The sequence below is a fragment of the Amphiprion ocellaris genome, chromosome 11, assembly GCF_022539595.1.
Source record: "Amphiprion ocellaris isolate individual 3 ecotype Okinawa chromosome 11, ASM2253959v1, whole genome shotgun sequence".
Lineage (NCBI taxonomy): Eukaryota > Metazoa > Chordata > Actinopteri > Pomacentridae > Amphiprion > Amphiprion ocellaris.
The window spans coordinates 28,557,496-28,701,674 of record NC_072776.1 but is presented as its reverse complement, the minus strand read 5'-3'; the positions used below and the strand labels follow the sequence as shown (position 1 = coordinate 28,701,674).

General features: G+C 38.1%; 3 protein-coding genes across 5 annotated transcripts in view; 2 read left to right on the top strand and 1 right to left on the bottom strand.

The window, feature by feature from the left end:
- il1rl1 (interleukin 1 receptor-like 1) overlaps positions 1–16,547 on the top strand; it is a 22,720-nt gene extending 6,173 nt beyond the window's left edge. For both annotated transcript variants that reach the window (XM_023274971.3, XM_055014941.1), the window contains exons 5-12: positions 751–901; positions 3,321–3,386; positions 4,099–4,231; positions 5,247–5,395; positions 9,269–9,406; positions 10,977–11,141; positions 11,367–11,512; positions 15,169–16,547. In XM_023274971.3, coding sequence (XP_023130739.2) covers positions 751–901; positions 3,321–3,386; positions 4,099–4,231; positions 5,247–5,395; positions 9,269–9,406; positions 10,977–11,141; positions 11,367–11,512; positions 15,169–15,417 — 1,197 coding nt within the window. In that variant the 3' untranslated portion in view covers positions 15,418–16,547. The remainder of the gene's footprint in view (positions 1–750; positions 902–3,320; positions 3,387–4,098; positions 4,232–5,246; positions 5,396–9,268; positions 9,407–10,976; positions 11,142–11,366; positions 11,513–15,168) is intronic.
- A 14,689-nt stretch (positions 16,548–31,236) lies between these two features.
- On the top strand, positions 31,237–57,040 carry LOC111571688 (probable ribonuclease ZC3H12C). Its single transcript, XM_023274972.3, has 6 exons — positions 31,237–31,774; positions 46,176–47,024; positions 48,740–48,879; positions 49,045–49,279; positions 49,895–50,001; positions 50,470–57,040. The coding sequence occupies exons 2-6, from the start codon at positions 46,288–46,290 to the stop codon at positions 51,981–51,983; spliced, it is 2,733 nt and encodes a 910-aa protein (XP_023130740.2). The 5' UTR covers positions 31,237–31,774; positions 46,176–46,287; the 3' UTR covers positions 51,984–57,040.
- Positions 57,041–58,060: 1,020 nt separating this feature from the next.
- LOC111571685 (radixin-like) lies at positions 58,061–122,494 on the bottom strand. 2 transcript variants are annotated; one of them, XM_055015086.1, is made up of 15 exons: positions 122,310–122,494; positions 108,001–108,099; positions 86,905–86,988; positions 78,440–78,535; positions 77,933–78,055; positions 75,500–75,651; positions 73,783–73,866; positions 73,241–73,387; positions 72,186–72,282; positions 71,938–72,101; positions 67,565–67,695; positions 65,097–65,257; positions 64,225–64,317; positions 63,012–63,221; positions 58,061–58,938 (listed from the first exon to the last, which is right to left on the bottom strand). In XM_055015086.1, the coding sequence occupies exons 2-15, from the start codon at positions 108,010–108,012 to the stop codon at positions 58,774–58,776; spliced, it is 1,719 nt and encodes a 572-aa protein (XP_054871061.1). In that variant the 5' UTR covers positions 108,013–108,099; positions 122,310–122,494; the 3' UTR covers positions 58,061–58,773. The 2 variants fall into 2 exon arrangements, with proteins under 2 accessions (XP_054871061.1, XP_054871062.1); XM_055015087.1 differs by lacking the exon at positions 122,310–122,494 and adding an exon at positions 122,040–122,227.
- Positions 122,495–144,179: the final 21,685 nt, after the last annotated feature.

Here is a 144,179-nt window from a genome sequence, read left to right as displayed (position 1 = left end):
TCATTCACGGTTGTAAATCTCAGGTAAACATACCATCCTACTGATGGGGACTTTGCCTACTGTAGATATTTGTCAGGTTTCCAGTTCAACAGAATTGTGCGGCTATTTGCAGGAACACATTTTGTTGAGTCATAGTTGCTCAACTTCAGCCTTCAACAGCACCACTTCCTTGTTCCATCTGACAAACTCACATAAAGTTGCAGGTCACTTCCCAAATACAAAGTTATATCTATGTTCCGTGTTAATGCTATCACTAACTTAAGTTGTGCTTTGTTAGAACTTCTGAGGAAAACACATCAGATTATCTGGTTGTTTCTTAGCAACTGTGATGAACATAAAACCAAGATAAATGTGGTCCTGCCCACGTTTATCTTCTCTGGAAATTTCTTCTCCACCTGATAAGCTGTATTTTGCTGGAAGATGTGCAGATGTTCCTGTCTCTGCTTAGATTTTTCAGTCAAATTTGTCATAATCAGTAAGATATAAAGTTTTATCATTTCATCCATGTTGGGTTTTTACATTAGATGTAAATTTTGCTAACATACATTTAAGTATATACAGCTGCAGCATGTTTTGATTCATTTTATGCTAATGCTAACTGACATGAAAGTCATGAAATTTGTTCTTGTCAAGGCCTCAAAATGATTTTACCTTCACTTTTTGCAGTTTTTCTTGTGTAATTAGATGGTTACAGTATACAAATGTCAAAATAGCTTAATCCTTTGTTATTTTTTTCCCTTCTTACTGCAGGACTTCATTCTTCTACCAGGTGAGCATGAAGCTATCATGTGGGTGGAGAATGCCGCCAAACATGACGAGGGCATCTACACCTGCATCTGCACCTGGAGACACAATCACAAGGTGTACAACTCATCAGGCTCCCGGAGGTTAATATTTCAGGGTGAGAGAGCATGTTTAGCCTTTAATTTGGGGGAATCAAAAAAATACAGGAAATCAGCAAGTTTCATGGTAGATTTTTCAACATTTTGCTACAATACAGTAGAGCAGGGGTGGGCAATTCATTTTCATATGGGGCCACATGAGATGGACCAATACAGCTACAGCTCTGCTCAATATATATCTCAATAAAAACATTAAATGAAACAATACAATGATACAATGAAAATGTGAAACATAGAACACAACTATTTAATGAAAGATTTTGTTTTTTCATTCAAACTATGATTGCTGCCTATTGAGTTGTAGATATTTACTATCATAAAGACATACTTAAAATGTGAAACTGATTTTCCAAGTGCTTTAATTACTTTTCAGCAGTCGAAGTTTTTACAAGCAAGTAAGACTTCACTCAGAATTTATTTCACAACAATATGACCGTCAGCTGGCAGAGATTTGAAACTTGCCTTATCATGTCAGTTTTCGTTCATCATGAACGCTAGGAGGTAACTGCTACAACTTATCTGGACTAACAGCTGCTGGATGTACAATAACATTGCAAACATATTGTAACATTATAGTGTTGTTATTTTTTTCTGACTTTACATTAAGATCACTGTGGCATAGTGAAGCATAAGAAAGACTACCCACTACACTTACAGCAATGTTCAATATATCTCAATAAAAACAGCAAATTTCACAATACAATGCTGTACAATAATGTACAACAATTGGTGTCATAATGTCGATTCAGATTATAATCCTTGAGCACCGCGATCTGTTCGCCACAAACTGGACACACAGCTTTACCTCTGACTTCAGTGAAGAAATACTTGGAAGTCCATGCCTTGTTAAAAACTCTGCATTCGGAATCAGTCTTTCTTTTTTTGCCGTTAGCTGACATCTTCCCGGGCTGAAGGTGACCAACAAACCAATCAGCACATAAACCTTATGCTAAGTATGGAAAGCACGTGCGAAAAAACGGTAACTTAGCAGATATTTCACAATAAAAGCAGTTCAGGCACATTGCTTGCGTGTATTGTGATGATATATATTTGTATTGACTTTTAATATTTTTCCAATGACCTCATACGGGTGAGTGAGGGTCAACCTGCAGGTATGCACTGGTCTGCAGTAGAGGTTTTCAGAGGTGGGTCATGAATAGAAATGAAAATAAATCATAGTTTTAGCAATCACAAAGACATAGAAAAGCCAAAATATATTATTTGTTTACAAGCGTAGTTCAGAGAAACACTAGTTGTGGTAATAAACCGTAAATGCTTTCAGATAGACTTTTGCAGTACATTTTGTGCACTCTGGGGTCATGTCAAACAGCAATAATAAGCTTTCTTGGCTCCAACATTAAGCGTTTATGGGATCAGTTGTCATAACTGACTCCCATAGTCAGCTAGGAATTGACCACATTTGTTAACTAAATGCAGATAGAGGGGCATTTCTTCTAAGCTTTTTCTGAAAGGAAGCCCACAGTCTCAAACCCTGGTAAAACAGCAATGTGAATGTGTTTATACATTCAGCTATATGCTATATTGTAATGGTCTGTAGGTTAAATACAACTTTCATAAAATAAAAGACGGACCAAATGTGCAGTTTACATACGTAGCACTAACTTGTTAATTTACAGCTGTATACATTCCCCTTATGCTTATTTTTCATACTATTTATATGTGTATGTGTCCAAATGTGTGCCTGCAGCTGATTGAAATTTGACTGTACTGTTACCTAGAAACCAGTTAATTGTTTAGAGGTGAATTTGTATGTGATAGTCAGCTTTACTTTTACAAAACGTTATTTTTTTAAACGGCAAGCCACCTATGTGCAGTGACTTGTTTTCTTAAAGATGACAATGTGAAATTTGAAAATATTCCAAATTTAAAAACAAATAAAAATAATGTATACAAACTGAAACCACTGTTGCAAATGTACTGTTACAGTGCAAGCATTTCGGGCTGGCTTTAGTTTTTATTTCATGTCATTTACATGGAGATATATAGCATATATATATATATACCTACCGACCGACCGACCGACCAACCAACCAACAAACCAACCAACCAACCAACAAACCAACCAACCAACCAACAAACCAACCAACCAACCAACAAACCAACCACCCACACACCAACCAACTGACCAACCAACCAACCCACCCACCCACGAACCAAAGTTCGATTCATATGTAGTTTAAATGGCTGTTTATAAGGCTACTACGTCAGCAGACACAGTTATTAAATTGTTCCTGTTTTTTTCAGTGTCTTTTAACTAAGTTGTTAAATATGTCCTTGTGCATCAGTTACAATTATCTGGTAATATAAGGTTTCTAACAGTGGTAATGTAGCTGCTGCCAGAAAGAAGAACATGGAAAAACAAACACTAAGCTGAGTTTTACTTTTGCTTTCTTACAGAAACAGCTTTCTTCAGTGATGCAAATATCCTCTCTCCAACCAACAAAGTGCAGTTTGCTGATGAAGGTAGAAAAAGTTCACCTGTTAACACCACAAACTGTCATTGCACTGCAAATACTATTCCTGCATTAACCACCTCTACCTGTTTGTAATTGATTATTTACTGTCACTGACAAGATTCGTTGTAGAAAATTTTCAGTATGGATCCACTGAGAATTAGGACACTCAGTCTTTTGAAAATCAGCTGGACTTTTTGGAATGACATCCCCACTGAAGCCTAAACAAACAGAGTTAACCGAAATGACAGTTCAGGAGATGTTATAATCCATCCTCTGGGGAACCTGCATGTCTGGACCATGTTTCATGGCAATTTATCAAGAAATTGTTAAGACATTGCCTCTGGAATCTCCTGGATTCATCATCTTGGAACCATGAATGTCTGTGTTAGCTGACAATCCTTCAGAGTAGTAAGAGTGATTATTTATGTAGGAATCCAATCATGACATCTAACTTGTATATACAAAAGTACACATTTTTGAAGAGTTCTGATTTAATATCATTTGTTTTAAAACCACAAAATGAACTTTCAAGGCATATGTGTTGTAAAAGACCGAGACTAAAAACATTCATACATCTCATCAATTAGCTTTAAAGTTGTTTATCTTCTCTATAGCGTGACACTGTAAAATAAATGAGAAATCAATGTAATGTGTAGGAACTATTCAGCCATTGTAGGTTAAATGCTTCTTACATAGTATGTCCTCTTCTTTCATTACAGGCAGTGAACTCAAGTTAAATTGCTCAGTTTACTGTGGAAAAAACGCAACACGTAAGTGTGATGCAAGCTGGAATATTAATGGAATCCCTGTCATCAACATTGACTCCAATAGATACAATCAAGCCACCAACTTGTAAGTCTGAACACAAGCAGACGTAATAAAGAAAATGCAAGTGTCCTCATTTGTTTAGTGTTTTTATACATTAGTAACATACTGTAAACTCAAGCACATATACGACAGAAGTGAGTACACCCTCTGCAATGTCCACTAAATGTCAGATAATTCAAAATTTTATCACCTCTCAATAATTGCATTACTAAGGTCAAATATTAGCTCTTATGTGACATTAAGAACCATCAGTTTAGATTTACTCTGGATGCTGGAATATTCCTCTTCTGTTAGGCTCCTGGATACTGGGAGTCATCTTGTTAACTATTACACTGTCTGAGCTGCTACACAAACTGTGATATCCAAAAATAACCCCTGTATTAAATCTAAAGCATCTTTCTATGTAGGCAGATTATACTTGTAATGTACTGTCCATGTGTCATTTTTAGAAGTTTACCACTGCAGCTCTGATTAGTGGTACTATGACTTATTCTATACTTTCTAATTACTGCTGCAACTGCGCTTTACAGATTTTTAATTGGTCACTGCTCATCCTGCTTCCTTTCACATCTTTGTCGGGTCTCACAATCAGACTTTTGATGTAGATATGCATATAAGCTGAGCCCATAGGTTAAAAAACGAGAAGGTTCTGGTGTTCTCAGCTCATTTTATACTTATGTTTATCTAATTAAGATGATTGAAAATCACGAGTGCATTGAATTTTGCTTCAGTGATCACTTCTGTTTTATATTGTGTATGTACACACTAATGCATAACACTGATAAAACACACATACATACATACTTTTATTTGGTTGTCGTCTGACAGCACATTTCACATGCAATTATCAGAAAAATTGAGTGAAAAATTTTCCAGCCTCTTTGACTTGTTTGGGTCATTTAGACTCACAATCAACAAACTATGAAAGTCTGTTGAAAGAATTTGCTTTGCTAATGTGAAGTGAACCCCTTGATTCTCTGTATTCAGCAATAACTTTTGCGTCCTTTTCTTTAATGAACCAAACTGTGTCCTCTGTTAGAGTCATTGAGAACCCTTCAAAGAATACCATCGCCACTTCGATCCTGACGATTAAAAAAGTATCTGCCAAAGATTTCGAGGACAAGTTTGAGTGCTCCGTCACTAACTTTTACCGAGGAAACAGAGCAACTTTAACCCTCCAGCGGAGAGGTCAGTGACATTATGATCACTTGTTGTCCATGTATACCATTATAATACCATTATAATAGTATTACTGTTAGCTAAAGTAGTTAATTGTTGCGTTTAGTCATTTTCAGTTGTGGATTAGAACAATTTATTCAAATACTGCAATACAGGTACTTTACTGAATTATTTCAATTTTATGCAATTTTGCAGTTCTACTCCACAATACTGCAGAGGAAAATGTTGTACTTTTGACTCCACCGCGTTTGTCTGACAATTTATTCACCAGCTACTTTTCTGATGACAGTTCTTCATACCCTGCTTGTCCAGTGAAACCACATACCTCCAGATGAAGCAATTTTTAAAGTTTTAGAAACTACTACTTTTTAAGATTAATAAAAATATTAAATTACCCTTTTTAATTATCTGTAAAATGCTTGATGACAAAGCTGAAAACAGGGCTGCTTGCTGATTTTTTGGAGATATTTGGAGATGTGTGGTTTTCACAACACAGTGACACGACTGACATATGATAAACGTATACAGTGCCTTGAAAAGTTTTTAAACCCCCATGGAAGTTTTCCCTTTTGTTGCTTTTCAACATTGAATTGTGGTCAATTTAAATTGGCTTTTGGGACAAGAATCTACAAAAAAAGAAAGCTGCAATTACAGCATCTACAGCTTTGCTTTGCACACCTGCACACTGCAATTTTACAACAATCTTCTGTGTAAAACTGTCAAGCTATGCAAAAATTGTGAGTGAGCAGCCCTTTTGTTTAAGTCCAGCCACAAATTCTCAGTTTGATTGAGGTCTGGGCTGTGATTTGGCTCTTCTGGAACATTCATCTTGATGTGTTTAAACTATTGCTATGTAGCGCAGGTTGTATGTTTTGGTTTGTCTTGCTGGAAAAAAGATCTTCTCCCAAATTGCAGTTCTCTAGCAGACTGCATCAGGTTGTCCTCTGGGATTTCTCTATATGTTGCTGCATTAATTTTTCCTTCTACTTTTAAAAGTCTTCTATGATGCTGCCACCACCACACTTCACAGTATGGATGGTGTGTTTGTGATGATGCGCAGTGTTTGGTGTCCGCTAAACATAGCGTCTAGTCTGATGGCTCAATTTAGGTCTCAACTAGGGTTGCCACCTTTCAGAAATGAAAATAAAGGACGCCCCCCACGGCTCCTCGGGGCCACAGTTCAGTAAAATTGGAAAGATAGTCACAGATTCAGACTTCCAGCATCAATAACTCATTAGATATATGTTGTGAAAACATAAACGATGCCTGTTTTCCATCATTATAAGGTAGACAATGTGCTCCAAGCCCAGTTTGATCAACAGTAGCTGTCTTTCAAGCTGCAGAAATAACATTGGTGTCAACAGGAGCCAGTTGAAGGCTGCAGTGATTTTAGTGACACTACAGTGTATAAGAGTGAAGTTATTGAATATTTGTGTCTCTCTTTGCTGTTGCAGCAGTTTTGCAGACAGTTCCTGTGCATTCATCACACAGCCGGCTGCACATAGACATCAATGTTATTTGTGCAGCTTGAAGGACAGCTACTATTGATAAAACTGGGCTTGTCACACATTGTCTACCTTACAACGATGGGAAAGAGGCATCCTTTATGTTTTGACAACCTATATCTAATGAGTTATTGATGCTGGAAGTCTGAATCTGTGAATATCTTTCCAACTTTACTGAACTTGGGGCCACTACCACCTAAGGAGTGATATATTTAATTTTGAAAAAAGCATTTAGCCATACTTAAAGCTTTAAGTTCTTTATTAACATGAAACTAAGAGTTTTGCATTGTTTTATGATCACAGTTTCTGCCTGAACAGAAGTGGCATCATTTTAAACAGTGAAACCAAACTAATGAAATAAAATGTAATGAGCAACCAGTGTGCAATACTGTATTCTGTAAAAACATAAACAACTGAATGCAGAATACTGGACAAAGAAATTCTACAGACATTTTTTTCATCTAAATGTAAATCTTATCTTAACACAATAAATGTATTAACATATTTATGTGTGTATGCATGTATTTATTGATTTATTTAGTACTGTTAACATATCAGAATTCTGAGTGAGTTTTTCTATAGATAGGCAAAGGCCATTTATTGATTATATAGAGGCTATTAAATAAATGTTTATAAAAACTATAAAAGCATTAAAAAATAATAAACAACTTAGGCATTTATTGAGTCACTAAAATACTGTAGAGTCTATGGCCACATCAGCATGATTATAAGCATCTTCCACCAGATACTGATGTCTCTCACCATATAGACTTCAGGAGATGATTAGATGATAAACTGTGACCTGCTGGTTGGGTTCTCTCTATTCCCATGTTTCTTACATGTTGGTCTCCTGATGCTGCCTTACTTCAGTCAGTCCATTAGCACCAGAAAACACAGTTTGCCTTGTACCCATTGCCAGGGGTTCCACTCTTCCCACTCACGTCTGTACATTTGCAGATGTTTTTGCTTGTGTGGACGTGGTGGAGTTTCGGGTGTAAACATTTTTAAACAGGCGGGTGCAGCGTGATCTGCTGGACCTGGCATCGGGTCCTCGCTACATAGGTCCTACGGAGTTTAAATTGGCTGCCCTTAGTATTTCCTGTGTTTTATTTTGTTCTTTATGCAGTTTTGATGAGTGTGTGACAGACGTGTACGGGGCGTTTATGAAAATATGGAACAATTTGCGTCCCGTATTGATTCAATACGGGACACAACAATTAATTGTCAAATAAAGGACGTTTCCTTATTTTAAGGGACGGGTGGCAACCCTAGTCTCAACAGATCAAAGAACCTTCTTCCAGCTGACTTCAGAGTCTCCCACATGCCTTCTGCTTAACTCTAGTTGAGATTTAATATGGACTTTTTTTTTTTAAAGAGTGGCTTTCTCTTTGCCAATGTTGTGTCTGGCATTAACAGGACTGTTTTAATCTAAAATTTAACTTTGTTTTAGAGTTAGACTTTAATTCTAAGAAACTGAAGTAGGCATGAAGAAATCAGCAGGTTCAGTCGCTGGAGACAAGCAGAGTCAGTTGCAAAAGAGTTTGTTGGACTCTACTGAGACAGAAACACAAGCAAACTTCAGCTGATTCTAGGAATGAACTGAACTGAACCTCCAGCTCATCTGTTTGTAAAGAGGAGAGACTACAGGGGAATCTTCTCTTTCCTTTCTCCCCTTCGGAAAACAACAAGCTTTGTCCTTCCAGAGCCCCAACTTTAGCAGAAAGGCCGGGAGATATCTAGACATATATTGAGACTACATCCTGTTATTAACTGTAAACAGGTGTTATCAGGGGAAATAATCCTATACATGTAATCTAACAATCTGTCCAGTTCCGTGGCTATGGTGCTCTTATTAAGTATATACCTCTTACATACGACCATGGAGCCTCCAAAGCCCCCCTCCAATGCTTCCTTTTAGTTATGTCTACATTCCAGTGTTTATTTACTCTACACATTCCAGTGCTGCTTTTCTACTGCATATGCTCTCACTCCACAGTACATTTGAAGTTTCCTAACTCTACACCACCCTCCTAAAGAGTCTGGACTGGTGTAGGACAGCCAACAGTTGTTTTATGTACAGTCTCTTCCATCTCAGCTGCTGGAAGTTACAATTCCATCATAGGAGTCATAGGTGTCTTGGTGGCCTCATTGACTTGTTTCTCATCACAAAAAGCCACAATTAATTGACCATGATTTAATGTTGAAAGGCAATGAAAGGAGAAAACACCCAATTTAGGTGAATACTTTTTAAAGGTCATGTAGGATGCATTGATGTAGAGGTAATATGATAGATAAAATGAAATATGTAGAACATCTTGTGTTGTAATGCATACACCCATATTCCCTTTCAAACTTCAATTTTTTGTTTCACTTTCAGCATCTATAATTCCACTGGTCATTGGAGGAGTGTGTGTGTTGTTCTTCTGTGTCTTTGCCGCCATGCTGGTCAAGTTCTTTGCCATTGATCTGGCTCTCTTCTTCAGACCTTACCTCCCACTGAGCAAACACAATGAAGGTAAAGAAGGAAGGATGTTTCTGTCAAAGGTTGAGCCAAATAACAAACATAATTAATGTCTTATTTTTATTTTGGAGCTAGACAGAGCCAGGCTAGCTGTCACCACCTGCTTCTGGGTTTTCATGCTAAGCTAAGCTAATTACCTCGAGGCTCCAAGAGCACACTTAAAAAGCGTTAATTGTGCTAATTTCACAAAACGGCTAACAAGTCTTTTGAAGGCTACTTTTTTTTTCATAGTTTTTGACAAAGCATTTAATATTAAATAGTATTATACATGTTTTATTTTGTATTATTGTGGCATGTAACTACAGATGGTTCACAAAATATCACTAGCTGATTTCAGCATCATATTTTTTGGGAATTGTGACTCTTGGAGATTGAGTATCAGTTGAACGATGGGAAACAACAGTGACTATTTCAGTTTTTTATCTTTATTAGTTCCTGAGATATTGTCATTCTAACAGCGTCAAGTTTCAAATTGCGAAAAACTTTGCAGAAAGTGGGTCAATGTCAATTTTCAAAAAACATTTGAGGAAATACTTGATCTAAAATGCCATAAGTACCATTCTAAATATCCATAGCTTATGATAAAAACAAGTTTCATTTACATGCATGCATTTACATGAATGAAACTATGTTGTTTATTTCAAGCTGATTTTACATTTTAATTGACAAAATCTGTTGAAAAATCAAATGAAGTAGTGAAACAACACAACAACTGCGTTGCAGCAAACTTAGTGCCTGGAAAAAGCTCCTCTCTATGTGTTTAAATATGCAAAAACATAATTCCAGCTACACTGACAAAATATTTGAGAATGATTCTCACAGAGTAACTGAACATACTCTCTTCCTCAGAGGTCATTTAGTTTATTAACTCCCCATCCATAGATTGCATTGATTTAGTCTGTTCCCACTCTGGTAGTTTCAATTTACATGTTCTAGTCTTTCAAACAACTTGGCAGTCATCACTTTTGAGGGATATCCGAAGCAAACTGTGCACTTATGTAACATGGGGGACAGTGAGTCAGAAAGATTTTGTAAGCTGGAAGGAATTTTCCTGCACGCAATTTCCTAGGCATAATTTTCATCTTGCATGTGTTACTAACCCTTGTTGTGGGATTCCCTCACCTCATGGTGAGGTTATAAGAAGTTTATTTGTTATATGTTTTCAAATGTGACACTTTCATATTAGTTTCAAGTACTTTCTGAGCAGGTATGGTGGATTCTTCTTTGTATAAAGGAAATATTTCTCTATAGATATAAAATATGAGACATTTGCAGTTCAGTAAAAGTTCAGTTTCATAGTTCAGGTCTCAGAAAGAACTTCCGCCGCACAAGCCGGAATTCTTTGCACTAATTTGATTTGCAGTAACTATACATATGTTTGACACTTTCAGCTTCAGTCTCATAATTCACAGTCATTCACAATCATTGCAGATGACTGGGTGTGGCCACAGGGTGGCTTACATCATGATGATCTCAGGAAACAGAACAAAAAACCCCAAAACAGAGTGAAATCAGGACAATCTCAAAACAGAAAGTTCAACATGCATGACTTTGTGTTTCCCAGATAAGAGGATCTACGACGCCTATGTGGTCTATCAGATGCAGAAAAAGGACAAGGCCACAGAGGAAACACTGTCTCGGTTCATCACAAAGATTTTGCCGACCGTCCTCGAGAATAAGTGTGGATATCGACTCTTCATCCATGGGAGAGATGATATACCAGGGGAAGGTCGGCATTTTATGTTTGTTTTTGTGATTCTGGACATGTAGGATTGTCACAGTTTATTTCTCAATTTTATCGTCTCCAAGTTGTTTTCTAGATGAATTTACGACATAAAATTAGATTCGTCTTCTATTAATTTTGCTTTCCTTTTATGATACTCCAACAGTCATCAGATAGCTTCAAATAAAGAAATAAAGAGCCAACATGAATGTAGTTTTTCTGACCCGACAGATCGCCTGGAGCTGGTGGAGGACTGCATGAAGCAGAGCAGGAGGCTGATGGTCATCCTCACCCCTGGTTCAGAATCAGGGCCTGAAATCACAGACCAATGTCCAGCCTCACCCCAAACCGCAATATTAGGAGGGTTCGACTGGCAGGTAACTACAGACGCCACAACTATAATGATGGAAATGTACAGGGATGGATGCTTTTTCTGAAAAGAAACCATCCTCAAGGGTTAAGCAGATGGTTCAGGTCACGGGGCGGCCCACACCTGTAGTGACGCCTGCCCCATCTCAATTAAGCGCCTTAATTGTGGGAGGATGGGACCCTGGGTTAGAGACTGCACTGCACCTAGGTGCCATGCTCGCTATAGGCAGCGGCGGCCACAGCAGGCCTCACAACAGGGTGGACCTTGGGCCGCTCTCCCAGCTCCTGCACCTCCCCCAGCGCATTTACAGCGCTAGGGAGGCCACAGAAAGGCAGAAACTATTTCAGAACCTGCACTACAAGCTGTAAACATTAGACTTTCTCATTCTCCTTTTGAAAATCCTATAATGCCAGTTGAAGCTGATGGCACTAAAATTGATATATTGGTCGACAGCGGAGCTACATTATCTGCTGTGTGCTCTAGAGACAATGTTTGCATTTCTACAACTCATACAGCCATCACTGTAGGGGTTTCAGGCACACCCCTAACAGAACCATTTTCTGAACAAATCTCAATTTCAATAGCAGGATCAGATGTGCAGCATTCATTTCTGATTTCTGCAGCAACACCTTTGAGTCTGATGGGGAGAGACCTTCTTTGTAAATTAAAAGCTACTATTCATTGCACTCCAGATGGATTGTTTTTGACTATTCCTGATGACAAAGCCTTTCAGGCAGTTCAGTGTTTGCAGTCAGCTAATGGTATTCAGTATCGTTGGACATTGCCTAATTTCAACATGAAAGACATTGTCACTGTCAGTAATATTCAGAAAATTGCTAGATCTTCTCCTAGCTGTGCTTCATTGGTGTCTGCCATGAGACCTGTCTTGCAGTGTTGTTGCTGTTAATCCACCTGATGAATAGCAAACGACTGTAGTAGGTTACCTACAACAGACTGATCGATTAATCTCCGAAGATTTTCTAGTTATTGGTCCTGAAGGGTGCATATTGCCACTGAAACTAACAGACGCACAGAAAATCCTGTACAAAGGTGAAGACGCTCTTCCCCACATCAAGGTCGCTGTGTCGACAGGGGCAGAAGACAAACAATTGAATTCTTTGATAAGAAGGTACAGCACACAACAACAGACCGTCTCCAGTCGTCTCAGTGCTGATTTCAAAACCTTGGGAGATGATTTGTTTTTGTTCAAGCTTCCTCAGCCTGTCATTCTCCCTGAAAGCACGTTTGTTTTACAGAAAGCACCCTTTCCTATTACATATGGTCCCTCCTCGGAATTGTCTGAGGTGCCTAATGATCTATGGGCTGAACATAAGATGGGATGTGTGACAACTGCTCCACCTCATGTTGTTCAGCTAAAAGCTAATGCTGTGCTTCCTGCAATCAGGCAGTACAATCTACCACAAAGGGCAATTGCAGGCATAGAGGGTGTAATTCAGTCCCTCTTGGATCAAGGGGTGTTAGTGGAAACGAACAGCCCATGTAACACACCAATTTTGCCAATTTCTAAACCTAATTGTCCGGATGAGTGAAGATTTGTTCAAGATTTGCAAGCAATTAATAGCATTGTTGTACCTACAGCTCAAATAGTACCACACCCACATCTGTGTCTTTGATTATGAGTAGATTTTGTGTTTGTATACGGAATATTGCTTGTGTTCAGGCATTTGTTGCACAAGAAAACTATAATCTGCCATTTGTTGTCTGCAGAGAGCCTGGTATCATGAAACACAGTGCACAACACCTCCCCTCATGGCCTGAACCCATTTTGCATGTCATATAGAGTTGCAGAAGACAGAAATCTGGAGAAGCAGTTATTCAATCTCTCATCTGTTCAAAACCTGTTCAACCACAGTTGCACGCACTTAAAATCTTTCAAAAGCCTTTAAACAGAGCCAGGAGGAGCTATCAAAGTCTAATTTCCTGGAGAATACTTTAATTGGAAAATCCTGAAAGGTTTGTGTGGAATTTTTGCCCTAAGATGCCAAAAAACCCCACCTGCTTCTGCTTTAAAGCCTTAAAAATTACAAATAAAAACCTTAAAAGTGTCAGCAGCAGGCTAGCGGACCTCAGTGCGACACAAAATGCAGTTTAAGAGACACTGTGTTGATTGTAGATTATGATTTTCACAGTTTGCTGAAATATAGTGAGGTAAGTCTTTCCTTTTACTTATAAGTTGATTATTTAAAGCTTTATTGTAAATTATTGTCAAGTCCACCTCTCTTTCCCTCCAAAGGACGTGAGGACAGCTCAATTTAAATTTCCAACTCAAAACTTTATTTTCCTTCTAGTTGGTTGGTCAGAGTATTTCAATAGGTTCTAAACCTTTAAAGACAGAGAAACACTGTTCATACCATCAAACACAGAACCAAAAATTTGACATATTAGTCACTTAACCATTTAAATCAACCAATCATACAGTGCAGTTAACATACACTTGGCCATATAAAGAAACATTTCAAATCACCAAAAAAAGCAAATAAACATTTCACCAACCATTGGCGTCTTTGGACTGAATCCATGAGTGGACTTGGATCTTCTTTGTTCTTTCCTCGTGTCTCTCTTCTGAAGATTGTTTGCCAGACTGGCTGAGCTTCCCCCAGTCCTTCCCAGGTGCTCTAAATCAGTGCTCACTGATCAGGTGTCAAGCACCAGGTGTCAGGTCCCTCCTTGCTGCTACCAGTGCATTATGGGAAGTGTAGTTTTTTAGGTCCCATGTCTTGAGATTCAGCTCAACAATTATTACATGATGAACAGATGTGAGCAGTAAAAGGGTTGTGACTGAGCTTGTTCAGACATGAAGGAAAATGTGTAGATGTGGGGTACATACAGTCTTTGGCATTGCATTAGAGCCCTAAATGTGTTGTTACTCAGTTTTAAGTGAGGAAAGAGCAACAGAATTATTATTTTCTGGCTTTTTTTGACAGGTTAAGCTGAGAGGCAGGCAGGAAAGTTGGGGGAAGACCTGCAGCAAAGGGCTGTGAGCTGGAATAATAAATTCTCCCACGACTCTCTGCGCCACCTTTACTACTCAGATCCTGCCTGTCTTTTGCTGTGTAGCCATTGAACCAACCTGTGCACCTCTGGAAGAGGATGCTCTTGATGGTGCTTCTGTAGAAATTTCTGAGCAGCTGTGCAGCCAAACCAGCCTACTTCAGCTTCCTCATCATCTGCTGGGCTTTTTTCACCAGTTTGGAGGCGTTTAGTGTCTATGTCAGATCCTTGGTAATGTGCATGCCACGGAATCTGACTGAGTCCACCCTCTCTACCTCTTCTCCACTGATATGAAGTGGGGACTGTATGACTCTCCTGAAGTCTGTGATGACTTCCTTTGTTTTGATGGTGCTGAGGACCAGGTCATTGTCTGCACCAGATGTTGGACCCCCTGCCTGTACCAGGTCTCGTTGTTGTCCCTGATAACAATGAATGATGATATGAATCGCATACTATAACAAAATAGTAGAAAACATATTAACGGTCAGGTCTATTATGTGCTCTCATTAACAGTTACGCCCAGACTTGTTTGTGATCGTCATATTACAAATACAACTCATCCAAGTGCAAATGAAATTTTGCTACAACACAACTATAAATAATGTGTTTGGTAAAGGAGTGAACGAATTGCTGCTCCTCGTGTTTTTTCAGGTTGGGCTCCATCACGCGCTGATTCAGAGGGAGATGAGTGTGATTCTGATCCAGCTGGGGAACACCGGCCCACAAGGATACACTAACTTCCCCCCTGGCCTGCAGCACCTGATCCTTAAGAGCGCCCCCTTGAGGTGGCCGGAGAGTTCGCGGGGCGCTGCAGCCTGGAACTCCCGCTTCTGGAAGAGGGTTCGATACCTGATGCCTGTCACGCCGGCCACAAAACGTACACAGCCTGCTATTGTCTGAAACTGTGTTAATTCTTAGAATAAATGAGTAGGAAAGGACAAAACTGAGAAAATGAGGTTTATTTGTACACTACCAGTCAAAAGTCTGGACACACTTTCTCATTCAATGCTTTTTATTTAATTATTTTGTACATTGTAGAATAATACTGAAGACAATGACACTATATAAGAATACAGAATGGAAATTATGTTGTAAACAAAAATGTTTTAATCTTCAGTATTAATCTATAATGTAGAAAATAATGCATTTTTCTTTTTTTAAAAGCATTGAATGAGAAGGTGTGTCCAAATTTTTGGCTGGTAGTGTATGTGTATAGAATGATACAGAGACAGAGAAACAGTGTTTACTGGAGTTTACTGTGATTTTTTTTCTTATGTTGCTTTTCAAAAAAAGACAACATATAAATTTAAATACAACGTGTATAAATATGTACAGGATAAGAATGTGTTCAGCAGAAATTACTGTAATGTTAAAAAGAGACAAAAGAAGGTTTGTCTACATGTAAAAAATGTAAAGCATCTGTGACACGATCCACAGCATTAAAAACTGCTTCCAGATATTTATGCTGCTACCTGAGCAGCCTCAGGAATATCTCCGAAGAAATATATGTCAAGCAAATAGAAAATGTGTTTGCCTGCTCAGTTGGCTGTATTTGCAATTGTAAAAGACATTTTTTTGAGTCTTTACTTTGTTTTCCAGATGTTGTTTTGATATTTATAGATTTAAAAGATTTTCTTAGTGTTTAATTTTATATCACTTAATCACTGTTTGTATAAATGCTACAAAGTAAGTGTAAATACTACAAAAGCTGGTCATTCCTCTCTTTATTGTTCGTTTATTGACATTATTAAATAAGTAAAAGTTTTCTCTACAGTGTTTACAGTGTTCCCTCCAGTAGAGGGAGACAAAGGTCCTTTAGAGAGATGGTTTCACTTGAGCAGCGTTACTGTTCTGACAGCTTTTCAGTGGTGGAACAAGTATTGAGATCCTTAATTTAAGTAAAAACAGCAGTACTACACTGTAAAAATACTGCACTACAAGTAAAAGTCCTGGTTTTACACCTTAGGTAAGTAAAATTATGCAAGTATGATCAGAAAACTATTAAAAAATGGAAGTATTTTAAGCAAAAATGTTCCCTGTCAGTGTTTTTTCTATTACAAATGATCTTTTTGGAGTAATATTACTGCTTTATTAATGTTGCATTTTACTGCTCTAAAGAATAGTGTTTGGGCTCCATAGGAAATATTAACAGACAGTTTGCATCTGTCTTTCTGAGTTATGTCCAATGAAATTATATTTAAATTACAAACAATATTAAATTAGGTGGAAAAGGTTTTCCTTCCTAATCAAAGGTATTCTTAGTTGCCAGTTATTTAATGATTTGCAGCATAAACACAAGTTTTTAAGCAGGTTACTCATAAAAATGAAATTTTAACTGGTATTTTCATGTTATTTTGAAAGTACTTTTTAAGTGTTGTGTAATTCATTATCATAAATATGGATACAAATGTGAAATTATAAAAAAAGACAAACTGAAGACTCTCTAAGTCGGACTTTTAATTGATTTAAATTATTTTATTTATTTATTACTCTTCTTAAAACACATTTATTGATTGAGTTCTCTATTTATTCACTTATTTACATATTTAAGTCTGTTTAATGTACTTAATTTTAATAGTTTCCTTTTGTTTTTTGTTTTTAAAATAATTTTTGACTTCTATGTCTCTGTATATCTCTATTTTAATTACAGATATTTACTTTATTTTAGTTTATGTTATTTATTTATCTGATTCTATTTCATTTTTCCTCATCAGGTGCTTCCTTATTGCATGTGTTATATAGGATAATGTTTCCTCACTTCTTCGCTTCTTGTGTTTGCGCTGTTTTGTTGGATTTTGTTTCCGTTTTCTGTAAATCACTCTGTGTTGCATTTTATTTGTATGAGAAGTGCTACATAAATAATGTCTGATTGACAGATTGAATGATAAGTAGGTGAAGATAAATTAAGTTTTCAAGCCAGTTTCACTAAGTTACCTGAACTTAAATTTGCAGTTGTCAGTTTCCTGCAGCACGTGTAAAAAAACAAAACAAAAATTGAACAAATAAAAACCCAGATGCATGCATAAAGTGACAAACTGTGGCCTCTGGGTGGAGACAGTCAGGCATCTGTAGGTAAATCTCTCTACTCTGCTGTGCTTTCCGTCTTTCACACATAGTCTTGCAGAAAGCAACTAATTAGTGAAGCAGCAGCAGCGGATTTTTGTCATGTAACGTCATGGATCCCATTTAAAAGTAAGTGGTGACCTGTCTTTGCTGTTTTATTTATTCAGATACATGACCATAATAGATACTTTAAAAGTGTAATACTGAAATAAATGTGGTTAAACTATTCATTACAGACGATTTATATAGAAACTATTATCTGACATATTGAATTCTTAGATGAATATCAGTGCAACATTCGATTCAACTCCATACAAAACCTTTGCTAAGCGCTGTAGACAGTTTCAATTTATAGAAGCCATAAAGATATTGAAAACAGGAAATTCATTATAGACATACTTCTTTTGTCTCATTAGTTGTAGCCAGAAGTTAATAAATATGTTAATTTCAGTAAAGTCAATGTAATATTGTGATGTACGGCAAGCTGTAAAAATGTCTTTTAAAAACACAAGAAAGTGTTGAATTAATCAGAGTTATTGTGTGTGCAGCAAAGATCTATCTTGAACCTTTTAATGCCTTCCTGTCTTTCTACATATATAACTTTTTCAGCTTCTGATGAAACAATCCCTCCCAGTCCAGTTTGCCTTTATCCTCTTGAATCCTCACATACCGTTCCTCCTCTAAGCTCCCTGTGCTTATATGCAAAGTGGATGTCTTGACTGCTGAACAAGGTATTTAGTTTCTGACAGCTAGTCTTATCTTTGCTGAAAGGTTCAGTCACTCACTTAACCTTGAAACACAACACTTCAAGCTGACAGCTCGATGCTGAGAAGCAGAAAGAATGTTTGAAGATAAACTTGCTTTCAGATTCCACTTTTTTTTTCTATTTTTCTCCTCCTTTTAAACTAAATATTGTTTGTATTTTTTGCCATGTTAGACTGTAACCACATGCTGTTTGGTATGATTCTTGTAGCTGTGCTCTTGTGGTTGTTGGTGATTTCTGATAACTCTTACAAATCTGAGAGGAAGCGGTGAAATGCGAGTTCAGTCTGTGATGTGCATTTGCATCCATGCATGCTCTGCATATGTCCCCATGTGCCCTTTTACCTCCTTTTGGCCTGCTGCAGCTCCAGACGTGACCGTGCACCGCCAGTGTGTGTGTGTGTGTGTGTGTGTGTGTGTGTGTAAGCGTGCATGTGTCAGCAGAAGCGGCACACTCCCATTAAAAGGGAATGGTGGTGGGAGGCGAAGGGTTTCGGTGGATGACGTTTGGCCCAGCAGCTGGGAGCTGCTCCCAGCTTTTGTTCCTGCTTGACCTCTGCTGACCCGGCACTCGCCCTGATGTCACACACACACACTTTCACACACCTGCACATAGTGAGTCACATGGCACGCACACACACACGCACACACAAGTTTGCACAAACATATATGCAAATGTGGATATTTGCTGAAAACACACCACAGGCGCACGCATGCACACACACACACACACACACACATGCACACACACACACACATGCACATGCACACAAACCGTGTTGAAAAGGCCAGGCCCTGTGGGGACGATCTATCATGACTTAATCAGAGGGCTGAGTGTGTGTGTGTGTGTGTGTGTGTGTGTGTGTGTGTGTGTGTGTGTGTGTGTGTGTGTGTGTGTGTGTGTGTGTGTGTGTGTGGAACTCACTGTTTGTAAAATAAAGAGACAGTAGAGCTGTGAAGGCAAAATTCCATGATCACGTTTCCAATCCAGGACTAAACAATTAGATCGTCATTTCCTGAAAAAATTCCCAGATTCTTTTTCTTCCTAAAATCCCCTTGTGCACCAGTAATAATAAAGTGTTATAGCTTTCACCCAATGTTCAAAGAATGTCTCAAAATATTTCCAAAATGTTCCTGTAAAGTTAATAGTAAATTAAGGCATAATTTTTTAATAGTCATTCATGTTTGGAGGATGCTGTCCGGTTATATTGCATGGAAACAGAGAAAAAACATTCTCAAGACAGCATTAAAGAAATGTTTTCCAGATGTTATTAAGGCCTGAGATTTTTTATTTATTTTTTTTAAAGAAAACTGTCCTGTAATGTGACATTTTCCTTGCAACTCTTCTATAAAAACTTCTGCTGTCTTTTTAAAAAAGACCATTATGGGAACTAAAAACACTGAAAATGTGACTAGAACTTTCTGCACAACTTTCTCAGAACGTTTTTAAAACACAAACAAATCTTGGAAATTGGAGTCAGACAGGAGAATGTAAAGGGTAGCAGCACATGTCCGTGCTTTGGCATTAACTAGACAATGTGCTGTGTATCATTGTGTCAAATATGTGGCAATTTAATATTTGATGTGTTGATTTTCCAGCACAGTTCAATCAAACTGAATCTTTAGAAATATTTAGTGGATTTAGTGTTTGTCAGTTATCAATCAAAACCCCCGCATTTTGTAGGTTCCAGAAACTAAAATGTGAGGATTTGCAGCTTTTCTTAGCTTTATCTGATTCTAAACTAAACATCTTTGGGTTTTGGAGAGTTAGTTGGTAAAAACAGCAGCAATCTGTAGACGTTATGTGCACTAGTGATCAGCATGTTTCACCATTTTCTGTCAAATCGGACAGTTGTAGCGCAATTGTCTTCATTGAAAACTACAATTCCATAGATTTCTCCCCAGTTGCCGTGGAGGTTTTATTGCTCCGAGTTATGCGGTAAATCCCAGCGATGTGTGCTGCTTTTTGTGGTTGCTGAATCACTCCATCTCCATTACACCAAACACAAGCCTACAGGAAACAGCAGGTGGTGTGTGCATGTTAGCGTGCGCGCGCTAACATGTTTTCATGCTGCCTCCTTAAGTGACCCTGAGGCCACCGGCCCTAAGGCCAACCTTTTGTGCCGGCAGCATCCTCGGTGACCTCGTCCCATCCCCCTCCACACATCACACGGCCTGCTCTGGTCTGTTTGGCTTCTCTCTGTAGGTAGCAGCATGTGTCGGGGCTGTTAGTATAGTATTATGCCTGTAAAGTGTGTGTGTGTGTGTGTGTGTGTGTGTGTGTGTGTGTGTGTGGTTGAATCCAGCTGGACGAGCTCTTCCTCTGCCTGTATCCACCCCTCAGGCCTTGTTAAGGGGCTGGAGTAATCCTTTTCTCGCCTGGATCAGTGTTTATCCAGACTGAAGATGTGCTGCAGCCTCTGCTCCGGCTGTTTCGTTACCGACACACATCTATTAATCCGTCCTTCTGCCTGGATTAGCTCCAAACCCACTCATTCCCCCTTGTCTTTCTCAGTCGATACATTTTAGACACTGTAAAAAAAAAAAAAAAAAAAAAGTGGCGGTGGTGGTGGTGGGGGCTTCACTGGATTCATGCATGTTGAAATGCTTTTCTAGACAGGATTGCTGTGAAACGTTTGTTTTGGGAAGGACAGTTAATATCAGTGGTGCTAGTTGATCTCAGTGACAACAGATTAAACAGACACACAAACATGCAGATATTGAAAGAGCTGTAATTATCAAATAAATATGGGATCATGAGTTTGACCAAATTTAACTTTGGATTGCTGGGTTCTCTGCTTAAAATTCACCTTGCTATGCTAAATGCTACAAGATGACATATGTTGTGAATTGGCACCATTTAAATGCGACTGAACTGAATTAAAGTAAAGCATCAGGTCTGGTAATACATCGTATACAGATAAAGCGTCAATTTAAATCTATGATATTCAATATTTGTGCATTAAGATATTTAAAAACGATTAGACCAGGTATTAAATAGGTTCTTGATTTGTGAGCGCTCATTGTCCCAAATGTTTCCAAGAAAATCTGGAACTTTCTAGTTGCCTGTCGATGGTGCCATATGCCATTTGCATTTACAGGTACTTCACATTTGAACAAAATTACACTACCTACTGTAACTGGAAAAACAGTAAAAGCTGGATGACATGTTTTGTTTTCTCATTTTATTGTTTGTACGGCTTGTGATGAATGTCAAATATTTTAGTGCAACCCTTTCGACCTTGGATAACAGTGCAGCTCCACCCAATGATGTTGCTTGTATGGGCAGTAGAATGTGAAATGATTAGTTAACAATTTACATGACACAGGATATTTCTTTAGAATACAAGGCCATAACGGGAGCATATGTGACTGAATGTAAAATACCTCATTTTGTGGGCTTTCAGGAAGACTACGGATGTGTGTGAGGATACCAGATCTGTTGCTACGAGCCATCCGAGCTTTGTACAACCAAAATTTGTAATCTTGAGACAATGTCAGACTTGTTTCTGGTGCATATTGGACTCCTCCAAGATTGCCTCTTGTGTCCGATCCTCTTTATTAAAGCCACTGACAGCATCTGCAGGATGTCCGGTTTATAAACCTCAATGTTGTGTCTCTGTTTTTTACAAATTAGGTGGTTCAGGTGGCTTCATCAGACCTTCAGTAGGCATCTAATGCAACAGTTATCTACCAGAAACTGGTGGTTTTCTGCCTCTGGGTTGAGTTGCAGCCCAAAGCAAAGGTTTTCAAGTATCTCAGGATCTTGAAAAATGGAGATTCAGTATTAATTTGGGCCTTATGAATGTCCCTGGTGAGGGATAAGTAAAGTTTACTGCACATCCCAACCCTCACCTGTGGTAATTACTGGTTAGTACCTGATAGACTGAGGATTCAAGTGGCCGAAACGCTGTATGGTGGCTGGGCTTAACTTTAGAGATATGGTGAGGATGTATCTAGGGACATCTAGAGGAAGATTGGAGGAAAATTTCTGCTCCTGAACATCGAAAGCATCCAGCTGAAGGTGTTCGGGCATCTGAGTAGCATTCCTAAAAGGCGCCTTTCGTTGGAGGTTTTCCAGAACGGGTGGGATGAGACATCTCATCTGGCCTATGAACACCTCGAGATCCCCAAGAAGAAACTGGAAAAGTTTGCTAGGGAGAGTGATGTCTGGAATTCCCTGCTTAGCCAGTTAACATCCAGATAAGAGGAAGAACCCTGACGGATGGCTGCACAATACTTCGTTTGTGAACCTGATTTCTGCCTGAGTCACATCAAATAGATGTTACTCAGCAACACCCACGAGTCATTGCTATTTCACAACCTCAGCAACTATGCCTATTGTTTTTGTTTTTGATTGAGGGACCCTTCACTGAAGGGAACTGCAAACTCTGGATTTAAATCATTGAGATTAAAACTTCTTTTGCAGGAAAGGCAAGAATTAGAAAAGACGCAACACACACAAAGATATTCAGTATGAAAAACATCACTAAAAGTAAACAACTGAAAGTTTATATTGAGTTTTAACGTATTTTTAAATTCATTATATGCTGCAGTATTTTAAAAAAGGCAGCTTTCTCAAGTTAAAGGAGTATTATTAGCCAGTCCAAACATCCTGTCTTATCAAAAGCAGTTCCAGGTTTGTTAGAGTACATGATATACTGAGACAGTGACATTCAAAAAACAAAATAATAAGGTGCTTTTCTGTTGTACGCAGTAAAGAACACTAATAAATGATGGATGTAGTGAAAAATAGAGCACAAGGAGTTCTGTATTTTGACATTCGTTCAATCTTTTATTGGTATGGATGCAAATTTAGGTTTCAACATGCCCTATTTTACTGCTTATATGTGGTCGTGTTAATTCAGGCTGGAAATCATGTTGTGAGGACTGTTTTCCTTGTGATTCCTGATGATGTTAACTGAATTTCAGACTCAACATTTGGTCATCAGCTAGTTGCTGCATGAAAGATATCTATTTTCACCAAAAGCCTGATAAACTTGCCATGTATGTCCTTTTTCTGTCCAATAAAAATGGGCTGGGCTGAAGAAATTCATGTACACGCTACAGTGAGATAATGTTGGTTTATCTCAGTTGCAGAATCAATTCAAGAAGAGCCAATTAAAACACACATATCCATTTTTTAAACAGTTATAGGAACAGCTGTAAGAGACGAACACAAAGACTTAAACTGACTCAGATGTGCAATTAGTGGCTCCGCATTCCCTGCAATGATCGCTCTGTCAGATTAGGTGGTGCTTCCATATGCTTCCTCCTTTGTTTGATGCGGGAATGCAGCTCAGGTCAAACAAAACTCCTCAGATTTATCTTGTGTAAACAGCAGCAGCTACACTGAGCAGCGCTGCGTCGTACAGGCCTGGTAAGGTGCAGGAAGGCAGGCGGCCGGCCGGCCGGCAGCAGGACACCTGTTCATCCTGCGACTAGAAGCAGATGGTCCACATGGCGGCTGCTCCCCAGGGGGAAAACCTGTCAGCTGAGCCCCAATTAAGGAGTCACTGCGAGTCAGGGAGGAGCTGGGGGTGGGGCTGGATGACGACGGAGGCTCCAGAGGGAAGTCTAACGCTAATAAAATAACTGTAATATGATAAATGGACAAAATGGACTTTGGCAGTGTTGCACATCAACTGTGTTTTTTTTAGTTAGTATCTCTTTTTTTAATGACTTAAGTGCTTCCCCGGCTCCACAGATAGTAAATCCAAACTATATAAACAGATTTACAGCAAGATTTGCACATACTTGTGTTTTACTGTCACCCAAAGCTAAAGCAGTTTATGTTTCCAAGTAATGAAAGGGACAACTTATTTCTGACAGTGTTCATAATTTATGGCATAAATTCTTGTACAGCACTCACATATGCCCAAGATGAGTAATAATTAATTTGGCAGTGGAGTATTTCAACCTGTTATTTGTCTGTCAAAATTTTCTGAACTCTGACAGCTTACAAATGTAAAACCTGATTATACATTAGCTTGCAGTTGCTGGAAAGGGTATATTCATGGTACTTAGTAAATCTAAAATGCAAGAAAATTTTCACAAATATATAATAAAACATAATGTCAGGTGTAGTATGTGAGTTAGAGGTGTTTGTTTTGGTACCTTTGCTAAATGTTGCATGTTATTATGTCGGTGAAACAGTGTACGCTTCACAATGCAAGACAAATTACAGACAAATCCGAAAGTAAAATGAAATCAAATGAGAGAAAACACACCATTGCACAGTGTAAAATAGAAAAAAAAGAGAGGATAAAACGGTAATATTCCAACAGCTGCGGTGCTAAAGGCAATCTGTAAAATAACAGACAAAAAACATCCAACCATAAAAATGCAGTAATGTTGCACAATAGTACACTTTGTAACCTTAGTTTTACATTAAATTGTGATTTTTGGCTTTATCATGTTTAAAAAAGGTTATTTACTTGTGTAAAAACAATGCAATTATTTTTGAAATATAATAATATTAATATATTCAAAATACTAAATAGTTATATATCTCTCATTTAACAAACAAATACCAATACTTGATTTTGTTAATTGACTTTAATTTTCTAGTTTTAGACATATAGTTAAAATGCTAAACTTTGACAAAATAAAACAAAACAAAAATGTATTGTTTATGAATTCATACATTTTTAGGATAGTATTTTTAGTTGTTTTTTTCACGTTATTTTACATTCTATATCTAAATTCAGTTTTTTAAAATTCTTGTAATTTCAAAGACACTTTCAGGAATTTCGAAAATACACAAAAACAAATTATGTAAAATAAAAACGTTCTATAAGATTACAGATTTTTGATTCTGAAAAATAAAATAAAAATGATTTATAAAAACCTATAATTCAGAACAAAAGTTCCCATCTGGTGTGAATAAATTTCCTCTCTGCGTGTTGCAACAAATTTGAATTGATTCTCATTGCATGTGTTAAAAACTTCATGTGTGCTGCGTGGTTTTGTGTGTATTTCAGTCATTTTTAGCCTCATGAACTCATTATGCAGAAAAACGTTTTACACTTTTGTTTAAGCAACCAGCACAAAAAACACTCATCATTTGAGAGCCTTCAGTGCTGTTTGCATTTCACAAGCTCTGAAGCATTTGCATGAAGTTTATTCTCTGTAGCGTCCCTGTTGTTATTGAACAGACCACAATAGCAGTAGTAAATCTGTTCCAAACATGCTGCCACCTAATGTGTTTGGAAAAGTAAACACTTTGCTCTGGAGAAGTTAAATTTGCATATTAATACGGATGACATTTACGGTAAACACTTCAAGTGATGCCCATCCCCGAGAGCTAAACGCTGAAATGGGAACTACGCATGGCCAGCAGATTTGCATGGCCTGGGCTTTCCAGCTGGGATAGGCTTGGTTGCTTTTTCAAATCGTAAACTGAGACATTTGTATATTTTGGTGGATTACTTCATGATTCTGTTTTTTTTAGTGAGCATTTACTGAGTGTGCAAACGTCTGCATCCTGTGTGCTTTTGGAGAAAGAAAACAACGGAACATTAATGGGAGGAAACACAACGACAATAACAGTTTGGGTAAAGAATGAAGTTATACACTATATTGCCAAAAGTATTCGCTCACCTGCCTTGACTCGCATATGAACCTAAGTGACATCCCATTCCTAATCCATAGGGGTCAATATGACGTCGGTCCACCCTTTGCAGCTATAACAGCTTCAACTCTTCAGGGAAGACTGTCCACAAGGTTTAGGAGTGTGTTTATGGGAATTTTTGACCATTCTTCCAGAAGTGCATTTGTGAGGTCACACACTGATGTTGGACAAGAAGGCCTGGCTCTCAGTCTCTGCTCTAATTCATCCCAAAGGTGTTCTATGGGGTTGAGGTCAGGACTCTGTGCAGGCCAGTCAAGTTCATCCACACCAGACTCTGTCATCCATGTCTTTATGGACCTTGCTTTGTGCACTGGTGCACAGTCATGTTGGAAGAGGAAGGGGCCAGCTCCAAACTGTTCCCACAAAGTTGGGAGCATGGAATTGTCCAAAATGTCTTGGTATGCTGAAGCATTCAGAGTTCCTTTCACTGGAACTAAGGGGCCAAGTCCAGCTCCTGAAAAACAAGCCCACACCATAATCCCCCCTCCACCAAACTTTACACTTGGCACAATGCAGTCCCACAAGTATGGTTCCCCTGGCAACCGCCAAACCCAGACTGGTCCATCAGATTGCCAGATGGAGAAGAATGATTGGTCACTCCAGAGAAGGTATCTCCACTGCTCCAGAGTCCAGTGGTGGCTGCTTTACACCACTGCATCCCACGCTTTGCATTGCACTTGGTGATGTATGGCTTGGATGCAGCTGCTCGGCCATGGAAACCCATTCCATGAAGCTCTCTGCTGAAGCACTGTTCTGGAGCTAATCTGAAGGCCACATGAAGTTTGAAGGTCTGTAGTGATTGACTCTGCAGAAAGTTGGCGACCTCTTGGCACTATGCGCCTCAGCATCCGCTGATCCCACTCCGTCAGTTTACGTGTTCTACCACTTGGTGGCTGAGTTGCTGTCGTTCCCACACACTTCCACTTTCTTATAATACAGCTGACAGTTGACTGTGGAATATTTAGGAGCGAGGAAATGTCATGACTGGATTTGTTGCACAGGTGGCATCCTATCACAGTTCCACGCTGGAATTCACTGAGCTCCTGAGAGCGACTCATTCTTTCACAAATGTTTGTAAAAGCAGTCTGCATGCCTAGGTGCTGGATTTTATACACCTGTGGCCATGGAAGTGATTGGAACATCTGATTCTGATTATTTGGATGGATGAGCAAATACTTTTGGCAATATAGTGTATGTTGTGCATGTTGTTGGTATTAAATGCTATCAGACTGAGAAGCGAGTGAAGGGAAAAAGCCAATGGGGAGAAAAAACACTGAATAAACATCCAATAATGCTAATATTACCTTTGCCACTGTATGTAATAATAACAATAATTTTAATGATATTTAATAATAGTAAAAATAATAGTAATATAGATCTGAGTGAGTGCTGACAGCAGATCTGCTCCAGGGTACTAGCAGTAAAATAGGATCTCAAGATGGAGCCAAGAAGTTCAGGCCTGCAGCATAAAAACTGCTGTTCTTGTTTCCTTCATGTAGTTATTAGCGTTCATGTCACATCTGCACCTTTACTGTCATGTTTGTATGTTCTATGGCTTGCATCAGTATTGATACTAACACTGAAACACAACAGAGACTCAGGGAAAATGACCAAAAATAGATTCAGTAATGACAGAGGTACTTCTTATGTGCAATAGCGGTATTTGCATGTGTATTTGTACATGGATGTAGTTAATATTACTACGTTTTTGTGAATGCAGCCTGAAAACAACAGGGGAAGTTAGCTTGGTTTGTCTTAACAAGACGCGATCTCTCAAAACAAGACCGGTGGCATTTCTAAATCTACTATTTTTTGCCATGCATTTCTATTTTTCTGTATCTTCACCTTCACAAATCAGGTGTAAAAAGAGTCCGCATGCACACTGTTCTTGCCATCTGCATCGAACCACGTCACCAAAATATCATAAACTAAACATTCACTATCTTAAGAACATAAAAAAATGATAAATAAAAGGTAAAGCAAGTGATTTACTGTAATAAAACTGTAATAGAGTAATATTCAATCTAAAAATGACACAAAGTATCTCATAAAACTGCAGTAATGGTGCATAACTAATACACTTTCAAGGACAAATTTTACATGAAATTCTATGATTTTTTGGGCTTTTTAATGTTTAACGAAGGATATTTACTTGTGTAACAACAATGAAACTGCCTGTAAAGCATAGTAAGAATATATTACTAGTGATAAATAGTTAATTATCTGTCATGTAACTAATTTCTGTAAAAAAAAAAAAAATAAATAAAATTCACAACCAGTAATTATTTTGGTTGATTAACTTTATTTAATTTTCTAATTAATAAAATTTAACACCTTCATTTATTCATCTATTTGTCATTTCTGCCCTATAAAAAATTAACAATGAGCGCCTCTTAAAGCCGCTGTGGCTTGCAAACTGTAGGAATGTCTAATGATAATAAAGTGTTTGTAAAGTAAAATCTGATTTTCTGAGTGTGTTTGGTGTAATTTGTGCAAATGCAGCAGATTGAGTACTTTTTGCCAAACTTAGAATCAGTGAAATTATTACGGTATTTCAACTGATGGTGGTTTTTCCAAATATTAGGATGGAAACTGAAGAAAGTGGCACATATGGGAAGAATCATGCATCAAAGTTCAAGATTGAAGGACAAAAACAGTGTTCCTCAGTCAGATGAAACCAAATTAAACAAATGTGAAGGCTGCTGAAAGGAGGTTTCTATCTACCAGGTGGGATGACTAACAGGAAGCAGGTGTGTAGAAAGGCAGGTGCAGGTGGTCGGCAACAAATAAACTCCTCGCAGGTTGTATTATTCTCCCCAACATGGCTTTTCAGGCCTCCAAAGTTGGTTTTAAAAAGTCCAATCCAAAGACTAGAGCTGCTCTGGGCTCAGTTATAGCATCTTCTGGTCTACATTGTTGGCTTGCGAATATGTACTTCAAGCTGGAAACACAACTAGCTTCACTTTCCAGTAATGTGGAAGACGTTCGCAAGGAGCCAGTGAAGGTCAAAGGTCAAACTGTAAAACATGAGATTGAGTTAGGACTCGAATTTTACTGTTTAAATCCAAACTGTACTTGTCTAAAACCTTACATTCAAGAGTATAAAACCAATTCGGACGAAAGAAATCAAGGTCAGCAAATGTTAAACACCTTCCCAAGTAGGACAGAAGTCAAAGCGAAGGCATTTGGACGAGCGTTTTTCAAAAATCTTCCACTCTGTGTCGCTCACATTCCAAACTCTGGGAAGCAACCAAGAGAATCTGCCAAGTTGGTGCAGCAAGTGATCTGTGTGGAGTCGTGCATTGAGTTGAGCGATATTGAGCTGCCAGCGCGAGATGAGTGGACGCAAACAAGTCCGAAAGCGAGAAGCACAAATTTTCATCATTCACACAAGCAGCTACATGAACGGCAAGATCAGTTTCACCACTTTCATCCAGAATCAATTCTTGACAGCTATCAGATGGATTCCAATGGAATTTTGTACTCGATTTCTTCCTTTTCTGTGGAATTAATCTGACTGACTTTGGTGATTTTCCAGTTTTATCTCCAGCAGCAGCATGATGTTGACAGAGTTCAGCATTCCTGGCACATGAAACTAAAGCATCATGTACCAGTGATTAACACTTTATCAGTAGCACTAAGAGGAAAATTGCTAAATTGAATGTTTGATGCAAACTGCCATTTAAACACATAATGTAAAGGGCCAGTTGCATGAACAGACCCCAAGCATGTACAGTACTGTTCTCATTTAACATTTTGTACATTTTATTTGTTAAGTTCAGTAGTTTCTTTTCATTTTTTTTCTATTTGTTGCGTCATTTTCATGTGCTTATTGAGAATCATAAAGCTTAAAATTGATTTTACTTTATTTCTTTTTAAAATCTTTTACTGTATCCTCATTTATTTTACATTATTTGTGTACATTTATTTGTGTGTGTTTTCCATTGGATTACCTGTGCACCTTGATAAATAAAGTAACTGAATTGAAATTAAGATGGTTAAATTCTAAATCAAATTTTTCTTTGCTGGACAATAATTCTTTATATTGAATTTATTGCTTATGATTTCCCATACTTTTATTTATTTCTTTGACTTACAACCGGGAATAAGCGCTCATTTTGTGCCACCTCATGTGAATACATGTGCTGGCATGACAATAAAGAACCTTGAATCCTTGACTGTGGTATGCTTTTCAGCTATATCATCTAGTCCTAGATTTAACTGATCTCATGAATTTTTTATATTACCATCATTTACAATTTTACTTGCTTAATTATCTTAATCTTAGGTTATGGCCTGATACTTGTGAATCTTACAGTATCCTCATCAGCCTCAGCTGTGCTTTGTGTTTTGCTCTAATTAGCCCGTTAGCATGTTGACAGGCCAAACTAAAAGCAATTAGCTCAAAGAAATGTTGTCCTCTGAACTAGCAGATCACAATCTCCCCTTCAGTAAAGCAGAGCTCCGTTCACTTAATTTTGTCCTATTTCTGTGCCTAGTTTGACAAGGATTCAATTCCTTGACAGCTTCTTTTGGAATGTATTCACACTTGTTCCTTTCTTTACTGAAGGGAAAATCACATTTTGTTGCAGCATTGGGTAAAAATAATAAACCGCCCTCTTTCTGAAGGTGAAATGATGGTCTAACTGGAACTGTTTAAGTTCGTCCTGACAGGCGGCCATTCTTCCAGCCTTAAAGTAATACCCCTTTGAAAAGGCGCTACACAATAAAGCCCCACTCTTGCTTTTTTCCGCCTTCTCTCTCTAGTTTTCCTCTTTTTTTTTGCCTCGTTAGTATGAATTCTTTCTTCCCCACCTGCTAACTTTCCATTGGACACATATACGCACAAACACACACACGCATGCACGCATGCACACACACACACACACACACACACACACACACACACACACTCCTGACACCCATTTTCAGGACTACTTTTAACATAATTTGTCTCATTGTCTGAGTCAAGCCATTCCCCCCACCCCGAGAAACAAAGCGGCAGCCGTCTCCAGTGGGCCAGGTGTTCCACAGAGCTCAATTCTGGGTCCTGTGTTTTTTTTTTCACTTGCTCTTTCTCTTCATGTATCTGTATTTGTGTGTGTGTTAGTGTGTAATGGCCCTAAGCATTGGTGTGTCTGTGTGCAGCTGCCTGCCGAGGACCCTCCTTTGTGTTCCCCCTCCCCACTATTGTCGACTCACGCCTTCTCGTCCATTCAGGGTCGAGCGGGCGGATGGGCTGGTGTTGTGTGTGTGTTTGTGTAGTTGTGTGTGTCTGTGGGGTGGAGTTATCCTGCAATGTCTTAGTGGTTAGGTGGGTGATTGGTGTACAGAACAAGCTGTGGTGAGGACAGGAAAAGTGTGTGTTTGTGGTCAGATTCCTGCGTATGATTGGCTGCTGAGGAAGGGGATGGTAGATGCTTCACACTCCATCTGTTGTCAGTCTCACTCTTCTGAACCAGGACACTGCACTCCAACCAAAAAGGACGATTTGAAGGGTTGATCTGCTGCTTAACTCACCCAGGAAACTCATTTTGCTCAGCACCACTCGGATTGACAGCTGTACTTTCTCCATCTCTCGAGTGGATACTGAGATTTTACTTTTTATTCCTTTAAAAGAGGACTTTTAACACACTTCTGGGTTTACTTCACCAGCACCATAATTGGGAAATTCCCCTTTTTAGTTTCTTTGAGCTTTGTGGCTGAAATGACCAAAGGTAGCATTTCAGGAGAGAAATTGTAGGAGGTGTTGCCTTTTCTCTGTTTTTGCTGCCTTCCTGTTTCTCTTGGAACTGTGTGGTAAGTGTTTTCTTTTGATTGTGTTCGCATAAAGTTAGCATGCTAAAGAAAACTTAAAACAAGGTAATCTTATGAGACCAGTGTGCATATGTGGTGTGATTCTGCAGTTTTAAATTCTTTTACATGCTGGAAGTTACAAATTCTTCATCAAATCAACACTGAAACAGGTGAATTTCTAGAAAAGTGTGAGTTTTAAGGGTGTGATGCTCACGTTGGAAGGCCTCAGTGTAGGTATACGACACAGAAGGTGTTTACAAGTGAAATTAAGATGAAGTGAAATGATTTGTGTGTGTTTTTTTTTTTTTAACAACAAACTCTTGGGGAATTCCTCGGGATTCCCTCCCAACATGCTGAATGGTTTCATTTCACTCCGGGTCAATTCATCCAAACAACCATTAGAATATTGTAAGTAATGAATGATGATTAGTGAACCCAGTTTTACCACTAAATCTTCACATGATGGCCTGTGACTGTGGGTTTAATTACACTGTAAAAAATACAACCCCCCCCCACACACAAAAACGCCCAAAACAAAACAAACTAAATTGTAAAAAAAAAAAAAAAATTACTAAAAAAAATCTAAAAAAGTAAATCTGTAAAATAACATAAAATAATCACCACATATAAATACAATGATTTCCCCAGAAATTAAAATATATTTTCTAGACTTGAAATCATGTGTATTTTTTGATTTTTTTAATGAATAATTAAAGATTTTTGAATGTGTGAAAAAAATGAATTTGCTTCTTTTTTAACCTCAAACAATTTTGTTCAATGTGTTTTTATTGAAGATTCAGTATGACAGAAAAATAGTACAATACAATTCCGTTTTTTTTTTTTTTTTTTTTTTTCTTTTAACATAACCCCAAATCCCTCCCCCCCCACACTGTTGCACCAGTCAAAAAATAAAATACATATATATATATATTATAAAATACAAATAATAATAATAATAATAAAAAAAAAAAAAAAAAAAAAAAAAAAAAAAATAAAAAAATAAAAAAAATAAAAAAAAATAATAATAATAATACAATGTCTCTTATCTCTCTGCTGTTGATTAACGTGTGAAAGTAAATAGTTTATTATTTACTCTTCTGTAATGAGTGACGGATCCACTTCTTGGATCTGGTCCAAAATAGGACGCCAGATTTTGAAGAATTTTTCAGTGTTCCCTCTGACGGAATTTCTTATTTTTTCCAAGGCTAGATGGTGTAGGAAATCGGTGAGCCACATTCTAAAAGATGGTGGATGTTTTTCTTTCCAATTAAGGAGAATGAGCCTGCGGGCAATTAGCGTAGTAAAGGCTATTACTTCCTTTTGTTTTTTATTTGAGTTGGTAGATTCAGGCATAATGCCGAATATTACAATTTTGGCCTCTGGTTCAATATTGATCTTTAATGCGCTAGAGAGGAATTTGAAAATTGATTGCCAGAGGGGTGCCAATTTTGAGCAAAACCAGAACATGTGTGATAATGATGCTTGCTCAATTTCACAGCGGTCACAATTTAGGTCTATATCCGGTTTGAATTTTGCTAGTTTAACTTTTGACCAATGCAATCTATGAACAATTTTAAGTTGAATTACCTTGTGTCTTAGGCAAATTGAAGATGAGTATATATTATTCACTGCAGATTGCCACTCATCCTCAGATATTACAATTTCAAGCTCTTCTTCCCATTTTCTTCTGGTATGTGCAAGTGGCTGTACATTGTAAGAAATGATAGAAGTATATATTTTCCCAATGACACCCTTAGAAAGCGGGTTTATATTTAACATTGTTTCAAGAAGAGAGTCGGGGGGCCGTGATGGGAAGTGATTGAGCGTGGTTGACATATAGCTGCGTAATTGAAGATACCTGAAGAATTGAGAGTTAGGGATTTCAAATTTTGTTTTTAGTTGTTGAAACGAGGCATACTGTCCATCAATAAACAAGTCTTTCAGTGTCCTTGGGCCACGCGTAGCCCAGGTTGAGAAGCAATCGTCTATCATGGAAGGAGCAAACATATGGTTATGTGCAATAGGACCATTGATTGACATATCATTTAAAGCAAAACGCCTTCTGAATTGACACCATATCTTGAATGAGTGTTTGACAATTGGGTTTGCAGAGAATTTGCACATCGGTTGAGACAGAGGTAGTTCTGAAGTCATCAAGGAGTGAAGGGAGGTAAGACTGCACGACATATTTTCCAGTTTTAACCATTCAGGGCTGCAACAGGGGGAGCACCAAAATAGCATTGCTCGGATGTTGGATGCCCAATAATAGAATTGGAAATTTGGGAGTGAAAAACCCCCTTGCTCTCTATGCCTCTGTAACACACTTTTAGAGATGCGTGCAGTTTTCCCATTCCATATGAATGAAGATATAGATTTGTCAATAAGGGAGAAAAAGGCATTTGTTAAAAATATAGGTACGCATTGAAAAATGTACAAAAATTTAGGTAAGATATTCATTTTAACAATATTTATTCTACCTCCCAATGATAATGGGAGTGTGTTCCATCGTTCGAGGTCCTGTTTCATGGAGTCTAATAATGGGATAAAGTTTGTTTTGTACATGTGCTTGTAGTTTTTTGTTATCCATACACCTAAGTATTTAAATTTATCTTGACTTATTTTGAATGGGAATTGGCTCGGCATGATTTGTTTAGCCACAGAGTTTATAGGCATTAGCTCACTCTTTTGCATGTTTACCTTATAGCCTGATATCCTTCCGAAGCTCTCAAGAACATCGGATAGTTTAGGAAGGCTCCGGAGTGGGTCCGATATATACAGGAGGGTGTCGTCAGCATACAGCGAGGTTTTGTGCTCTGAGTCCCCCCTTTGGATGCCTTTAATGGAAGGTTCGTTACGTATTGCAGTTGCTAGGGGCTCCATTACCAATGAAAATAATAGAGGGGATAATGGGCACCCTTGCCGTGTGCCCCGTTCTAGTTTGAAAAAATTTGACCGATTATGGTTTGTACGGACTGCAGCTAGAGGGGCGGAGTATATCATACGGATCCAAGATATAAACTTTACACCAAAACCGAACCTTCTAAGAGTATAGAAAAGGTAGTCCCACTCCACACGATCGAACGCTTTCTCAGCATCAAGTGACAAGACCACTTCTGCTGTATCTGGTGGAGTGGGACTATGCAGGATATCCAAAAGCCTGCGGATGTTATAAAATGAATATCGGTTTTTGATAAATCCTGTTTGGTCATTGGATACTATTGAAGGGACAATTAGCTCTAAGCGGGTTGCTAAAATTTTGGCAAATATTTTATTGTCTACATTTAACAATGAAATTGGTCGATATGAGCTACATTTCAATTTACTTTTGCCCTTTTTATGAATTAAAGATATGACCGCCTGCCTCATTGTTTCTGGAAAGACACCAGATCGAGATGATTCATCATAAACAGAAAGTAAAATAGGGGACAGCTCTTTAGAAAATGTTTTAAAAAATTCGGTTGGGAAGCCGTCAGGCCCGGGAGCCTTTCCACTCTGCATGGAGGCAATAGCTTTCATAATTTCTTGTTCAGACAGTGGTCTTTCTACATCTACTGCCGATTGCTCACTAATAGTTGGAAGGGTAAATTTTGTGAAAAAGGTCTCAAATTGTTTTTCATTACCACACGATTCAGAGGTATATAGTTCCGAGTAATATTTACTGAACTCGTTATTTATGTCTATAGGATCTGTTAGTTTCTCACCTTGTTCATTATTAATTTCAAGAATTGACTGATCAGCCTGTTGTTGTCGTAGTTGATGGGCCAGGATTTTCCCAATTTTCTCCCCATGTTCATATACTTTATGTTTGGATTTATTTAAGAGGTTTTCTGCATGTTTTGTGGTTATTAAGTTAAATTCAGTTTGAAGAGCCAGGCGTTCTTTAAATATTTCAGATGAAAAAGAGCAAGCCAAGGCATTGTCCAGTCTTAAAATATCACTTTCAATCTTTCTGAGGCGTTCATGTTGAGCTTTTTTTATTCTGACATTATAAGCTATGATTTGGCCTCTAAGATATGCCTTTAGTGATTCCCAGATTAATCCAGACGATATGTCTGGAGTTCTATTTCGCACCAAATACTCATCTATTTCCTTTGATATAAATTTGACAAATTCTGCATCAGAAAGCAGAAGAGTGTTAAATCTCCACGGTCGGTATTTGATGTTTGAGGGCATGTTCAGGATCATCGATAGTGGTGCATGGTCTGATATTACTATTGCGTGATATTCACATTTATTTACAAGTGGAAGCAAAGTATTATCTATAAAAAAATAGTCTATTCGGGAGAAAGTCTTATGTACTGGCGAGTAGAAAGAGTAGCATCTTCGGCCTGGGTTTTTAGATCTCCAAACATCGTTCATCCCATAGGTTTTTAGAAGCTTATTAACTGTTTGCTCTGTTCGATTTGGTTGTACTGTTTTAGATGAGCTGCGGTCTTGTGATGGTGATAAGACACAGTTGATATCGCCTCCCAGGATGAGGTGATGTGAATCAATATTTGGTATTTGAGAAAATAGTCTCGTAAAAAAAGCACTATCATCCCAGTTAGGGGCATAAATGTTTGCCAAGACAACAGGGGTGTTATTTAGCCTGCCCACCACAATTATGTACCGACCGTTAGAGTCAGCTTCAACATTACCAAGGGTGAAAGAGATGTTCTTTTTAATGAGTATAGCTGTTCCCCTAGATTTGGAGTGAAAGTTCGAATGAAAAAATTGTCCTACCCAATTGCATCGAAGCTTTGAGTGGTCATGTGTAGTTAGGTGAGTTTCTTGGAGAAAGACAATGTCAGCGTTCATCCTCTCCAGGTGGGAAAACACCCTCCTACGTTTTGCCGGCTTGTTAAGAGATTTAACATTCCAGCAAACAAAGTTTACCTGGCAGAGGCCGGACTGAGTATTCAACGGTGATCTAGCCATGTGGACTGGGACACATAGTGACAAGAGTAATATTTGGTTGGGTTAAAAAACACAGAGAGGTCAATAATAATCAGCTTAGAAAGTACAAACAATGATCTTAAAACAAATTTTGGTGCAACAGGCGCTAAACCCCCAAAATCACCAGCAAGAACATGGTGATAGAACAACCCTTGAAAGAAAAATCCACACATTAGCATAGCCTATGTGTTTGTTTAGAGTTCTAGCTTTACAGGTGGCTCCATGTGCATTTAGAATTAAGATAAGTCTTTTAGAATGTACAGTAATAAAGAAAAAAAAAAAAATATATATATATATATTTTGGCGGCCTAGTCCATTAGTCTTTTTATGATTGACTACTGTAACACATCCTATAAAAATATGTAATTACCTGAATTTACTCAGGGATATAGGAAAACCCTGCTTCAGCACTTATTAACTTAACAACACAATTAACTTTCCAATATACAACATTGTGCTTAGCAGTTCAAGATTATCGTTTGAAAAAGATAGTGTTATTTGCGTAGTGCGAGGCTTTACCGTTTGTTGTAGTAAGCCTAGTCACTCCTTACATTTTTTCACGTACATACGCTTGGGCTTTAGCTGGGTCGTTGAAGATCATATCCTTGCCGTCATGGGAGATGCGCAGCCGGGCTGGGTAAAGGAGCCCATAGCGCACTCCCTCTCGACCTCGCAGCGACTTTTTCACGTCGTTAAAGGCCATCCTTGCGCGGGCGACACTTGGTGGATAGTCAGGGAAGATGAGGATGGTCGAGCCGTTGCGCTGCAGTGGGTCTGATTCTCGTGCACGGCGGAGGATGTCGACGCAGTCTTGAGGGTAGTGCAGTTTGGCTATGATCGGTCTGGGTTTGCCATCAGCTCTCTTCCCCTGTAAGGAGCGGTGTGATCTGTCCACCAGTACATCCCTGTCCAGCTTTAGCACGTCACGGATTAGCTTGGATACAGCAACAGGCGTACACGGGGAGCTCTCAGCCACATTCAGTATTCGGATGTTTGATCTCCGACTGCGCCCTTCCAAGTCCACATGTTTCTCACGCAGAGACTCCACGATTTTCTCCAGCGTTTGGACTTTGGTTTGCAGTGTTGTTATGTCATCTGAGTGTACAGAAAGCGCCCCCTCCATCTCTACAACCGTAGTTTTGACTGTCTCCATGTCGATGCGAAGGGCTACTGTGCTGTTAGCTATCTCGGTTTTCACTGACTGTAGCTCCGCTTTAATGCCCTCGATTTCGTGCGTAATCACCTTTGTCACCTCTCTTTGAAAAAGTTCAGTCATTTCGATCTTCATGAATGACAGCAACTCAGTTTTTAGATCTTGAAGTTCACCTTTTCCTGACATTTTGCTGGTTGAGTCGCCTACAGGATGTGTAGGCCCGGGTGCTTTGTTAGCTTTCTCGGGGCTCGTCTCCTCTGTAGTTTTGTTGCCCGGTGTAAATTTGTATTTTCGCAAGTTATTTGCCATTTTCAAAGAAATCACCCGTTTCCTCGGATGTCACAGATGGTACGTAAGGCTTCAGTTTTTCTCACGACGCCAAATAAAAAGACTTATATGTGTTTCTGTGCGGAGCCAACTGGGCACACGTCTACTCCATTGCCTGCTCGCCGGAACTCTCAACCTCAAACAATTTTAATTTTCTTTTTTAAAAAAATGGCTATGGCTATTCCATAGTGTTAGTGTTTAATTTCTGTAGTTTTAGTGCTATTTGATATTGGTACAGAATATATCTCCCAAAAATTACAGAGGCATTACTTCTTCTGTTATTGTCACTAATTGTATTTAATTTTTGAAATACATTAAGTCTTCTAAAGCTGAATCTAACAATTTCATCTACTAAAAGGATATCAATTATAAAAATCCAAAATATTTGTGAACATATAATACATTTGCAAATCTACTTAAACAGTCTTTTTACATTCAAAATATTTCACTTTCATTTTTTCAATCCAATTTTTATGGCAAGTTTTTAGCATTGTTTTACATCAAGCATGTAAATCTCCAATTTAGTTTTGTAGTTTTCTTGCTATTTGATATTGGTGCAAGATAGCTCTCTTTTAGTAAACAAATCTTTGTAAAATTACAGATACAATACAATGCTTCTTCTGTTGTTACTAATTTTAGAAATATATTTACAGCACTAAAGTTAAATTTAACAGTTTCATCTATTAAAGTATAAATTATAGAAAATCTTGTGAACATTTAACACATTTGCAAATGACAAACTCACTCTTCATGTCATTTATCAGCATAAACAAAATGATCTGAGGTCTGACTATTGATGATCCAAATGATTCAGGAGTTTGTTTAAACATCTCAGAAACTCTGGAGCTTATGTTTCCTTGAACCACCAGACTCCCAGAACCGGCTGGTTGGTGTCAAATGCATAATAACCAAAAAAAAAAAAAAAAAAAAAAATCCCATATGGAGATAAACTTACTGCACTTTAAGTACATTTACAAATGTACGTGCATCAAAAAGTTGCAGTTTTCTTTTAGGAAAAATCTAAATTTTAAGGCTATTTGAAATTGCAGGTTTTTAGTTTTGTTTTACATCGGGCATGTAAATTTGTAATTTAGTTTTGTAGTTTTATTGATATTGGTATTTTGAAAAAATATTAAAAATATCAGTAAAATACTAACTTTGATTTTTTTTACAGTGTAAATTAAGATAAACCTTTATAAATCCCATAGGAAATTCCTGTTTTTGCAACCTGGAGGCAGAACCAGATATAACCTTCAGAGGTGAAAAGAGTTCCAGATAAATCCCCAACAGACAAACAGACAGTGCTGATATGTGTCGCTGAGGGTGAATCTGGGCACCACCAGTTGCAGCAGAGAGGATATCTATCTATCTATCTATCTATCTATCTATCTATCTATCTATCTATCTATCTATCTATCTATCTATCTATCTATCTATCTATCTATCTATCTATCTATCTATCTATATATATATATATATATATATATATATATATATATACATATACATATACATATACATATACATATATATATATATATATATTTTTTTTTTTTGCCCCCACCCCCCAGCTCCCTGCTCGCTCTTTGTCCCCCCCACTCCCCTCCAGCCGGTCGCTGGTGTGGCAGACCGGATCACTGCCGGCTTCTTCAGCCAGCAAATGGCAGCCGTGACGCAGTCCTAAGGGACTGGTCAGGGTCTGACCTCAGGGGAGCTCATCCCTCCATACACCCCCAGGGGGACTCACCCTGGATCATCAGACACCCGGTGCAGAGGCAGTGCTGGCCGGAGGGTCACCGAGGTGGAGGCAGCAGCATCTGCTCACTGTGGACGGACTGACAACCACCAAACACATATGTGCTGGATGAAACCCGGATTCAGAAACTACTAGAGATCTTTTGTTTATTTAAAAGAAAAAAAAATCTGAGTTTGTTGTCCCTGCAGAGAAAAGTAAAGGAATTTCTTTATAATACTGGCAAAGTCTCATTTCCCCCTCAGGCTCTTTCTGTTTATTAGAATCTTACAGAATTTAGTTGGTAGACACTTTTCTTTACATTAAAAGACTTTTTAAAAATCCTTCTACATTATTAAAGTCCAAAAATCTTTATATATTATCAAAAATGTGATTCAACCTACAAATCTGAATTAATTTCAAATGAACAGATTCCAAACCAAAGAGTTGCTCACTGCACATCACTTAGTCTGAAAACACACCTTGAACTCCTGCACTATACTTAATTAAAAATCACTGACAGGAAAGGTTAGTTGAGACACTCAACCCACGTTATAATTTCATTCTGCTGCAGCTGATTTTGCAGTCTAGATGCACAGAAAACAGCATAAACCACACACATCTGGAAGCCTTTCCGGGGCATTTTATATCAGAATGTGAAACCTAAAGTCTGTCTAGTCATTCTGATAATCAGTCATGGCAGAATTTTAGCAAACTCATGTTCCAAAAATACCTAAAAGCCTGTAAACTCCTCGTGTGCAGCTGTAGATTAATGCAAATGCAAAAAAAGTGAATGGTTCATGCAGTACAATTTATTTTGCAGGTCTAAATGGGACAGATTTTTCTGACTTCTATAGAGTCTTTTTGGTCGGTTTTATAGAACATTATCTCAACATCAGTGTCTGCCGTGTACATTACACTGACAGCAATCTTTAATTTTTCACAAAACCTTTTTTGATCTTATAGATAGATAGATAGATAGATAGATAGATAGATAGATAGATAGATAGATAGATAGATAGATAGATAGATAGATAGATAGATAGATAGATAGATAGATAGATAGATAGATAGATAGATAGATAGATAGATAGATAATTGTACTTCTACATCCTCTGAGGTTCTATGTTCAGTGAAAATTGTGTGATATTCTGCAACTCCAACATCAATAATAACTATATAATTTGGTATTATTTGCTGCCAAAAATACTCAAAAACGGCTTTATTTCACTATTGTTAAGGTCTTTTGTAGTTCTGACAGTTCAGCATTAAAGAACAATTAAAATATGTTAGAGAATGTTTAACTTTTCAACAGTTTATGAAGCTTGTGTTTCTTCAAAATGAGATTTCTCGTCATTTATTAGAGTTCTTTAAAGACTGAGTTGATTCACCCAAAAAAAATTATATATTTTTTGGCCATGCATCTATTTTTCTAAAACCAAGAGTCAAAGTGAAAGTCGAACAGCCAGGTCAAACAGCAGAGATCAGAGTGTGAGTGGGTTCACCTCCACTTGCTGTGTCACCGTCATATTTCTGCTGAGTCTCAAAGCTTCCGTCTGGCAGCCCGAACCCGCTGCATTACCAGGCATGTTTATGTGCATGTGTGGGGGTGAGCCGGTTTAAAAAGCCCCCAGCCTCCGTCTGTGCACGCTGCTCAGGCCCTGAGAACAATGCCTCCGTCACAGGAGGACAGATTGGGTGGCAGCTGCATTGTTGAAGGACGGCAAGCCAGACACACTTCTTCCCCCACAAGCCCCCGATTCACACAAACTCACTCTCGCTCCTTCCCTTTGTGCCCCCTTTTGTTGCCGGCGGACTAAATTATTCCAGCTCTCTTGTGGCATTCAGGATGACAAACAGTGGCGCGGCAGCTTAGACGTCGGGGGTCGGGACATCAGGAGGCCCCCGCTTTCCGGTGCTTTACCCTGCGATCCCAGAGATTCCTCATTAGAGCAAAAATATAACCACACTTATGCATGTAGGCCTAAACAGCATCCAGAATTAACTATTTTGAACCAGTTTGCAGTGACAGGTGGATTAAAAATAAATCTATTTTGGAGCTTTCAAATGTGTTTGACGCTATTTTATGCTCACAAACTATGCTAATCTTAATTTAAAGTGAGGCTAAGTTACAAAATTTAAAGTGAAAGTGAGTTTTGTTTTTTCTGAGGCTTTGCTGCAGTTGCTTAAAAGCACTTTTGTTTGACTGAAGCCTTTTTAGAAGCAAAAGTTAAAGAAAGTGCACCAGTTATTTAAATAACTGACACATTCAGATGTCTTTCTCACAGGCCTTGGAACAGTTTGATGCTCTGGAAGTACCCTGCGTGGGTATTTCCACAGATAAACAAACACTCTGACACTGATATTTGTTTGTGGTGGGCGTCACAATCAACCATAGCAGCTCCTCTGTCCGCATCATACCAGTCATCACCGGTGCTGCGTTTCTACCGGTTATCATATGACTGATCTGTAACTGTCAGTTCCTTTGTGTAAATCCCTCTCTGAAGGTGATGCTTTCCTGTTCACCAAAAGCACGAGCTGAGAAAGACCTGCACATTGTCTTTGTTTTTGATAATCTGGTCTGATGTTGCATTGAGGGGGAAATTTATGCATCAAGCTAACAGGATCCAAGAAGAAGAATCTTAGAAGTAATCTAAACTTTGATTATTTCAGTGTGTGTGTTTTATGCACGTGTGTCCTTTATACGCAGGCGAAACGGGAGCAAAAGAACACGTGTTTTTTTCTAAGGGGGTCACTAAGCAGTTTACCATCACAACAGATCACTCTTTGTTTCAACCACTCCGTGGACACCCGCAGAGCCAGCCGGCTGCATTTAGAGGAGAAACTGAGCCTTTAAAGACCATCGGTGGGGGTGGGGGGTTCCTTCATTTGCTCCCAAAGTGGGAACCAAGAATCCTTCATGAAGGCCTCATAAAACCTTACGCTGATGACAGTGTTGTATTGCCTCATCTGACAGAATTTTTTTTTTTTTTTTTTAAATAATAAATTGTATTGACCTTTAAAAGGAGTGTATGAGTGGTTTTACCATGTTAGAACTGACTGTTGATCATATACTCTCTATATTATTGTGGAAAATCTGACTTTGCCCTGATGGATGCATTTTTACGTGGTTGTAATAATCACTAGCAGTAAGCTGCTGTAGACTAGGCATGCTGGCTGATTAACTCTACATATAGTACAATACCATGACGCTAGAGTCTCACTATTGGATGCTTTTGTAAATGTCTGATCTTCAAGTACATTATGGCTTATTTTACTTGTATTTTCCAGGGGGGAAAAAAACATCTAAATTCAGTTGAATTGAACATTTTCTTGCCTGTATAGAACACATTCATGTGTGTTTATTTACAGGTCAGAATTCCCTCAGTTGTTGCTTGTTACTTTCACTGTAGGTGGTACAGGTGCTGAGTCTTTGTGAATGCATAATAGCATCAGTGTTAATAATGTTAATAATGTTTAGCATCAGTGACACGATTTGTTCTTGTGTTTTCGTTAAAGTTATACGTGAAAAGTCAAAGGAAGTGATTTCTGCAGAAAGACGACCAGTTTAATCTTTAAAATGGTCAATTTAAAATCTGAAATATCGACAATTCATCTTCAAAGATGGTTGATAGCTTCCCTTTCAGCACATTTAAAACTAACACTGCCCAGAAATCTGTTTTTATACCATAAACTGTGTGTAAAAAAAATGAACGTAGGGCTTGAAAAGTGACCTGCAGGAGTGAAAGCGAGTTGAAACCTACATTTTTCTAGTGGCCAGCAGGGGGCGACTCCAAAAAGAAGCCAGATTGTATAGATGTCTAGGAGAAAATAAAGCTGCTTTTCTCTTGATTTGCTACCTCAGTAAATTTTTTTCCAATGAGTTTATGCTCTCAAACACAACTCTTTGAATCCAGGACACTCTTCAATTTGTAAATGATGCTCCCATTTTGAGGAAAACAGACAATAGAGCAGAGTATGTTTAAGGGTGATTGACAGGCCACTTCTATATCACAGTGCGTCTTCGTCCTTGAGTTTTCAGTCAGATCCACTCTTCATATGTTTTAGCAAGTTTCAAAGGAGCAAGATGGAGAAAACTCAAGGTTTCATGTGGTATCTCTGACTCACCTGATGTAAATTACAGGTATAAGCTTGCAACTGGGATCATATTTCATGTGGCTTTCACCTCCCGTTCTGCTATCTATGTGCTATTGTTCTCAAAATCCCCTTTACTGACGTCTACATTACAAGAACAACGTCATGGCTGCCAATCTACCACACAATTGTTGTTTTACAGAGGATTTTTGGTCATGCCGTAAGGAGGCCGTACTAGTTTTTTTTTTAGTTGAACAGCTATTTTAATGACGGTTCTCAACTCACTGCATGCAAATGTTCTACCAAAACAATTTTCTCTCTTGTTATTTTGACAGGGGCACCGTTCACTTGGCTTCACCAAATACAGTTGCGATTGGTTTAAAAAATACAAACAGGCTAGAGTGTATTTTTCCTTATGTAGAATAATAATGAGGTGCAACGAGACAGTTCTATTTTGATATGGTCATCCTTGCACATTTGTATATCTCCAAATTACTTTGATCTGTTTGTTTTATTTGCAGTAAGTTAGATTTTGATGAGGAGGCACAGTCTGTGGAACTATTGATTAGATTTATGTGTGACAAGTTACAAATAACTTTCTTTGGAGGTTATTGTTCTGCTAAAGATAAGCTAAGCTAAGCCTTTATTAATCCCAGTCAGAAAATTTGCCGTGTTGCAGCAGAAAACATCTTCAAAATGTAGTATAAAAATAAAAAAAAAAAAACAAAATAAAATAGGATATACGCAAATGCTTATTATAGAAAATAAAATTATTGCACAGGCCAATGATATTTTACAGATTCTTTCATGAATGGAAATCGTATTTATATTGCATTATCTATGTTGCACAGATTTTATGTAAGTAGAGAAATACCCATGAAAGATGACATAAGAGCTGCTCCATCCTTTAGTTTAAGAATCAGAGGGCCCAAGGCTATACCTCCAGTCAAACAACTTTTATTTTTAGTTATGTAAAACCCTCCTCTATGAATCAATAACACAGGTTTTGCATTTATGCTACAGCTAACAATATGTAGAGAGATTGTATTATCATACAATATGTAGGCAATCAATGCTTCATCAGGCTTTGTAGGTCCTTGTAACTTACTCATGGATCTTTGCCAATGTAAGGAGAATGTGACCTGGTTTGTGTTTTAGCTTGGAGGCAGGGTATCATAACATGCGCAACAAGCGATATCAGATCCATCTATGCATGTACTGAGAAGTCAGTACATGCAAAATAGTCAAAGAATCAGTCCGTTGACCTTAAATCAGTCAAACAAGCCATCAATGATTAATTTCATGGGCTTAAAGCATGTGAATAATAAGACATTTGCATGCAGTGATGTTTTGTTTTGTCCGCATGTCATTATTATTAGTTGTAGGCCTTTTCATAAAATACAAAGCAATATATTTTGATTGTACATGCCAGAATTCTGCCAAGTTCATTTGCAGCGTAATAGCTTTTGGCAGGACTAGCTCACGTTTATTTTTTTCCTTTGTCTAATTGATGGTTATTTGACAGCAGCGCCCATCACGGCTAAAATGCAAATCAGTGCAGATAGATGAGTAGGTAAAGGAGGCTGCAGCTTTCAACTTGCTTAGTTCCCTCTTAAAAGCTTTAATGGGTTCCTCATGAAACATGTACCGTCACGAAATTTTATATTTGAGACGGGATACTAGGAAGATTTCTTTGTGTCTGAGTTCTGCAGTGAAATCTCAATAGGCTGTCGAGGTGGAGCAGAAAGACTTTGTCATGAAACCTTCCAGGTAAAGGAAAGTAAAGATGCTACTTATTTGCTTTGCTGAAGAGGAGGTCGTCTGTAAAGTTTTCATGAGGTGCTTTATTATGGCAGGAAGAAGGAGTAAAAGATGATTTTTCATGTCGGTTGAGCAGATTTTTTCAGCTTAAACTGAATACTTTTGGACATAGCTGAGCTCCGATGACAGCATGAGGCAGACCAGCTTCAGATAGCATTCATAAATGTATAACTAGCATGTTTATATCACCTTTCAATAATATGTGTAACTGATTAAGTCTCTCAGGTTGTGGAATCTGTCTGTGCCCAACCCTTTCCTGCATATTTACAGTTCAGATAAATCTGTCAATTTCCACAGAGTCCTCAGGAATATAACCAGTCGCTTCTTGTGTTTCCTTCAAGCTTCACTCCCAGGACCAGTTGGGGAGCAGTTACTCATCGGCAGTAACGGTGGGGTCGGTCCGGTGCCAGGGAGGTGACGGAGGGGGCGGAGCTGGATGTATGAGACGGCTTCATGGGCCTGAAGGACCATCTGGAGGATGGGACAGGCCGCATCCTCAGTCTGGGGCTGGATCTGGACTACCTCCATGTGGAAGGTGCTGAGCGGCAGGCCGACCCGAACTTTGCGACGGCTGCTGGGAATATAGGAGTCCTCCAGGCCACAGCTGATGCCCCGAGCAGCAGCAGCAACAGTATTGGCAGCACCAGCACTAGTTTTAGCACTCATTCAAGCTACAGCAGCAGCAGCAGCAGTTGCAGCAACCTTTCTGAGGAGAGTGCCATCTCTGACAGTGAAGATGAACGGCTCCAGTCTGAATCTAAAAACCTCCACCACAGGGAGTCCTCCAGGCTGGACCTGGCACCAAACCAGTCCTCTGGAGACCCTCCACAGCCAGAACCATTAGCTCCCACTGACCCCGTCACTGACTGCCGCACCAAAGTAGAGTTTGCTCTCAAGCTCGGCTACTCTGAGGACCTGGTGCTGCTGGTTCTTAGGAAACTGGGCCCTGACGCACTCATCAATGATGTACTGGGAGAGCTAGTCAAACTGGGAACCAAGACAGAGATGGAGCAGCCAGGAGGTCTGATTGTCTCCCAGTCTCCCTCCCCATCTTTGTCATCCTCTCTGGCCTGCTCTTCCTCCTCCGACTCCCCTCTAGACTCCTGCCGGCTACTGTGTCCGTCCAAGCTGCTGGAAGACAAAGAAAACCTTCGTCCTGTTGTTGTGGATGGAAGCAACGTAGCCATGAGGTGAGGAACAGAAGCCAGAAACTTATGTAGCTACATTTTACATGATTCAATTCATTATTATTTATATAGCAGCAGTTCACAACATACATCATCTCATAGCACTTTATATAGCCAGGTGAAGACACATGAATTTTACACTGAGAACCCAACAATCCAGAGTTGTCTCACTTTGAGCAAGATCCAGTAGAACAAGTGCAGAAACTAGTCCACTGTCTGAGGCTTTAAAATCACTGGAGACTTTCCCCAGGGCTGTTTCTGTACAATGTTTCTAAATCCTGACTGAAACACTTCAGACAAACCATTTATGTGCAGATGGTCACATAACTGGCTTATTAGCTTGCAACCTTTCAGGAATTTTAGAAATAAAAGGGAGGTTGAATATGGGTCTATAACTGGCTAGAACACCTGGACCCAGAGGAGGCTTTTTGAATAATGGTTTTATTCCAACAACCTTAAAAGCCTGTGGTTAATAAATAAAATCCATTGTTGTAGAGAAAAGAAAATAGTAATTATCCATTTGCATGACTGACGTGACAATATCGTCTTCCAGCTAAACTAAAGAGGTTAGCAAACATATGTTTATATGACATTATACAGAATTACAGGCTGTGTGCTGGAAACATTCAATGTTTCCAGCAGAATCACACTATTTATACAGAAAGATTTGAAAGGTTAAAAGTAAAACTGTTTTTTTGCGATGTAGTTTAACCACATGTGTTTTTAGGAACCCAGTTTTTCTCCAAAAACATTTGTGTTGAATAAATTTAGCTCATTTTGACAGATATGGTGGTGTAAAAAAAAGGGCAAATGACACAAATAGCCTTACAAATATAAGAAATGGAAAACAAAAAAAACTGAGCGAAGAATGAATCCAGTTTGATGTTTAGTGTTTTGTGCAGATGTCCAAAAATTTTCTTCAAAGTTAAATAGATTGTACCATGTGGAGCTTACTGAGACTGTCTTTGGGTTAGAATAGAATTCTAAATATTTTATTGATCACCAAGGGGAATACTGTTGTCACAGAAGAAAGTGAAAAGAGTAAAATGCCCACTTCCACAAAATCAGATAAATAAGCAGAAATATCTACTATGGTAAGGTAAAAAATAAGCAAAATATTCTAAAATACACGCCCACAAAATGCACAATAAAAAAAAAAGTGCAATAATAGTGATCCTAAATTATTTCTCCTATTTGCTGGTTGGCTATGAGCATAATGATGATAAAAATGCAAAGTTTATCATTTTAAGCCACTCACACGTGGGAAAAAAGTCCACAACAGTCAAAAACATATATTCAGCCGGCTAAAAGGTTCAAATATTTAAAATATATTTATTCAACTTTGTGTGAACTGCTACAGAGGATCTTTAAGTATAGATTTTGCAGGCCTGTTGAGTTATTTGTCGCTTTATTATCATTTCGTCATCGCACATCTGTCAGTTTCAGCTACAGTTACACTTATTAATAGAACATGTCTTTTGAGGAATTGGCAGAATATGGTAAAAAGATGCATTTTATATGTAGAAAATAGTTACTAAAATCTAATAGACACCTTTATTGGAAATATAAAGTGGAAATATATTCACATGGAACAACTTTACTCCTAGATAATAAGCGTTCCTATGTTTGTCAGCTGGTCATGATTCAAAATACATGCACAGTATTACTAATTATTGCATCACTGATCATGCCCTCTGCGTTTCCTTCTGCTCATGCAGTCATGGAAACAAAGAAGTGTTCTCCTGCCAAGGCATCCAGCTGGCAGTTGATTGGTTCTTGGAGCGAGGTCACCAGGACATCACAGTTTTTGTTCCGGCCTGGAGGAAGGAGCAGTCGCGACCCGATGCTCTTATCACAGGTAACAGCTAAAGCAGCTTTAACTGCTGAAGACACAGTGAAGAGACATTGTAAACAACCAGAAGGATGCACTTAAATCCCCTGGTTTGGGAGGGATTTTTTTTTCTTCTTCAATAATGATTTCATGATTTCTAAACTTTTAACTGTATCCCCTCTCCTCGTTCAGACCAAGAGATCCTCCGGCGACTGGAGAAAGAGAAGATCCTGGTTTTCACTCCATCTCGTCGCGTTCAGGGACGTCGTGTGGTTTGTTACGATGACAGATTCATTGTCAAACTGGCCTACGAGTCGGATGGCATAATCGTGTCCAATGACAACTACCGGGATCTGGCCAATGAAAAGCCAGAGTGGAAGAAGTTCATTGACGAACGCCTGCTGATGTACTCATTTGTGAATGACAAGTAAGAAGCTCATTCCAAACAAAAAGTAAAGGAAGAAAACTCATTTTTGCTGTCATGTTTTACAAAATCAATGTATGCACAGAAAAATATGATGTGCATTAGCTATTAAAATAAAACATTTGTGTCCAAGAAAAAAAAAATGTCTGCAACATCGACTGTGTGCCACAAATACTAAAGAGCTTTTGTAAAAGATTGTAAAACCAATCCTACGTGCCTTTAAAGTTTGCACAATGTCATTTTGCAGGGGAATATTTTGAGGTTTCTCTTCACTTTTGCACCACTGATCAAATCACCTCTGAAAACATCAAAATAGATACTATTTTATCAAGTATATGAGCTGCATCTAGTATTGCTCAACTGATCTGGTGGCACAGGATTGTTCTTGGATGAAATATATGCATCAAGCATTAATTTTCCTCTAAAAAGATCAGCTTGTTATATGCAATACTGCTATTGTCCCTGCAAAATATGGAAAATACAAAGTCGCTTCAGACCATACTTAATGCAGTCTCTGTTGGAGTTGTCAGAGTTGTTGAGTCCTCAACAAAGCAGGACAAAACAAAGACAAACAATGACAGTTTGGATCAAATTTTCATCTTGAAACTGTGTATTTAGATTCATGCCACCGGATGACCCACTGGGACGCCACGGACCGAGTCTGGAGAACTTTCTGAGGAAGAGGCCTGTTGTTCCTGAACACCGGAAGCAACCATGTCCTTATGGTTAGTAGACACTTTTGGGTCTTCCCAGTGTGGCACAAGAACTGTAATAGATTAAAAAAAAACATCCATCTAGTTTAATAAGAAATAGCTACTGCAAGTGTTTGTGCCACAAATTTAGTTTTACTATGGAGATTTTTACCAGCTTTTTTGGTCCTTTTCAAAAAAAGAGAGAAAAAAAGGCCTGATAAAAGGTTGATGTCTCTGACATTTTAGTACCTTATGCACCAGTATGCATACTTTTATTAGAGAGCCTTTCTTGATTTTGCTTCAGGTTTTGATACCTCTGAGCTGTGTTTTATTCCTTTAATGTCTTCAATGTACTGTTTTTTTGTCTATCCTTTAAATTCTAAACATTTTCTGACTTGTCTGTCCCCTTTCGCTGTTGTGTGAAGCACTTTGTAACCTGGGTGTTTTAAAAATCCTATATTTAATTAGAAATGTTTTGTTTTGTTTTTTATGACCCATTAGGGAAAAAGTGCACATATGGCCACAAGTGTAAGTTCTACCACCCTGAAAGAGGCAGCAAACCCCAGCGATCTGTGGCCGATGAACTCCGTGCCAGTGTCAGAATTTCATCAGTCGCTTCCAGAGGCTTGTTGGAAAACGCCCTGACGATAAAGAGCCAAAGTGGTAAATCAGAAGAAATGGTTGAGGCCGAGCCAAGTCGGAGCGTCGGAAACAAACAGCTGAATCAGAGCCCTCGGAGAGCCTTCGCTGATCTTATGGAGGACAGACTTCGGGTCCATTCCAAAGCTGAAGGCCGGAGGGGAAGCAGCGGCAGCAGCAGCTGTAGCAGCAGCATTGTGGGTCATCCTGCTCCAGGTGGACCCCCATCATCATCTGGACGTCGGGACTGCTGTGAGCTTCCTGGGGGAGGCAGTGGAAGCAGCTTAAGGGCTGCTGGAGGTTCTGGGCTGATCCAGGCTGAGTCCCACCACAGATGTGAGTCTCCAGAGGTGGGCTACCGGTCTCTGGTGAAGACCTATTCAAGCCTTAGTCTCCTGGTTCCTCAGAATCCTGAATGCTTTTTCCCGGCTGATCTGCGAGCAGGCTCGCTGCTTTCAGACTGCAGCAGTGAGGGAAGTGTCAGCTCCGACTCTTTCTCCCCAGACCCCATGCTGGACGACAGCCCCAAGTGCCACCACCATCCTCACCACAATCACCACTACTCTGGACAGTACGCTCAGCTTCCAAGCCTCGTTTACCATGGATTAACCCAGCACTCTACATGTGGTTACTCCGTTCCTCCAGGACTGCGTAGACACCATGGCTTTGGCATGGAGGACCCTCCATCATCTGTTCCTTCTCATGCATCTCCACGTCCCTTCAAGACCACTTCTTCCTACATCCCACCCCAGTGTCAGCGCCCGTTGCTGAGCAGTTTTGTTGGGGATTTACCACTTCGTCCACCACACCCGCCCCTACCTTCCACCACTCACTCCCAGCCTCAGAGCTCCCCCTTCAGTCGCAATCTGATGGGCTCCCTTTGGCAGGAAGGTGGGCTTCAGGACTCCAGAGTGTATGAGGGGTCACCACTTCAGTCTAGAAGAAGCTACTCTGGACTAAACCAAAAACCGCAACATCAGATAAACTGGGACACCAACTGTCAGGCAACCCCAAATCCTTGCTATGATCCGTTTTCCTACAAGAGTCTCCCACAAGTTCACGGAAAGTCTTGGTGTTCTCCTTGGAGCCAGCAAGCGCTTTCCTCACCTCATAGCCTTTCAGCAGCAAGTCTTCCACCACAGCAGCCTCTTCCATCCATCGCTACCCACAAGACTCACCTGCCTCCAGCTCCTCAGCACCAGGAGCCACCAGCCTTGGGTCGATACCAAGACCTGAGGGAGAGAGTGTTTGCTAACTTGTGCGGCATCTTCCCTCCGGATTTGGTGAGGATGGTGATGACCAGGAACCCTCACATGATGGATGCTCAGGAGCTTGCAGCTGCAATTTTGATGGAGAAATCGCAGCACGGTTCTTGAATACAGACAAAAAAGTGAAGTTAAATCTTCACTTTACTCACTTTTGCAGAAAAAGTTAGGTTGGACATACACAAAACCAAAAGCACAGCATTCAAGACTGCTTATTGCCATTGCAGGGAAGTCATCTTGTTAATAATAATAATGGTAATTTTTGTAAAGGGAAATACCAAAATTGCCATATTTTTCTCTAAATATGCCTGCAAGTTCAGCACTTAAGAGAAGGAAAGGTTTGGGGGTTTACTTTGCATGTTTTCTCTATTTTTGAGTCGAGATGCTGCTGTACTTTGGGAGGCTTTTAATGTGTTTCAAGGGTGACAGTGTTATTCATTTGAAATTAATTTATTTGTTACATTTTAAGTTATTTGCATAGTTTTATTCAGTTTTTGGCACTTTTTGTTATTGTTGCATTGGGTTTTTTTGGGCAATCATATCAGGGTATAGTTTAAATTTGTGGAGTGAAGTATCAGTTTTTCAGTCACAGAGATGACAACATGGGGGATATAAAAGGAGACAATGAATCCTAAAATTTTTCCACCACTCTGGTAATACATTCCTACTGTATTTATTATTCAAACAGATCAATGGTTCCTTTCTGAGCTGACAGGTGGTAGATCGGTTGTTGTGAGTTTTTGTGGATTTCCCCCCATAAGGAAGTGAAACTCGAATGGCACCCACAAAGGACGATAGCAAAAACTCCACTTGAAAACCCCAAGCTGTTGTTCACTTTTGAATTAGAGCTATTTCCTCTGCTAGGATCGCCCTGTCAGCTGACTGCATCAGCTTTCAGTACAGATTTTTTTTATTGTTTTTTTTTTTTTTTTAAACAAACACTCTATTCTTATCCATCTTTAAACCGTATCAATGAAATCATATCAAGGTGGTGGCTGAGAGCACAGTCACTCGAAATGTTTAGGTGGAGCAAAAGATTGTCGGTATTATTTTAATTTAAAATATGTTAATTTATTACCTTTATTGTGTGTGAATGAGACACAGGGTCTCCTTTGTTGGTGGTGTCACCACTAGAGAGGGTTTCTGTTCCTCAGAGAGGGTGTTGTACCTGTAGACATCCTCAACTTTGCAGTAAAAGTTGTCAAACAGACTGGCAAGAGTTCGGAAAACACCTTCTTGAATTAAAACTTAAGTGTGTTTCTGGACATTTGATAGCACAAAAACAGAAGAAGAACCTATATATTTTTAAGGGCACTGATAATCTCACTGGTTAAATTAAAACACAGTGGATTGGTAAGGGAAAAAAGTCAGAAAAAGTTCAAAAATACATGTAATAATAATTTTTGTGAATTAATTTCTGACCGTCACGTTTGAAATAATTACAACAAAAAATGCATTTCATGATATTGCAGAACTCAATTTGACCCTCCAACTAGCAAGAATTACTCAAAAAAGCAACTTATTGTCCTTTGAAAGTATTTTTAAGCTGTTTTTTCCTAATTTAACTCACTTTGAACTGCCTTGGTTGAAATTTTAAATGTTATTTTCAAATTTTTTTCCACCAGTGGGGTTGTTTTAATGCCTGAGGAACTCTTTGTAAAGCTAAAGCTCTTGCTTCATTAGCATGATTTCCAGTGATGACACCTCTCTTTGTTGATACAAATTGTATCATATAAACCTTTAAACAAGATCATTGTTTTACATGAAAAAACATATTTAAACAAAAAATATTTTGAGTTGAATATTTTAGCGTATTGTGTGGCAAACGTTTGCCAGCGTTGGTGCTTAGGCTTTTATATGAGGGGGATTTTTATTCCCTTTTTCTTTTCCAAGTGCAGGAAACAGAACGTCGAAAATGCACATTTTGGATACGGTTATTGTTTATATTGTCAGTGAACTGAAAGCGTGGTACTGTGTAGCTTGAAACCATGTGACAGTAAGAATGATCAGGGTTAAAGGTGTTGCATGTGAAGCTGTGGGTAAAGTTGAATTCTTCTCACTTCTCAGGACACACGTTAAAGCTTGCTGCCATTACGTTTCACTTCACAGGGGCCACAATTTACCGAAAGTGCCAGAAGAGCAGACTTATTTTAATGAGCTTGGCCTCCACATTTGTCCCAGGCTCAGTCTGTCAGTTGATTTATTTTTCCTTGAAACTTTCACAGCCCTGCGCTGTGTTACGATGCCAGCAGCTGAGTAAATCTGCCATAATTGAGGCGTTCTCATCCTGCTGGTCTGGCACTGTGTGCTGGTGTTTGCCACAGGGTTCAGGCACTGGGCATTTTCCTGTGAACATTGAAAAACTATTTTTCTATTACCATGAACTTGTTAAAAAGCTATTTTGTAATTGTATGTGATTTTTTTTATCCACAAGAGGAGATTGTAGTCAGGGCTGAATATTGGAGGTGAACTTATCGCTAATGTCGTCCTGTGTATAGATGTCTCCACAATGGTGAGTTCAGACTGAATATGAAACAAATTTCTCATTGGGTAGAAACTCTGACTTCCAAACTTCCACAAGTACAAGCTCTTTCTGTTGTTTTCTAACAGTTTCTTGCTTTCTTTGTCTTCTTCATACGCCAAGTTAGTGGAGTTATTTACCTGCAGAAAATCAACATTTCCAACCATGATGCAACAGTTTTAAACTTGTGCTAACATAAGTAAGTCTTTACTGTTGAATAAAAAGGTGTGTAGTTGAAAAAAAAGTCAATTTTTTTTGTAAAACTAGCATGAAAGCAAATGCATAGAACAGATTTGATATCATGCTCAAACCACAATCTGGCAGTTTACATACCATCCCCAACCTGTTTTGAATCAAAGTTCAGTCATTAGATTGTTATTATTTCATTTTGAAGCCAGTATTTATGGTTTCCAGTTTACATACAAGTCCCAAGATTACACACGCTGTGAATATTATAAATGAGTGCTTGTGTGATTTATCTTTGATTGCAAGGCAAACAAGCATGGCTGCATTACCTACAGACATAACCAAAAAAAAAAATACAAAAATAATTTTGTCCTCTCCCTTACAATCCTCAGTCTCTAACTGATAGGGACTGATAGAACAACGTAAGCAGCTTGTGTGAGCACAATGTGATATCAACTTTTAAAATTCATTCCCCTCTGTCACATGCTGGAATTAATTACAACAATAGCGACAGGTTGGTGTCGCTGTTTTTCAGTATTTTCTCAGGTATTTTCATGATCAGTGAATATACATATTTATGATACTGCTTTTTTTTAAATGTAAAAAAAATCTATTTGGCTTCCTTAAATTCCTTGATTGTTTTCAATGGAGCCAAGTTGCCTTTACTTTGCATCCTGGTGAAAGATTCATTCAAAGCATTAAAAAAATGTCTCTTTCACAGCACGGCCTCAAGCCTGGACCTTGACAATACCAGCCTTTCAGGTGTTTGCATGTACCTGTGCTGTTCCTCCTCAGACATGTTCCTCGGTTCCCCCATTTCAACAGTTCACTAAAACTACAAAACTGGTTTTCTCCTCAACAGTCTAAGACTTTTTTTTTGCCTTCAGCATGTTTTCTTCTTTGTTCATTTATCCTTTTTTGGTGAACAATTACAGAGCTTTTGGTTCGCCAACTTTTACAGTAATGTCAGTACCACTGAAAGACGCATCAAGTTTAGTCAGATGCTGTCTGCTAAATGGGATTTTCCATCTGTTCACATCCACCCGCAATCAGTCATGTAAAAGCTCAATGCAAAATTTGCTTCCATTTCAGTCTGAACACACCTTTAAGAGTTTCTTTGGGTTTTATCTGCACTGGTGATATGCTTATTTGACTACTGTGGCCTCAAATCCTGCTCCATGTACAGCGTCTTCATTTTATCATGCATTTTATCCGACAGGAATCGTAAAAACACCAAGTCCCTGTTTTTCGTTCACACCTTTATTTCTAATGTGCTTTAATACAGTGTCATTTCTGCTGCAGAAATAAGTTTGTGTCGCCTCTTCAGGGACCAAAGCCGAGTAAAACGGCTGTTTATTGCTTTCCAGTGTTTCCCTTTTGCTCAGGCCTAGGCTGGTTATATGGAACCAAAATAAAAAAGGAGATTAAAGTGTTCACCCGCTGCTGATTCACTGTGTGTCCTGCTGGCAAATGAACAGTTTCATTCCAAAAGATGCTCCCGTGCTGGGTGCTAAAACCCCAAAGCTGCCAGGTACAACTGCGCTGGTTAAGCCCAGTCAAATTCTGTTCCAGAAATACCCATTTTACTCTTTAGTATCGTCTGCATTGCTAACAAAACGTATTGCTGTATATAGTATGTACCCAGTCCAAATACGGTGGTGCTTTAAAGTTTGTGAAGCCTGTTTCTTCTACATTTCTGCATAAAGATGACCTAAAACATGATTAGAATTTCACAGAATTCCTAACAGTGGATGCAGATAACGCAGTTAAACACAAGACACAAGTGAGCCTTTGCTTTCAGGATCTAGTGTGATCTTGTGCAGCAACTAAACATTACTGGTAACTTTGGATGAGTCCTGCACATCAGCTTTTATTTTATTCTTCCTTCAAGATTTTGGTGTTTACCCACATCAGCTGCTTGCCTAAGCTCCTTCTAGGACATTTTTTAGGAGATTCTTGCTGCATCACCTACTGCCCCTTGAGATTCAGGTTATAGACAGATAAAATGTCCTTTTTCCTTTAGACTTTGCTGCTATAATTCACCAAGAATGGCAACAACTAGCCTAGAAAACAGGCCCAAATCAACATACTGCTAGATTCATTAAGCAAAAAGTTCTATTTTTGTTGTCATTGACCGTTTTCCAGCAGCAGTCTGGCTTCTGCACATTATCTTTAGCAAACTGCAGATTAGCAGCAATGGTCTCTTTGGAGATCTTTCTCCGTGCAGCCTGTCCATGCACACCATTGCTGTTCAGTGTTCTTCTAATGACTATGGAAGGGATCTTAAGTTGCTTAGAAATCACCCCCTCACCCTCACAGACGATGGCCTTCACCTTGGTGTGATTTTTATTGCTCAGTCACTCCACTTGCACACAGTCTGTCTGACCATGGATTGGTAGAATTCTAATTCTTTTTTTTAAACAATCGTTTCCAGCCTGATCAGCATCAACAACACAGAAATCTGCTCTGTCCGTACTACAACATACTTCCCTACACATGTGAACATCAGGTTCTGTTAGATCCCTCCTTTAAATAAAACCAGCTGCCTACTCACACCTGACTGTCATCCCATTGATTAGAAACTCCTGATTCTAATTACACCTTCAAATGAACTGCTAATCCTTCAGATTCACATACTTTTCCCACTAACAGATATATAATATTAAATCATTTTCCTCAATGTTTTGTCTCATTACTCCAATTCTTCATCTACTTTTATGACTTGTGTGAAAATCTGGTGTTGCTTTAGGTCACATTTATGCCAAAATATGGAAAATTATAAATGGTTCACAAACTTTCAAGCACCACTGTGTAAATTCACTTAAATAAAACTGAAGAAACAGGATAAAATGCTTTTGAAAACGGGTTTCTTCAGATATTTGTGCAACTCGACGAAGCTTTAGGAAATGAAACCCTAAACAAAAGCAGGAAAAAGAAACTTGACAGAATCTGGGAAACTGTGGCCAAATGAGACGTGCTGACTGTTCTTGTGTTTGATGTTAAAGTGACCAATAAAAGCGCTTCTCAAGCTTTCACATGCTGCTCCGTCTGTGTGCTTTAAACATAAATGTTTTTCATTGTAGCATGCTTGGAAAATGTCAGATTTTTAGATAAAAACTACAAATTCAATGGTATTTTACTACCTGTTAAGATGTCTGCTGCTTGTTTTTTTTTTTTTTTAAGTTTGGTACAGTAAGAAGAAATCCAAAATGTTTACCAACATTAATAATCAGTACGAGTTTGATCTTGCTGTTATTTTCAAGATTCCTCTGCTGCAAAATGACACATACCTGCAATCATGTCTAAATGTCTTCTTGTATTTAAAAAAAACACCTCAATATGTTGTTATATTGTTGTGTCTGACCAACGTGCAAAAAGCAGTCATTTATTAAATACTGGCTTGCATGTTGGTGCACGTAAGATTCAGGTCTACCGGTTTTAACCTCAGTCGGGACTTTTAACATCATCATATAGCTGCATATTTGGAAATATAAATTCATTCTTTATTGTGGGCCAAAATATATATTTAAACAAATGTCTTGATGGACAGAAGATGCCAGCACAGTAAGAATGTCAAAGAAGCAAATCTAGTTTGCATATCTGCTCACTGCTCTCAACGTGAGCGTTTCCAAACAGCTGTTCCAGGAGAAAAGTTAGCTGACGCAACATTAACTGTCCCAAAACAGAATGACAAAACTAGAAGGGAAAGAAACAAGACGAATAAGGCGTTATTTAAAAAACAAAACAAATTAATTAATGACATAAGTTACAGATATTAAAGCGTGTCGACAACATCAACAAGCTACAGCTACAAATGGCCTTTTTATTCTGTTTAAAAGCACAAAATCAACCAATTCTGTCCAGTCTAAAGGTACTGGTATTGTTTAATTATAATACATGCAAGCGTTAGAACTGCCAGTAATGTACAAGGGAGGAGCTTGCTTTGTTTTTCTGTTTAAAAGACATGTGCTTCATTGGGAAGATATTGGAGCTCTAAAAAGCAGTGCGACTGGCCGACCACTTCCAGGCAGAGCTTTGGCGAGGCTGCAGCTACGAAGCCCGATAGCTGGTCTTTCTCCTGGATAGAAAACAGAAGCAGGAGGTCCTGGAGCGGCAGCAGATTCTGGGCTTCACACAGGAAGTGAGGCGTTGACGTGGAGATGAGACTGTTCTCTGTGCGGCCTTTGTTCTGGCTCACATGGACTCAAACTCGTCAACCCGCTGCTTGGTGTTTCCCTGGCGGATCTGGCGCAGGGTTTTGTACTTGTCTCTGCCTGCTCTGACGTTCTCGGCGTGAAGCATGTCATTCTGGGTTTTCTTGGTGTCGTCCCGAGCGTCAGCTAACTCTGAACTCAGAGCCTGGACGGAGAAGAAAGGGAGTTTAGTGATGAGATGACACAGTTTACAACTCAGATATTAGTAAGCCAAGATGAAATCAGGAGCACATCATTTACTCTTTTGGACTTTTACTTCTCACGGTTTGACTATTTGTCAAGAAACAAAAATCTACCTATTTTTTGTTATACTAGAGATGTTATAAATTCAATTTTTATCTCTAAATATGCATTTTGTGAGACAAAAACACTGACAGATGCAAACACAATTTTTTTTCACTTTTATAAACAAAACAAATCTACCTTTTTATCTCTAAATCAGCTTTTTCTGCACAGATCCAACATCAGCGTTTACATACTGTGCACTGAACCTTTTCCAAGAATTTTAATACCATATTACACAAAAATGGCATCTTGAAGAATCCTGCTGATCAGCTAATAAAGTGCATGAATAAAATAACCAGAAGGTGGAGCAACAACAAAATTACCCATTGCTACTATTACTGTTGTTATTTTAGCATGTCCAGTTACGATTTAATGTGACTGCATCTAAATTGTAACTAAAATCATGCATCTTTAATCTAATTTCAAGTTTTTTAAATCTATGAACCCACAAACACACTGGCAGGTGTGAAAGACATGTTGTATTAAAAAAAAAAAAAAAAAAACAAATTTACACTATTTATCAGAGCCAGATAAAAACACACAAAAAAATCACACTGAACTACTCATCTGTGATGCGTCGTTCCATTGGGAAAACAAACCAAATCTGAGCTCAACGCTGAATAGTTCACATTATTTTACGTTTCATTTTAAAAAATTCACAAAATATACTGTCTGCAGTATCCAGACTGAAGTCCAGCATCCTCTGTAAAAACCTAAAAATTCTGCTTTCATTAGTGACTCAGCTGAGACCAACAGAGATGTGATGAAAACTCAGAGACTATTTATCTGAACTAGGCTGAACTGCAGGTTGTGTATACACACACAGCAGATCATTTATCATCAATGAAGAATTATATCCTCGAGGTGTGGTCAGTGTTGGAAGAAAGACTGTTGTAGATGTCACGTTTCAAACTGTTGTGCTTTAACTAGGGGCACTGTTGTTCATATTGTTTCATATTTGTTTACATTTTCCAGCATTTTTTTAAATTCAAGTTTGGCTTTTGTCCATAGTAAAGAACGTGAATGTGATAATTTGATGACCTGAGAGATGCGTACAGACATGAAAACTAAAAGTGCACTTGGAGAGGCCATCCTCCGCCAAGGCCAACGACTCTGTCTGGAAATTTTAATTAAACTGATCCAGATCAGCATTAAAATTAAATGGATTCTACCTGTGCTAAGGCTCCACCTCTCCAATAAGTTGCATAAAATTCAGCTTGGAAGTTTTTATGTAGTGTTGCTAACAAAAAGACTGGCTGCACTGATCACACATCTCCACCTCCTCCTTGGCAGAACATTTACTGCATATTGTGGTGAATGTGGTTTAGCGCTTGGCATTAAACCTTATTATGTGACACAGGTAATAATACTAGCTTCTTATCTGATACCTGAGGAAGAAGAAACAAATCCACAAGTGTGTCAGTTGTCTGCTTATCATGAATTGTATTTCAAAACAGGCAGTTTCTACAGATTAATTTCTCAACATCCACCTCTTTTATTAAAACCTATTTAGAGAAATGCTTATAGTAGAAGAACTGTCAGGCCAAAATGCATGTATGAGAATGAAGTTACATCTTGTAGTTTCTGAAAATGTGCTTGTTTAGCATGTGGCTGGAACAGTTTTCATTGTCCTTATCTACATGAAGTCTTACTTCAAAACAATAACTAGGTCATGTTTGTGATATAAATATGAAAATCATTGCATTCTTTCTAAATCATGTCATTCGTAACTGACTGAAATTTCAGACCACTTTTGTTGTAATTTGGGATTTTCTCTAACTGAACTGAATCTAATCAATCTAACTCTGCATAGCAGACGAACAACAGCCTGGTGGGGATGAAAAATGAAGCCAACATTTAAGTGCTAAAAGTTGCAGTTCCTCGAATGACCACTAGAGACTCCAAAAGTAAGTTAATCCCCATGGACTTCTATGTTGAAATGTTCAACTTTACAGCAGAAATAAACATGTTTACAGCCTGGTACAAAAATAGTTTTGGTCTCTATGGCTAATGTTCATGTTTATGACAACTGTGCAGGGCTGAATTTTTATTTAATTCAGCTATTTAAATTGTATTAATGTTTAAATTTATAACTCCGGCAAGGAACGTGGTGGAGTTATATGACGATCAGCATTGGTATGTATGTATGTATGTCTGTCCGCAACACTACTCAAAAATGGACAAACAGATTTGGATGAAATTTTCAGGTAAAGTCAGAAATGACACAAGGACCAATTGATTAGATTCTGGCAGTGATGCGGATTATAGTCTGGATCCATGGATTTGTGAAAGATTTCTGTATCATTGCAAGATAGCAGCATGGCGTCACTGTAACTATGACAACAATTGAACACTACGTCAGCTGCCCATCAATTCCCGCCGCCCACTACATATTTAGGTTGCACGATTCGGTATCCATACATAACGTATACATGCATAACACACGCCTGTGCTCAGTGCAAAGTCATATTGTTTGTGGGTACATTTATAGTAAATGACCACATTCTATGTTGCTGTGATTTCTGATCATCAAGAACTAATAAACAAATGCTGCATTTCTGCAAAAAAAGCTGCATTTCTGACAACGCCATATGGGGGAATGAACAGCCTTGGTGGAGTACTGCGCTCTTTGAGTGCTTTTCTAGTTCATTACGCCATCATAGGACACAAATTTTTGAAACCTGTGGGTGATGTCATGGAGAATTTGTCCATTTTTATAAATCTATGGCACAATCTATGGTAGCATGTTCACATTGACAAAAGTTTAAACATTTAGGTCTTTATTTGCAATACTAAGCTGCTTTGAACTGGCTTAAATGAGTTTCTGGTGACCTTGTTACAAATATAAATCCAAGAAACAGCTAGTTCAAACATACAGTTGTTCAGTAGCTTTAGTGAAAAATCATTTCAGCACAGTATATGTATGTAAGTAGCAGTAGCTTCTAACAGGAAGAACTTTTCCTCCAATTGTCCACATTAAAGAAGACGTACAACTGGTGAAAGAAAACTTAAAAAAAAACAAATTACATAGATGTAATTGTACTAAGGATGTTGCTCAATGACATTAGCTAATTTATTTTTTCAATTATTGCAAGTCTTGAGGGATGTTAAAAGTTGCTTCACTGGAGCCAGACAGCATTTGGTACAGTAATGATGCAGTTGTTTTGATTTTTCAATATATCGAGTTATTCAAGACGCATTTTCTTCTATATTTGTGACAAAAAATGGATAAATGATTCATGGATTGAAGTTGTAGCAAGTTTTCATTAAGTCTTTGCAACTTAGAGACTGTCCTGAATTTATTCATGAGAAAGTAACGTCTTTTTATGAACTAAAAGTGATGCAGCTGTTTCTATTTTTCAACATATCAAGTTATTCAAGATGCAGTTTTATCCATATTTGTACCAAAAACCAGAAAAATGATTCTGTGTAATTAAGTTGTTGCAAGTTTTCATTTAGTCCCTGCAGCTTCATGATCATCTTGAATTTATTCACGAGCAAATGACATCTGCTTATTGAAGACAGGTTCAGGATCCCAGCATAAATTAATCGTCTGTCTTTAGTTTCATCATGTAAGATAATTAGTTCTGTAGTATTTTTACCTGGCCACATAATCCAAAGCCTCGAACACCTGATATGATGATGAAGCCTTTATATTCTGAGAAAAGGTTCAAGTTAATCCTTTGTACAGGACAGGACTTGAATTCACATTTACACTGACAGACTCTAAGCCTGAATGATTTTTGACTTGGCACCAAAGCGATATGGGTCTTGTAGAAACGTGTTTTCTCAGAGGCGGTGTTTCTATTGCACACTATAGCCTCTTTACCGACAAATCACTAATACACTCACAAATATACTGTAACTGCCTCTATATTTAGTGTGTCCTAATCTTTCCGTTGCTCTGTTGTTTTTCCCTCCACTCAGTTCTACCTGCAGCTGTTTCTTGACACGTTCGTTCTTCTGGGCCTCGGTGATGCGTTCCTCTTCGCTGCGGTGGCTGGTGACGCCGTCGCTGAGGAGCTCTGCGCTCGCCTCGGCGTTGGTTTCGTCCTGCTCGTCGTGTTCCGGGGCCGGCGGAGACATGATGGCCGTCTTCAACTCCTCTCGAGTTTTCTCCAGGTCGTCTTGTGCTGAGAGAGCCTGGAAAGAATCAACATGTTCACTCAGAGGTAAAAAGACACCGATAGATGCAACACAAACTTTTTTCTTGTCTTTTACTCTTCACGGTTGCTACATTTTTATCACTAATTCAGTCATTTCTGGACAGATTTGGCAGAGACTGAGTATCAGTCCGGACGATTATTGTGGAGAATATTTGGCATTTTTTCCGATTATTGGTATCTGTATTTTTATTGGCCTACTATTGATAAATTAAATGCACTACTTCAGGTTTGATGCAGCCTCCTCTCTCTGTCTGTTGTCAGACTGTGGTCTCAGAAATGTCTCTCAAGCAGAAATGGCAAAAACTGAACAAGAGACACCTAACAGGAAGTTACCTTGTCTCACAGTGGTTAAGGCTATGCTAACGGCTAGCGGTTAAGTTAGGAGGCAGCCACAGTTTAACCTGAAACAGAGTCTGGAGAATAATAATTATCAATGCTTTTATGTAATATAGTGGACAATAAAAATGATAGAACAGTGAAAGACTAATAAAATAGAGAAGAACAGCAGATGTAACTGCAGGACACAAACTAGTCAGTCTCAGTCAATCCAAATAAACAGAAGAGATAATTTTGATCAGCCTTTTTTCATTCCCAATAATCAATATCAGTCCACTACAATTCCTAGTACAGATGCAACATCAGCGTCTCCATACTGTGTACAGTATGTTCAGGAACCATTTCCAAGAATTGTAATGGCATTCTACATTCTAAAGAAAATAATCATAGAAAAATAAATAATCCTAGAAATTCAACTCAATAGTTTTTTCTTCATTTTTATGATTTATGGGATTACAACTTTGTGCACTGAAGACATTTTTGAGTCCCCTCTACTTATAGCTGCCATAATTGTGCTGTTTCCATAGAGGTGCAGGACTTTATATTGCAGAGAAAAATGAGCCCAGAGCAAGTTACAAGGAATGACCACACAAACACAACCAGAAACTATTGGGTTCCACAGGGTTAATTGTGGGTTACTTTACTTTGTGTTGCCACTCTGTTGCTTCCTCTTCTTTTTTCCTCTTTGCCTCCTCAAGAAGAGCAATTCTGGCAGTGAACTCCGCTAACTCAGCAGCCTGTTAACACATGACAACACATGTTGGATAATGGTTACCACAATGAAACCAACAATGACGTCTAACCAGCAGTCTAAAAACCCAAATGTATACATAACCTAAATAATACGAAACTGACAGAATTAACAACTTCTCATATTTCAGTAGTGGATGATACTGATTGAAAAAATATGTCTGTGAGTCTACGAAAAACCTAGTTTTTGTTCAACATTTCACCAACATTCGAGGCCTCTAACATCAGTAGAATCTGGTGTGTTGCAAGTGTTTTTCATATTTTGACTTGAAAAAAGGGTGATGCGGGATGCAGGAAGCAAAAACTGGTGTCACAAATGATGTGTTTTTCAGGATTTGAACAGACCGATGAATTAATATCATTAACTCCTGAATCAAACTGGTGTAACACTGTTGTTTTTTACCATTGTATGTGTGGAATAACTATCCATATATTTACTTAGAAGCAGAGTGTAAGAAAACAGGGTTAAATATAGCTTGCATTAAATAAGTACAAGACTGAATATATGTGTTAAATTTAAAGTAATGTCTGATTCTTGGAGCTTAAATTAGTAACAAATGGTTATTTAGGCTTAGATTTGTTGTTACTGATGCTTCCACACAGCACATAGGGGCTCGCTTAGTCGATTAAGTACAAAAATTGTGATCACATCTTAACCTATTTCTTCACTGCAGTGTAAATGGTGGAAGTGATGTTCAGTGTCTGACAAGAGCAGCTAGATGAGTCCATGTTGGAGGTGAGAACAGGACTGGCTGTGTTCAGGTACCAGTTGTTCCTGGTTCTTCATCTGGTCGGCGGCCTGCTGAGCCAGCGCTGCTTTGGCCTCCTCAGCCGCCTGCCTCTCCTTCTCCAGCCGCTCGGCTTCCTCCTTCGCTCGCTTCCTTTCCTGCTCCAACTCCAGAGCCTTACGAGTCTGTTCCTCCAGCTCTGCAGAGATATACATGGAAATAGGTCACAACAAAGTGCAAAATGACAGTTAAAACGCTGCTTTTTCTCACAATATTATTTTTCTTAATAGTTTGTGCAATGGTAGTTTCCATTCAATACCATGTGTAGCATTTAATATCCTACCTGTATATGTTCATATGTAAATTTGTCATGCCTTGTACATTGTCTTCATGAGATCCTTATCACATCTTTATTTGTAGCCTTATTGTTTTTTTTTAAATTTATTTTTGTAACTCTTGTCCTGCTTTTTTAGTGCCTCATCTGTATCCAGCTGCTGTAACCTGTAAATGTCATGAGTTAGGGATCAATAAAGTTGATCTTAAGTGCAATATTTCACTTTTATGTACAACCTTGTCAATGTCGTGTGATATTTCACTTTCATCTCATTTTCTGGTGCAATATTTTATTATCATGTGCGATATCACATATTACTTCAGCATAACTGCCAACATTACTCTTTACTGTTCCATTCTAGCCATATTTTAGTTTATTTATTCTATTTCAGTATTGTGCTGCAGGTATATCTGATTACTTTTCTGCTTTTAAGGTGCTGCATTTCTTATGTTATGCCATTCAGTTTATTTCTGAGCAACATCTGACAAAGAATTTCTTTCAGGATTAATAAAGTTTTATATTATCTCATCTCAACTAAAAACGCTCCAGATGTTTTTGTATTCTTCGAACCAACCAGTCATCTTGTGAAACATTGCATGCAGGGAGGTGAACACTGTCATTAAAATTTCATGTGGGATTCAGCTGAAATTTCCAACGTCTCTAATTTTTTTGTTAATTTCTTTGAAATTTATTTCTTCAAATATTTGACTTCAAATAACTTCTCCTTGATGCAAGCAGGTTTCTTTTATCACCCAAGAAACCTGAAACAGACAGAATGATGAAATCTTACATTTTAAAACATTAACTTGTGAACTAATCCAAATAAATCTGTTTTTCTGGAGGATGTACAACAGTAAAATGTCACTAAACAGAAACTGTAGGCCTGCGAGTAAGCAAAACTTTTTTTTTTTAGATGATGTTGTTTCCATTATTTATTTATTTATTTTACATTTTCACCTTTATTAAAACTGGCAAACCGCAGAAATTGCAGTGCCCTGTGCTTTCACTATTAGGTCAATATTTTAGGAGTATTTCTCTACATAATACTCTTCATATATTAACAGATTACTGGCATTTATGCGTATGCAAGTTCTTTAAATGCAGCTTTCTTCTGCATCTGGGCTGTACAGACTTTTCAGTGCTTTAAAGCTGTTTTTGCAACAAGCAGGATTTACTGGAATGAGTAGAAATACGTAGTCGGCTGCTATCCGGGCCTGAGCCTGCTGCTGCTCACAGCCTCCACTTCATGCAAATTCACACAGAGAAGATGTTTGTTTACACACCAGCAGGGATCTTTGCAGCTTGGTTCTGTTTCTGGCTGACATTTAACACAGCTGCTGACTGAGAGCATCAAACGCTGCTCAGACGAGGTATAAAGACAAACTTTCACCTTCAGGAAATGTTGAAAAATGCAAACTAGGGAGAGCTTGTGACTTGTGAATAGTTTTTTATGCTTGTGTGGTTTTCTGTTTTCACTTCAGTTTGGGTTGGATTGCTTCTCGTTGTGACCTTTAAGATTTATGGACTTTTTAGTGATTTATAATCAGCAGTAAAAATAACCCAGCATCAAATAGAGTTGAACAACTAAACCATGAAACTTAGATATATAAGAACAGAAACATTTCACTTTTGGATATGAGTGCAAATATGACACTAGAGTTTCAGTTTCTGATGCCAAAACTTTGACTGAATATTGGCCTGATCTCTTTCTACAACACTCATTCTTCTGTTTGATAAAACATGTCAAAGGTCTGTGATGTTTAATTCTGTCTGACAGAAATGTAATCTAAATAAACTAGTAGAAAACTGAAAAAAATCATTTAAATAGTTAAACAAAAACTTGAACTACCTTTTGACACTTTTGACAGTTTTACATACTTGTGCTGAGGTTTTGCTATTCACGGATGAAATGCAGATTTTTTTAATAAATGAAGTGATTATTACAAATGCACAACATTTTTATTGAGGATGACAGTTAAATTTCTTTTTTTTCATCTCCATTTGTCTTCTTATTTTACCTTATCCAAACAATTCTTTTGACAAGGTTAAGGTCTTTTTTTTACTTCATCTTTAATCCTCTAACAGTTCATAGAAGTGAGGAAAGGACAGAAGGAAATCCTCACTCTTAAGATCAAAGACTCTAGTCTAACAACTGAAACACTGCATTCGTACCTTTCTGAGCTCTTTGCGTCTGTTCTTCGATCTGTCTCAGCCTCTCGATCAGCTCGTCTTTCTCTCGTTCTATTCGTTCTTTCTCCTTCTCCGCATGTTCGCGTTTCTTCTTCTCATTCTCCAGCTGAGCTCTACAAAAAAGAGAAAACAGAAAACAATCATCATAAATCATTAAAATTAACAAGGACACCTACAGAATGTTTGTCATGAGTTTGGTGTTACCAAAACTTTTTTCTTGATGCTGATCTATTTTGAAGTAAACTCAATGTCTGTTATTCAGTGTTACTTCATTTCCAACATTAACAAAGCGAGCACCTTGTGAACCCACTGATTTACAGGAAAACATTCTGTTCTGTAAGTTAACTTTAAATATTTTTTCTCTATGACAGCTCTGCTTGCATTAGTTTTACTTTCTGTTTTGCTAAATGGCTTCATTCAACATCTGGACGGAGGCATGATTCTATGTTTTACAGTAGTTTTATGTTACATTAAAGTGCCAGATCATATTTACCAGTTTTTCACAATAAACACAGCGTCATCTTACATACAGGTGCTACTTAACAGTACAAACAATATCTTCAATATGACTTTTTAAAAATGTTTATACTACATTTATAGATACTCTTTTGTTCTACTAGCAACATCTGTTTTTCTTGCACCTTAAACTTGGTTCTTCTACCAGAATGATTTGCTCCTTATATTTCTTACATGTATTATGTGTGAGCTACTGAATACCTTGAATTTATTCATCTATCTATTTATCTAAGGTTAAAGAATTAGTCAATATAACATAGAAGAAAACTACTTTTTAATGCAGTGTGACATTGTAAATTAGATGCGCTTAATGAACAGATACACTACCTTCCTAAATACAAACAGACACTAAATAAACCAGAAACAATTAGCCCACACTGATGACAAAGTAATCTGATTACATGCTGACAAACGCAAATGGGCAACATACTCGAACACAATGTAGTTTTTTATTTTGTTTCTTGTTATCAGCAGAAAAATGAGCTGCTGTGCCTCCGACTGTAACAGCAGATTTCGATCTGCAGATGATGAATATGATTTGGTTTTCAATGCAGCACTGCCCCCTATTGTTCACAAAGTGTTATCAGCAATGCAAACAAAAACCTGGCGGGAAAAGACCCTTAATTCTACTGAAAACTTACTTTTATCTACCTATCTGTTGAAACAGAAAGGAGACAAAGATGGAAAAGAAACCAACATAGTGTCTTAGTAAAGTGTTGTGCCACTATGTGTTGCCAAAATACTTCCAAAGGAACTGATTCTGTCACTCTACTGGAGGGATAAATACCATTCTTCCAAAAGATATTCACTTGTTTGGTGCTCTGATGATGGTGGTCGAAAACATTGGTCTTAAATCTTCCACTGGTGTTCAGTTAGGTTGAAATTTGGTGATGGCAAAGACAAACCATTTTCATCAAACCATTCATTGAGCACCTCTAAAAGAACAAACCATGGAAGCAAAATGACAACATAACAGTCACCAGGACTCTTCACTGTAGAGGTCAACAGTTCAGGTTTTTACTTTAATTCATTACCTGTCTGCACACTGACTGAAAAATCATAACATGAAGTGATTTAATCAGTCATTAAATGAAAACTACATATTGTACAGATTTACATTTGCTAATTTTTGGTACTACGCAAACGATGAACAGGCTCAACTGTGGGTATCTGCTAGGAAAGACATGCACCTTTCCTTATTTAAAACCAAAACATTTAGAACTGAACTATGAGACTAGTTCACTAGAAGCATTCTGCAGTCTGCCACCGTAAGTGTTCAGTTCAATTCAATTTTATGTGTATAGCACCAGTTCATAAGATCTAACAGCACTTTACATAGTTAGGTGGAAACTCACAAGTAAACCTGCAATCTGAGAGCGAGAGGGTCTGTTAGGATGATATGGTGCAGTAAGGTCTTTAAGATAAGATAAGAGTTTGGTCATCAAGAGTTTTATAGGTGAGAAGAAGGATTTAAAATTATATCCTGGATTTTACAGGGAACCAATGAAGGGAACCTAATATGGAAGAAATATGATCTCTGTTACTGGTTCCTGTCAGAACTCTGGCTGCAGCATTTCGGACCAGTTGGAGGTTTTTAGGAGAATTATTGTGACATCCTGATAATATGGAGTTAGAACAGTCCAGTTTAGAGGTTCTAAATGCACTAGTTTTGACTAGTTTATCAGCATCACTTGGAGACAAGATGTTCCTCATTTTGACAACAGGTGAAAGAACCCAGACTTTATAGCTTTATGTGTGAGTTAAAGAGCATATATGGGATGAATGGCATCTAGATTCAATGTCTAGTTGGACAGTGTGCTCCTGAGGTGCTTAGGGTCAAATATAACACTGGTCTACAAGCAAAATGCTTCCTGGATAAGAGTAGTGAAATTTTACTAACTTTTGGTCACTTTTAAAGAAAAAATAAGTCAGAAGTGCCAATTAGCTATAGTTTTCAAGATACAGTATTAGGTCAAATTGTGAAATTTCTTGAAAATTAATGAGAAATCGAGTCCCATTTCAAATGGGAATATATTTGTCTGAGACATAATCGATTTAAAACAGTGATTCCAAACAAGAATACTATCATGTTGAATAGAAATTTGATTGAGCATCATGTATTTGACACATTACTTGCAGAAAACCTGTGTCTTGAAAGTTAAGGTAATGTATTAATGTAGAGATATTTCTTGGATCAGTAGCACGAGTTGACCTGTGGATTATAATTCCCATGCAGTCGTTTTCATAACTGAAAAGTTGCCAGGACCTGATATTTCTACGGAACTCTTGTGTTTTTTTAACTCTGGAAGCAGATATGCCTCGAAACTGTGTAAACAATGCAGATAATTTCTGTTATATTTGTGGTGAGGTAACCTTTGCATCACAAAAGCGGACTCTAACAGCAATGGTGAGAAAAGCATACCATCTTTATTTTGGATGCAAAATAGGTGACCAGGACAAAAGCTGAGCCCCACATTATTGCTGTAACACATGTGCATCAAATCTACGCCAGTGGCTCAACAAGAAAAGAAAATCTATGCCTTTTGCAGTTCCAATGATTTGACGTGAACCAACAGATCACACTACTGATTGTTATTTTTGTATGGTACCCCCAGTTGCAAGTGGTATTTCCAGAAAGAAAAAGTGGACAGTGCAGTATCCAAATATTCCATCAGCTCTTCGCCCTGTGCCTCATGGAGAAGACCTACCAGTTCCTGATGCACCAGAATCTTACTCCTTGGACTCTGATGATGACCAAGATGATGATCAGGATGCAGCTAGTCCTGAGCCATCAACATCAGCTGATCCAGACTTCAGGCTGTCACATTCCTCTCCTGAACCACACCTTATATCTCAGAGTGAACTGAATGACCTAGTCAGGGATTTGGAACTGCCTAAGAGTGAAGCAGAGCTCTTGGGCTCCAGGCTGCAACAATGGAATCTCCTGGAGAGTGATGTCAGGATCTCTAGCTTTCGTGATCGCCAAAAAGGTCTGGTTGAGTTTTTTCTGATGGAAGGTGATCTGGTTTACTGCAGCGATATCAATGGCTTGATGACAGCGCTTAGCATCACTCATGATCCAGATGGATGGAGACTGTTTATCGATTCATCCAAAACAAGGCTTAAAGCAGTTTTACTCCACAATGGAAATGTTTTGCCATCCATTCCAGTTGGTCATGCCGTTCATATGAAGGAAACATATGAAAATATGAAACAGCTCTTAAGGTGTATAAAGTATGAGCAACATCAGTGGCAGATTTGCGGTGATTTGAAAGTGGTTGCACTCGTACTTGGGCTACAGGGTGGATATACAAAGTACTGCTGTTTTCTATGTGAACGTGACAGCCGAGCCAGGGAATCTCACTATGTTAGGAAAGACTGGCCGCTACGACAGTCCTTGGAGCCAGGAAAGAAAAATGTCCAACACTCACCCCTTGTTGATCCCCAGCATTTGTGCAATAAAACTTTAACATTAAGTATCTTGAAAAGAGTAGCCAACTAAGACTTTTAATGTTTGTTTTTCACTTAATTGTATCAAATTACATAAGATTTAGCAAGTTTTATCTCTGAAGCAGAGACTTCCCAAAATTTTGTAGACCAGTGTAATCATTTCCATTTTGTCTGAATTTAGGAGAAGAAAATTACAGGTCATCCACAAGACATGGTGGAAGTTTGACTAAATTGATTGGTTCCATTTATAGATAAATAAAACTTTCTTGTGTACATGTAAAGTGAACCATAACAAAAAATGTCCTTTAAAAAAAAGAAAAGAAACATGGAATAGGATTCCCCCAGTCAGTTTTAAGACTCTGAGATGGTAAAAGCAGCATTTACTGTACCTCTCCATCTGCTTGTGCTGCTTCTCCTCTCGGGCCTGAGCCTTCATCTGCTGCACCTCGATGCTGTCGGGTTTCCTCCTCCTCATGTACAGCTCATGGTTTCCCATACACAAGGCCAGGATGCGCTTGTTGATCAGCAGCCGCGGGGCCAGAAACACAAAGTCCTGGAAGAAGCACGGATGACGTAGAAGATAAGTGTTTAAAACTGCAGTTCCCCTTCAATAAAACACGAATTCATCAACACTTACTGGAGCTTTCTTGTCGATGGGCTTGATGACAAACTTCTTGTCGGTGAAGGAAATGTTCTTGATCTCGCTCCAGGGGAAGCCGATCTTTGGCGACAACCTGAAGGCAGCAGGGAGGACGTTTTTATCTCACATTTATGAAGAATATATGATTAATTGTTAAAATCTCCTTCTATAAACATTTTGGTCATATCAGAAAAGACTTTTTAAATATCAGGCATCAAAATACAGTAAATAAACATAAATAATGACCAGTAAACAGCAATCGAGGAGAGTGATGAATATCAAACAGGTAAGAAGACAAAATATAAAAGTAAGAATCCAAATATCTATAATATATACAGCCACCTTTCCCCTCTTTTTCCCTCTTTCGGCAGGAAGACAATGATGGCGGTTCTTGATTGATAAGTGACCTAAATTAATGATCTGTTATCAAATTTTCAACTAGTCAATGAACCATTTCAGCACAAACACAAGGAAACACAGGAAATACTGAATGCAAGCCACAGAAATGAAAATTCTGGTGCAAAAATTGACAATAAAACGACAACTTTGTTGAAATGTCTTTACTTATTGTTCCACTGCTGTTCTGTTCATCACCAACAGGGGGCGCTACTGTCACATAAATGCAATCCAGCAGCTGGGAACTTCAGTTCCTACAATATGAGTTTTAAATGCAAAATGTAAGTTTAGTGCCTTAAATATGGTAATTTGATGAAGTTCTCTCTGTACTGTCGTGGAGGATCTTCCTGAAATAAACTCAGTGAGTGTTGCTCTCACCGACAGAAACTTCTCTTGCGGTTTCATTTTCTTCCTCTTTGATGTCCGTTTTCTGTTTCGACTATGTGCTCATTACTTCAGCTACACTAGTGCTTCCCTTCTGGCCTCAGGAGCCCATAAATTCAACCACAATCAACCTGACAGAAGCTGCAAATGTCAAGGACTGAACACTGAAGCAAATCCTGCAAACTGCATCTCTGAATAATGAGGTGACTAGAGGTGCATCCACACATCTGCACGGGTCAAGTGTGTAACCACGTGTGTGCGTTTGCCGTTACTTGTCTTCGTGCTCGTAGATGTTGAGGCCCAAGGCGTCGACCCCCAGCCACAGCTCTGTGCCCTTCTTGTTTTTGATTTCAAAGTAGTTGACGCCGTACATCTCCAGGTCCTGAGCGATCTTCAGATACTCCATCATCGCATCCTCCCTGCAAACACACACAGAATTACCAACAACAGTGAGCAAACAGACAGAAGAATTTAGGTGTCTTACACTTGTGCATCTTGTTTTCCAGACACCTGGACAGATCCAACACATGTAACAGAGTTAATTTACAGAACAATCTGTGCCTCAGTTAAAAAAGATTCTAAAAACACACCTGCACAGGACATTTGATCCATTTTCTGATGTTCTGTTATGTCTATTTTTAAAGTTTCACTGTCTTTACTAATGTTTTGTTACTTGCACGGACACAACTGAGTCAAGAGTCACATGTACATTATGTTAATAACTGTCAATTTACCTCTTTGACGAAGTTGCGCATCTCCATGTAAGCCGGCAATAAAGTACATCATATTGTAAATCTCAAGCAGATAGTCTCACCTGAGCATCCCTCTGTGCTCCTCATGCCAGGTCTGTATTCTGTCCTCCCACTGCTCCTTTGTCAGCTTGTGTTGCTCCAGAACTCTATAGGACACACAGAACAAAACGTAAATGAATACAGGATAAGAATTCTTAAAATGAATGAACAATATCATACTAATGTCTGTTTCACAGAAGCTACAGCAATCTGCTGAACCAGGCTGTTACAGATTTAACTCTTAGTACCACGCCAGCAATATTCTGCCAATAGCATCATCATGCAGTTCTGTGATGAGGAAACATTTAAAATAGATGACACTATTTGCAATGTTAGATGCTGGCTACAGCTCAGGACGTAATGCAGGTTGTTCCCTCTGAAACCCAAAAACCCACCATTTGAAAAGCAAGTCATCTTTACAAAAATAGCCAGAAACTGTAAAAACAGTTCTCAACTTTCTAATGGTTCTCAAACTACTCATCTATGATGCGTTGTGTTGTTCCAATGCAAAAATTGGAACATTAATCCACGTCTAAGTTTACATTTGTGAAATTTAATCGCAATCACCTTGTTCTATGTTTCCTTTAAAAAAAAACACCCATAATATACCATTTCCACAAGATGCTATTAAAAAAAACAAAACAAATTTTTGTATTCCTCTTTAAGTACAGATGATAAGTGCAGCTTTTCATTGACATTATTGATCTATTATAAAATTTTTGATTATATCTGACTGATGTGCTGCACTGTAGTGTTAAAAGCCAAACAAAACACTTTAAGACCACTCTGTTTGTTTTCTGTGTAAACAAAGGAAACGATTTGTATATATTTAGGCACTTTGCAGATTTTTCAAAATAAAAGCCCCAATGAGCAATTGACAGGCTTTTAGTTTTATGTAGTATTTGTACAGAAAATTCAGAGTTATAGTAACATCAATGAAATAAATATGAAAGTAGCTGTGTGTTATTTAAACATCAGTCATCTTTTTCCTTGAATTGCCTGCACCTGTGGGAACCTGGCAAAATGCTGAACATGTTTTTTTTCGATTTTTTGTAAAATAAATAAAGAAATAGTGGTTTATGATTTATGGCATTATAACTGTGTCATACTGCGAAAAAAAGCATTTTGTTTTCTTTCTCCTTCTCCTTAGTTGTGCTGTTTCCACAGAGATGCAAAACTTTTCAAACCATGTATTTAGCACAATTCTGTCTGGAAAATAAACAAAATCTAAGCTTAAAATCGCAATATTTTATCAAAATGGCTATGTGTCATTTAAAAATGCGCCCAAAAAGCTTATTTTTTAAAACTGGAACCAGTGATAAACCAAAAATTTTGCAATCTTTGGTGCACCAGAGAAGCCGTGGCTGAATCAACTGGGCTGAACGGCAGGCTGTGTTTACATACAACAAATCCTACTTGTGTTATTTTCTCTCCCTTTTTAAAGAATGATGGCATCATAACCATATCATACAATACATCAGAGTTCTCTCCACTTCTAGTCATGGTTGTGCTGTTTCCATAGAGGTGCAGGACTTTATATTGCAGTAAAAAATGAGCATACAATGTGGAAAAATGTGACAGGAGCGAAAAACGCCCAGAAAGTGTTCAGGGTTCAGAGGGTTAGTCTCAGCTTGATGACAAGGCCAGGGTTTGAACACAACTAAGAGGCTCTAGAATCAGTTATTACCGTGCGTTCTCATGAGCACAGTTCATAATAGAGTATATATGTGTCTACTTTACCTCTGTGGCAGCAGCCGGTCGGACGCCAGGTATCCAGGTTTGTGAGTGTCTTTGTTGTAATCGCCGTAATTGGCCTGGACGGCGTAGGAGGCGAGCAGCACGGCCGTCTCTGGAGGACAGTAGTTCTCATCATTCAGAATGTCCTCCTTCACCTGCAGAGTGAACACACTCAATCAGAAAGAGATTCTGAGAAGAAACTCAGGGTCTCTCTCTCATCATTTCTTGGGTGAATAAATATTATTCCCGTGAAACCTGGTGCAAACCGTAAGAAAGTCTTTGTTGAGCAGCTTCCAGGATAAATGACATCATTCAGTAATCAAGCTAACATCTGTATTTCCTTGGTTTGCTCCACACATTACTGTAACAGCAGCTTGTGGTCAGATCAACACACATCTATATCTGCAAGCCATTTTCAGTTGACCTTTGAAGTGAGTTTGAAGATTTGTGACCATTTCTGTCTATAACTCGCAAAAATTTGGATTAAAAGTATGAAGAATTAAGATACCAGCTTTCTTAACAGCTATCAAATTCTCATCTTAAAGGATAATTTAGTTTTTTTCAGATTGTAATTTCTAAATTACTAAATGTAAATACTGTATTCTGTTATTTATTTACCTATTCTGCTAAATTCATGTAGTCACTTTGAGCAGTCTTAGCACCTCGTGTACATTATTCATTGTCAATACGATAATTTACGTCACTCTTAAATCAGCATATTCCATTTTTAATTTTTTTAATTGAATTTTATTTCTCCTGTTTAAACTACCAAATGACTGCTACTAATATTGTGCAGTTGTTGGTACCGTTAAGTATCCAACTGCTCTAGTTTTTTTTAATTTGAATTTAAATTGAAATGGTGTATTTAAGTAACGTCTACTCCATAAGGCAGATGTGAAGAAGAGGAATGAGTGTATCCTAAATATTCAAAGATTCATTATTTGCCTGATAGAGGCCCAGTAATAAAGCATTAGACTGTGTCTGTTTGAATCTACTTAGTGTATTTCCTGTTACTGTGGCGTTTATGGTTCTATGGGTCACGCTAACTTGATTTTAAGGATACAAGGCGTCACATAAAAACAGCAAGCCAACAGGGGCAACAAGTGTGTGCTCGCTGCACATTTCCCAAAAAAATATTTTTCCAGGCATACTTTGTTTTTGAGTCTGACCCACAATAAACACAGATAGAGACTGTTTGTCTTGGCCTTTTTGCTAACCGCATTAGCGAACCTCCTGCTGGGACAACTAACTGGTTGACCTAATCACCTCGTATTAGGTCAGCTGGTGGAACAGCCAATGAAAGCTGACCTTTCCGTCCAGCCGGTGTCTGTGAAGCACCATCTTCACGACAGCTAATCTGCAGATACATTTGCTCTCATCACACAGCAGGGATTCCTTTCTTTCATGGATGATTTTCCAAGTATGGCATCAGCAAGTTCCCACTTTTTTTGCAGCAAACATTGTCAACCTTAGCTGGATTAGCGAGCAGTGAGCACAGGAACACCTCCAGGGGTGCATTATAAAGAAATATTAAACGTTTATTGAGGTATATTGAGCCTAAATCAAGAGTTGTATTGTCATGAAGGAGGCTCTATTTTATTTTGCTGGATCACCATGGTAACAGATGCTGCACAGATAACCTGCTGGCTGTAAGAAGCATCTTCCTGATGATTCTCTTACATGATGAACTGTTTTCTACCAGTGCAGCCTCTCTGGTATCATTTGCAGCAACCATGCTGCTTTACAGCTCTCCTCATATAACAACCTGTTTGTCTTGACTGAAGTAGACAATTGGTCCATTTTGTGCACAGAAAAAGCCAATTGATGTGTTAAACATCCCCTTCTGGAGAAGAAAAACATGTTTAACATAGAAATTTGAAAACTACCATTGCAATACTCATCATCTTTTAGGTTTTATCAAGCCAGTTTACACAAATAAAGCCTGACTATGTCAAACTTGCTCCTCCTGCATCATTTGTGTCACATCTGTGTACTTCGGGTGGAATCAATAGTCAACCATGAAGCTGAAAAGACTTGTGAGGATCCTAATAATGATCCATGAGCTAATCAGCCATTGCATTTAGCTGTTGAGTCACACTGACATGTGCAGGATAATTAGCTGAGGCAGGAAATACCCCTAGATGGATGCAGTTACAAAAATTATGAATGTAAAAATCATGTTTTTTGGAAAGCTTTGGTGCTTTTTGACCCATTACAAGTGGTTTGTCTGCTCATTTCTTCAATCTCTACAAGTAAATATGAATCATAGAGCCACAATATTGACATTAATGGGAATCATGCCAATTTTTAAAAAGCTGGAATTATTCTCTAAGACCAGAAATGCTCCTTCCTCACTCATTTCCATGCATGACCACCTCATGTTGCATCATTTTGGTTAACCCTATGATCTAAATAACTCTATGCCCCATTCAGCACCTGCAGGAAGAAGAGTTTCTGTGTAATCTCCTGGATGAGCTCCTCAGAAACATCCTCTGGAAAGAACTTTGCTCTGAACTTGAACTGCAGAAGACTGTCCTTCTTCACATCCTGCTGCGTCACCTGAAGGAAACAACAGCCAACAATTCATACTTTGCTCTCCACCCTCACAGTAAACATGCGATATCTCTTGTGGAAATGAAACTGTGTGTTCATTGAAAATAAGATTAAAGAGTTAATTCTGTAAACATTTGCTAAAGTTGCTTCCAGGAACTTTGGAATTAAGCGTTCAGTAAACAGAATGCTAAAGTAAGACGATACATGGAAGTTTGTCTTCAGGGGCTTTATAGCAGATAAACCACAGAAGGATTAGTGTTTACTGTTTACAGTATGTCTTTTAGAAGCGGGAATTAGTTTATATGCACAAACGATTAAAAGGAACAAATTAAAGACATGGCAAGTGGCAGATTTAAAGTGTATAAAATGGTTGTATTTGAGGTTTCTTACCTTTTTATTGAGTTTGAGCCACGTCACGTAGCCTTTACTGTCTGTGTACTGCAGGCCGAAGAACCAGATCTCTCTCAGACCGACTGTCTTCACCACCTGAAACCACAAAATGTTTTTATTTTCATGTTTGGATACTCCAAATGTCCCCAAAACCTGCACTGGATAGTGATTCATGATAAAGTGATATGGGTTTTTTCAGAGCCGACGCGGTTGCTGATTATTGATGATCAAGAAAGGCCAACAAATGAAACGATTCATTAAATGTGATGTGATAGCAGAGAACCTGTCATTCTGAACTACACTTCTTCATTAATAAGGGTGACTATAACTGAATATGCAAAGTAGAAATAGGAGTGATTAAATTAGGACGCTTTCCTCTGTTTACGTGGGATCGACTGAGATTGATCAGTTTTCTGTTCTCCATTTTCTTATCTTTCACTGTTCTATCACTTTCATTTCCCACTCAGGTCCAGATCTTAAAACATTATTAATTATTGTTTTCCAGACTCTGTTTCAGGTTCATCTGTGGCTGCCTTCTAGCTTAGCTGCTAGCCGTTAGCATAGCTTTAGCCACTGTGAGAGCTTTCCTGGTTTGTGCTTGTTCTTCATTCAGTTTTTGTAGTTTCGTTTTGAGAGACATTTCTGAGACCACAGAGTGACGACAGATAGAGAGAAGAGGCTGCATCTGACCTGAAGTAGAGCATTTATTTTATCGATAACCGGCCAATAAGAATACAGATAATCCAAAAAAAAATTAAAAAATAAATAAATAAAGCCAAATATTGGCCACGATAATCAGTCAGGTCGAAAATCTGTCCATCCCTAGTAGTGATTCAAGATTTGATATTTGAGTTTGCATGGCAACATTTGCCCTGGGCTAATTTCTAACATCCCTTTTACTGAAAACAGTTGTTAAATTGATGTATTTTGTTTGTATTTTCAATCAGCATCTCTTTTTCAGGCTTTAAATACAAGTGAAATTGACATATATGGAGCCGTCTTTTGTGCATAAATCAAAAATCCTGTCCAGGGAAACCACAATTCAGTAGTTTTCAAAACACATACTGAGATAAAAGCTGTGCATCATCTCCCTGACAGCAAATATTGATCATTAAAGTGAGTTTTCCTCTCTTCTGCCATCCCTTTTCTCCCTTGATTTGAAGCTTCCACTTCCCTCGCTGCCCTCCTGAACACACTTACATGGTTGCAATTCACATTAACAAACTGCCGTCCCATTTCCAGGAGGAGAGAGAGTCCCAGAGGGGATGTGGACACTCAGTCGGATGCTAATGTGATTTACACAGTCAATAGGACGCTACTCCTACCATGTAATTAACTCAGGAAGACACGCTCAATAGACAAATCAAATACTCATGTGTGTCAAATAGTCACACGCATTAATAAAATATAAAACCGCCCAGAAACACGAATCCAAAACGCACTGTAGCAATGGAACTGTGCAATCGATTACATTTGCAAACACACACTCCCACACACAGCGGGCCTCCTGTGGGACGGAGCATCGAGCAGACAGCTATTTAAACGCAGAGAGCTCAGCATGCAGGGCTTTTTTTTTTAAAGCAGGAAAGCCTCAGAATGTGGATAAATAATTTGAGGATGAAAGAGAAGGAATGCTGAGAGGAACAGAGGAAAGACATAAAAGAGGAGATAAAAATCAAGCTGACTGGACGGCTCCTTACTTTCATATTTGCAAAAGTGTGTGATTATTGGCATCAAAGTGTCCAGAGGGAGGCTCACGTGTTGGTGTAAGTTTAACTAAAAAGCTTTCATATCTCGCCGTTGCCTTTCATCATTCTGTGTGTTTGAGGCTGCTTATGGATGTTTATATTTAGCTCTGCAGCCTCTTTATCAATGGACGCCTCTATTCATTCAGGTAAATCTGGACCGTTTCACATCAAACAGCTTGCAGCACCAGCTGTTTTTTATACATTATAACAAAGCTCAACATTAACTTCTGGACACGTCACATGTTCTGGACTGTATATATCCTCAGCACACTGCAGATACGTGATCTCAGGGAGACTACAGACGATGTGCTGATCAAAGAAATGTTGAAGTTTATCACTTTTTGAAACGTATACAGAAGGGCTCGACAAAAATAGAGATTTTTAGTAATTAACGAGACGATCACCAATGTGTAGAAGCGATTTATGTTTGTAGTAAAAATTTAAATCTTGGTGGTAAAACGGAGAGTAACACAAAAACCTGCAGAAAAACTTGATTTTCTTAATTCAGTTTTAAATATGTTTAATTATAAGACACATTTATCCTCCAGTGCTGATTGGCTATTCCTTGTTATATGTAACCAATCAGACATCCCTGTAGGCAGGATATTGCTTGAGATGGAGACCAGTGATACAGTTTAAAACAATTTCATTTGTTGGGAACTGATAACAAGTAATAACAATACTGATGACCTAAAAAAAATGTTGAATATTAGATCTGATAACTGGTCTGTGTTAGGGGGGTATCCAGGTGAGGAGCCAAATACAGATACTAATGGATGGGAGGCAGGTTGTGGAAGAAGAAATTTTATTCAAACAAAAACTACTTGTGAAGCAAAAAACAAAATGGCTAGAGAAGTCAGGGAACATACAAAGTTTAAAACTTAAAAACTAATCCAGCGAGAAAGAAAAACAGTAAAAAAGGCATGGCGTCAAACTGAAGCAAGAAATAAAGAAACACAACAGGTTCAAGAAACTAAATGCACAGAATATAAACAGGACAAACTGACAAAAGCTGGGTTAAAACTAGGGTTGGGACTTTAACACGTTAATTTTGATTAATTAATTACAGCGCAAATAACTCGTTAAAAATAATAACGCAATTAGTTGCACCCTCCTCAGTTCCCTCATTTCTGGCACACCGGTAACTCTGATGAACACTCCAGCCCAGTAGGTGGCGGTAATGAACCTAAAGTCTGTTTGTAGCCATGAAGAAGAAGCACAGGAAGTACTGAGTGAAGTCAGGCACTGGTGAACAGAGAAGGAAGATGAGATTGAGCTTGTTAGACACAAAGTTTCCTTTTAAAAATCTTCCCGATGGCAGCTTGGATAAAAGCCTGGTTGTGTGCAAATTGTACAACAAAGAGTTTTCTGATCACTGCATCACTTCAAGCTGACGGTATCACCTCAATGTAAAACATGTTGCTGTTAGCACCAGAGCTAACGTTAGCTACAAGTCATGCTAACGGCTAACGATGTAGCCATCCCATAATAGACCACTTTTCTAGACAGTGCTTCAGTTTACAGAAAGTCTTAAAATGTTGAATAAAATCGCTATAAAAGCACTTAGATTTGCAGTAATCTGTGAATGTAGCAGACATGAAAAATGCAGATAAATAGAAATGAAATATTTTTGTGGTTTGAGTTTTTACTCCATTGAGGCTCTGCCTCCTTGGAGGAGGAATAACCTAAACAACAAAAATATATCATAAACTTTTTGTTCATTAAAAAAATTACATAAATAAAAATTGATATTCCTATAAAAAGAACCATCAAAATTCCACCATTTATCAGACCCAGAAAAGATGAAAACTGAATGAATCTCTGGATTTTCAACTTTCTGAAGCTCCTTGAACTACTTATGCTGATTTTATGTGCCATACAGTGGAAAAAACAACTAAATTCAGGCTTTAAGTCATCAAAATCACTTTTTTGTATGTGTCCCATTTCCTTTTTTTAAATAAATTTTAAATTATAAACACGTATATGTCTATTCATTGATTCAACTGTCAACCACAATTTTATTTGAATTGAAAAACTTTACTTATTGTGTCAAATATTGCTATTTGACAAAACTGCAATTAATTGCGATTAATTAATTGCAAAGCCTGTAATTAATTAGATGAATTTTTTTAATCGTGTCCCACCACTAGTTAAAATGCTAGATTTTATATACAGAGAACTAACTGGGAAGATGAGACACAGGTGAAACTAAGGTTGGAAACTAAAGAGAAGGGAAACAGAGACAATGGGAGGAAGTAAGACACAGAAGTAAGAGGATCTTTGCAGAATAAAACAGGAAACAGAGGTACAACAAATCAACAGACTATGACAACCTGTTGATGGTTATTGTCATGTTGAGCAGCAACAAACCTCCACTGAATCGATCTTTGTGTTTTCAAACTAAGAATGGTCTTGATTTTCTCTGCATCTAATTTGAGTTGATAGACAATATAAAATTTCACAGCATCATCCTTCACTAGACGCATCACGACTTCCACAAGATGGTGAACGATTATCTAATTGCGATTTGCAGTGTAATGGGTCATTTCAGAAGCTAAGTCATCATTGGGCTGATAGTAGTTCCCAACATAATGTTTGTTTTGTGTTCAACAATGTGTTGCACATTTAAAAAACTGGATCCTACATTTTTTTTTGCCATATTTGCTTAATAAATAACATTAACATAAAATCTCCATTTCGGGGCGATGAAGTACACTGGAAAGAAATGTTTTTTGTTTGTGTTTTTACAGTTTATGGTAACCTTAATTTTTTGAACAATGTACAGTTATTTTACAGATTTTTCCAGTTTTGTTAAATAAAATATAATAACTAGTAAAATGAAGGAAAATGCTAACTTTAAATGATAACTGTAAATAAAAATAGCATTTTTACAAATAGCAATTCATTCTCTTAGGTTCGACCACAAAATTACACAACTTTTTTTTACTGAATTTAATAGCAAAAATTTAATTACTTTATAGTTATCTGCTGTTAATTGAAAAAAAAAATTTAGGACTGAAAAACGGTTTAAAAAAAAAAAAAAATTAAAACTGCCTTAACATCCAACACTTATATTTTAATAAATGGCAATTCAGTCTTCTACAGTGTCTGATTGAAAATTTACACTATTTTCTGCATTTAAATCTGCTGAAAATATAATTATTTTACAGACATCCGGTATTATTTCCTGTTTTTTTTAAAATGCAAGTCTCAATAGGAAAATTCACAAGTAGATAAAAAGCACAGGCAACTATCCATGCAGCAGCAGTTTGTGCACACATCACCGGGCATCTGACAGTTGGTTGCTATGACGATGCATCGGCACAGCAAGCTGAAGCTGTCAAATTTTGGTGAGTCAGCTGCAGTGTGCGTGTGTGTGTGTGTGTGTGTGTGTGTGTGTGTGTATGTGTGTGTGTGTGTGTGTGTGTGTGTGTGTGTGTGTGTGCATGTGCGTGTGTGTGTGTGTTTGTGTGTGTGTGTGTGTGTGTGTGCGTGTGTGCTTCATAGATAGGGAAGCAAGTAACGGAAGACCAGTGACAATGTGTGAGTGTCAGGGAAAGATGGCTGTGAGACGCTGAGCTAATGTGTGTGTTACTGACTGAATGTGTGTGTTATTGAGGGAATATATGTGTTACTGACTGAATGTGTGTGTGCCAGGACTAGTGATACAGCCAAGATACAGCATTCTAACTCTAATCAATCGGCAGCAGAACCAGGTTTCCTTTAATGGTGAGAAAAGATGTTCACAAAACAAGCAAATATCTTGGCACAGTTTTAAAGAATTAACAGCATCATTTCAATCTGGGAAAATTATTCTCACTGTCCTCATTTCTTTGACAGCTCTGACTGTTTAAATGTACCTGCACACATGTTGTTGTTCTGCTGTTCTATATATCATCTTTGTTTTTCCATCATTCAATCTCCATTTGGCTCTTTGGCAAGAAAATTATTATTGTTGTCCTGATTATACAACACCTCAAGTTGGAGCTGAGAAAGAAAATCTAGACCTGAGGTGAAGAAGAGGTCAGCACATGTCCCTGGTGTAGAATAACATGGGTGTGTTTGTGTGTGAGAAGGTGTGAGAAAGAGAAAATAACCGAGTCTTTACACTGTGAGCTGATGGGAAAGCAGCAGTCGAGTATGAGAGGGATCAACTTGGGTCTTATTCCAGTACAATATTCACGAAGAAACACACACAGCTGCTTGTTAGGAATGTGGAAAGTTACTGTCCCTCTGTACATACCAATTTCTATACCTATATATTATATTAGCTGAATTTTAAGCCAGTCAGGAGAATGAAAAAATATCTTTTGCATCACCAAATAATTATTAAGTAAAGACTGTGGGCATCGCTGGCACAAATATATTAATAAAACTAGTAGTAAGACTCGATAGCATTGCTGGCACAGTGGTGCTTTAAGACTAATTGCATGTTTTCTTGTGTCTGCAAGCGTTCTTAAATTTCATCATCCACCCAAATTCATGAGGGTCCAAGTGGATGTGCAGCCCAAAATGTGCAACCAACAACAACCAACATAGCAAGCACCAGTAAAACAAGAAACCAAGCTGTACCTAAAATGAACAATTGTTATGAGGAGAGGCTGTACGAGGAGATTTTACATCATCTACGACTTTAAAATAAATCATTACAGGAGCTGCGATGGAAATTGATGTAGTTGCTACAGGACTTTGGAGGAGCTTTAAATGATGCATACTTTCTATCAACGGTGCCCAAACACACAGCAGAAGTTCTAATTTCTCCAGATATCTTGTGCTAATCACGCCTTAGTGATAATCACACTGAGACGGTGCTACAGTTAAATCTGTAACTAACTACTTTATCCGGTGAGAAAGCAAAGTCACAGGCAGCGTTTTTTCTATGTTCGATATGGAAAGCAATGCAACCGTCCAGGTAGCATAACAACATGCACCTATTGTACTATAAATGGGACCACTTTCAAAGTCCATTTTGGTCATGTGGAAGCTATGAATTGGCCTTTGAGCAATAATTAAACTCTCAAAATGTGCACACAGACACCTGCTGTGGACCATGGACACATAGTTATTGTTGTACTGCTTTCTAGTGTCTACTACTACTATATTCTAGTGTGTTTGAAATCTGCAAGAAGGACTTTGTTTCATACATGTACAGTAGGTCATATCTACATATTCTGTGCTTGCAAACAACTGCATTTGTGCATTAGTTGTGCCACATGAACCCTAGTAGACCCTTGCAAATTCACAGATAACAAAACTATATCGTTGGCTTTAAGGTTAATGTCTCAATATATGATTGTGGATTGCTCTGAAATATTAAAATGTGACACTAAATTTTCATAACTATCTGCAGCAGGAAGACAAATACACAAAACTACTACTGGAATGTCAGAATATATTGCAGACAGATGTATTAATACCTGAATTCAGCCTCAAAAACTATGTAAGCAAATCAAACTCATCAGTCTTAGAATTTTAAAAGCTGTTACATTTCTAACTTTGAATTTTGTTCCATTGAAATTATGTACGTGAATTTTTTAATATCTGAACTTAGCACATCAAAGTTTTAAGAGCTAATAATTACTCTTGTTTTTCAAAGCGTACAAATTCAGAGTCAAAATTTCAGGTGCAATAACGCGAAGCATGAAAATTCAAGGTGCTCAAATTCGACAGGTGAAATTCACTGTTCAAAATTTGCCATCAGAAAATTCGCTGTTCACATCTGGGGACTTAAAAAAAAATCAATCCTGGCCTAAATCGAACCAACGCCCAGCCAATCAAATTACGCTCCTCTGGTCGTGTGACGCCAACGATTGAAGACACGGGACCGCAGTCGGCCATGACAATCAACGCTAACGGCGGTGCTTTGGTGAGTGGAATAACTCTTTATTTGCCTTCTATGCCGTTTGTTTTTCTGAGTCAATAACTGTTAATGCATGATTTGTTCCTTAAGAACAGGATTTGCGGAGCTTTTATCAACGTGCTTTTGGTTACAGGTTAGCTAGCATGGCTAAAGTTGTGCAAGCGTTATACCAAAGTTTATTGTACTAACCGAGTACAGAGGCATTGAACATGAGTTTTTCTTAAGGTTTGACTGAACAAAAACAGTAATAAGGCCACACTGTTGAGTAACAAGCTGTTTTACTTTTCCCAAAACGATTTTTGAAGCCAATAAAAGGCCTGATCTGATGAGTCTGATTTGCTTCCATCAAAAACTACCCTTTGATTTGACCTCACCCTGCAAACCACAAAAGCAGAAAACAAAGAAACATCTCTTGCATTCTGCCTTCCTTCTTCTATATCTCCACAACCCCAACAACCCTTTACGCTCTGACATGAAACAACCCTGAAAGCTGCCCTTTTGCTTCCCAGACAATCTGCACATACACACACTATCCACCCATCCACTGTCTGCTAAAAACTCCCCGTTTAGACAAAGACAGCTTTGAAGTCGGAAAAGAGCCGGTACCAACCCAAACCCAGCAAAGCATCACTTTAAGTTCTGGTTTTCATTCATCTCATTGAGGTGAAACACAACGTGATTCTTCCAGTAGCTCACATCATTCATAAAAGGTCAATTAGGATTCTGAATCCTGAATCGCGTCAAGCAAAAGATAGATTTTTGACCCTTTCCAGCTGCTGTAGTGACATTGGTCTTCACAATGTGGGATTATGGTTCTTATAATTACCACGATAAATGTGTGTGTTTGTGTTTCTTACCTGGTCAAAGAGCTGTTTTCCCATCGTGCTGGGCAGGATGGAAAACTCCAGCTCGGCATGCATGGTGGTGACGCGCACATTGAGCTGCAAAACACAAATAAACAAGCATTATTAGCACACACAATGACATAATCAGGTTTTAAAATTAGAAACTTGACACGAGTGATGCTTGGTTAAGTTCATGGTTCCAAATGCAGCCCATGACTGACTCATCTCTCAGGTTTCACTGTAAAATACATCCTGAACACCCTGGATACTGAACATTTCACACATTCCTTGACTTCCCATGATGGGGAAAAGAAAATTTTAAAGCATGACAGAAATGTAAAGACCAGGCAGAAAGCTGTGAGAACAAAAGACATTGTTGTACAGCAACATGCTAGCAACTCTGAGACCATATTACTTGCTAAACTAAGTTACTTTAGCAGGTAGATTTTCAAAATCTTCTTAATTAGCATAAAAAAAATGGCAATACCTTTCCTGAACTACTGTAAAAATAAAATATTTGATTATAACGATTGCTGCTATACAGAAATCCAGGGAATTACCAAAGTTTTCAAGGTTCATCATCTGGGTACCTTTAATATCTATACAAAACTGTATGTTGGATGTCTGCTCTGGTGTCTCTTATTTGTTTCGTTATCGTCATTCTTCTTCGGTGCATTACAGATTCCAGTTTTATCCTGAAAGGGTTCACACATACCAACAAGGGTCAGAATAACTCTGAGCTTTCTGGATTATAATTTGGGATCAAAGACATCAACTCGTTTTACGACAGCGCTGTCAGAGTGTAAGATGAATACTTGAAGAAAATACTAAAACATAAAATCAGATCTGTGTGGTTAAGAGGTTTGCTGCTTCAAACACACGTATATGATGTTCCACAGCTGGGTAACCTGATGACACGATAAGATACAGTAATTGTGATTGGGGGCGGTGTCTAAACCAAGATCACAGAGTTTAAATGGGAGCGACCGGATGAGATTTGGGCCAGAAGTGAGTTGTCAAAAGTTTCTGAGAGGTCTCTGCATAGAATACAGTAATTTAAACAAGTATTTATAGTTAGGGATGCACAACTATGACCACAACAAAAATCTGGATTATTTCTATGAATAATAATGTCACAATTATTCACAGATTTGAGAAACTAGATATTGTTCACTTTCACATTTAAACAGAGCACACTGCTTTCACTTCCACTTTGTGCTAAAAACCTGCTGATGTACAAAATTTTCCAACAAAATCTGTCTCTTCTCTGCAAAGCAAAACAGAAATAAAACTTATTGAGCAAAATTAAATCAAGACACAAGTCAGAAGCACTCTTTTAGCGATTAGCTCTTCACCTTATGCTCCTGACTTTTGATTTTAATTGTGTCCATCTGCTCTCTGTTGCCTTTTAATCTTCTACTTATACTGCAGCTGCAACATCCAGGATTTTTTTTTTTTTTTGCACAAGCTGCCACTGCAGAGATTCATGCACAGCAGGATGACAGCTCCTCAAAAGTGAAGCCAGAACCGTTAAATCTCTCCCTAGTGGATTGCGGTTAGTTTAGGAAGCACTTAGTTTGATAGTTTTTATGAGCGGAGCGCTCATTTGAAACATTAATATCGCACTCTATCATATTTCATTCTATCGCGGGAAGCTAGAATCGGAATTGAGATTAAAATTCAATCAACTGTGCAGCCCCTTGTAATAGACAAGAAAAGAATAAGAAAAATGTGTAAACTAAATGCTATAACTGCATCTTAAGTGTAACAAAAAACAACATGTACAGAGGCAATGGAGTGGCCAGGAGGGACAATTGTAAAATTTCTTTTAGCAGACACTTTTATCCAAAGCGACCTTCATGTGAGGGTAGATACAACACAAGCAAGGATCTAGTCAGGAGAAAACAACCTGGATAAGTGCCGTCAAACACGTTCAAGTGTGATAATAGGACCTAAGATGATGTAAGAGTGCTGAAGAAAGTATAAAACTAAAAAAATTAAAAAGAATGTGAATAAGCAGAGCTGCAGTGACCCTCTGCTGTCTGCTGCTGGGACAGTCTGTGCTAGCCGAGTGTGTTTGTCCTCCAATCAGACTTCTATAAATAATTTTCACACATAGTGAACACTCACTCTGTATTACAGTCATTCATTCTGCCAGTAAACTGCAAAGAAGAAGCTGCTTTCACTTTACTGTAATGAAGGAAGATCATCAGGTAGATTCCACTCAGTAATACCTGTCGCTGTTTTCTCATCACTATCAGTAACTGGTGAGTCTCAGTGGCTTTCAGACTTAGATTATTAATAGTAATATGTACCATCAAGCACACTGTGGTTGTACTTTGGTTCCTGTATATGTGTATTAAATACAAACTCTATTGAAGATATGAGACAGAAACAACGTCATGACCTCAGCAGGGCAGGATCATGAAGAAAATGACTTCTGCTACAAGAAGCGTTTCTACTGGTTCACAAGCATCTGTACTTCAGGGTGCAGCAGTGGAAGTTTGTGCCAAAAAACCACAAAAATTTGAAGAACGTGTTATTTCCTCTTTGGCGAACTGAATGATGAAGGATGTTTTAAACAAGTGAAGTGGAGGTTTGTCAAATAAAATAAGGATGACCCCAAAACAAGTGATTACATGTGTGATTTTCATGTTTTCATTCACACCTTTTTACATCTCCTCTCCAAACTTTTGTCGGTTAAGATCCCGATAATTTTCCTACATTATATATATATAAAGTGTTGCTACTGCGTTTCTTTATTACATAACTGTGTTTTTGGTGACATGAATGCTCTATAAACAAGCCCTCCTTAGGCGGTGCAGGATATTTTTGTGCCCTTTGATTTTAACTTGTGCAAAAACAACCTAAATTCAAATACAGCCGCAGAATTTTGCATTATTCATGATGAAGAAATAAATACGAGTTTTAATGCCACTGGGAAGGCAGCAGCGACAAGAACAAGAAATCAGCTGCAAGAGAAAAGACAGATTATATGGCATCAGGTGCAACTTCTAGAGGGAAAAATGAGAAACTTTTTTCAGTGCTGTTGCCACATTAACACTTCAGCAATTTAAACAATGTCACACAGCAACAGGTTTTCACTGACTAATGAAATATGTGTGTAAGCATGCGTTTAATGTTACAGCATGAAGTCATGAGACCATCAGCCTGCAGAGCGAGTGGAAACCAAACAATTGTCCTACGGTAATCCTCTCCGGGTCCACTGTTGAACTCTCATAAACACACACTGTACATAAAAACACACTCACACACTTCCCTCTGTGTGTGTCTGATCGGCTCCCATTGATGCTGTAATACATTAGACTGTTCTGCGGTGTTCTGTGCTGCAGTAAGCAAACTCTTCTCTGCAGCAGAACCAGCTGGTAATGTCCTCGAGTAACCCCGACCGAGAGCGAGAGATGCAGTGCGAGAGAGGAAAAACAGAGGAGATGAAATACAGGTAACAACGGTACAGTAAAAACTTGTTGCCAGCCTTAGGGAGAAAACTGCTGCATCAGTAGTGAGTGTGTTTGTGTGTTTGGAGTCTATCTTTGTGAGGACTAGTTTCAGTTTTAGATCACTGAATTGAGAGCATTTTGGTAAAATGAGGATCTTTTAGTTGGTTCTCACTTGTTCACCGCCCTTTCAATGCCGTCCGAGTGTTTAGACTTGGTTTTTCACCATGAAGGCTCCTTTTCCTCGCACAAGTGTATCGACTGCACATGTGCAAGAAAAACAACCGATACCGAAACCAAATGCTCGATATGAGAGGAGACTGTTCGAGGAGATCCTCCGCCATCCACACAAGGGATCGACAAGTATGGGCTGTTTTGGGTCGATATTTGGAACTGTTATAACAGTTTTCCCATCAGCACTGGTCTAAATGGAGGAGTTTCACCATTCAGCATGCTGAAGTCCATCCTGATATCCCTCCATAAACTGCCTGCATGTTAGGAATCGACCGATATCGGTTTTCCAGGGATGATACCATTGCCAATTACTGGTGATCAAGAGGGCCTAAAACTGATTTTCGGAACCTATACACATTAAATCTAATACTCTAATAGCACGTGATAGCAGAGAACCTGTCATCCATAACTAGACTTCTACATTAATAAGGGCGACTATAACTGAATATGCAAAATACAAATGGGGTGATTAAATTAGGACATTCTCCTCTGTTTATGTGACTAGGAACCATCAGTTTGTCTCCTGCTGTTCTCTATTTTCTTAGTCTTTCACTGTTCTATCACTTTCATTTCCCACTAAGGTCCAGATCTTAAAGGTTTATTAATTGTTGTTTTCCAGACGCTGTTTCAGGTTAATCTATGGCTGGCTTCAAACTTAGCTGCTAACAGTTAGCATAGCACTAGCCACTGTGAAAGAAGCTAATTTCCTAGTTTGTGGTAACAGTTTGTATTTCTTGTTCAGGAAGAGGCTGCGTCGGACAAAGTCTGAAGTAGCACATTTAATTCGTCAATAATTGATCAATAAAAACACAGAAATTGGAAAAATGCCACATCTTGGCCGTGATAATCAACCAGGCCAATAATCCGTTCATCCCGAATCGACACCTTCATAATTCATCGTCAAATGGGTTGGAATTGAAGTAGCTTTCCATCAAGCTCTGAACTCTCCAGATATCCCATGTTACGTCAGTGAAACAGGCCAATCTATAAGTAGCTGCTGTATCCTCTGAAAAGTGCCCATTGTGCCTTTCTGTGTTCGATATGAGGGCCCTCAGCCATCTGCATGGACTGACGTGGTCCTATTGTTATATGTTGTATGAGTTAGGGAGCGTGTTGACTTATCAGTCTGCACACACGGACATGAAAAGCATGAACTGGCTATGAGGATTTGGGGTTGGACACTCAGCAGGCTGAACGAAGATTGGAGGTAGACGCCTGTCAACTGATGCAGCTTTTTCTTCACTTTCTGCTATCTACTTGCTAACATTTTCAGAACGCCCTTCACGAAAATAAACAACGATCTCAAAGGCAGCAACCTACAACACAGAAAATTTGAAGTTTTGCAGAGGATTTGGATCATGCAGCAAGGCAGCTCTGCTAGATTTTAGTCTAATTTAACCATTTTAATGAAAGTGTTCAGCTCCCTGCATGCAAACGTGTCACCAAAACCATTCCTCCTGTTGCTATTTCTAGGGGGACACCACTGCTGCATCCTGGACTTAGCACTGCCCAATAAGGTTCTGATTGATTTAAAGAAAGACAAACAAGCAAGACTGTTTCCCCTAGAGTGGAATGATAATGAGGTGCAGCCCATGCAAGATTAGGCCCTTGGTTTCGATTGTAAGTGGCCTCACTAAACACATCATGTGGCTGCAGCAACACCACTCTTCCAGTATAATCAATAAAAGAAGCTACACCAAGCATGTGTGTAAATGATGAGTATCCACAGTGTAGATCTGTGCTGCAAATGTATGAAACATTTTTACTGCAAATAAATATATCGGTGCTGAATATCAGTTATTGGCCACATTGATTATCTGTATGACCTGAAAAAAACATATTTTCCCCCAGTGTGTAAGTGTGTGCATGTGTGCGAGACAAAGACAGACAGATAAAGCCTACAGGGACTTGAGGGCATCAATCATAAGAAAGCAGCAGACAGAAAACACAGGACTCAGACAGCTCAACTGACCTGAAAATACACAAAGACTTCACTTACACACAAACATTCTGCAGACAAAAGCACATCCTCTCTACCCCCAACAAAGCCCAACAATGTCCCACATACAGACTGACTTTTACAACATCTTGCAGGCAAACAAACAGCCACACTTTTTTTTGCAACAATCTAAAGAAATCCTTTACTTTAGATTGTTTAATAAAGCCATGCAACTGCAGTAGTAGAGGCATCCTCCGAATGTATATTGTAAAAAGAAAATGTGTTTTAAAAAATGGTAATTTGGCAGCAATGGGCCAGAAAAAATATGTGAACAAATGATGAGATACTGTTAATGTTTAAAAACTGTATAAACAGTGAAAATAACAGCAAATATCTATAAAATAATGTTTTTTTAGCTGATTTAAATACAACAAAACAATGATCTTATGGCCGCATAGTGTAAAAGAATGAATTACTATGTGCTTTTTAAAAAATCCTTAATACACATAATTTTTCTTTCAAAAAAATGGCAATATCTGTAAAATACTGATAATTTTGCTGATTTAAATACGGTTTTTAAAAAAGTGTTCATGTTACTTACAGTTTTTAATATTGGTTTTATAGTGATTATGTGTAATTTAACAAAATGGAGACAATCTGTAGAATAAGTGTGAATTATAAAAAAAAAAAAACAGTGAAAAACATTCCTTTTTATACTAGTAATCTGAAATTTAACAAAATGGGGACAATCTGTAGAATAAAAGTACAATATCTTTAAAAATTAGTTCAAAACTGTCAAAAATATTCCTTTTTTACGGTGGTGAGACTCAATGTCACTTTAACATAATTTTTCATACCGTTGGTCAGTGTGTGTGTAATTTTACTAAAGAAAATCAAATGTCCAATTTGAAAAAGAAATGGTTTGTTTAGTATAAAGATTTGGTTTTAAGTCTGCATTTGTTCCAGATGAAGGAGGAACAGTGTTTGTACAGTAGATGTTGGGAAAGTATGGGAACAAAGCCATATGGTTGTGTGTGTGTGTGTGTGTGTGTGTGTGTGTGTATGTATGTGTGTAACCCTTTTCACAAAGCACACTTGTTAGCTTTTCCAGCTATCAAGTCTCCAAATCTCCAAAATTACAGCATCTATCAGAGTCAGAAACTGTAAAAACAGAAAATATTATCTTATTTTTGATGTTAAGACAATCCTGGAACAAATTATGTGCAAGGTACAATTCTATCTGGAAAATTAACCAAAACTAAGCTTAAAATTGGAACATTTCATCAAAATTTCTTTATGCTGCAGGTCAAAAAATTTGCCAAATATAAAGCATTTGTTTTAACTAGAACCAGTAAAAAAAAAAAAAGAAAAACACCAGCTTGGGGTTCAGAGGTTTCATATTAAAGTAACAGAGTGAGTGTGGCTGCTGGAGAGGAAAGGCAGTTACAGAAAAAGAGAAACATGTCTTCTTGCTGATAGCTACAAAAACGTTATCAGATAAAGGAGGCGGCTTCAGCCTGTTCACAGACCACCATGCATTCAGTTACTACTGACTGATGGCTCGGCTAAAATCCATTTTGGTCACGTGTCAGGGACATATTCAAAATCTTTTTCATGAAAAACTTGCAGTGCAAACAAACACGCAATAATTTAGATGAGTTATAATGATTTTTTGCAGCCTCTACTTATGCTTTTTATACTACTTTCATCCCCACCACAGACAGCAGAAACACATCAGATACACCATGCTGCTATATGGAGCCTGGCACATCCAGGGCAAACTGTGTTTCTAATTAAGGGGAAAGATCCACACCGAGTAATAATTTTTCCTTCAAGCCTCCACAGACTGAAATCTAAAATATTTATTGTACAATGACAGTAGATGGTGATGGAGTTCGGGCCAAATAGTTTTCTGACATCTTGAACGTCCTGTTCAACAACGTGATTAGCAAAGATAATGAACGCAGTCACTTATATAACTTAATTCCATGAATATATAATGAATGCAGTTAGTTTTTCACTTCAGTTCATGATTGTTACAGCTACATCTCAAAAATATTGTTGGAAAACAAGTTTAGAGGCTTGTACACATCTATTCCTCCAACGGTGACTACTACCAGCACATGGCCTGTTACACTAATGCTACAAATTTATTAGCACCTACTGCAGAGACAGAGTCAATGAGCACCGTTCATCATTATGCAAACCATCAACGCCTGTGACTCATTCAGTCACCACCAACTGCAGCACTATGCAGAGCTTCATTCAGGCCTCTGAGCAGAAGTGTGGTGGACAGACTTCAAATTAGCTTTATGTCACTGGTGTGATGAGAAACAGACTGTTATCATTCTATACATTAAATCACACAGCAGAAAAGAAGATTTTACTACTAAATTCCACAAGCTTTTTTAATAAATACCCTCATTCCAGTCTAATAACTAAATAGTTTCTCACACGTTTTATTAAACAGCCTTTTAGTCTTGTTAGTGTGATGAACCACTGAAAATGCAATAATTACTGAAGAGGTGAGTATTTCTGTTGTATTAGTTCATGAAATATGGTTTCAGCATCAGCGTTGTGATGTGCAAAAGTTGCAGGGAGTATAAGGTAAAACTAAGGCAAAATTAACTAAAATGCATTGCGCTGTATTGGTTTTTTTTTGTTTTTTTTTTTTTTTTGGTGCTATGCGCAAAAAAAGTTCCATTTTCCATGACTAATTTACAAGAGAATCTGATTTAAAGTTTCTTGGATACATGTTTTTTTTGACACGCAGGCTCCACATAGGCACATAAAAATGAGCAAAGAAGGAAAATTTGGTTGCAAAAAGTAATGCAACATCAGTTGTAAGGAAAGATTTCAGGAACTGAAAAGATGATGTTGACTAATAACAGGTGCTCTGTCTGCAGGGTCACCACTGTGCTTTCTTAGCGCTACAAAGCTCTTTATAGTAAGTGCAAAGCAAAATCTGAATATTATCCAAACCAATATGAATAAATAAAGTCGTTAAACATAAAATAAAACATCCACTGTACATAAATACTGTAGGAGTTTGGACAGGGAGCCTGTTAAAGTGCACTGTACATTGGATAAGATATTATATTACACCTCAAAGTGAATAGAAATGCAAAATGAAAGATGTTGTAGAATAGTCTGCTTCCTACATACTGCAGAGTGATGCCACTGGTGGTACAGGCAACACAGTATGAGTTCATAGTAGTACATGTTGGTTTATAACAGAGATGTCCAACATACGGCCCGTGGGCCATAACCAGCCAGCCGGACGGCTTAATCCGGCCCGCGGGTTGACTTTGCATAGTACAAAAATTACAGAGAAGACATTAACTGTAAATTGTAGATTTGTAAAACTGTAAATTTTAAATAGTTTTGCAACCGTAACAAGTTGTTTTGATCATAAAGTAAAATACTACATCGTTCAGTTCCGGACACCTGTGACTAAAAGTTTTGTGCCTTTGTAGACACTCTGTGATGTGTGTAAATGATAAATTGAGGCATAATGTTGAAATTTAACCAGTTTTTCAGAAGAAATTTCATGAAGGAAAGGGAATGGCTGTCTCACCACGACGTGTACAAGCCTGGCACTTTTGCAGTCTTGGATTGCTCACATTTAGTGCAGTCATATGTGAGGGATCTGGGCCTTGGGGCTGAAGGGAGGGCTGGGGTGGGATGGGATTGGGTGGGCGGGGCATGGGAGAGGCGGGACAACTTCAAATATTGTAACCGAAATACTGCTGCAGCAGTTCTAAATTTTGCATTCTCCTACCTGCAATGTGTGCGGCAAAGCAAAATGTGTCACAATGAAGTTAATGGAAATTTCAATAAAAACTGTTAAATGAGAAAAAGAAATTTCAGGATGTTGATAATGTTTTGTAGAAAGATAGTGCACCACATGTGAACATTTTCCAAATGTACTTTTTTACACTAAAATAAAGGGAAACATTTGGAGTTGTGGTTATTTATATGTTATGCTCTGATTTTCCTGGTCTGGCCCACTTGAGATCTAATTGGGCAGCATGTGGTCCCTGAACTAAAAGGAGTTTGACATCCCTGGTTTATAACATCCTGAGTGACAGCATGAACTGTGTCACATAAAGAGAAATAACGCTTAAATCTCCAGTGCAGCTTCCATAGTCAATAAAGAGGAGAAACATTGATTTTTTTACACTTTTATCAGTAGACGTGAGATGTATTAGGGTTGTAGTTGATGTAATTATAGTGTTGTGTTGAATTTTTGGCTCTTTAACTTGTCATGTTTGTCATGAGACTGCAGCTCAGGAGGCTCTGGGAGAATGCAGCCTGCTGTGTTTACCAGCATCCTCCAGAGCCTCCACGTTATTGGTAACACGCACTGACAGCTAAATAGTAGACCAGTGTGTAGAAGCAGAGGCCGCCCACACAGCACAGCCCACCTGTTGACTGTGTTTGTGTGTGAGAGAGACAGTCAGACAGCCATAATTAAAAGCTGTTGCTAAGCTGGTTATCGGCGGCTTTAAAGGCAACCAGGGCCGCGCCGCCTTCTTCACCTCAGCTCCTGTTTGTCATCATCGTGCACTCTTTCCACTCACCTACTTAACATTTCCGCTCTTTGTTTCTTGACCAGTACGACTCTGTTCCACTCAGAGATTTGCTGTTCAAAACCCACTTTGCCGCCCCTCTTTTTCAAGTCTGATGTAATAATCTGTGTATTTACCACTTATGCTTTAAACTCGTTGAACATCACGTCTAGTGCAGTAGATCCTGGAACTGATGCTTTTCAAAGCACAGAAATTACACGGAGATCTGTAGGCTGATTTGGGCTGGAGAAGGGGTTAACATGGCAGCTTTGCAAAAAAATATATATATCTCCAAGCAGAGAATTAAGAATGATAAGCAGCACAAATGTGATAAAAATATAATCTCCAAGGAGCAGAATCCATGTGGCACCAGAGATTTACTCCAGTTATTCCCCACAGTCATTATTTACACCTATGTATGGATATTATTGCTTTAATCTGTGACTTTTTTAGTCCCTCATTCATTCACATATTCATTCATTTAACCTTAATTTAAACTCAGAGTACATTATGGTGCATGGGCTTCATTTGCAGTGTAGCCGAGTAAGAAAATAAAAGACGCAGACATATAAATAAGAAATTTGGACAACAATAACAGTTAAAATATTAAAAAAGTGAAGTTAGTAAACTAATAAAAACATTATTCTGATCATTTAATTGAAAATAAACTATAAATTAACTAAAACAAAGGCATCTGGAAGTAAAATAAGATTAAATTAAAATCCTGAATTGTCCTAAATGTACAAATAGAGTAAAGCTTTAGATTGTTGCTGCAGGTTATTCCAGGTTGCAGGCGCACAATGAGTAAAACTTGATTTTCCAAACTCAGCACTTGCAGCGTTATACAATCATTTGAGCTTCTATGGTAAATAGAATCAGAATTAGAAAAGTTTTATTGTAGGTAGTAGGTAAGTAGGTTTTCACATACAAGGAATTTGACTTTGTGATTGAGTGCATAAAACTAAATAGTAATATAATAATTTTAAACAGTGTTGCCAGTCAGTAGGCAGTGAGTGTTAAGACAAATAAGCAGCAAGTGTAAAAGACAGATAATGAGTCATAAGAAGTAACAGAAAAACTTAAAGTGTGCAGAAATGTGCAAATTAATAGCCTGAGAATGTGCAACGTAAGAGTCTATATTAAAAGATAGTAGTGAGATAATATAAGAGGGTAAAAAACACAGTGAGAGCTTTATAAATAAATAAAAGTCAGTGTCTATCAGGTCTTACAGATAGATAGGAACAACTTACACATACAGCTCACAGTGATGAGTGTTATAATCATCAACAGTAGTAAATCTTAAATTTAAAACTTTTTTCAAGTTTCCCTCTCATTAAAATCAACATTTTTGCCTTGTTAATATGTCCAGATGGTGATTTTTAGATTTTTACAGGGTTGTCCACGTATTTCTGATCATTTGTGTGAAGCACCAGTCTGTAAATCACACTGAATGCAGCTTTACAAGTTGATATTTCACCCTGATAGTTGAACAATACGTCTTTTCTTCAACGCGCTGCAGTAAAACGGTGGCAGAAGTGAGTGAATGTTGTGGAGAGGAGGTGGGAGGAGCGGCGAACTTCACACCCTCCCTCTAATTAGATGTAGTGACTTGGATAATTCCCATTATATAAATGAAAATGGGCCCATAAAATATTTAAAGCCTCCAGCGAGGGGCCGCCACCCCCCCCTCCACAAGCCCCCTGCCCTCTGGGACTCCATCACCAGGAGGGGCAACATGTGCACAACGCAGCCATAAATCAATAATGCACGACATCCCATCTCACACCCTCAACAAGCCTCATGCACACTCATTCACACACACATCGAACAAACTGTGCAAACAACAAAGTCTGCACTCAGCCAGACAGTTAAATATGCATTTTGACGTGTATACCACTAAGATGCTCATACACAATGCTACTATGAAAACATACAAACACAGATCCACACACAAAAACACATTATAGGAAACCAATACATCGTTTAAAGAATCTACAACAACATTTAACCCTTCAGGGTGTTCTTTTTTTTTCTTTTTTGTCTTCATGTTTGCTCGTCTTTACATTTCCCATGTCTCCTTTCTTTGTTCTTCCTCCACTCAAAAGCATCATTTGTAACTGTAAAGGTTTGAGGTTTAGCCTGCTTTTAATTAAGAGCTTGTTGGATCGATTTAATAGTTTCTGAAACATCTTCCCCCATATTTACTGACATCATTTCTTTCTAAATCCAAAAATCCAACACAGACATCATGCAGACAATGGACAAGTAAGATGATCTGAACTTCACTATGAGATTTTCTAATCTTCACAGCTGTTTTAACCAATTAGAACAGAATTCATAACTATAGAATCAGTAGTATGACTGATGTTACACTTTGGGATATTGAACATTACTGAACATATACGAAAATGTTATTTAGTGCATAAAGTCATGCAAAAAGTACACACAAAGTGCAGCTGTATGGAAACATACATATGTTCAACATTTAAATAAAGGGTACATCTAGTAGAATGTGCAAAAAGAGTAGGTTTTCCAGATTCTGTAAATGTAACAATGAGTACATTGCTGATCACTTAGTGTATAAATATGTATGTCTGTATGTGCAGTTATCCTCATTTAAACAAGTATTAGGGCTGGGCAACATAGCTGAATATTTAATCTCCAGTAATGTTGACAATTTTTCACAATTTTTAATGATCCATTTTTGAAAAAGACCAGTTTAACTTGAATTTAACCACTCGTTAACCTATTTATCAAGTACTAACTGTAATATTAGCACAGCAACAATAAACACACAAATTATTAAATTTACATACCTAAATGAAAATAAATATGGATAAACGAGTGGCATGACCTTGATACACATTAAATAAAGAAAGCAAGAAGAACTTGAAGAGTGAGGGTAAAGTTCCTCGTGGCACACCTGGACTGTGTGTCGCTATACAAAGACCTTTTCACTCTAGCGTCAAGTTGGGTATTTTTAGAACAACAGTCAACTTCTTTAAGAAGAAGAAATGAATCCTGACGAGTTTTCAGAACAGATTTTCCTCTGGTTGCACTCCAGACACAGAGGAATCATAATGAGGACAGAGCACAGGAGGCCTCTTAGCTGTCAATATGCGTTGGGCTAAATGTTTTGTCAGTGTCTTTTTTTGTTCATGTGACTAAGCATTGCATACTGTAATTTAAAAGGAACTTTCCACAACTTCTACCAGGGGAGGTCTGAGGGCACGGACTGGGACAAGTAGGGCAAGTGGCTAGTGCAACTCAGACCTGCATGGTAGTTATGGGAAGATCAACTGAGGGTCAAGCTCCGTTACTAAGGGAAACACTTGGAGTTTATTCATGCAACAAAACTTCTTCAGAGGCATGTACGGCATTTTGCATCGATGCATTGAAGTCAAAGTACTGAACATTCTACCAACCAGTTTTCTTACTGCTATTGATGAAGTGTCTTCCACCAGTTTCTTCTTCTCCTTCTTCTTCTTCAAAAGCATTTTCAAATTGTTTTTCACTTTAGACTTTGACTACAAAGGAACCAAAACAGCAAATAAGCATGAAGCAAATACCTCCCCATTACTTCTGACCTCTCTGTGGAAAATAAGACTGTGTAAAATTGCAATAAATTCAGAATGAAAGAGGAAAATCTCCTTTGTTGGGTTCAGTTCAGGGCAGTAAATGTACTCCTGTGACTCAGTACCTAAAACTTACAACCTGAACCTCTAAATGAAATGCAGATGGTGAGGAGCCATGTGTCTCTAATTCTCTGAAAATGTCACAAGTCTAAATAAAGACCTACACCTCAGGAAGGAACCATGTATTTGACAGATGCCAACCTCATTAAGAAAGATCACAACGTACATGACGGCACATACTGTACATACTGTCTGTCATGACTCAACAAGCTGGTGCTAAACCACATGGAGGCTTAAAAACGGAACATTATGAGGCATTTAATGGATCAAGCTTCATTTATTATCAAGAACTAAGGCTCTACGAAGCAAGTCTGTATCCTTATATTCAAGATCCAACCAATTCCAAGCAAACTCAGCTGATTAAAGAGCAAATATCAAATTCTCAAACAGGAGGTGAAATGTGAGAAAATTCCAAGAATTTGATTTATTCACCTCCTGTTTGTGCAACAAATCTTCTCTGGTTCGCCTGCCGACTCAAAGCTGCTGCTGTACAACCCCCCACTTCAACAGCATGAAAGAGCACCAGGGGTCATCGCGGTGCGTTCGGGGGTTCATGTATGTACACACAAAAACCCCATTAAAACACCGCTGTGGGGAGGATCACGGTTCAGAGCAGATTCACGTTTTAATGGCCAGCCTCAGGTCAACCAGCTCAGGGTCTGTGTTGTCTTTTAGGAGGTCGACAGGCTGCATCGAACAAAACAGAAACTCACCTGCAAAACGGGTGGCTTATTTGAGAAAACCTTTTTCCATTACAGCGATGAATCTACTGACTATTTTACAGATTAGTTTGATGATCTAAACAATTAAATTCCTTGCAAAAAAGCAAAATGACCATTTCAGTCATCAAGGATCAAGAAGAAACTTTCCTAACCTCAACTAATGGCTTAATGTTTTTCCTCAATACAGCTACATGTGAAGTATTTATAAGGGATCGACTGATATGGGTTTTCCAGGGCCAATACCAATGCGAAGTATTAGTCATCAAGAAAGGCAGATAACCAATATATGGAACCAATATGCATTAAATGTAATATCTTAACAGCATGTGATAGTAAAGGGCCTGTCAGTCATACCTAGGCTTCTTCAATAATAAGGGTGACTATAACTGAATATGTAAAACTTTAACAGAAGCGATTAAATTATCTGTTTGTGGGATTGACTGAGATTGATCAGTTTGCTCCTGCAGTTCTGTCTGCTGTTCTTCTTCATTTTCTTAATCTTTCACTGTTGTCATTTTTATTGTCCCCTATGGTCCAGATCTTAAATCATTAGTAATTATTGTTTTCTAGAGTCTGTAAACTGTGGCTGCCTTCAGACTTAGGCGCTAGCCATTAGCATAGCATTAGCCACTGTGAGAGAAGCTAATTTCCTGATTTGTGGCAACATCTTGTGTTTCTTGTTCAGTTTTTGCTGTTTGAGAGACATTTCTGAGACCACAGAGTGAGGACAGACAGAGAGAGGAGGCTGCATCAGACCTGAAGTAGAGCATTTAATTAATCAATAATTAGCCAATATAATACTGATCAGAAAGTGGAAAGGTGCCAAATATCTGCCATGATGTTCAGCCAGGCTGATAATCAGTCTATCCATAGTACATAAGAGCAATATATGAATGTGTATAAATACATATGCATCTTGTTTAAGTCTCAAGTATGACTCCTGTTGCTGGTTGTCCTCCTCCTGTCTCACTTATTCGTTCTTCTGAATTTTAGGAGAAAAATATGAGAAACACATCAGACCAAATCGAAGCGAAAATGAGGCTAAAATGAGAATCACAAATTTGCCTCCCGATCTATTGAAGAGCAAATTTTAAAACAAACAAATAAAATTGTTCAAAACATGGATGTCAATGTCACCAAAACAAAGAAACATGATCGACTCTGTTTTAGTCTCTGGTTCCCAGATTTTAAGATATTACAGGTTATTTTCTCCTCTCTGATAGTTATATTTATAACCTTATGTATGAGGAAATCAGATCAGCTGAGTCACTGACATCTTTTAAGTTGTTTCTTATTACATACTTTTATCTGAGAGCCTTTCCTGTTTTGTTCGATCTTAATTTCATTTCACTTATTTAAATTTCATTTTTACTTTTTGAACTGCTGTTATTTACTTTTATTTGTCTCTTAAATCCTCATATTTTCACATCTGTATGTTTTATTTTGCTGCTTTGTAACTTGGATTTTAAAATCTGCTCTATAAATAAAAATGAATTCTTCATTATATTCATATTTTTAACATCTAGGTCATCGATCACGACAATCTAATGTGTTTTCCATGTCCACATCTTCTTCTTTTGTTGTTGTTCATTAGCTGTGAGCTAATGGAGCCCAGCTGCTTCATGTGTTCGGCGGTTATCAAACACGCCCGCAGGCAAAACTCAGCTTCAGCTTTTAATCCAACTTGACATTTAAGCATTTACAAACCTGAAAATGCTCCGATGAAGCAGTGAAAGGGCCGATGTGTTTACTATCCGGCTGTTAGTGCTAATGTCAGAGTGCAGTCTGATGTAACCAGAGTGGGAGTTTCCCCTGCAGGCTGCCCTGGTGTCGCTTTTCTGGACTGGATGTGAACAAAGTGCCCATCACTCAGTTGTCTCCCAAATCCTCCTTTGTCCCTTTGTGAGTCGTTTTTTGTTCTTCCCGATGATATGGTTCAATAATCTGAGCTTTAGTTCCTCATTTCAACTTTCACTTCTGTTTCTTTCATGTCTCCATCTTCATGGCTTCATCTCTTATTTCCCAACACATCATTTCTCCCACTAGTCTTGTCAGATTCTGTTCTTTTTCGACTCTTTCGCAGAGAAAATAATTCATTTTACACTACATAACTTAAAGACTGTTACACTATCTCAAATGATTTTTAGTTAGCCACGTGTCAGTTAAGGCTTCAACATTATGATGTTGGCAAAACACTGCTTCCTCTATTGTATGTTTTTGTCACTTACCAGCAATTTCAACTTTTGTCTCTTTTTCATTTTCCTCTAGTTCTATACTGTAAAGAATTCATACAAAAACTGAAAATCTGGCACTCTTGCTGCCAGAAAAAATAAGCTAAAAAAAGGTGGAATATTTAACATTCAAAAACTGCAAAGTAAAATGTGAAAATAATGGCAAATATCTGTAAAATAATGATGTTTTAACCAGATTTAAATCCAGTAAAATATTGAAATTTTCGGGTCATACATTGTAAAATAAAATATAAAAAAATGTATTTGGAAAAATGAAGACTATTTATGTAAAGTTTTGTTTTTGCTTTGTTTTTGTTTTGTTTTTTTTAAACTATTTACAGTCAACATGTAAATTAATTTCCCTTTTTCAATTAATTTACCAGATATTATCTGTGTCCCAACAAAATGGGATAAATATGTAAAATAACAGCTAAAAATAATTTACCATTTTTCAGTCCTTAGACATTTTCTTTCAAACAGTAGATAATATCTGTATAATAATTATTTTTCTCTGATTTTAACACTGTAATTTTACACTGATACACTGTAAAAGAACAAATAACTCTTTGCAAAAATACAGATTTTTTTTTATGTGGACATTATATGCAGTTTTGACCTGTTTTTTTTTTTTTTAGGTCAACATGTAAATAACTACTTTTTCTGTGACATAACAAGATGTTATGTGTAAAAATAATTTACCATTTTCCAGTCCTTAATATACATAAATTTGCTTTGAAATAAAAGTAAATATTTGTATAATAATGTTCTTTTTTTTGCTGCTTTAAATATTTTAACATTTTTTGTTATTTTTTTTTACAGTTAACATAAAAATGAATACTTTTTTCTATGATTCTACTAATAATGCTCTAAATTTTATACAAGGAAAATCTGTAAAATAACCATAAATTGCTATTAAAGACTGTTTAAAAACATTCTACAGTGCTTCACCTTCTGTCTCGCCTCTCATCCTCTCGCTACTCTTTTCATCACATTTCCCTCGTCTCTTTCCAGGAATTAGCCCTGGCCTAATTCCCCATTACTGAGATTGATGGACTAAAGGCTGTGACGGTACAAATGCTGGCTGGCTGTAGATAACGCTGTAAGCAGCCAGCGTGTACGTGCAGCAGGATTGTAAACACCCTCCACTATAAGCTTAATGTCCTTGCTGAAGTTTTCACTGATCTCTATCAATCTATCTCGATGTGCCTGCTTGAATTTACCCCAATCGTGCACTTATTTCCTTAATTCAATTGACTTTTTTTGATCTATTGAAGCAGGTATCAATCAAAATAGTCCTTGCATCAGTGGCTGCCTAAGCAACCAATAAAAGTCAATATCTAGTTTCCATATTGAATCTTAAACCTGCAGAGATCATATGGTGAGAAAATACCTGCAGTTTAAGCTGCCGAGGTTAAAATAAAATAGAGCTAACATGCTAAAAAAGGTCCAAACCAGCCGAGTATAGTCCTGTTATTTAAGCTGCAGTTCAATCTCAGGCTGTATGTGTTTGTGTCAGAGCAACATGAAAGCTGCCTGTGTCCTTCAGCCTAAAAATAGAGCAGAGAAAGCCCTCTTTGTGTCGGTTCCTTTCAACAGACAGGACGGTTTCACAAACTGTGTGCTTCTGCGTATGTTTGTCCAAAACTCTGCGCATTTCTGCAACACTTTCCTGCTGACTGGTGGAGCTGATCACTGACTCTGGACTCCTAGAGAAACTACAGAGATGCAGCAGGTATGAACGGCACCAAAACCACTGCTTCATAAAAAACACTCACTTTTTTCTATTTATTTCTTATTTATTTGTTATCAGGGCCTAGAAACCATCCACTACTTCTAAAAAAACTTCTTTTCTTAGCCAGAAACTATAACCTCTAGAGTACTATTAGATGATTGGAGAACAGAAAGCATTGTTTAAGCACAACCCAGCTGCACCTATTTGAACTGAACTCATGATCTTGGCTTTGCTGCAGGAATTTTTACAACAACAACAACAACAAAAAAAATAACACTATTTTGACAGACAAGCCGTGATTTTTAGATCTAACTCTCATTCTTCATGACCCTACAGCTCAATATGAAGTCACCAAAAGTTTGCTTAAACATTTTGGAAATCAAAACACAATTAAGAAATGTTTTATTATTTATTTAGAATTATTAATGCACAACTCTTGGCTGGAATATTATGGTCATGCAGTGTTGGGAAAACCTCTATGAAATTTAAATTCAGAACTACTAACTTTAATATCTTAATGCCTCTAAATGTTTCTATTTCCATCAGAGTCTGACTCCAGACTCTTGCAATGCAATAAATAAACTATTTTGACAGATGCTGCGACTGCAATGTGCTGATTCCAGTGGGAATGGTCATTTTCCTTGTGAATAAAATACAAAATGTGATTTTTGCTGTAGTTTTGTGCTATATAAGCATGTCCCATTCGTCTCTGTTGCACCATAATGCTTAATTTAAAATAGTATTTTTTTGAGAAATTCTACCTTTGTCGAAAAATCGCTGCTCCTGTGACTTCATCTGGTGATTTGAATATATTTCAAATCAGTTGTTTTGCCTTGCTTGTACATAACACTGAACTAAATTAATTAGCTGTAACATAAAACTAGCATTAATGTGTGAACAACCCTGACAACAACCTGATGGTAGATGTAATATTGGCTCATGAATTTTATTTGAGCTCATTTATTTAAATAATTTCAGTAATGTATAATACTTAAATATAATTGCTTTTTACTTTTAGGCACTGCATTTCTTAGGTTATGTCTTTTGTTTGTTTTCTGAGTAATATCTGACACAGGAATTACCTTCGGGATTAATAAAGTTTTATCTTATCTTAGCTTTACGCAGTATTTGTTTTGAGTAAATGAAGGAGAAAAGAGACAAGAGTTCTGCTGATGTCCCTCAATAACTTTTATTAACTGTTATCTAATCAGGAGAAATCCCACTGAGATTATAAGAACCTCTTTTTCAAGATAGGCAGCAGCAAATACAAAACACGGTTACAAAATAACACCGTTAAAACACAAAACACCAGCAAAAATAATCTAATAAAAAGATTAAATTTACAAGCAAACTATGATAAACAAGTGCATTTCGACAGCGAACCAAACTCGCAGTTTGGATTTAAAAGCACTCAATGAGATTAACTCAGTTTCCAGTCTTTCTGCAACATATTCCATGCAAACGGTGCAGCGTAAACAAAAGCCTTTTTACTCAATTTAGTATAGACATACGGAACAGAAAGCAACAAATGATCCTGTGAACGGAAAGAGTAAAGATCAGCACTTTTCTGTGCAGTTAAGGAACAAATGTAGGTGCAAACTGAAATCATTTAAATTTGCACAAAATCATCATTGACAAAATCTCATATCTGCATCTTGGGGTCACAAATATAAACCATCAGAAAAGGTCCTGTCTTGCTTTATAACAGAATTTGACCCATTCCATCCAGTAACATCTGGATAGTCTTCAAGTAGGTATACTATTTAACTATTTTGTTCCATTCATGTGTAAGATGCAGCAGAAATTCAGTTTTGCAGTGGAAGCCTCAGACTCATCTTTACTCCTTAGCAGCAAAATGAATATTTTTGGATTGTGGACAAACCAACAAGACATCATCCTGGGCTTTGGAGAACATGGATTCATATTTTTATCCCTTTTCTGACCCTTTACCGACCTTTTTCGGATCAAAGAACTGTGCAATTAATCTAAATAATAATCAGCAGGTAGATCACCGATGAAAATAACCATTAGTTGTGAGCAGATTAGGCCTGACTGACTGTGGCACTCTATTTCACCCCATATCCAGTTCTCTTTATCAAACACAATGGCTTAAATCTACAATAAAACACAACTACAAAAAAAGCATTTAAAATTCCAAAGCTTCCTCTCTGAACAGAATTTCTTGGCGCTCGCAGCAGGCAGCAGCAGCAAACTGTTACCCAGAGCAAAGATCAGTCAGAGATTTCAGCTCTAAGATCAGAAAGTCATTTCTTCTCTCACTGTACTTGCAAAAAGCACCGAAAAACCATCCCAGGAGCCACAGATGTTCCAGAAACAAGCGATCTCCCCAGCAACAATTCTCTACAACCAGGAATTTACAAACCTGTAATAACTGTAAATTTATGGCGATACATCCTGCAATCTGATTCTGGAAAACCATGTGGGGTTAAAGAGGAGCAGCAACACTCTACATGACAGGGCTGCAGTAATATTCTCTGCATTAATCTCAGCATGTTGGGTACTAACCGGTTTGGGCATCTTTCGCCTCTCTCCGCCCGTCCCCTGCTGCTGATAAAACAGAAAGAAGTCGTCCTCCGTCTTCCTGCCTCTCTGGGGCACCAGCGCCTGAAACACAACACAAATAAATGTCAACAAACAAATAGCATCCATCATGCAGCAGGCTTATCTATGCTCAGTTCTTCCATTTTTCTGTTTGTACATTCAGTAGAAGATAAGACAAGAATTTTGTACCACATCTCTTTTCCACAACTCCAACCTCCTTTTTGTTTCATTTTGTTGATTTAACTAAGATTTACAATCTCATGGCATCTGATGGAGTAGTCCCTTAAAAAGATGGAAGGCACACATATAAAGCGTGCTGTAATTCCACCACCTGATTGGGATGCAAATACCCTCAAATTAAAGCTGAAAGTCTGCACTTGAAGCGCATCTTGTTTCATTTCAAATCTATTGTGGTGGTGTATAGAGCCGAAATGTAGAAAACATTGTGTCAGTGTCCAAATATCTATGGATCTGACTGCATCTTGGTCATTATAATGTCTCGCCGTATGTATATTATGCCTTTCTTTTCCGGAACAGTTGAGGTTATCCAGATCTTTTATCATCTTATATGATTTTAGTTGCAGATTTTTTTTATATTAGCTTGTAAATAAAGGGTTCGGATTATGAAATTCATGTTTTTACATGTATATCATCATAAAATTCTGGCAGTAGAGATGGACTTTCAGAATTGTAAAGGGGAGAATGTCTGGAATCTGGCATAGTCAGAACTATAATGGGCCTTTTATTATTATTTTTTTGTCTGGTGTTTTTGTATTGATTTCTTTTGTAAATCTTTTGCCACGTTTAACTCTGTTTCTCTAATTTTGCCATTTGCTGGACTGCTATATGAATTAAGTTATGATCATTATACTGTATGGGTTACAACATGGAAAAAATATGTGTTTACTGCTTGATGGAAATAAATGTCATTATTTTATTATTGAAGTGTTTCTATACAGTAGCCCTTATCAGAAAAGGCACAAGTAAATGCTTAAAAATGGGTGAAGAAATTAGTCAACATATGACTTGGTAGACGTTTATAATGTTATTACTTCAATATGTTCAAATTGTAAAGTTGCAAAGCTCCAGTTCTGCTTCTTCTTGTGATATGATGCTAACCTATCTGTGCCACAACATGCTAATATGTCTGCAATAACTGCAGTGTATATGACAGCATATTTAGATCTCAACATATGGATTAAAATAACGAGTTTAAGTGTCATAGAGTTGTAACAATTGATTAGTTGTTAAAAAATACATTTATTGGCAACTATTTTTGACAACTGACTAATCTGAGTATTTTTTAAGAAAAAAAGTCCAAATTCCTTGACTCCACTTTTTAAATTTTTTGAATTTTTTGTTTCTTTACTCCTCAAAGACAGAAAACTCAGTCATGTTGGGTTATGGACAAAACAAACCATCTGAGGGTGTGATCTTGGGTTTTGGAAAACACTGATCGACATTTTGCACCATTTCCTGTCTTTACAGCCCACTAACTGATTAAATGAGCTAATAATGAACAGATAAATTAAAACAATAATTAACTGCAGGCCTAATAAGTAATTCAAACAAGAGTCATGGGTGTGGAGACGGACGCACAGTTGTCATAAATGTGATTAAATGTGATATAAATTCAAGATTATTTTCTCTTGCAGTCACTCTGTTGCACAGATAAGCAACTAAAATTGTTGACAAGATCAAGATGTGTAGTTTTAAAAGTCATTGTAATGAAAATTTCCAGAGAAATTCAGAGGAAGAACAGAATTTGGATGTATCTGCCAGTCTCTACAATTTAGCTGTCAACAGTGGCTCAATTTTGAGTCCCACCATATGTATGTGTGTATGTAAACTAACCTGAAACATATTTTAGTGCTTTAAGTGTATTTTTACAGAACTACAGTGAGAGTGTGTTGGGATGTGGGAGCAGCAGAGCAGTAGCTGACCTACTCTCAATACTCTGAGCTCATCCTGTGTCGTCAGACAACTGAAGCTGCTGCTGCTCATGTTCATGTATGTGTTAAACCTTTAGCTATTTGTCTCAGAATAAAACCACATGACTGGAAATGATGCAGACAAGACAGATGTATCCGTTTCTGCTGTTTAGAAAAAGCAAAATATCCCCCAGCACGAATATAATGTCTGCTAAATGAGGACAAAAAGCCAATTCAGTTTGATTTTCAGGCTAAATAACATAATCGTCTAATCTTTGCCATCAATATCCCATTATGTTCACAGACTACAGTCTATGGTTATGTTACAGAACATAGAGTAGGAGAGTGGCCTAAACTTGAACCGGGAGACTCCCACAGGTGATATTAAGAGTCAACCAGAGATCATCTCATGTTATCAAGCAGCAGCTGCCACTGAGCTTCGACTACTTTGGCTGCAGCAGAAGATTCTCCAGAGTCCAGCACCATGAAACACAACATTAACATTAGATGAGAGCAGAAAGTGGTTTGCTACAGGGAGAACTGGGCAAGAGAAAACCAGACACAGAAATCGCAGAGAGAGAAATAGAAACTGAAATGTAGGACGACAAAAGTTGCATTCACTTCTCTCCTCTGCTGCTCTAATTTGTCCTTTTTTCTTTTCTAGAGAGAAGCCCTTTAACTGGATTTATCTATTTATGATGAGAGTGTGGTTTTATTAGGAATGCCTTGTCACCTTGCATTATCACTATGTAAAATAAAGAGTTTAGAAGTGTCCCACAGGTGCCAGAAATAGACCTTTCTCAAGTGTTGGCATAAAGAATTAAACCAGATGCAATAACAAACTTCAGCTCCGCCTGAGGTCAGAAACTAAAGCAACACTAAAAATTGCTCAGAGTTGTTCAGAAGGTTTGTCCCAAATAATGTGATCAGAATATATCAGCCAAGAAGTGCAGATTAAAGGCAATGAATGAAAAAATGATTATGTGCTGCTCTCTGTCACCGAGTTACTATATAGATTATTCATTTGTCTAGAAATTTGCGCTTTTCTGTTTTTTTAATGTTTCAATCATATGTTTAATCATTCATAACTGTCATATTCTGTATGCATTCATTTATTAATAACAATAGTATTAATAATAATAGTGATATTAATTTCTGATATTGTTAGTGGTTATATGTAAGATCTCACTGATTTTGAACATTTACTTGTTTATCAGGTGGATATTTATTTCACATGTACATTTTCAGCCCATGTCATGCCTCTAGTGACAGCATCACAATTACATATTTTCAATTCAAAAAGTCTGTTTTAATTGAGTCCACCACAAACTGTGCCTTTTCTTCTTAATACAAAGCAATTCAATGTATCACACAGCACAGACCATCATTTTCTAGATCTAACTGTTGTTTTTAATGACCTAGAACTCACCATGAAGCTACACAAAGTTTGTTTGAACATTTTGGAAATCAAAATGTAATACAGAAATATTTCATAAATGCTTTGAATTAGGGAAAGACCAATTATCCACAGATATTTGGCATTTTCCTGATTATCAGTATGTGTATTTTTATTGGCCAATTACCAATAAATTAAATACACTATTTCAGGTCTGATGCAGCCTCCTCTCACCATCTGTAGTCACTCTATGGTCTCAGAAATGTCTCTCAAGCAGCAAAAACTGAATAAGAAACACAAACCAGGAAATTAGCTTCTCTGACAGTGGCCAAGGCTATGCTAACAGCTAAGTTAGAAGACAGCCACGGATTAACTTGAAACTGAAGCTGGAAAACAATAATGAATTGGACCTTAATAAGCAATAGAAGTGATAGAACAGTGAAAGATTTAAAAAAAAAAAATTGAAGAACAGCAGATGGAACCGCAGGATTAATATTGTCTGCTGATCTTTCTTGGTGACCAATAATCAGTATCGGCCCTGAGAAAACCGCTATCAGTCGATCCCTCTGAATCATTCATGCATAACTCTTGGCTGGTATATCATAGTCATGCAGTGTGGGGAAAACCCTTCTAATGCCTCCATGAAACTTAGATTCTAACCTACTAACTGTTAACTCTAGTTTTGTACCTCATAGAATTCAGTGTAGCTGCCAGATTTCTTAATGCTTCTAAATGCTCCACATTTCCATCAGAATCCAACTGCAGGCTTTGAAAAGGGATTTCTACATATCTGAAATATACCGAATATTCTCATGGCAAACTGCAAATTTTATAATCACATCAGAGAGCATATGCTATGGAGAAACTCAGCTCTAATTCTCCCTTTCGCATTAGTTCTCTGAGAAATTCTCTTTGATGTGTCACATAACTGTGTCGCATGTCCTGCAAAATCAATGCACCGCTCAGCCGGACCCTCCGTCATCTATCAGTGTCCTTCTGGGGCCAAATCCTGAAGGCAAACCAGGCCCTAGTGCACTCCAGCAGTCAGACCGGCTTCTTTCGTAGGGCATAAAAGCAACTCAACTAAGTCTGGTTTGTTCTTTCAATGACCTGTACACCAACATTTACACTAGAAATAGTAAAAAAAAATGGAAAAACAGCATCAATGTGGCAGCAGCTAATGCAACAAAACATCTTAAATTCTGTTTTTAGCTTTGTAGCTCAGGCAAAGGAGTCAGTTCTGCTCAAATAGATTGTTGCAATTACTTCTTTCTAAAGGATTCCAACTGAATTAGGTTCTCCTTTAGTACATCTATCGATTTAATAATTTTTAATCAATGCAAGAATTTAACCGTTAAAAGTGTTTTCACTGATAAATCTTCACGTCCAAAATGTGTACTTGGCGCCTAATTTAATATCTTCCTCACATACAAGACACTGAATCGTTATCAGCCCCTCGGCTAAACTGTTTAATTTAAAGCAGGTAGATCTAATAAAACTGCACAATATGCAGCCTGTATTGAGTTTATCAGTAAGGTCAGACTGTGCAGTTCAGTGTTCCTCCCCCTCGGCATCTCCCTCTGCTTGCTCTTTCTGTTTCACCTTATCAATGGCAGTAAGTGGGTGAGGAGTTGAATAGTGCACTGACGGGAGAAAAAGGGAGGCACATAAGAATTCAAAGCCTGACTTGACCCATATACCTGCAGTGAGGAGATAGGTGAAGACACTGAATGCTGAAGCAACTAACAGACTTTCATTTAAAAACTGCAGCGCTGACAGGGGGAGATAATGATTCTTTAACTCATCCTGACTATTACTTGGTCATATAATGAAACATATTTTGGATGAAAATGCCTCTTCAAGCTTCATTTCTGTTGTATTTTTAACAGTGCTGCTTCTGAATAATAGTGGCCCAAGCGAAAGCCGGTAACATCCGCTTTGCTCTGCATTCGGCAAGGTGAACACGATTGCAATCTCCAAAATGTAATAGATTTAAATGCCCCAGGCTTTGGGGAAACACATGACCCTCCCCCTGCCTACGTATACATATACACCAACACCTAAGGGTGACCTTTACTGGCTGCTGTAAAGCTACAGTACAAAGGAGGCTTTTCAAGAGAACACAGGTCTGCCCTGTGTAGAGGTCCGCTATCTCACAAGCCTGGACGTATAAAGCCTTAAGGATGTGCGTGTGTGTGTGTGTGTGTGTGTGTGTGTGTGTGTGTGTGTGTGTGTGTGTGTGTGTGTGTGTGTGTGTGTGTGTGTGTGTGTGTGTGTGTAACCGGAGGGTCACTCCCAGGCGGATACAGCTTCCAGGTCACCATTCATGCAGAGAGAAACTCTGCTCTCGGTGCACATAACGACTCTTTCATGTCTCTTGTTTTCTCCAAGTCAGTATCTGCACTGTTGCATGTTGTGTACACTTACAGAGAAGCTCCTGCATAGTCCTGCTTTATCGATTTCAGCTCTGTATAGCTGGTCACGTCTGGTTTCAGTCAACAAGATACTGCTCTGATTGTCCTCATCAATTTTGTCTCTGGTTCTGATTTATGACGTTTTATCTGAGCCACAAAATCACCTAAACTATGCCAATCGCACCATCGTTTGAGGCTGTCAAAACCAGTCCATACATACCTAACATACATAAATGCTACTGTCAATCTGGTGAAAATGAAAATTAAAACATTATCTCTATTTTTACATGTGAAATACTGTTTGTTAGGGCTGCACAGTGGCTTGGTGGTTAGCATTTTCACCTTGCAGCTAGAAGATCCCTGGTCCCATGGAGTTTGCATGTTCTCCCTGTGCATGCATGGGTTTTCTCCAGCTTCCTCCCACAGCCCAAAAACATGCTGAGGTTAATTGGCAACTCTAAATTGTCAGTAGGTGTGAATGTGAGTGTGATTGTTTGTCTCTATGGTGACCTATCCAGGGTGTCCCCTGTCTTCACCCTAAGTCAGCTGGGACTAATTCCAGCCCCCCTGCAACCCTAATGAGGATTAAGCGGTGTATAGACAATGGATGAATGGATGGATGCTGTTTATACTGTTAATAATTGGGATCATTGTGGGCATTTAGCTAGCAACAGGCCACCATGAGAGCACATTAGTATAGCCAGACCATTCTCCAGCACTGATGCTGCACTGTGTAGAATGGTCTGGTTGCACCTCATTAATTAATTCTACTATAGGAGGAGACAAAACGCTCGGTCTCATTTGTATTTCTTCAATTGTTTGTTTGTCTGTAACTGGATATGCTAACTTCTGATGTTTGCAACTAGGAATGTTCAAGATTAAAAAAAAACACTTCAAGTGTACACATGGTGCTGGGATAGACAGAAATAGATAGACAGAAACATATATGAAGTGATAGTATTAATTATTTACACTAAAGCTGCAATTCAGTTTACTTGTATTTTCAGGCAGATTGAAGCTTTCAGGGGTTGTTTATGCCCCCCATTGATCAATGTCTACTACGTGCTTCAGCCATGAATGCTTTGGTTCGACTGACATGAGCTCAGTCATGTTATTTAATAGCTACACCTCGTACATTTTGCAGCACGTCTGACCTGCAGTTTAAACTGTCAAGTTGATGGTTTTATAAATTCATGCCATCCTCCTTGTGTGACAGTCACACTTATGAAGTCATCTCATGTGCTCCATCACATTTTAAATCTACTATTGTACACTTCACTTTAGCCTCATATTTTCTACCGCTTCTTTATTTATGACTTTTATGACTCTCTCAAATCTTGAACACAGAGAATATTTCAGTGAAGTAAAACTGTAATATTTGTCAGATTTTAGATATTTCCCCTGGTTCATTCATTTCCATCAGCAGCTGCGCTTATGTCTTTGTCCAAGTGTTATCTTTAATTTGTACTTCTGCATGTTGGCTTTACTTTGTCGCGTTTAAATCCTTGTGAACACTTATATTTGGTCTCTTTTTTTTTCTTATAATTTGACTTTTATATCTTATTACTTTCCTCATTCAGTGTGTGAACTAAATGAACTTTCAGTGAGAAAGTGAAAGCCTTGTGGCTGCTGAACATCGTCTGGGTTGACTGGTTGAGGTTTAGCTGCTCTGGCTTGTGGTTGTTCTGGGGTTTGGTTGTTCGTCTTTTTGTTGACTAAATAGAGACATTTCAAAGGCTATCAATGCTTAAAAAATGTCCTTTTTAATGGAGAACACTGTCACGTTCTGTGTAATGTCTATAATTGCATGTGTGTTTGCAGATGTTGCAAAGTGTCCTGTTATAAGTGCAAAAGAAGACACATCTGCACACATACTCAACTCTCAACATCTGTTACAACAGCAGGAAACTGTACCAACTGCTCCACTTGACAACTTATACCACTTAAGAGATGAGTGTGAGGAAGGAAGTGTTTGTCAAACAGCACAAATGTCCTGTCCGGAGTGTGAAACGAGTGTGAAACCACAAACATTAAAATATTGCAAACTGATGCAGAAGTTTAAACTTAAACACCGATGTGACGCCGAGAGCAAGATGTGAAATTTGTGAATTTGTCATATTTTTATCTGTAATTCTGCTTCTATGTCAACTCCAAACATTTGAAACTCACAGATGGGAAGAAAAAGAGGACAGAATGGGCAGGATATAGGGAACATACAGCGCATCATATTGTATTCTGAATCTTGACAGTCAACTCTAGAAGATGAGGTAAACTAGTGAAAAACAAACCCAAGCTCATGAAGACATTGCACTGATGACTGAACCTGAATCTGAAACAACCTTTCTAATATAGAGATGCATGAAAGAATGCCAGAGGCTCAAAGAAGATCTCGATCCTAATGATTAAACGCGTTTTCCTTCGTCTGCTCCTCTCAATCCATGAACACCTCATATCCCAAATGACTGAATCTAACTGTAAACAGCCCAAGAAAGACAGATTTGGTAAAAGAAAGTGAAAGATAATAGAGACACTACAACTTGTCTGCCAGTGAACTTGGCTGTGATGAGGTTTGTGAAGCTGAAGAGTTTGTTCCGAGACACCAACTGTTATGAATCAGGTGAAACACGACGAGGGATGTTAATGACTGATTGTTAATTAATTGCCATTACAATTTTAATAATTAGATTAAAAACAGATCAACTGATATGGCAGAAGACAAGGGACATGGATGCCAGAAAATGTGTTGGATATTAGCTGTAGAACCTGGTTGTACCACCAGGTGGTTCCTCTTACTGTACCTCATTTGTTGTGTAGGACTATGGGAAAGTTGATTTTCAAAACAGTTAAATTGTTTTGTAATCGTTATTTCAGTTGTGTTTGAATTTTGATTACTGGGGATGAGTGAGGTGGTTTTTGGTATTTGTGTGGATTAGCTAGCAATGGGCCACCATGACAATATATCAGCATGCCCAGACCATTCTCTAGTGCTGTGTAGAATGGTCTGGTTGCACCTCAGTATCATTCTGCTAACACTCTGGCTCATTCGTATTTCTTTGACAAGGCATCGACGAATATCAGTTTTTCAAAGCCGATATTGATGTTGATTAGTAATCAAGAAAGGGCAATAACTGATATTTGGAACCAAAAATGCATTAAATCTAATTGTTTAACAGCATGTGATAGCAGAGAATGTGGCATTCATAACTAGCCTTCTTCATTAATATGGGTGACTATAATTGAATATGTAAAATAGAAATAGGAGTGACAAAATTAGGACGTTCTTGTCTGTTTATGTGGGATCGACTGAGATTGATCAGTTTGTCTCTTGAAGTTACGTCTACTGTTCTTCTCTGTTTTCCTAATCTTTCACTGTTCTATCACTTTTATTATTCTCCGGACTCTGTCTCAGGTTCATCTGTGGCTGCCTTCTAACTTAGCCACTAGCTGTTAGCATAGCCTTAGCCACTGCAAGAGAATTTAATTTAATTTCCTTTTTTGTGGTAACGGCTTGTGTTTCTTGTTCATTGCACAATCGAAACCTTCATTAGAACATTACATTTTCAGTATGGTAGGTTGCTGCTAAAGGTTGTTGTTCCCGTAGTGAGGGGAAAACTGTGAACATGGTGTCATGTAGATAGCGAAAGGGGAGGAGAAACTGCAAAATGTCTTACATCTGATGTGTCAGGCCACCATGACAAAGACTTCTGTAGCAGTTAATGGTTTCCAGTCAGTGTTTTTCTGCAGAAAACAAGTTTTACCCACAAAGTTTACCAGGATATCAGTCTTGTCAACATGTGACTAATGAGGACAAGTCAGTTTTGCGCCAAACATCAAGTATCCATGGTTACAAATGGCTTTACATGGAATAAACAGTCACTATTTAATTTGCTTAACTGATTACTAAATACTGATTGATAGTGTGACCAACTACCGGTTAAGGAAAATGTTTAAAACAACACATGCTTAAGAGCTACAACTAGTCATTATTATTATCCATTAAACTAAAGACTGTTTTATTAATTTACAAGTTATTTATTTTAAATATAAAATGCCCAAAAATGCTCAATGTGGTTTCAAGTAGTCAAAAGTGGCCTAGTTTACTTTGACAACATTTGGTACTTTTAGGAACAGAATTAGTATCCAATAAGTGTCCATGAAAGAGAGTTTATGAAAGAATTCTTTCACAATGGATTTGTGTTGTAAATTACTTAAAAATTGGTCTCTTTTTACAGTCTGTGTTGTATAGTTAGATTTACCATTATTTTTACTGGTTAGGGTGAGGATTCTCACACTAAACTTCACAAGTTCATGAGCTATCAGGTTTTCAACGTCATTTTCATTCAAGTCTCCAAACCACTAATTTCAAAACGATGACTAAACTGGGTGTTAAAACCAAACTGAACACTTTAATGCCGACCACAGTGCAGAGAAACTTCCTGCTTCAACTTTGGCCTACTATTTTTATTACTAATGCATGCATGCACTTCTGCAAAACAGGGAATGATATTTCTGCTACACTCAGTAATCTTTTTTCTGGCTTTGGTTCAACTGGACAGAGCATGTTTGCATATTTAATAGAGCAAAATAAGCACTCATTTCAAAGATTTTACTAAACATTAGAAGTGCTAACGTCAACTATGGAAGTCTGGAAACGGCAAATGACAAAATACCAGAAAGATCGGCAAGAATCCCCTCTAACAAAGTCTAAAAGGCAAATCTGAACTCAGTACAAAGACAACCAACATCATAACATTCTGGAGGATTCTTCCTGTTAAAGTGAGTTTTCCCCACTTACCCTCAGTGCTCAAAGGGAACCGTTGAACAGCGCTCTCTCTATATAGAATATAATACTGTAAGCCCTTGACTGTACTGTTTGAAGTGGTGCTACACAAATAAAATGGAAACTGGAGAGCTGTTTCAGTCTCACAGTGGCAACTGGTGTGTGAAGAATTTGTTTGAATTCAGCTAGTTTCACATGCTGAATCTGAGGCACATTTGGCAATTTGCTTTCACCATTAACACGTCTGTTGGCTGCTGCAAGTTGGTTTGAATTGCTGCTAAATAAAGTAAGCTTTGGCCTATTTGTTTCTTTCCATGACAGAGGGATGCTGCTGTCAATGTGGATTTGGTGGAGTTTAGTTTAGAGGTGAGAACCCTTCCATTCCTATCACAGTTACACTTTTACTGCTATAGGGGTTTATTTCCAAACCCCAATATGTTCTTATTTTGTCCACAATCTAAATATATACAGGTAACTGTCATAGAGGAGGCAATAACTAGGAAATTCTGTTTTTTAAAAATGTATATGAAAAAAATCACTCATAGTGATGCAGTAGAAATCCAAAAAATGGCACGGCTTCTAGTATAACTAAATCATAAATAACTTTAAGAGTTCTACTGAAAGAAAATCAGTTTTATTACCATAGTGTTTCAAATCGTTACTGCAACGACCGCCTGATCGGTTAATTTTCAACTTTTAAATTAATTACAAGTTATTAAAATAATCAGTTAATCGGTTTTAATAATGTGTGTTTGGTTTTTTAAAAGTTATTTTGTGGGCCTTTTGTTGGCTTTATCAGATAGGTTAGTAGAGATAGACAGGAAAGTAGGAGAAGAATGTGGGGAAGACCTGCAGCAAATGGCCATGAGCTGGAATCGAACCCAGGCTGCTGTCGGACACTATGGCTCCTGTTTATGGGTCGCCGCTGAGCTATCCAGGCGCCCTTTAACAACTCTGTGGTAGTAAACCGAATATCTTTAGCTGTGAGACAAAACAACACATTTTGGAAAACACATTCAACATTTTCTGACATTTTAGAGCAGTCAACTAACTGATTAATCCAGAAAGTCATGATTTTGTTCATAACATATAATCAAAACCACTATGTCTACCACTAAACCACTAAGTCTCTCTTCTTTCATTTCTTCTTCTTTCCCTACAAATTCTCCCCACTATTGTCTTCACTTTTTGGACAGTTCACCTGTTGGATAGGTGAGTGTCATCATTTTTAACCTAATGCATCCTATTGTTATTGTTTTTGTGTGTATTTTTGTTTCCATCATCATCACTGTATCTGCTTCCGCCTGTTAATAAAGATTGTGGCACATTTTTGCCTACAAAGTGATTTTTAAGAGATGAGCTTAATTGTCTTAAAACTGAAGGTAAATCAAGAAAACTTCGGTCCTGTTTCTCTCAATTTTTTCTATTTGCACAGGAGTTGGAGTAAGCAGCTTATCATGTAGTGTTTTTTCTGTATCACTCGGTGTTTTCAGGTATGTCTGAATGTATACGAGTTTGCATTCAGTGTAAAACATGTAAATATTCACTCTTTTGTGCAGCTCTACTGTGGGCTAGTAGCTGCTTATCACGTTTTATTTTTCTCAATCGTTTTCTGTTAGTTTAAGTTTTTAAATCTGTAAATGGACAAGCGCCTGACAGCTTCAAACAAAACCTTAAAATGCATGTTTTTCAGTTTGTATTTATGCAGAATATATGTAGTTTCGTGTAATTTACAAGTATCAGAAAGATCTATTTCTTTTATTATGGCCTCTTGCATTTTATTGTCTTGTGTTTTATCACAATTGCTTTTTTCAGTTTTTACCTGAACATTCAGGTTTTATTTTTAAACTCTTGTTATTGTAAAACATTTTGAGTTGCATTTTCTGCATAAACTGTGCTATACAAATAAATTGATAATTAACATTGTCAGAATAAATGAAGAACACCTGCAGGAGATCACTGCAAGTCACAACATCTTCTGCAAAAAACAACACAGAACACCGTCTCTTTAAACTTTAGTGTACAAAATGGTAGCCAAACTTTTTCCAAGCACTAAAAAAAAAGTTCATGTTCATATTCAAAGTGGGTAAAAAATGACTCGACAATAATTCTAAGGCTTTTTATAAAAGAAAACAAGCGTGATTTTAACTGAACTCGCATTAAGGTCACAAAGACACACAAAACACCTTAAGAATGACGTTAAGATAGACATGGATTTCGGCCTGGGCGATGAAACAGCAGCAACACGCACTGGCAATAGACGCTTTATCTTTTTAAAAAAATGTACACTTAAATCCATTGAACGCAAACTGACATCAGAAAATGCAAAGTTCAGTTGCATGAACCAACTTCAACCCTTGCTGACAGATTTTCACCATTTTTTACAGTGTTCATGCCCAGCCTTTTTAACTAACACAATATAGAAGCCCACTGGTTACACTGGGACACTTTCTCTTCAGTCAAATGGCAGACAGACAAACACTCCCAAGTATTAAAAAGTTATTTTTTTTATTGTAATAGGTAAAAAAAAAAATTTCAAATTTTTTAGAAAGCTGTAGGAGTAAATTAGGCATGAAAGTGAGGTCAGGAGAGGTCAACACTCTGGTCTTAAGCCATGGGATTATTCAACAGGTTACAAAAAAATAGCGCAACAGAGCGAAATCTAAAACCAGCAGTCAGTGGTATCTCATGTCATGATGCGCAGCGCCTCTTTCTCAGATGAGTTGTAATTTGGTCCCAGAGGGGGGCGGGCCCGAGCGCAACAGGAGGGTTTGACGGACGGGGAAATTAGCCAATAATGACACCAATCGGCAGCCCTGGACTTCCCCTGACGCCGGCGGAGCATCTGTTGGTGCCAGATCGACCTCAAACCATCAAGTGTGGGCGCGTTGATGTGACTTTACGCAGCAGTGAAGTTTACGCGCAAAAGCCGCCAAAGAGCGAACTCAGGGAAGCGAGGTTGCAGTTTATTTACTGACCAACAGCGAGTTTTCTGATGTAAAAATGCGCCTTTTAACTAACTTGTTCGCATTATTAAAGAGAGGTAGCTGTCTTGGCTTTAAGTTGCAGTATGTGAATGATTTGGAGGCATGCGCAAAAGACGTATGGTGCCAAATTTCAGCAACAGACGCCAACGCTGTTTCTGTGCAAGTGTTTGGCACATTGTTGCAGAGAGAAACGCGCATCGTCAGCAGCAGCAAAGTTGCAAACGGCGCAAGAAACATTGTCTGAACAAAAGCAACACAAAAACACAAACAGGACGTCACCAAATTCCAACAGCAAACGTGTTGAGCTCGTCCAGGTCGAAACATTTAGTCAACAAACGTCCCAATGTGTCTGGTTTGAATGTGGAAGCGTAAAAATCATGAGGCGCCTCCGGGTCATTCTGTGAAAAGCCACTAGCATCTAATTACCCGGTTCTGTTGCATAACACTGTACCTGACATACGGCTCCTCAGCGCAAAGTGACACCGCTTTACTCACCCGTCCTCCCCTACTGAACGTGCGAGAAGAAGCCGGTTTCTGCAGCGGAGGTGAAGCGACCAAACTGTCACCACGCCGCCGCCTCCAACCTGCCTGTCAGAAAAACGCTGTGGAATAAGTTTCACGGCGTTCGTTAACGGGCCCTGCGTAAAAACAGCCCGGTTACCGTCCTCCAGCCCGGAGAGGAAAATAAATCCCACCTCATTTGAACGGCTTAAAAGGGGAGGCAGGCGGAGAGAGAGAGGGAGAGATGAAGGCGATCAAACTCACCTCTAACGCGCTGAGGATGTCTCCAACTGTCCTCCCTCCACCCGGCCGCGGTGCTTTATATATCCACAGCGGGGTAAAAATAGAGCCCGTCCTCTGCGCGGTTTACCGGACGCGGTGCGCGCTCAGAGTGTTCGGTGACACTGGCAGGAGAGGAGGCTCCTCCGCCAGTCTCCCACAGACCGGAGAGGAGGTAGTCAATATGGCTGACGGGCTCACCGTACCGAGGCGTGGTGAGCCGAGTCCTGCATATTCTCCCCCTCCCTCCCTCACCCCCTCCCTCCCTCACCCCGTGACTGAAACTCTGCAGAGCGGCCTGCTGCGGGGTGAGGCAAACTTTGGCATACCCAAAGAGCACACCTTAAACACCTCAGTGAGTATTATAGACAGACACTGCAAAGTTTATAGGTTGAGAGTAAAATACACAAATCTGTTCGGTTGGACTTGTAAAGATGCGACTGCAAGCCACAATTTTGGTTCAAATTTGGTGATATTTACAGGAAAACCTCCCACTTTAGTAGCCAACATCTGCACCAGTTCAAGCACTGCAAAAGTTCCACGTTTCTGTGAGCAAAGAGCATTAAAAGAACACCTGCAACGCTCTAACGTCCTCAAAATTAGCTTCAACATGAGAGTATTTTCAAATGAAGTTATTCACTGACTGAGTTGAACATGCAGGTGTTACCGAGTACAAATGAAAAACCCAAACTAAGTCTGTAAAGACAAGCATTGTCAGTCTTTGTGTGGATTCTCATTTGACTTTTCTCTCTGGTTCTTCACTGAACTAAAGACCCAGCCAGATTTTTTTTTAGTTCCATAAATGTTCTGAGAAAGTTTGCCAAAGTTTTGCTGCAGGAATTTTTCTTTTAGTGCTGTGGAAAAGCAGCATCAAGAGAACAGGTATGAAGCTGTAACTCCCTCAAAATGAGCTTCAGCATGAGAATATTTTGCAATACATCATGCACTGACAAAGGTAAACATGTAGAAGTTACAGTGTCCAAATAAATCACCCAAAATATGGCTGCAAAAACAACAATCCTCAATATTCCTGGTTCTTAGCAGAACTGAAGACACAGCTAGATTTTTTTTTTTTTTTTAGTTCCAGAAAAATTCTGAGAAGGTTCTACAGATGTTATCAGCAAGATAACAAGATTTTATTTTAGTTCACAGAATGTTTTTCTTAAAGGAAGGCTACCTAAGATGTTCTAAAAATGCTCGATGATAACATTGTTAGACTGTTCTTACCTCAGAACATGTTATATATAGAGCATATAATATGTCGCTGCAAAATTTATAGACATGTTTAGAGTACAATGCACAAGTCTGTTTGGTTGGGTTTGTAAGGATGCAGTTGAAAGCCACAGCTTTGGTCCAAATATGGTGACATTTATAGTAAAATCTCCCACCTGCAAGCACAGTTTAAGTTCCATTAAGATATATTATTTTTCAGGAGAAAAACAGGTGTGATGCTCTAATTCCCTCTAAATCAGCCTCAGCATGAGAGCATTTTGTAATAAAGTCAGTCACTGACAAAGTTCAACATGAAATCATGTATAATCTAACACTGTTTTTTACTGAATCTCTGAGGATTAAGTATCATAGAGACCCACAGAGTCTCTGTTGATGGACAGACATTTTCTTTGCTGTTCTACATGATGTTGTGTAGCTTCGCTTGTGACTTTTGCAGTGAATTTTTTTAGCCACCTATAATGATCAAAAACCTACTGTAGGAGATGATAATTGGCTAATGAGTATTTCATGTGAGAAAGTGAACCACAGTAGAGACACAGCGGGGAGAAGTTGTGGTAGAAAACATCATGTTGGGATCTTCCATGTATTTGTATGTCGTTCCTAAGCATCCTCATCCTAACAAATAGTTTTAGAACAGTAACTTTAAGGTATCAATGCAAATTTAAAATAATTGTGCTGCTTGAACAACTTCCTGGTGAGATAGTAATAATGTTAATATTGTATTGTATCAAGGCTTCAATAACCACAACACAATGCTTTTAATGAGCCTCAAACATAAGATAAGACACTATTAAAGAGAAAATTGTGTTTTAGAGAACATGGAGTGTAAATGCTGCACAAATTACGTTTAATGGGAATGGCATAGGCTTATTTTTTTCAATGTGAAGTTTTTCAAAATAAGACTCAACACAAATGCTTTCCCAAGAGCTGATGGAAAAACAAACAAAAAAGCAGATATTTAAACTATATAATTTCATCTGTGTATTTTACTATTTTTTAGTAGTAATCAAATATATTTCCCACGTTGGTCTCTGTAGTTTTCTCTCCACCTCAGCACGCCTCACTGCCAGTCTGGAGCTCCTGAAAAAGCTCCCCATTCATCAGCGCCTGTAAATAGTGCTCTTATTAAAATAGCTGCGTTGTGAGGAGGAGAGATGTGTCATGTTTGAGTCAGCGGCATGCAGCTCGGTTAAACCTGATGAGGAAAACACCCGAGGATCAGTGAGCTGCTGTGTGACTGGTGCCTTTAGAAGTCACGTAAATGAAGCTCTGATAACAGTTTATTTGCAAATATCTTCCTCCTGCTTGTTACTAAAGGTGATTAATACTTATTTAACAAGGTTCTCTTGAGCACAAACACCAGCTTGATATATTATATATTATATATAATATACAGTGTTCATCCTCGCTATTATTTGCACATTTCATCGTTCTGCTCACACAATATTTGGGAGTTGCCCATCTGTCTGGGGTCAGATATCGGATCTGAATACAGGCTGCAGTAAATGAAAGGAATGTGTGGTGCCGTGTGGGATGGCAGCACTGGGGAGAAAGTGAAGAGAAGCTGGTTGAATATAGAGGCCAGATTATAATGACAGACCTCCTGGGAGGCTGATTCACCAGTTTGCATCTCTGACCTATTTTAACGTCTCTGACATAAATGTGAAAAACTGTGTGGAAACTGAAAACGCTGCAGGCCGAAAATGCAAATATATAAACATTTCAGCATAAATTCCTATTATATTCAATTAATATTTTTTATCTGTAAGCTTGCTTGAAGATGTAATGGCATTTTGATACAGAGCACACATTTATTTGACATTATTAAAAGTATGTGTTACTATACTGGCATTCATTGTACACCAGCCTCCAGAAGAGGACTTAAAGTTGCTGATAAATACTTGTTCCTCTTCTGTCCTTCTCCTGCTGGTGGTTTGAGAGCCCTAGCAGCTGATGTCGATCGATTTCTCCGAGTTAAACGCTGGAAGTGAATATTCAGCTCATCAGCTCTGCAGGAAAAACACTCAGTACCTTCCACGTTTTAAACGCCGTCCACATTCCTCCCACACATGGTTCTTCTTCTCGTTCTCACCTCCTCCAGGACGCGACCTCTCACTTTCACTCTGCGAGTTTCCAGTCAGCAGTTTTAGAAAGTAATGTAGTACATTAAATGGGATTACAGTAATCTGAGGGATGCTCTCCGGCGACACACTCTGTGTGATTCTCTTCCACTAACAAGTGAAGTAAAACCTCCAGCAAACTGAACTGATTATTGTGGAATCTGGTAAATAAAACCTTTGATCAGCCGCACAAATATCTGTAACTACATTTGTTTAGAAATGGCTCAAGACTCAACTTTATATTCTTGTTTTTAAGTTTTATGTGATAGTTTGTTAGTAGATGGTTAACAGCTTTTAAGTTCTCCTTTGTTCCGTTGCAGCTTTTCATCTGTTTTTTGCAGTTTTATGCCTTTTTTTCAAGTTTATACAAAATATGCATATAGTTCTGTAATATTCTGTTGCCTTTTTTGCTTGATTGAATGACATTAGACGGTATAATGTGCTTGACATCAGGTTTCTGCTGTGCAACACTGACACCCTCTGGCTACGTACATCATTACAACAGTTTATTGGTCTCCAGGGCAACATGAGGTACAAAGACACTGCAGTAAAAACCTTCCTCACAAGCAGGATGGTGCTGCTTTGCATCATAATTTGGAGTCAGATGTGTTGTTTTCTCTTGAGGTGAAAAAGAGAAATTAGAGAACAACTCTCACACCTTACATTCTTAAGCCCATTAGTCATCTTTTTATATCAATAAAAAGATGACTAATGGGCTTATCAATGACAATAACTGTAAACATAGGCCCTTTTCTGTTTGTAGTGCTTGGTTTATTGTTGCTTTTTTGTGTATTATTTCTTAACAGGAGAGGAGAGATAGATTATTTTAACAAAGTAGAGTACAATATAGTGTTTTGTGGTGAATTACCTCATTCATTTTGATTCATAGTTTGTGGTGCTTCAGCTGGATGTGTCAGCTTGCTGTTACAGCCATCATTAGGGCAACAATACAAGTTGGTAGCTGAGAAAACTTGATTTATTGACCAAAAAGCCAGCAAACAAACTGAAGAAGAATCAGACAAAGGATACAACATATGATCCAAGTATGTAAATAGCACACAGAGTGTATGGGTGTGTGATAGTGCAGGAAGCTGTATTTTCAGGTGGACCATGTGCAACTAATAACCCTCAATTCTGCACCTGCAAGACACAACCTAAAGAAACGGAAACATTAGTGTACATGCAGAGGAGTTGTCTCTTCCTATTCTGCTGTTTTTTGTAGATTAAATTTAACAATTAAGAACAAATATCAAATTAATTAGTTGTATTCTGCATGTAGGTATGCAGCTTAAACTAAAAAAAAAAGTGAAATGAAATTGTGGCTTTGTGTAGCAGAGTGCTCCTTTCGCTGCAGAATATTCTCTAAATCCTATTTGAAAGTCTTGTCCTGCTGAGATGGACGGTATAAAGATGTAGACTTTGGATGATCTTGACCTCTGACCTTCATGTTAAATTAGGAAAGACACTCGACATAGTAGAAATACAAAGTAGGAACACATTTAAACTTTCCATCTGATGGCGTTACAGTCAGTCTTGCTAGTTTGGTAGTAGAAGAATAAATGCAGATTTGATCCAATCAACAGGTGCTATTTTCTTTCTTTTTGTCTTTTTTGAACAAAGATTTGAAACATGGAACCACTAGTGGGCGTTTTTTGGCATCTTTTCCAATGAACTGCAATTCAGACATTCTTAGGTCTTGTGCATCGTTTTTTTTAAGCATCCAGTGATTTTATTCCTGTCTCCATAGCAACACTGTCTCTGTAGTCTCTGTAGTCTTAGTCTACACAAAAACTGTGACTGTAAAGTCATTTAATTTACTGATAGAACACAACTAACAGTGCAAAGTGTGTGTGGAATCAATTTTAAGTAGAATTTGGTCTTTTCTGAGACATTTCTACGGTCTGTCATCTGTGAATATTTTAATCCGTTGCCTAAATTATTCATAGTGTTCAACAATCACCCTTAACATCTGGAGCTGACCGAGCAAACATCTGCACAGATCTGTGCGTGTCTCTGGTTGCAGTGAGTGTATGATGAAGCATGAAATAAAGTCTTTGAAGTGTCCTGTTTCATTAGTAAACCCACAGAAAGGGTTTCTGCACAGCGACCTCCAAACAGTGGCTCTTTTCATGTGATGATTAATGCTGCCAGGTCTGCGTCTTTGTGCAGAGAGTATCAGTAAAGAGATCCGCAGGGACTCATTCACCTCCAGTCCCACAACGTTATTACAAAAGAGCAAAGTTAACATTCTGCCCAAACTCTATTTAACTCCCGCTGAGATCAGAAATGGCTTTTTTAAAGCACATTTGATTAACAAAGCAACAAAAACTGCCCCCAAGAAATGACAAACGGTGAAATCAGGGCTGTGGAGAGTAAAAAACTATCTCACTTATTTAAATTCAATCACACAGACAATGGGACGATCATTCAAATCAGCCCTGCACATGCAAAATGAATGGGATTCAAAGGTGAAAGTTCAGTTTATTCTATAACAGATTCACTTTTTACGTTTGATATCCTGTATTTCAGAACAAGGTTGCTGTTTTATGTATATAGTAGATACAAGTGCAGAATTTACGTCAAATAACCAACAAAAGAACATTTACTAGCAATCTTGTTAGTTAATTCAACACCTTTTCAGAAAAAATGCCAAATATTTTCTGCTTCTCTTATTAGATTATTTTGATCCCGTTTTATATCATTCCAAAATGTACTATATTTGATTTTTAACTTAACCAATATGTTGATATTAATAACTTGTTATTTTATGTGTTGTGTATAATCTTCATCCTAAGAGTGACTAAAGCTGTCACATAAACATAGTAGAGTAGAAAGTGCAGTATTTCTCTCTAAAATGAGTGGATTACAAATATTAAGTAATGTTAAATGGAAATACTCAAGTAAAATACAAATATCAAGTATCTCAAAGTTCTATTTAGGTACAATACTTCAGTAAAAATTTAACAATATGTTGATTTTAAAGGTTTGTTCTATTATCTGGTGTGTATTCATCCTAAAAGCAGAATCTAAGAGATTGGAAAGTTTCCTTCTGAATGTAGCGGAGTGGAAATATAAAGCAACATCAGTTGGAAGTATTTAAGTAAAAATACAAGTATTTCAAAATTGTAGTTAAATAGAGTTACATTGAGTTCCACTGCAGTCCACAGTGTCTGGCTTCCTGGCATGTGTTGTTTGCTACAACTACTTCAAAATGTGTGCAATGAACTTAAGTGTGTGAGGTAAAGTTCTCAAATTCTTCTCACAGTCTCATTTGAATATTCTGTCACTCTTGTACACTAAAAAGGTCCAGGCATGCCTCTTTTTCTTATTCTGATGTCTGAGCAATGGCTTTCTTGCTGCCACTCGGAGTCTTCTCTTCACAGCTGAAACTGAGACTTGCTCACTTTGACCACTATTAAGTTGTGCTTGAAGCTGTTGTCCTGTGAGCTTCCTATCACCAAGCTGTTGACTCAGAAACTTGTCTTCTGATTCTGTTGTGGCTTTGGGTTTTCCAGACCTCTTCCTGTCAGAGTTTCCCCCAGTTTCTGAATTCCTTTTGATGGTGAAGAAAACTGTACTCACCGACACCTTGACTTTCTTCACAGTTTCTCTGTAGGAAAGACCTACATGGTCTGTCTCTCTTCTATTGTTAATTGCCTTTTCCTCGCCATTTTTATAGCAACACACTACTTTCTGCAGTACAATACTGTTGAAATAATGCTCTGGAGGATATGGTGCCACAGTGCGTTCCAGCACTACTTTTATGCAGACAGAGAAGGTAATGAGAAATCCAGAAAAGTTGGGACACTTGTAGGATTTGGTGGCATCAGCTTTCAAGGTTTGATCAACCTCCATTGCTGCAGAACAGCTTTAAGCTATTAACCCATTTCTTGTTCACTGAAAAAGACCTTTTTGTATAATTCTGAAATGTACATTATTTTTCAGTTTTGGGCAACCTTTTTTTTTTTTTTTTTTTTTTTTTTAAACTTCTGGCAGTTCACAACTTGCCTTTGTACCATTTCAAGCTATTCATTGGACTTGAACTACTTGAATTTCATTTTTTTTAAATGGAAAAATTCTAAAACTTTTGACCAGTAGTGTATATTCTGTAGACTTTTTTTCTATATTATATTTTTAAAATCTTGTTTCACTTTATTTGATTTTATCTTCACTTTATACCCTAATATTCTGCGTTGTCATATTGTTTACCCCTTTATTGAATACCAATGCTGCTGCAACAACTTAATTTCAGTCCATGGATTAATAAAGTCATCTAAGTCTAAGCAGAAAACATTTCAAACAGCAGCACTGGTGTAAAATCTGAGCTGCAGTTTCCTCCATGACCACATGAGAGCAGCAAACCACCGCCTGCTGCTGCACACAGAATAACTGGATCCTCCTCTCATTTAAAATATTAAGCAAACAGCACTGAATGGTTTAATCTTGATGTTTGCACGAGGCATTCTTTGCCTATTGATTGCTTCAAGTTTAAAGCAAACACGGGTTTAACTTGTTTAATAGGAGAGTCAACACAGCGTGGAATTCCTATTCTGCCCTGATTATGACTAACTAACCATCAGAGTACAGTACAATAGGCACTGTGTTTACACATGGAGGCGGTTTTCTATTGTTAATAGTGGGACTGAATGCAGCCTGACCATGATTTAACTCTCTGCCAGGTAAAGTTTACAGCAAACTAAGATGCTGTGGGTGACTTATGGTGCCGCTTTGATTTGTTCTGACCTCAGAAGACTTTAGAAACTTTTCCACCGTTTTTCTTAAACTTGCAAAATCTAATGCTCAGTAACTTTTCTAGATCTCAGTGTCGAAATGTTGACTATGTTGTCCATGAAGAACTTAGAGTTATTGCTTTTGCAGACTTTTTTCTACGAGGAAACACATTTTAAGTCCACATTTCTGCAAGTTTTCTTTCTATTGTCTGTGTTTCTCATCCCACAGATCATCTAGAAGAGCAAAAGATTTTGTGATTTTATTTATCTGCACTTGTTCTGTTTTTTCTTGTTTCAACAGGCAGCAAATATCAAATAATCCACTTCTTCTGTGGCTTAAGTGTTTGCAAGCTAGAATAAATTAAAAAAAAAAAAAAGATTAAAAACACAAATAAAAACCAAGAATTTGACCGTGCTTACAGTATGTTTGAATACTGCTGCTGGGAAAATGTGATTAACAGCATCTTTATGAAATACATGTCTTGTAAAATGTACTCAAACACATCTAAAGCGAGTGAAAGTGCAGGAGCTCTCTCCTTTACATTAACCAGAGACCTCCCAGCTTCTCGGCGTTATTGTATTCCTCATCTTACGGCCTCATAACTCCACTTTTGGCATTTATAATATTTCAGTCGTTGGTTCTCTTAGGCCTGTCCACCGTCTGCCAGAAAACAAGTTTCATGTAACTAGATGTTTCTTTGAGATATGAGTGGAGCTCTCATCAGATATCACCGCTGCATTTATCATCTGGACACAGTTCGTCCTGTAAACGTCAGTTCAGCGAGTTTTGTTTGGTATCGAGCAGCTCTAGCAACCAGGCCAACAAAGACCTGGACAGTCAGCACAGAGTTTGGCTCTGACTGCAAGGTGACGTGATGTTTTCAGCAGCAACGCCAGATGAAATATTATGCAGGTGGAGGAAGAGACTGCAGGCTGGGAAAGTGCTGAATACATCAAATTGTGGCTCTATTGGCTAATGAGAATGAAAATTGTGATTTCCATGATTGTAACTGCTCAAAAAAGCCATTTGTCAGTTAAGTTGAGACAAAGCGGTTTAATTCCATTTACTAAAACTCAGATGACACGTCTTTGTGACATTGTTAGGAAACCAACCACCCACAGCTGGAGCACTGGAGAAATTGTACCTGTAAAAACTATCACCAAACAAAGACTTTAAATCAAGATACATGCAAAAAAAAAATACAAAACCATGACTGAGTAGCCTTGGCGTTGTAGTGGAATAGTAGTAGCCCTACGTAGGGATACAGTGGAACATTTCCAGCAACCATCACTCCTGTGTTCTAATGGTACATTGTGTTGTGTTAGCTAATCATGTTGACAGGCTAATTGATGTTTAGATAGACCCTTGTGCAGTTATGTTCGCACATGAATAAAAGTGTGAGTTTTTATGGAAAACATGAAATTGCCTGGATGACTCCAAACCTTTGAGCGGTAGTGTATATTTTGGTATATTTTGTTTCATATTACTTAAATGTTTTCACTACTTTTGCTGCTGTAACACTGAAAATTTCCCTTTTGTGAGATTAATAAAGGCCTATTTTATCTTACATTAAAACACCGTGATGAAAAAACCCTACACATTTGGCTTACCAGAGTCACAAGTGTACATACACTGTACAATTAAACATTTTTAACATTTTTAACTGTAATTTTTTTCAACAATTTACAGTTATTTTACAAATATTCTGTTTTGTTAAAATACAGATAAAAATTAATAATGTCACAGAAATTACAGTATATTTTGCACACTAACTATAAAAAAGTTTTAAAAACTGATCAAAACTGTTGATAACATCCACATCACACTATTATATAGCATTGTAGTGCTTTTTTGTTATGTTGTGTATTTAACACAGCTGATTATCAAGTATATTTGCCTCCACTTTCATATCTTATATTTAAACAGTGCACCAGCCACTATCGCTGCAGAAAAATAATCTTTGATTGTGTTATTCAAACTTGGTCAGTGGCACTTTAGTCTTTACTAAGACTGTGGTTTGATCCACATCTTTAGTGGCTGCATGAAGGCTGAGGAGGACGTTTTGTTCCATTTTGAGTTGGTCGTCATTCTGGTGGCTCCTTTTGGCATAATTTTCCTTTCCACAGCTACATAATGACGCCTCTGATGTAAAATAGGGACAGAAATCAAAGCTGCCTGATTAAAATGTCCCTTGTGTCTGGATGGAAAATGATTAATTCAGCCAAATTACAGTAAATAAATAAAACATTTACCTTTAACATGTTTGTCTGTAATTTTCTTTCTAATCTCCTGAGACAACTCTTTCCTTGGCTTCCTCTGGTCCATGTTTAGTGTGGTACACACCATGTCACCAAACAGCACAGTGACTACTTGTAACCCTATAAATAGGCCGACTGACTGATTACAAGTTTGTAGACTCTGTGATGCTAATTAGAGGACACACCTTGATGGAACATGTCCCTATGGTCACATTATTTTCAGTCTTTTCTAGGGGGACCATCATTTTTGTCCAGTCCTGTTTCATGAGTTTATTTTTTTTAAAATAATTCTGTTAAACCACAGTTCAAAAGCAATGTCTGATTTTCATTGGTTAATTTTCATAGAATTATTATTTATTATTACTCTTGTCAGATTCAAATTATTTCTGTGACCATTGCGGGTTTTTCTTTCATTAACTGAGGGGTACCAACAATTTTGTCCACATGTGTAGCTCAAAACACCAGAAAAAACTATATTTATTGTATTGTATATTACATTGCAATATCCTCTTATTTCTGGTCTAGCGTTATACACTTTACAGTACTAAAACTTAAGTATAATAAATGGCAAACCGTAAAGCTCTTTGCACGATGAAGCCAACACCATTCACGTATTGTTTCTCCATATTAGGTATTGTAGGATTATATTTCAGTTTTACTCCGAGGACCACTTTCACATGCTGCCCAATCAGTCACAGTGACAAGTGGCACGTGTCGTCAACTCCAGACTCTCAGTGTTTCCATGGCTTTATATGGTGGAATCACAACTTCAAAGAATCCAGGCCAGAAACAGAGAGGTAAAGCAGGAGGGTGGTGGGCTGCAAGGATAAAGATGAAACGACAAAATGAGGATTAAATGGGAATTCAGAGTGACAAGAAGCAATAGCAGCAAGCAGAAGAAAAGCCAGTAAAGGAGAGAAGAGGGGAAATAACTCAACAACGTGACTCATCAGGCTTTTTGAGACATGTGTCCCAGAGTTTCTAGGATATTAAAGACGTTCCACAGGCCAAATTGTGTCTTGATATTCTGGTGCATCATAATATGTCTTACTTTAATAGTTGTTGTTGTAGCTAGTAATAAGAAAACCATTAAAGTAAGACATGTTACGTCTTACTTTCATGGTTTCCTTTTTAACAGCTACAACAAAAAGCATTAACATCACTTGAAATGAGTTGGAAACATTTCGGTGTGTTTTTTTTTAAAAGTTGTGCAACTTTCCTAAGCATAGTAGGTTAAAGTTGAACCAAGAAGCTGCTAAGCTGTCATGGATGTTTATGGCAGATACTTTGGGTAATAAGTGCACTTTAAACCTACTATTTTCTCTTCAGTTTTATTTGGTTAAACTGGAGGTTTTTTGAAAGCCTGTCTCGTCCTGTCTTTCCAACGACAGACTTCTTGGTGGCAGCATCGCCATGTTCCCTCTCTTTAATTAGCTTCTATGTTATTATTACTGATAGGAACAACTACAAAAAACACAACTGGACCCAAAGTTGTAAGAAAGTCGAATTTTCCTTGTCAGACCAGGCAAGTTGCCTCACTTTTAAAATGCCAAGGTGATCAAAAGATTATATGGACTTTATATAAAGACAGACCAACTCATGAACAGCAGTTTTCATGCTGTCATCATCTTGATAGTGCTTGACTCTACCTAACTACCATCTAATCCAAAAGTTCGCAAAAAAGTATGACATGAGTGGAGCTGAGGTGGACCATAAACTGTCCTATGCCTTTCATTATGCATAACTCCAAGCCTTAATATAATTCAACAAAGTCCATTACACAAGAATTTATCCTCCATCAATGGGTAAATCAGCTATAGAGACCAAAACTGTTTCTTGTACAAGGCTGTAAATTTATTTCTGCTGTAAAGTTAGTTGTTTTAACATGGGGGTCTATGGGGAACGACTCAATGTTGGAGTCAGCCTCAAGTGGACACTTGAGGAACTGCAGTTTTTGGTACCCGCTTCATTTTTAGACCCAGAGTTTGCTGCTTGGTTATGTTGCAGACACTAAATAGATGAAACTTGCAAACATGAAGTTATCATTAAAAATAATACAAAGTTGATTTGGGTGACAAATTTATAAACAGAGTTTATAAAGAATTGACAAAGAGCAAAAGCAGGATATGCAGAGGACAATATAACAACTGGAATAAAGTCAAACAAAGCAAAGTTAAAGTGACATGAAGATAAAGCTACAAAAAAATCTCTAAAATGCCAATCACAAAATGCAAATATAAATAAATAAATATAGATATACATGTTTATATCTGCTGAAAAGTTGGGCATTTTAACATGGGGGTCTATGGGGACTGACTCGCTTTTAGAGTGAGCCTCTAATGGGCATTTGAGGAACTGCAGTTTTTGGCGTTGGCCTCAGCTTGATTTTGTTGCAAACACTAAATAGATTAAACTTGAAATCATGAAAATATTATTACCAATAATACAAAATTGACTTAGATAGCATCTTTACAACAGAGTTATATAGTATAAAGCTCTGACAAACAAGGAAAAAGCAGGATATGCAGAAGGCAATTTAATGGCAAACAAACCAAAAAAAGTTAAAGTGAAATGAAGATAAAGTTTTTAAAAAAAAAAGTCACAGATTGCAAATTGTCAATATGAATAAATGAATAAAAAGAAGACATCACCTCAGAACAAGTCTATAACAATTGGGTATAAGAAGTGATTTAATAGAGGTCACTAAGAATCTTATCTCCTCGGGCAAAAGCATGGTTGCCCTTAGATTTTAGCCTCGACCTCGGAGCAGCCAGAGAGACGCCACCTGAGAATCTAAGGCTGCAATCTGGATCATATGGAGTCAACATTTCTGCCAGATGTGCTTTTAAAGTGATCAGTAACTGTTAAAATACGTTGATGTAGGACACAAAGAGAACCCATGAGTGTGCAGATGTGATATTGTCTGCTTAAACCGGCCAGAAACCTAAAATAATCTATTACTGTTGGTGGTAAAATATGTTGTTCACACTTTGGATGCTACCAAGGTCGCCTCCTCGTCGTGTCCTCACCCTCGACTCTCCCTTTACTGTCCTGCAGCTCGGACCTATTTTGGTATTGCAGCGAAAACATCTTCTTTTCTGGGAACCTTCAGGCAGACAGAGGGAGGACCTTGTTTCCCGCCAAAGTCAAAGTCAGCACTTTGTTGGAGCTGTGAGTGTGAGATGGTTTGTGTTTGTCTTCATGCAGAAACATCGCTTCGCTCTGATGTGGGTCAGTACAGCAACTACACTAACACGTGTAAAGAGAATATAAAAGACAATAACAATGATCGCAGGGGTTTATGTTAGCTACATTTTTAGCATCTTGTTTCTTGTGTTCAGACTGGACCATTGCATTTGTTGATGTTGTAAATGTTTTCTTAATTAATCAGAGTGCATATGTAAACAGTGTGAATGTACACAGCTTAAAAGATAATATTCCTCTCTTGTAAACTCACAAGAAACTGTGGATATGAGCTCAGACTGCCAGTAAACTCCTACAGAAACGTGACTGCAGACATAAGTGGAGCATTTTTATTTAGAGTTGTATTAAGAATAGCATTTATTAGGTAAATATTTGTAAGGGAAGTTGAGATTGGAAATATCTGGTGGGATTTCAGGCCTCGTTTATATTTTCCTAACCACTTGTACTGGTTTTTAAATGAAAGAATCTCTTTCTAATCACAAAGTTAGGATTTAAAGCAACATATTATAACAAACAGGAAGGCTGAAATTCTGTCTGATTCTAAATTAAAAATTGGTGAATGCTATTTCTGTCTTAAACCAGAGGCAGGATATCTATGCTTCCAGTTTTCCAGTTTCGATTTGCTTTTTAATATGTGTTTTGTGAGCTCCACAACAACATGGAAGTGAAAACAACACTAACATACAAAAGCTAATATGTGCAACATTTAGGGAAAATGCTGCAAAAATAGCACAGTTAATGCAAACAAGTTCACGCACAACAAAAATCTGAGCTTTTCCAAAATATTCAGAAACAATCGGACCCCATGTAGTGTGCTGAGGTTAATGCTTTTCTGTCTTTGACCTTTTATTGCTCTCCAGGCAGTTTAAGCATGAGGGTTTGTTTTTAAATGTCAGCTTTATATTTGACTTGGCCAGCATGTAGAACCTGCACATGTTTGCATTCACATTGTCTATACTGTGTTTGCATTTTTTTCCCTGCAATATGTCTACGTAGACAGTCCCAGTGCGTCATATACATACATGTGCTTCCTGGTTTGTGTGTCCACCTGTTTGCACATGATTAAAATGAAAAGTGAAGTTTAAAAAAAAAAAGATTACAGTTGGAAGCTTGGAGACCTATAAGCATTGTTCTGTCAGCCAAAAGCTCCATTTGTTTTCAGATCCACTGACTCCCACTCTGGCTTCATTGTAACCGCTGAGTCTGAACAGATGCACAATCAGGCCGGCTAAATAAAACACTGTTGCTTCTGTTTTATCTTCCCTCATTGCTTCATCACTAAAAGCTTTTGAACTGAGGAGTCCAAAACACGGCTATTTTAAATTCATAATGCACAGTAGTTGTCATTGCAAGTCAGTCAAATGAGTGAGGTTAAATGTCTGCAGTGACTTTAACTCAAATAGAAGTTGAAGTTTAGGTTCAGTGTCAGTCCAAAGCTGCAGTTTTAACCGCTGGCAGATTCTTCTCACCTTTTCTCACCTCCGCCAGGAGTCAACGCTTTGCTGCTTTCACTAAAGACACCTAACACCTCCTTCACTTTATGTCGACTCATTTTTCTTTTTCTTTCACTCTCACTTCACTTTTTTTCCCCCTCCTGCTCTTCATGTTTTGTTTTCGCTTGTTTCAAATTATCTGCCACTATTCATTTCGAATACGTATATTCTCCCCCGTATTTCGTGGAATGTTGAATTTGTCATTTTGCCCAGAGCTGTCTTGTCTCATTTTTTAACAAAATTTGTAACACGGCATCCAATTTTATGTCAAAAGCGAGCAGCAGGAGGTGAAACATGCAGCCTGTGCTTCTGTTAGATCCAAGATGGCAGATGTTAAGCAGGGATCGGGCCTCAGTTGGCTCCTTGCAGCAGCACGTGAGCTGGATGCCAAACAAGCCGTGACGAGCTGCATTCTAACCGCAGACTAAAATTATTTGCATAACCGGAACGGAGACGTATATTTGCAAATGACCTTTTGATACTGATTCGCTCCTGCATGCCTGAGCAACAACCTGCCATGTGATGTCTCAGCTAAATCCTCTCATTAATTGTATACAGAAGAAATATCTGCTATTAGTCACACTTCAAAACTTTCCCAAGACACCAAATCTGGAAACTGGGCAATCATCCTCTTCAGTGCACACATTTACATTCCTGCATTCTTCTGCTGATTAAGATGTTTACCTTGATGTCCTCTGGAGGGACACATCTGCAGATAATGTTTGTGTGGACATAGAAAACTGTGGGCAAAATGGAAAAGTTGCAGTAAAAACATCCCTGCTATACCTTAAAGCTGCATTTAGCTACACTCTTTTGTTTATATCAAAATTAGAGGACATCCCAAGATGTCCTCCAATTTATACTAAAAAAAAAAATTAATGGGATTGTAACCTTGTTGTAAGTTGTAAACTGTAAAGTTGTTTTGATGAGTTGCGTTAGCTTAATTCTGATAATTACACCATCTTAATATTGTGTGTCATTTAAACTGAAGCTTTAAAAGATACGTTTTAAAAGCATTTGTGTTTAGTTACAGGCAAAGGTAATCTGGCAGGAACTACATTTTCCTCACAACATTATTGAGAACACAGGTTAGTAATGTCATTTTTGGACAACATGACTGTAAAGGATTGGAAGACATTTGATACACATAACTTTAAGTCCAATCAGACCTGATCAACATTTTCTTCAATGCCAGACTGTTTAAATTGTGTTAAACAGAGAGAAATGGTTGGTGGAAGTTTAAGGTTTTTACCGCTCTGCTCTCCATCTCTGTCTTTGTTTTCAGATGTGCTGCTCTGCTGACCATTGCCACGTTCATGGACACTTTGTCTGGTTTTGTCAGACAACGGGAGGAAGTTGTGGGAGTTGTGTTGGGTTTGTCATAACCTACAAGGAGCGCTCTGGTCAGGAAAGTGGGTGGCTTGGTTTCTGGATGACCTCGCATGTCTCTCCTCCGTGATTCCTGGCTGTAGAGTCCAAGAACCAAAAGGGAAAGTAACAGTCATTTTGAAGCATACCAAGGCTGCTTGAAGATAGAATTCCTGTGTGCACGAGATCCCAGTGTTGGGAATCTGTTGTGGGAGTGGAAGCAGACTGAAGTTCATTATTCTGCCATGGATGTTAAGATTTTTGGCTTATTTCTGTATCTTTTACCTGAGTTGTTGTTCCAACGAATAATACCACGATATTTAAAAGGATTTTTTTAGTGTCTTTACACTGAAAAAAGAGATTTGTTGATCAGCTTGCTACAATTGGTGACATGCAACTGATTCATCCGTCCATCCATCTATCCATTACATTATCTGTACACTGCTTAATCTTCATTAGGGTTGCGGGGGGGCTGGAGTCTGTCCCAGCTGACTCAGGTGAAGGCAGGGGACACCCTGGACAAGTCACCAGTCTATCACAGGGCTACATATAGAGACAAACAATCACGTTCACATTCACACCTATGGACAATTTAGAAACACCAGTTAACCTCAGCTTGTTTTTGGACTGTGGGAGGAAGCTGGAGTACCCAGAGGAAAACCATGCATGTACAGGTAGAACATGCAAACTCCATGCAGAAAGATCCTAGGAAGGCCAGGACATGAACCAGGGATCTTCTAGCTGCAAGGTGGAAGTGCAGCCTGCAACTAATTCAAGTATATCTAAATTAAGTTAACAACTAAAAAATGGTTTAAGTTAGATCTGCTTTAATCATTTAATCTCTCTCCAATGAACATTGCTGCAACTTCATTTTGAGGAAAGTCAACTTAAAATATTACATTTTTCAAACCTAAGTATTCGCTTTGCCTAAATTTAAAATGTAAAACAACATTTTGTCATTATTTTCTTTACTTTGTTATCTGAGTGGAAGAAAACCGTGTTTGAGTTGTAGCAGAAACATCTGAAGGAGACTAGAGGCACAACGCTAAAGCTAGCTTTTGCACTTTTGTAAAATTCATGTACTAGGTTAAAGGGACCAGGTGTAATTTCAAGTTGTTAGAATCCACAAAAGGAACTTCTTAAAAGCAGAAAGTTAAGTGAGATATAGTCAAAACTGTACTTTAGTTGAAAATTGCCAGGCTGATTTTGGTGAAACTTGGTTAGGAGATGTGTGGGTAAATGAGTTTGCAGGGCTTCTGTGCTTTTCCTTCTAGTATTAATTATTAGTTTGTGCCATGGATACAATATCTCACATTAGAGAAAGATCCTGTCCTAATGTTGTAGTAAATAGACTAACTGGTTAACAGAGGACACCTCAAAACCATTAAAGCAAGTTGATGTATATGTTATCAGCAGAGCTTAATGTGAACAATAGCATTTATAGGGACTAAAATATATTTACTGTTGTTTTATTCTTTCCTTTTGACCAAAATTTACAGTTAACATGATTTATACAGTAAGCAAGTTGGATATATTGGCTATCATTAACCAATAAGAAATATAAAATCAACACAAATTGTGGAATTTCTGATGTGGTCGTATTGTCTCCGAATCTGAATCTCTTTCATCTTTTCATTTTGTTACTTTTGTTATGCTTTTGATGAGTTTTTATTAAACATTTTACTCTTCAGATAGTAATCCCAACAAAAAGTTACTCAATAGTAACTAATGGCAAGATGTTGTGGACCTCAAGACTGAAAATTGAGGAAATATAGTTTGTGGTTTGGAGTAGAATCAGGATTTTTGCAGACAAATGAACAGGGATGATACACTTCCCATTTTATAATGACAGACAGCTGGTTAAAAATCAGTGAAACCACCCTTTAAATCGCCTTTAACACCATCTGTGAACCACACTGGGAATGATTCTATTCTGGCCTTGTCCGTCGTTAATGGACTTATGTCATTACTGACTCATAGTTTCATCTAACTCTGGCCAGGCCCTGAGTGCTGATGTAATATGATACAGAATTAGAAATGCTATTTATTATGACCCAGAACAGGTTTTTTTCCCCTCATATTTTGTGTTCCAGGAAAAAAACAAACAGTGTGTGTAACTTTGCCAGGACCTCCACAGATGATTAATCCACTTTATGTATCTATTTTAATCCCACCACAGGGATCTCAGCTTTGTTGCTTTTGTTGAGATTTCTTCCACTTATTTGAAGAGAGTTTCTGAGTATCTAAGAAAAGAGAGTGTTATGTGTAGTCTGTACACACTGTGAAGCATCTTGAGGAAAATCTGTGAGTTGTGAAGTTGAGTTAAATGACTAAACCTGACTTGGATGAGAAGCAGGTATAAAATTATTAATATATTAACTACATTTAACATAGCATGTCTGCTAGTCAACAATATCTTATATAGTGTCTTTGCATGTTTCCCAGTATTCTAGCATATATAACATTGGATACAGTTGCTGATAAGTGGATTTATTGCAACGCGTTTTTAATAACTTGTGTTAAGGCCTAATTCTCCCTTTTGTGGGGATTAATCTCTTTGGGTTTATATTTAATCTTGTATCTAAATCCCTGCCACTGTGTTTTATTATATCTGTTTACCATCTGAACAGTGTTCATGGCAATATATAGTACACTGCTCAAAAAAATTAAAGGAACACTTTGAAAATACGTCATATTTTAATGGGAAAAAAGAACAAGCTGGATATCTACATTGATATGGACTGGATAATGTATTAAGAATGAAAACATGCCACATCACTTGATGGGAATGAAAATTAGCAACCTACAGAGGGCTGAATTCAAGACGCCCCAACAATCAAAGTGAAAAAGTGATGTGGCAGGCTGGTCCATCTTTCTGAAATTCCTTGGCAGCAACTCACAATGGTCCTCAGTAGTTTGTATGGCCTCCATGTGCTTGTATGCAGCCTGACAATGTCGGGGCAAGCTCTTAATGAGACGATGGATGGTGTCCTGAGGTATCTCCTCCCAGATCTGGACCAGGGCATCACTGAGCTCCTGGACAGTCTGAGGAGCAACCTGGTGGTGTCGGATGGACCGAAACATAATGTCCCAAAGGTGTTCTATTGGATTTAGGTCAGGTGAGTATTGAGGCCAGTCAATGGTATCAATTCCTTCATCCTCCAGGAACTGCCTGCATTCTCTTGCCACATGAGGACAGGCATTGTTGTGCACCAGAAGGAATCCAGGACCACTGCACCAGCGTCGGGTCTGACAATGGGTCCAATGATTTCATCCCAATACCTAATGGCAGTCAGAGTGCTGTTGTCCAGCCTGTAGAGGTCTGTGGGTTCCTCCATGGACATGCCTCCCCAGACCATCACTGACTCATCACCAACCATGTTACAGACAGCATAACATTCTCCACGGCTTCTCCAGACCCCTTCATGTCTGTTGCATGTGCTCACGATGAACCTGCTCTCATCTGTGAAAAGCACAGAGTGGCAGTGATGGACCTGCCAATTCCTGTGTTCTAGGCAAATACCAACCGAGCTCCACAGTGCTGGTCAGTGAACACAGGGGCCACTAGAGGACGTTGGGCCCTCAGACCGCATGAAGTCTGTTTCTGATTATTTGGTCAGAAACATTCACACCAGTGTTCTGCTGGTGGTCATTTTGTAGGGATCTGGCAGTGCTCATCCTGTTCCTCCTTGCATAAAGGAGCAGATACCTGTCCTGCTGATGGGTTGAGGACCTTCTACAGCCATGTCCAGCTCTCTAAGAGTAACTGCCTGTCTCCTGGAACCTCCTTCATGCTCTTGAGACTGTGCTCGGAGACAGCAATCCTTCTGTCAATGGCACATATTGATGTGCCATCGTGGAGGAACTGGACTGCCTATGCAACCTCTGTAGGGTCCAGGTATCGCCTCATGCTACCACTAGTGACACTGACCCTAGCCAAATGCAATACTATTGAAAAACAGTCAGAAAACATTAGGAGGGAAAAAAATGTCAGTGGCCTTCACGTGTAAAACCATTCCTGTTTTGGGGGTTGTCTCATTGTTACCCCTCTAGTGCACCTGTTTCTAATTTTAGTAGCACCAAAGCAGCTGAAACTGATTAAAAACCACCTCTTTTACTTACTTGACCAGATCAGTATCCCAGAAGTTTAACTGTCTTGATGCAATACTTAGATTAAAAAGTGTTCCTTTAATTTTTTTGAGCTGTGTACATATTTGTACATATATTTTAAGTCACAATACAGTAGAATGTGACAAGAATGTAAGGATGTCAAACATTTTTTATTTAGCGCACGTGCAATGGGAAGTACTAAACAGTTGTGGCACACATATAAATATAAAGTGTGACATGTATTAATATTGAATATCATATACACACATTGATCAGTTCTGCTGCCAATATAGTTCCTATAATCCAGCTGTTTGACACATCTGTGCATCTTTCCCTTCCAGCAGCATCCTCGATCCTCAATATGCATTTAAGAAATTCAGAGGAGTCAAGGGGGCTGAAATTGGTGAAATAAAATGAGCTTCAGTTTTCAAAGTGCTGCTCACACACATTTCTTTGTGTTGAATATTATAGTTTCCTGGAAGGAGGTTGGGGCTAGTTTAGTGACCTTGTCCTGGGTCAAGAACCAGTCATGATTTCAAATGTGTGTTAATGCTAGAAAGGGCTGCTACTCCTGTTAGCTCTTTCTGTTTTGGATAAGGTAGACAAGATGAAGCAGAAATTGATTGAGCTTTTTAAAAAAAATAATGCAGCGGAGGTAGATGTTTGTAACTTCTGGAAGTCTTCTTTTGGATACATCTCAATTTATTTGGTTCCAGTAATATCCTCTTCCTTCTGTTCCTCCTTTTTTGTGTTATCTGTGTTTAAGAAAAATTGCCTACTTTTTAATTTTAAAAAAAGCAATATCAGTTAGTGAGGTTGTATATTTTATAACATTTGCGTCAAAAAATCCCCAAGTGAATTTTACCTTCCTAATACAAAGTTCTTTAATCCTTTTTTTGTTTTTTACTCAATACATTTTTTGACTCACTAATCCAAAATTGGACAACCCTTAAGAACCTTTCTCATAAGTTTTTAGACGTACCCAATACTGTTCCCTAATACTGAAATAAAATGTGAACATATTGAGAAGAACAGTGTTGATGAACTGGATGCGACCATTTGACTCATGTTTCCAATAATCCAGAGGACATTGACTCACATACATTTGCTGGAGATTTGCCCTAACCTCACCCTGACCTTAAACCAGCTTTCATCCTAAAAATGTATGATTTACATTATGAAGACAGATGTGTCTCTACAGCATGAGTAATACAGAGAATAAGCGTGCTGATAATCTGAGCTGTATCCCAGCAAACAGGCTGGTGAATGACAGCTGGTGAACTCTGTCTCTCGAATCATTCCTGGGCTGTGAGCCAATAGAAAATCAGAAAGTGGGTC

Excerpts from the sequence above, each read along its gene's own strand:
- LOC111571688 (XM_023274972.3), top strand. The coding sequence starts at position 46,288 with ATGGGCCTGAAGGACCATCTGGAGGATGGGACAGGCCGCATCCTCAGT. Across the intron at positions 49,280-49,894 it reads TACTCATTTGTGAATGACAA|ATTCATGCCACCGGATGACC; the intron begins GTAAGAAGCTCA and ends CTGTGTATTTAG. Across the intron at positions 50,002-50,469 it reads GAAGCAACCATGTCCTTATG|GGAAAAAGTGCACATATGGC; the intron begins GTTAGTAGACAC and ends ATGACCCATTAG.
- LOC111571685 (XM_055015086.1), bottom strand. Across the intron at positions 78,056-78,439 it reads GGCTCAAACTCAATAAAAAG|GTGACGCAGCAGGATGTGAA; the intron begins GTAAGAAACCTC and ends TGTTTCCTTCAG. Across the intron at positions 73,867-75,499 it reads GACCGGCTGCTGCCACAGAG|AGTTCTGGAGCAACACAAGC; the intron begins GTAAAGTAGACA and ends TGTGTCCTATAG.